The following is a 144,179-nucleotide window of genomic DNA, read 5'->3' as shown; positions in this document are numbered from 1 at the left end:
TGGGGCTTAAGCCGTGTCGATAACTGCAGATCACGTTTACATGACATGCAGATAAGGTTTGGGCAACAACAAACTGACGGTTAGTTCCCCATATGTCTTGCAATTATATACAGGTGAAAAACTGTATTTTGCAGATAATATGTTTACGCCACAACAAAAAAAACAACAACAAACAAACCAAAACCAAAAAAAACAACAAAAACACAGCATTGGTTAAATCGGGTTATAGGATTGATGTTGAACGCAGTTAATCGCTTTACAGGTTGAACAGTGTCGTTGTTCACAAACCTGCGTCATTAAGGTCCCGTTAGGATTTGTTAAACAAGTGTACATGTATCGTGATGATAGGATTTGTTTGTTTGTTTGTTTGGAGATTAACGTTTGCTTGGGTTGAAAGCGTTCAATACTTTTAAAAATAATCCTTACGGCGTTAATTCAGTGTAGTATATCAGAATATTGCCAGACATATTTAATACATGCTGATACATGAGGTGTGGCTTCAAACCCAACCATGGACACGGAATTTGTTTATTCGTCTACTGTTGTTTTCGTATAACCTTGGTGTTTCCCCCTTCCGTTTCCCCAACCCATAAATCTTAACTTTGATACCTGTGGTTGACCTGACTTCGTATTCTGAACACCGACCAAGGAAGTATCAAAATTGCTAATGTTACCGTCCAACAGCTAGGCATTACCCTACTGCTGCCGGAACCCGGACCTTATACATGCCGAAGAGGGGGGTATTCTTGCAGAGGAAGGAAACCGAAACCGAAACTATATCCACTGAGAACAGACCCATATCAAGTTATGTAGTTGCTACATCATGCACAAGAAAGATCATTCGTTTCTTTCGTCGAGTTTTTTTAAAGTTTGTGGAAAACGTAACGCGCCACATGAGAACGTTTTACATTGGCTGGCCTGAGAAGTAAATTTGGTGTAGTGCAAGTGTGCAAATCTAAACTCTTTAGCAGTACAGCACTGTGGATACGAGAAACAAGTGACGTCACTCATTCTTCTCGTATGGGTAAGAAAATTGCAAACTAAAGGTCTACAGTTGTTCCGGTCCCATACATTGCTGTTTGGCTTCCATAGCTGAGAATGCTAGACTTCTATAGTAATGAACTTTGGATTTGGAGTTGAAAGGTCACAGGTATAACAGCTTGTAACCGTCTGTATAAGGTCCTTCACTTTTCTATCATCTACAGACAACTGGTTCTAATATTCTGTATATTTGATTGAATGGTATATATATGTCGCAGGTTCTGCGCGGTTCAATGACAGAGCCTCTCACAAACGTGGTTGCTGTGAGTTCAACTCCAGCTCATGCTGGCTTCCTCTCCGGTGGCACGTGGGAGGGTCTGCTACAGACGTGTGGATGATCATGGATTTCCCCTGGGCTCTGCCCGGTTTCCTCCCACCATAATGCCCGCCGCCGTTGTATAAGTGAAACATTCTTGAATGTGGCGTAAAACATCAATCAAATAAATAAATAACTATATATCGTAGGAAATATTCGTTACGTAATTATCTCATTTTGAATTTTGCGATGTTCAGTAGATCGAAGGATAAACACAAGACTTTAAACGCCTTTTCCCAAGATTTGGATTACGCGATGTGTAAAGCCGATTATTCCTATAATGAAAGATTGATTTATTGATTGTCGTTTATTGATTGGAGCACTCATGATGTTTTTACTCATATTACGACGGTCGGGTTTACCGGTGGAGGAAACCATCGACCTCCGCGAGGTATACCTGACAAATTTCTGGACTTAAAACCGCAGCCGGAAGAACGAGAGCTGGATTCGTACAAGACATCTCAGTACCGCTTTTATCGCATCTGAATTGAAAAAAATATTTAAAATATTTAAAACCAAAAACCGCAGTGAAATGGCTTGGTGAGCCATCATTGACGCTATAGTGTTTAATCGATAACTAGCTGAATACTGATTAAAATTGTTTCGCAAGAGGACAGCGGCTGAGCCTAAAACAAACATCGCACGGATTGTAAAGGCCAGGCTTGCGCTGTGAGGAGTATGATATGGCAGTAGAGTCAACTACTTGGAACCGCGCTCTTTATCAGTTTAACCGTTTAAGTGTGACGTCAAACGTATTATAGTGGGACATCAGGTTAATGTCTTAGTGACCATATGGCAGTAACAAACATGACCCTTGCCCTCAAGACACCCCCTCCCCTCGCACTTATAGTCCCCCCTCCGCCTTTATAGTCCCCCTCCCTCATCAGATACTCTTGGCCGGACTGTGTCATATTTCATATCGCTTGCAAACACGTCTTATCCATATCTCTAGCAACATAACCCTTGTGTGCTTAATGTCCTACTTAATTAGCGAGCTAATGGATGATTCTTTACAGTAACACGATTTAAACGTGACTTTGTGAATGGTAAGCTTTGTCTAATTAACGTGCCGTGTGAAAAACACGGTGCTGAGTGGTTCATTGTCACTAACTTTTGTGAACGAATTTTCCGTACCTTTTGTCGAACATAACCTATATATCATAACAAAGAACTTAGTTTTCAAAAAAACTCAAGACTGTAGCCGATCACCTTTTTCTCGCGCATTCTCGACGTCGGACGCGATTTTATTTCTTACTTTCGCTTACTTTCGAGACAATTTCACGGTTACTTACAGACGTTGCATAGCCCCGTTCATGACTGACACATCCGCGAATCAGTCAGTTCATTACTATTATCTTAGACCCTTTGATATGAATACGTTCTGTTCGTGATTCACACACCCGCGAAACAGTCAGTTCATCACTATTATCTTAGACCCTTTGATATGAATATGGGCTGTTCGTGATTCACGCACGAGCGGATCGGTCAGTTCGTCACTATTATCATTGACTTTTTGATATGAATATGTGCTGTTCTTGATTGTTGTTCATCAAATCTTTAACAAATTGCACGTGTACCACAGAATTACTCTACTTGTGTATTATGAATTGCTTAATTGACGATACACTGCAAACTCTGAGATATTTCGTAATGTATACCCTATCCAGCCAAATTTTACAGACACCTGGACAACGGGACAACCGGATCCTGTTTCTTACTCTAACCTCGCAGTTCTGAGCGCCAAGTGAGGCAGCAACAAGTACCATTTTTTTTAATGGATCTCCCCGACTTCGTAGTAAAAGATATGTGCTGTCGTATAACCATAATTGATTTACGTTCACAGTGATTATCCTACATGTCTGATGCATGTACTGGTAGATTGACACGTTTATTGCATTGATTTCAGCGTGGGAATTTATAGCACTGTATGCGATTATAATGCTGTCATAAGATACACGACCGCTGTCATTTCTGAGTGGAAGGTTGATATAGAGGATCGATCAGCCTGGAATTGTTTATTTCACACCAAAGCCTTTCGGCGTCCATTATGTTGCTGTTGATATCAGAATATACTGCAATTAAAAATATACGAATGTGTGCCTCTAAATCGGTGACTAGCTGTCAGTACTAAAATCTGCTTCATCTGAAACATTTTTATGTGCTGTGTTTGTATTGAAATCTGCTTCATCTGAAACATGCTGTGTTTGTATTGAAGTACAGATTCTTTATTTTTGTGATATTGTCACATACCTGACAAACGTTCTGACATAAAGCCGCAGCGGCTCCACCGTGGGAGGGCATGAACCTTTCTGTTGAATATCACTATGGCCTCTTTATGCCGTTTCTTTCATCGCCATCTCAAGAGTCTGATTCTGTACGTAATCTGGTTACGATTCGCAAATTTCCATACAGTCTGCTTTTCGAGTCTCGCGACAACTGCTTAACCACGGAAACTGACTCTGTCACAAACGGTGCCCATTAAAATTCTGATTAGCCGCGAAATGTCGCTCGCCTTGTAGCTACTTAATGGGTGCAGCGAATGCTTCGAGAGTGGTGTCCCCTTTGTTCATCAAGATGGCTACTGGCATACGCAGAGTGATAATCGAGAAGCGACGCGAGGTCAGAAAACGTAGAGCGTTTCAAACCTCCCTTCTGAGAGATATTTGGGCGTGTAAATAGTTTTGGGTGAATGAATCGCCTTAGTGAATGGGACCTAGGCGTAGTCTGTACATTACATAAGCTATATAGGTAATGTTTAGCAGATGCGCAGACGATCCCACCGTCTCGTGTACGTGTGAACAGCCCCCTGTACTTCTGTTTAACAGGCCTTTAGTCTAACCAAGCAGAGTAGTGTGCTGAGTTTCTGTAACGAAAGCCATTACGAACCAGTACCTCTGACAAACCGTCAAATCCGTTATCATTTACGCGGTACTGTATGAACATTCGAGCTCAAGTAGACCCCATTATTTCGTGTAAGGCATGGTGACGTGGTTTGTTACAACACAGTACGTCGTTGCACTACATAAGATTTATGCCTTACACTTCGAGCGATATATACAGTATGGTGCATGTTAAGCATCGGTACAAATGCAAAATTGTCATCACAAAAAAAAGACCTCCGATCATATCCATATTGTCAGACGATACACTCTTGGCATCGTATTTATCAAAGGTCCCAAGACTTAAGTCAAAAATTCAGACATAGCTACAGCTGGAATATTTTGCTGTAGAAAGCATGCTAATTACGGAGGAATCACACTTTGATATTATACATTGAAGCGCATATTTGTTTCTGGTCTTTTTCATTATGACTGGAAAGGATCAAATCAAATCTCTGTTATGTTGTTAAGAATGCGATCCTGTATTAAAATCTGACGACAAAATATGTTTTGACCCTCTGTTTAGAAAAGGACGCCTTCTCCTCCCCTCCTTTCCATCATCTCCCTAATCTTAAAGAAGGCCACTATTGTACCAAATATAACAACAGATAATCTTTTCATTCGTTTATTTACACGGGTGAAAGATCGATGTACTGATAACACATAAACGCATCACAATCAACCGCTGTTATATCATTACAACGTCTTTATAGGCAAAGAGAAAAAAGACCAGTGCAGTAAAAAAAAAACTTAATGCTGAAGGAAACTCTGACGAACATTGGAAAAAATGTTTACCCCACTTTTGTCTGATTTTTTATTCATTACGGAATGTTATTACGTTATTCAGGAACTGTCAGCTATATGTAATGCCGAAACTTGCCAAACGTTTGTGACTCAGGACAACGTCAACTATATCATGTATTTATACACATTTAATTTGTAATTAAAGCCGTACACAAGAATCTTACATCTACCTAGCTGGCTTCCTCTCGAGCCGTAAGTGGGAAGGTCTGTCAGCAACCTGCTGATGGTCGTTGGTTTCCCCCCCCCCCCCCACTATAATGCTGGCTGCCGTCGTGTAAGTGAAATATTCTTGAGTACGGCGTAAAACACCAATCAAATAAATAAATAAATAAAATGTCCCCACGGATCTTCGGATGTGTAGACAACCCGTGAATACCTGCTAATTGTTATTCCCTCCCCCATACCCTTAATTTCTTTCCAACGGCACTGAATGTTATGATATATTCCTCACATGAACTGTCAGTGGCGGATTTTGTATGATAAGTATTTCAGTCACAAAGAATGTAGCTTGACAAGAGCCCTGTAGTTTAACAAGAGCCCTTTGGCGTAAGCAGAGCCCATTGGCTTAAAGAGAGTCATCTGGTCAAACGAGAATCATCTGGTCTAACGAGTTTTGGCTTAACGACAATTCCGATGGCTTAACAAGCGTCATCTGGCTTAACTGGGGCCCTTTGGCTTAACGAGTCTTTCAGCTTAACGAGTCTTTTGGCTTAACGAGTGTCATTTGGCTTCACGAGAGTCCTTTGGGTTAATAAGTGTTCTTTGGTTTAAAGGGACATACCGCCGACTACTTCCAGATGTCTACGGACACATATCCGACTTTGAGTTAGTAATCGAATTTTCAAGTTTATCCGTCGTTTCCCTTCGAGCATCAACTCGTTCAAGCCGCTGTATTTAGGAGGCCAGATTTTTTGAGTCTGTTACCTCCCCTTGTGTAGACGACAGGAGGTGTTCAGCGAACTTGAAATTTCAGACACGGTAAGTCTTTTTTGGTTTACTAGACTTCGCTCAATTCGCTTTCAGTCTATCGTTTTGTTTACATGTGCGATCAACGAGCGAACGTTGCACTGTGGGAATCTCTGCTCTGTCTCATTTGTATGTTATCTCGTCGGGTGGACAGTTTAGACTACTGAAGGATTTCCCCTTGTAATTCGCTTAATTGACATTTTTCGGAAAATATATTCCCAGAGGTTGAGTTAGGAGTCAAATGCAACTCATTTTTGTATTTAGCTGAACAAACTATGATTTCTGAAATTCTATCGGCGGTAGGTCCCTTTAACGAGAGTCTTTTGGCTTAACGACAGTCATTTGGTTTAAAGAGGGTCCTATGGCTTAACGACAGGCCTTTGTCTTACGGAAATCCTTTGGCTTAACAAGTCATCTGTAAAGCCAATTGGCTTACCGAGTCATTTGGCTTAGCAAGAGCTATTTGGCTTAGCAAGAGTCCTTTCGCTGAACGACCCTGTGCTGTGTAAGAGTGCACATGTCGTGAATTGTACTCTTTTAATTCGGCCGATCAGCTGACCGCGGTCTTTACCTATATATTTCTGTAGGCCTGCACGGAAACGTGTGACAGCTGAGGCCTCAAACTCCAATCACGGTCGTGTGAAACAAAATCCCTGCATTTCTTCACGGCCATAACCGACCCTGTTGAGGATACTTATTTCTATTCTACGAAAAATTTAAGCATTTGTATGCTGTCATATTAAACTACTTTCTTGTAGTCCAAACGTTAATGACTTATGTGAAAGTTGTCCACTTTCTAAATCTTCAACACGGATCGTCAGTCACAATCCCACATTATCTGCCATCTTTCTTTACCTATATCAAATTTCGCTAACGATGTAGTGGGTTTCAAAATTCTGATGTATATCCTAAATATTGATTGCCATTCATGAAAAGCTTGGATTTCCCTCCTGGAACATAATTTAAAGTTCAATAGTTGTACATTTAGAAAAATGACATTTCTATCGTCATTATAACGCCACACTTTTGATGTGTAAATTGATGATTTTATGCTACAGTTCTGATGTAAATAATGGTTACGTCAAAAAACATTTATGAGGTAATTAGTGGTTGCCACAATATATACTTCCGTTGAAAATAATGGTGGTTTTACGCTTCGTTTGAAATGTCATTAAGTCTTCACGCTACATTACTCGTGTGAAAAAAGATGACTTCACACTACACTTCTGATGTGGAAATGGGAACTGCACGCTACACTTCTGATGTGGATAATGTGGACTGCACGCTACACTTCTGATGTGGATAATGGGGACTGCACGCTACACGTCTGATATGGCTCTGATACTTTACGTACTTACGTATTGCTATAAGATAAAGGAATAAAACCCTGAGGTAAACTGACAAGCTAGAGGTCGTATTTCACCGGTTACGTGTGTCATTTTCCAATTAACATATTGTTGTCACTGCTCTGGCTTTACTTTCTTCGCTGTAAATCTTTATAATAATTACAAGAGTGTACGATTCTTTTGATATTTTATTTGATTGGTGTTTATGTCGTACTCAAGAGTATTTCACTTATACGAGGGCTGCCAGCATTATGGAACGAAACCGGGTAAAGCCCAGGGGAAACCCACGGCAATCCGCAGGTTACGGACAAATGTCCACACGTAGGTTCGGAGAGCTTTTCTTTTTGATATTCCATGAGTTGAAGCAAGTATCACCAGACCCCGATCGTCTCACGTGACTGTCTCACGTGACTTGTGTCCGTGTTGTATTAACATGTCGGCCGTGTTTATACACACTGACATTTGTTTGTGTTGATATTGTCAATAATACTCGTGTTTCCGTACAAGCTCACGCGAGAATAGCCTCTCATGTTATCCCGTAGTGTACGCTCTGTTCTGGAGAAGAGAGATAGTAGTAGAATGAAATGTTAACGATAGCGGGCTGTTTTCCTCAGAATTAGGTCTGGACGGTGCTTGATACGCTGGGGTTGCATTTTGAAAGCACAAACCTCCAAACTCAAAATCTCAATCGAAAAAGTGAGTTCGATTCATAAGTGCATAGTAGCCAGTCCAACGTAATTACACACAAATCGCCATTGCGCGGAAAATGATTCCACGTTTATATAAATGCTAGTTACATGCTGATGTTAGAGGCCTCTGTGACCTCGTGGTTAACCTGCTAGCGGAGCATAATGACTCAAGAACCTTTGATCATTGCGGTCGTTTTGAGTTCAGGTCCAGCTGATATGCTGGCTTTCTCTCTGGTCGCAAGTGGGAAGGTCTGACTGCAACGATGAAATAAACAAATACCAGTAGATGTTCAGATAGTAGAGAGTGGGATTTTTTTTTCTTTCCATGAAATCTTCGTGAAAAAACTTCTGAATTTCTGAATTCTAGCTTGATGTCTTTGAATTTAAAAATCTGCTATGAAAGAAAATTAGGAAATTAGAAAACTGGTGATTCTCACATGTGACATAGGCCTACACTCAGAAAAGTGATCTGTTAATTTTAACAGAATGTCTGTTGTCTGAGTGAAGCTAGAATGTATTCTGTTATTATATTATAATATTCTGTCATATTCAACATAATATCGTGTTAGTCTAATTGCGCAGAATGCATTCTAGCATCATTTAGACAACAGACTTTCTGTTAAAATGAACAGATTGTTTTTTTGAGTGTGCAGGTATGCGCACCAGATGGAATTAGATGGAACGGTAAACAAGAATATGTGTTTCGCTTATGTAGGCCTACCTGTTACTACAAGTCTTTGGCTGAGATCTCCCTTGGACATTTATCATCAAAATTATCTCTTAAAACTGACAGCATTTGTCATTTATTACTACAGTTATGAGCGGTGATAAAAAAAATTGAAGTGGCCTTTAAATTAGCTCGTGTTAAATGTCCACGCGATAACCCAGATCTGTCTGCCTAGGTCCGTCTCCATGTGGAGAACCATCGCGTACCAGTGACCACTATAAAATGTTGACCGTGTCCCAAAACCCGCGCATCGGACTTGGGTAAAGTTGCGGAGATAAAAATAACTTCGGCTTCACGACTGACCCAAATATGAATATATGTATCTATCTATATATATTAATACACTCTAAAAACTAATCTGTTAAATTTAACACAGTATTACGGTTTCTGACTGATGCTAGAAAAGATTATTTTACTGCAACATGCTGCTATGTTATGGTAGCACAATTCACGATTATACACCAATAAAACTTCTGAGGTTGGAATAACGGAACACGCCTGTCTTATACAACCTTATAGTTTATAGCAATAACGTAATGTATTTTATCATTACTCTGAAAACATCATATTGTGGCTATTTTACAGGTTAGCTTTTAGCGGGTCTACACGTACAGATATGCTCGGGCAGCGCGCGACATACCATTTTGTGATAGAAACTGTCGCAAATCTCGCTGACCTTCAAAATGTCAAGTTTTACAACACTCCTTGAAGCTCACTGAAAGTGTTTTGGTAACAATTAAGTTGTTTTATAGGACGATCCTTGACGGAATCATGCTAGGACACGCTATTGGGCTACTGGCCATGTAATAACGAGGTTTCTGTCCAGTCACAGGTTTCACCATGTGCTTGGTGGCTCTTGGTTTCAAAGTGCGTCTCCCTGGTACCATCAACCCCGCTGGACCAGATACGCTTTTGAACAGGTGCGCGAGTTCCCAGACAAGCGAAGTCTCATTGTCAAAACCTGCCCGATTCTCTGAGCAACGACTGAACCGCTGTTATCCCGTGTCGGCATCTTGTGCCTAATCCCTTGACCCAAATCAAAACTTGCAGAGGAGAAATGTTTGACTATTTCCCTCAAGGTGTACTTTAAGTATTTATGATTGAAACCGATTGAAACTACCCGACTCTTGAATGTTTTTACCACTTCTAGTTTGCTGTCGATAGCCCGATAACTGACGGTTCGTGGATAATACCTGTGGGCTTTGATGGTAGGTGACTAATTTCTAGAACTTAATTGAACATAAAAGGCAACAGATTCTAAACACAATATGTCATATGCCTTGGTTACACACCTTATTGTTCTTTTCTTTTCCCTTTCAGTTCAATGCCTCCTTTTAATTACAGAATAATATCATATGCTTCGGTTGCATATGTTGTTGTTGTAAATTTCTTAGACTTCACTGAAACTACACTATGTGCAGAATGCATGTGAATTTTTTAAGATAAAGAGTCAGCTTTGATTGCAAATGGTGTTGGTATACATTTCTTTAGCGACACTGAAACCAGATCATACGTGTAGAAGGTACATGGATTTGTGGACATTTTGCCATATGCTTTTATTACATGTGTTGTTATACTAACCCTTGATGACGTTAGTATAACCTGTATCTCAATACCTGTAGAACTGACCTGAATCTGTGTACATTGAATCCACATACTTGTAGAATATACGTAAACCTGTGCATGTTGAATCCTCTTTGACTGTATAATGTGCGTGCATCTGCGCAATATGTCATGTCATTGTGTGAATAATGTGCGTGCATCTCTGCGCATTATGTCATGTCATTGTGTGTATAATGTGCGTGCATCGCTGCGCATTATGTCATGTGAGTGCGTGTATAATGTGCGTGCATTTCTGCGCATTATGTCAGGTCATTGCGTGTATAATGTGCGTGCACCTGTGCGCATTATGTCAGGTCATTGCGTGCATAATGTGAGTGCATCTGTGCGCATTATGTCAGGTCATTGCATGTATAATGTGCATGCATCTGTGCGCATTATGTCAGGTCATTGCATATATAATGTGAGTGCATCTGTGCGCATTATGTCATGTCATTGCGTGTATAATGTGCATGCATCTGTGCGCATTATGTCGTGTGATTGCGTGTATAATGTGGGTGTATCTGTGCGCATTATGTCATGTCATTGCGTGTATAATGTGCGTGCATCTGTGCGCATTGTGTCATGTCATAGTGTATTCCTATAATTCATCGACCTCGTGCTGTCTTCCTTTTCCGGACGCACGTGCGAAGGTCAGCCAGCACCCTGCGAATGGTCATTGGTTTTTTTCCGGGCTCTGCCCGGTTTCCTCCTACCATAATGCTGGCCGCTGTCGTATTTTCTTGAAATTTTCTTGAGTACGGCGTAAAATACCAATCAAATAAATCAAATAAATAAATTCATCGACCGCACTAAATCCATACCTAGAATGTTCGTGAATCCGTGGAAATTATGTCGTATCTTTCAATTTTATTGCACATGTGGACATACAAGACCTCTGACTAAATCCGCATACGTATAAAATGCACCTGAATATGTGGACATTACGTCATCGGTTTTGAATGTACATCTTGTTCGTAAATAGTTTTTTGGGTTGAACTGATGGTTGCTTTTTTATATCAGTGGAAACCGATGAATCTTGACAGTTCTTAGTCTCCTGAAGTAGTTTTCTTCAGACATTCCGGTCTGCGTCTCCCATAAAACTGCCGTACATCCATTTTAAGTGAAAAAGTGATTGATTTTAAGAGGATATATCTCGTTTAACAACAGTTTAGGGGATCAACAACATCTTAGGCCTATATATGGCGTTTAGCAACAATCAGTCAAAAGAAGACAATTTTTGCAAAAACTGTTATTATTAACCTCGCACTGGTGTTTTATTTACTTAAATTTTGTATATCACCTAACTTTTGGTGTGTATAAAATGCACTTTCAGAATACTGGTGATACTTTTGATGCCAATGTTTTCGGTATTTTCCTGGTAAGAGATTAATCAAACTCCTTAGAACTCCCTAGCGGATCTATATGGCGGATGTATCAGTCCTGCAGGATGTGTTACTTGAAAACTTTAAACGTTGGGTGAAGTACAGTAAATTAACGTTGTGAGTGACCTTTTATAATTTGCGAGGCATTTCCCTTGAGGAATAAAGAGACCCGAAAGGTTTGTGTTCAGCACAGTCAGTGACCTTAAATAGCGTAATAAGATCGTTACGGTCATTGCATTTAATTGTGATTCAGTATAGAAGAAATGGCCTAGCATGCAGGCGAAGGTTACTTTAGACTGTAAGCCTACTGGCTGACATTGCAGCCTGTGGGCTCTCAGAACCACACGTTACATGCTCCGAAAGACAAGACAGTCGACGTATTGCAACAGGAGATTGAATTCGTAAGCGTGACGAAGACTGTTCATTCTAAAACAATTCAAGATTCTTTCGGATCTGGATTGCTGCGTGTAAATTAAAACACCGATTTGTGCGCTATTATCTAGGCATTTGCCTAGCCATGACAAGAAATCAGGACCCATGTTCAGCTGTTTACGAGTATTATCTAATATCTTGCGGACTGCAGAAAGCAAGTTTGCTCTCTTGTCCCTGAATTACCCTGGGAGTTATCTCCCTTGATAGCATTTCGTGCGCAATTCTCGTGCTTTCTAGTGCTTTTTAAAAAATCTAGTGTGAAATACTTGTGTTATATCTGATAATGTATTCACGACGAGGCTCAGGTTTAATATGCGCTTTAACAAACCAAACGATGCTGCCCATTCTCAGGGCAGGATAATGTTTTGAGTGGACGGTTATTTTACACAATATATGTTAGCTGGCTTCAAGCATGTTCATGGTAGTAGTCACAGTAATCATAAATAGTGCGTTTATTTCACCCGTGTTAATAGGGTGAGGTTAATGGTTGGAGTGGACACCACTGATTCTCAGTGAACCCGTAATGGACAAAACAGGAACTACGCTCTCGCTATCTCATACGGCTAAGCCTCTTTTCCTCTTTGAAGCCAATCGGGCCTTGGTGATTGAGGTCGCAAGCTCGAATCCAGCTCGTGTTGATTCAGCTGCAGCCTTGAGTCTGGAGGTTTGTCAGGTACATGGCGAAGGGCAGTTGTTACTTGTTAGAACTTCTCTTATCAGTGACGCTTTTGTTTGGCCTGTAACATGTGTTTTGAAAAGCTGATAATTTAAACATTGTTTTGATTAATTTGTGCCTGAAAAAAAAATGTTTCTGAAACTTTGGTCCGGGATGAAAGCGGTGAGTGAAGAAGTGAGAGACGCGGTGTCATGTCTGTATGATGTCATGTATGTATGGTGTCATGTATGTATGTTGTCACGCCTGTATGGATCATGCCTGTATGGTGTTATGGTTGTTGTATGTCATATACGCACGTTGTCATATGCGTGTATGGGTTCATGTAAGCACGGTGTCGTGTGTAGGTTCATTTACGCATGGTGTCATATGGGTGTACGGGTTCATCTAAGCGCGGTGTCATATGCGTGTATAGGTTCATTTACGCATGGTGTCAGATGGGTGTATGGGGCCATGTACACACGGTGTCATATGCGTGTATGGGTTCATGTAAGCACGGTGTCACCTGTGTGAATGGGTTTATGAACGCACGGTGTCATATGGGTTCATGTAGGCACGGTGTCACATGCGTGTATAGTTTCATTTACGCATGGTGTCATATGGGTGTATGGGTTCATTTATGCATGGTGTCATATGGGTGTATGGGTTCATTTATGCATGGTGTCATATGCGTGTATAGGTTCATTTACGCGTGGTGTCATATGGGTGTATGGGTTCATGTACGCACGGTGTCATATGCGTGTATAGGTTCATTTACGCATGGTGTCATATGGGTGTATGGGTTTATGAACGCACGGTGTCATATGGGTTCATGTACGCACGGTGTCATCTGTGCGTATGGGTTCATTTACGCATGGTGTCATATGAGTGTATGGGTTCATTTATACATGGTGTCATATGGGTGTATGGGTTCATGTACACACGTTGTCATATGTGTGTACGGGTCCATGTACACACGGTGTCATATGCGTGTATGGGTTCATGTAAGCACGGCGTCATCTGTGTGAATGGGTTTATGAACGCACGGTGTCATGTGCGTGTATTGGGTTATGTGATGCCATATTCGTGTATGGTTCATGTTAGCACGGTGTCATATGGGTGTATGGGTTCATGTACGCACGGTGTCATGTGTGTGTATGGGTTCATTTACGCATGGTGTCATATGGGTGTATGGGTTCATTTATGCATGTTGTCGTATGGGTTCATGTACACACGGTGTCATATGCGTGTATGGATTCATGTAAGCACGGTGTCATATGTGTGAATGGGTTTTATGGGTTCATGTACGCACAGTGTTATATGGAATAATGTACGCACGGTGTCATTTGAGATCATGTACACACGATGTCGTATGTGTGTATGTATTCATGTATGCATGGTGCCATGTGGGTGACATATCTGTTGTCCTTAGGGTGCAATTAGTCATGCTGTAATCTTCAAATATCCACACAATTAAATTAAACAGTCGTTAGCTGATCAAAATAATGGATAAAGACATGTGAAAAAAAAAAAATGAACACAAAGTTAGAGGAAATCAGTGTTATTTTAGCATGTATGACCAGCATACCATTAAACCTATGCTAGTCACTGATTGGTCATCTGAAATTTTAACAGACCAATCATTCTGACGGAAGTCTTGGCGGTTTTATCAGCGAACGCAGCTATTTACCCAAACCAGTTTTTCGCCATTTTCGTCATTGTAGGCGGAAATATGTCTTTTTTAAAATTTTTGTGTGATAACTCGCTGTACTTAAAAAATGAGAATAATAGTTTTATTCATCGTCGAACATGTCTTTTCTCTGTAGAATGGAGTATAATACGCTTCTTAATGTAGGACGGCTAAATGCCTGACGTAAATGTATGTCCTGCAGGTTTTAGAGTAATGAGTAATGTATAGATTAAATCTCTCATGTACTATTTGCATTAATGTTAAGTATATATATGTTAGAAATGCGCTCACTGTGCCTTCATGTTCTCGGTATGGAAACCGCATTTAAAATCGTATGAAATTAAAAAACAAACAACAACAAAAAAATGAAAGGCACGTCACTGAAACTATATCCGGATCTGTATTTACTCTGATTTTTTTTAAACAATAAAATACATTAAAATGTTTGGACACAGTCACAGTTAAGCCTTTTTTGTCCCGTATATAATGCTTCTATGCATGAGTGGACGTTACACTAGTAAACTTTCTTGAAGCGCGAGCCTCCGTGGAACCTCTCACCATTGCGGTCGCTGTGAGTTCAAGTCCAGCTCGTGCTGGTTTCCCCTCCGGCCGTACGTGGGAAGATCTGCCAGCTACCTGCAGTTGGTCGTGGGTTTCCCTCGAGCTCTGCCAAGTCATAATGCTCGCCGCCGTCGTATAAGTGAAACATTTTTGAGTGTACGGCGGAAAATACCAGTCAAATAAGTAAATAAATAAATCTCACCAATGTGGTCGCTGTGAGTTCAAGTACGGCTTAAGCTGGCTTTCTCTGCGGCTGTACGTGGGAAGGTACCAGCACCCTGTGGATGGTCGTTGATATCCTCCTGGCTCTACTCGGTTTCATGTCCCCATAATGCTGGCCGCCATCATGAAACATTCTTGAGTACAGCGTTAAACACGAAATGAATAAATAAATAAATAAATAAATTGTATTCTAAAGCATTTATTTTGTCTTGTACTCAAGTCCCTCGATAAATGAATCTCCCATTTTAAGTCAATCTCCCAAACATCTTTCTGTGTTGAAAGGTTTATTTATTGGACAGAGCGACATTTAGGGTTACTTGCTGTATAGCTAAAACTCTGTTCAGAAAATAAGTGCAGTTATTATCTACAGAGACTGCGTGTATAAACCCATGACACAGAAAGCATCACTTGACATTTCAATGACCCAAGCCTCGACAAATTTCATTTCAGCCTCTTTTGATCAAATACTTTCAAACAACGTAGGTCAACAGTTCTTACGGGCTCTCCATCAATCGTCATTTTCTTCTGTCTTCAGGTATTGTCTCTAGCTGTATAGATGTGAAGAAGAACCTCTGTTTTGGTGACGTCCATTTTCTTCCTGCTGACGTGTAAGTAGTTCTTGTGTTGTGGTTGTAGTCCTATATATCTAGTTCCCTTTTTATCTGACACTCAAGGATTCTTTGATATGCGTATATTATGGATTCTTGGAGTATTGAGCTTTCAACATAAATACTTTAGTGTTGCACAAGTATATGATATGAACACGTCATCTCTTACAGGTATCATTGTATTGATAGTGCTGCCTAACCCAAATATCATTTCCAAGACACCAGACTAAATATAAGCGTCATGTCCCACATTCGTACACCAATCGTATTCCGTAATGGGCGTTCCAAGTCGATAATCGCAAGATCCGTTTCCAAAACAACGTTTAACACTAGCTCCCAAAGACAAAGGTATGTAAGAAATTATACAAATAGGAAATAAAGCCGGTAACACACAAGAGAGAAGCGGCCATCAGTTTTCAATGATGCCGGGCAGACAGTGGATATTCCAGGCATGAATTCCATATCAAAGCTCAAATTCGTAGCCCATGAATGAGTTCCATGTCAAATAACAATTAAACAAGGTATCTCAGTCGCGCTTTAATTACAACTGTTCATACAGGCATCATGCAGATGTAATGAGCCTGGCTGCCTTTACGGCCCCTAGGACCCACGCTGCCACACCATGCTTACTCCTTTTGGTGACATCTGTGCCTCGCTCCCGCTGTTCATATTTGAAATCAGTGAACATATGATGTCACATGACTGTTAACATAAACTACTTATGTAGAGAAACAAGATGGTCGTTTGAAAAATTAAGGTCGCTGTTGGCATAACTAGACATCGGATTGAACCGACTCTGGGGCGATTTTTAACAACTAACTCTTGATGACTTTGGGTAAGCTTGACTTTGACGTCGGGTGTATGTGACCCAGAATGACGCACCAGTGTTATTAAGTGACGCCCCCCCACCCACCGTGGCCATGCATCCTTTATTCGGTGTCCCACTTTATCATCTGAAGATATGAGTTAAATCCGTTCACGAAGAATGATTACTTCTGACGCCTCTGCAAAAACGATATACATGTATAATAATTAGTTTTTACTCAGAATGTGATTTTGTGAATAATTAATTGCCTGTACAAGTTTTTCGGCGTTTCTCGTACGGCAAATTTACGCACTAATTAAGGCGGGTATTAAGTTGGCTTTGTACGTAGCGGTCATATTAGTATGCAATGAAGCAACGCAATAGAGTCACAGTTAACATGAGATAAATAGATTGCATAACCTAGACATAAAATATTTATTATTACACGTTTATTTTTTATGTTTTTACTCATTTTAATATGTGGCGTTCCCCTCAGGCTGCCATAAAATCACCTGTCATTTCAGTGAAATATTATTGAGTATTCTTGAGTGCATTACGTTGTACTTAGCAATTTTCCAGTCATATGACGACGAAGGAGTTCTTAGGGTACATGCACGTGTAATGTGTCTCCTTGTTGCAGGACGGATTTCCACTGCTCTTTTATCCAGTGCTGCTTCACTGAGACGGCTTACTGAAGGCAAGTACGTCAGACGTAAGCCGCCTCTCCTGAGCCATTATACTGAACTGGTTCAAGCCATTATACTGATACGGCACAACCAGGCATTGCACTATCCCCTTAATGCTGAACGCCAAGCGACTCCTCTTTTGAAGTCTTAGGTGTGACCAGATCCCGAAGCGGGCGCTCTACCAACTGTAATAATAATAATATTAATAATAGTAGTGGTAGTAAGAATAATAATAATATTATTATTAATGTTATTTTTATTGTTGTTGCTGTTGCTGTTGTTGTTATTATTAATGGTTATAGTTTCAGTTTTATGACCCTTTGCTAAAATGGGACAAAATCAAACATAACATTGCACTTTTCGTACTCCCTGCGCAGGTAACCTTTACAACTTGCTGTCATTTGTTGCCTTTTCTACCTGACTGAGTCATTGATTGATTTTAACCCAACCTATTACTCATAAGCAATGGACAAAATTATTTTTGTATATAAGTCTGAGTCAAGGACGCAAAAAGACGTACAGAACATAGAACATAACCAGAGCGGCTACGACGAAGTGATAGTTGGTCATACTTACTCTCAAAAATTGAATCTGTTAAATGTAACAGAAATCCTGTTGTCTGAGTGATGATAGAATGAATTCTGTTAGTGCAGCAGTTTTTTTTCTGTTAAATATAACACACACATTCTGTTAATTGAACATAACGATTCTTTTAAACTAACAGGATATTGTGTTGAATACGAATGAATATTGTTTGTTATAAGAACAGAATATATTCTAGTATCACTCGGAGAACAGAAACGTCGGCCTTCTTTCGACTTACGTCTGTTAGGGCTATGCCCATTCTGTTCAGATAAATGCTGAAATGGTAGTAAATTACACGCCCCTCACCCCACCCCCTTAGTATCATGGCGTCATCAGAATTAGGTAAAAAAAAATATATATATATATATATATAAAGTGATGTTGATTACAATATATATTAGACGTTACTGCTCTAAAATTACTCACAATGATATGTTGTCATCACATTTACTATACAAACTCATTAAAATAGTTCAACAGTCAGAATCCCGGGTTATACTCAAAAGCCTCAAAATCAAATGATTTAGTGATTTACTGAATAAATATCCGTCGTACACTCCAAAAATAGGCTGTAAAATTTAACAGAAAGTCTGTTGTCTGAGTGATGCTGGAATGTATTCTTCTGTTGCAGCAGATTATTCTGTTAAATATAACTCACTTATTCTATTAATTCAACATAACCAATCTATTAGACTAACAGGATATTGTGTTGAATATGACGGAATATTGTGTTATAGAAAACAGAATACTAAATTTGCTTAAATAGCCCTCAGCACGCACAACCCCCTCCACAAAAGTGAACTCCCTCAGGGCAAATAACGGAGCTCTAGGTGGCCCGGTACATCTGAACTGACCTCGATTATCCGCACACATGTATGTTGTCCCTCCGCGCTCATAAGAGATTCGTCCGTTAGCCAATCAGCGGACTCGAGGCTAATATCATCAGTCAGCACGCGAAAAAAGCACACATTATTAAAGGACAATGTTCAGAGCGTTGCGCTTTAAGAAAAAGTTATCCTTGGGAAGAGAAAAAAATCTGAAAAATTAATCTGTTGATTTTAATAGACACTGAATGAATCTCCGTCGTACACTTCAAAAATAGTCTGTATAATTTAACACAAAGTCATAACTTCACACGAGGGCAGCATTACACCACAGGGCACCAAGTTTTATGACCCTGCTTCCGTTGTTTCTTTTCTTTTAATTCATTTGAATATGTACCTGCTAAATGCACCAACTTTAGCTTACATCGGTCTATATCACAGACACAAAGATTGCAGAATTATGTCGTATACATCAAAATGAAATTCGGATCTGACATCAGGTCTAACGGCTGACTAAAACTATGTGGGATGACGAAAATCACAAAGTGATACCTGTATTATATTACCATTGGCATTTTTTATATCGTTGTTTCACATGTAATAACTGTACGTTCACACCATTTTCTTTCGTTTTATTTTCGAATAGTATTGGTTGAGCATTGCATTGAAAAAACGTTGTTTTGTGTTGGTTTGAGCATACACGTTTAGGACATAATTGCATATCCTCGGTTTTTTGGCTTTCGTGCATGGCCGAGTGGTTAGCGTGCCAGCGCGGCGCTTTGACTGGAGAGCCTCTCACCCATGCGGTCGTGAGTTCAAGTCCTCCCACCGTAATACTGGCCGCCGTTGTATAAGTGAGATATTCTTGAGTACTGCGTAAAACACCAATCAAATAAACAAATAACAATATAGGGCCTACTCAGGCTAGGCATAGCACCCACGTTATACCTCCTGATGTCGTGATATCAAACATCAAACACACCGTATTGTTTCCACGTACACATACATACAAGTAAGATGTACTTGTAACCTAAAATAAAAAAGGTGTTTTTAGTCCATGTAAGGGGAGGATTCTATAAATACAGTCTGTTCTATTGTGATGAGTTAACAGTATTGCGCGTGATCCTGTTGATCAGTATTTGAAGGTCTCTGATCTATATCACAAAGAATAGTGTTCATACATCATTATATACAGTTTTGCATGTTGAGTCGCCCACATTTGACGCTCAGCAATAACACATTTTGTACTTAAGTCAAGTTTATTTTCCCACAGGCGATTCAGTTGGTTCCAAACTATACTATGTTTTTTTTTTTTGTCTTTCAAGACACCTGTGCACAACGTCATCAGTTTTCTCTAACAATGTAATCGGTTTTTTCTAACAACGTCCTCTAAAACAAAGGCTCCAGACTGTATCACATATTATTTTATTTCAATCTAAGCATCGAAACAGACATTCGTATACCAGCCGTCAACCAAAAAGGACGTTCCAGGTAGAGAATGGCAAGACCAATTCCCAAACGTTTAACACGAACCACCAAAGAACTAAAGAAAGTATATAAAGTAAGAAATCAGGACGAAATCAATCAAGAGAAGCAGCCAGCAGATTTCAATGATGTTGGAAAGGCGCAAGGTATACTCTAAAGAACTGAGTGAAATCAGTATTCAAATCGTCTACCGTTGTAGTATGTAAGTTTTCGATAATAACATCTCAGTTACACTACACTACAATTCCTCTGTACTACGTCATCTGTTGTGTCCCAGTGTCATCAAAACTCCTTGTCGCATAACTTTTTTTGCCAAATGTGATCGAATTCTGGTTAGTGAGATCGCAGGTTCAGTAAACAATCATCTTTATAATGTGGTCAGTTTTGTCATGTATTTGCAAGTGTAAATCCGTATTTCTGGCATAGTCTGTCAGACACCATTCATAGTACAGTGAACAAAGGAAGTCTCTATGAAGAACAAATTCCACATCGAGGATGAGTTCGAATCTCTGTTTTGGGGGGGGGGGGATTTTTTTTCTTTGCTGACATACTTTTTGTGTGAGTAAAGATATAGGTTATCTTAAATGCAAGACAAGATTTTAAGGTGTTGTCCTGAATTAGAATGGATAACTGTTAAGCTATGGTATTATATAACGTGTGGCAACTATAGCGAAATCATACGTGAATCATGGTGGAGAACACACGTACGCTGGGGAGGGGGCGGGGGTCTGGGGACCGTCCCCCCACCCCCACGTGAGGTAAAATCGACGAAAAAATATTTTAGCCTATATTTCTTATCTAGCTATTGACATTCATTCCACAGATATTTGCTGTAGCCTATACAGACCAATATTTCAATTTTGTACCAGTTTACTAAGTAGTATATAGACCTATTTATACATGTTCTGTTGTGTAAGACATTCCACATTGTTTTTGGTGGAAGACGGCGTGTTTTACAGAATTACCTTTCTTGAATCGTACCCCTCAGGCAGCATTAGCCATTTCCACCTTGTGGACAAGACAGATGACGCAGTTTTACTTGTGCTGTTTGTAACTCTGGAACCAATGACAATAAATACTATATATTGAGGCACAGCCTGTTTTCTACCCCACCTAATCTGAACTTGAGTTGTTGTTGGTTGTTTTTTTAATGGGAAAATTAATGTGTACACATTAGCCAATTCTGCATTCGAAATGACTCAGATCCTCTCTCCTTCAATCTAATATCCTGGAGCTTCCGGGGCCTTGACGGCCCTGGACCCTGGACCCTGGCCTAATAGACTGAGAGTCATTCCGCTCTTGTAAAATCCGCACCCCCCCCCCCCACCGGGTGAAGATCTACGCTACGCCCTGAACATGTTATGCGTAGAGGAAAGTATAAAGGCTGAACATTTGTAATATATGTATTTATTGATTTGTGCACAACTGCGTCCTCAAGAATTTTTTTTAGAAAGTTATATTTGTGGTGCAGTGATTTTCTCCACACTACAGTATCTAATGCAAAGATGTATTTCAGTGCAACCGGAGCATTCTATCATTTTTCGATTTTAATAACCTATAAGTCGCATGCTTGCCCTATAGCAGAAAAAGAAGGGTAAAAGAGACCCGAAAAAAGAGACAGCTTTACGAGTTTGTCAGCAGTTGTCACTATTGTCAGTTTCGTATGTTCTTGTGCACTGGGGCTGATTCCTCGCCTTACCAAACCAGGTCCTTTAGCAAGAATCTAGTCCTGCACTGATCACCACAGTTATCTCTGCACACACACCGTGACCCCCCCCCCCCCCCCCCCCCATGTCATCGTCGTATATGTGAAAAATTCATGAGTACAGGATTAAACCCCGTAGAAATAAGTAAATTATAAATAAACATCAAGAGAAAACTGCCCTTAAGTCGTTTATCACTCTGTCAAACAACGCCAGGGGTGATGACGATGTGTTTTAAAGCAAATTATTAATTAATTCAGTGACTTACAAGCGCAGTACGACGTAATCATAGATCGATCTTGATAAATGTAGATTTGATTACTTTCATGCAGGTTATAATCACATCCACAGACAACCGGCGGGATATGAACTGAACCAGGCAGTCTTGTTATATTTATGTTGGAATGCAATCTAAAAATGTTACTCCGTTGGACTTCGGACCTGTTTGACTCTTGTGTTGGCAAAGGTGACAAATGACGTTTCTTGTCTTGCTCTGTCTCAGTTTTTTTCTAGTATTTATTTCTTTTAACCTTTTTTGTTTATCAGTGTTGTTCTGTTCTATACATTGCAAATGAGTCAGGAAAGAAGCTTTTGGTGAGCTTTCTTGTCGGCTCTTTGCTGATGAATCTTACTCGTACATTGCGTTAATTAATGTACTCGTACATTTCAACTCTCAGACGTTAAAAATAAAAACCATGATGGAATCCATGGTTCCTAAATGTGTGGTTAAAGCTAAAACGTGAAAGCCTTTTAAATGACCAGCTCTCATGAAACATGCATGCTACTGTTAGTATCGTGTTTGTCGCAGGGTAGGCTTCAAAGCGACGGGTTGGGAAATACTACTGTTAGTATCGTGTTGGTCGCAGGGTGGGCTTAAAAGCGCCGGGTTGGGAAATACTACTGTTAGTATCGTGTTTGTCGCAGGGTAGGCTTAAAAGCGCCGGGTTGGGAAATATTACTGTTAGTATCGTGTTTGTCGCAGGGTAGGCTTAAAAGCGACGGGTTGGGAAATACTACTGTTAGTATCGTGTTTGTCGCAGGGTACGCTTAAAAGCGCCGGGTTGGGAAATATTACTGTTAGTATCGTGTTTGTCTCAGGGTAGGCTTAAAAGCGACGGGTTGGGAAATACTACTGTTAGTATCGTGTTTGTCGCAGGGTAGGCTTAAAAGCGCCGGGTTGGGAAAATACTACTGTTAGTATCATGTTTGTCTCAGGGTAGGCTTAAAAGCGACGGGTTGGGAAATACTACTGTTAGTATCGTGTTTGTCGCAGGGTAGGCTTAAAAGCGCCGGGTTGGGAAAATACTACTGTTAGTATCGTGTTTGTCGCAGGGTAGGCTTAAAAGCGACGGGTTGGGAAATACTACTGTTAGTATCGTGTTTGTCGCAGGGTAGGCTTAAAAGCGACGGGTTGGGAAATACATCTTCACTCAAAAATTAAAAATTAATCTGTTAATTTTAACAAAAAGTATGTTGTCCTAGTGATGCTAGAATGTATTCTTATAGAACAATATTCTTGTTCAAAATCAACATTGCATCCTGTTACTCTAACAGAATGTTTTTGTTGAATTAATAGAATATGTGTGTTATATTTAACAGAATAATCTGCTGCTATAGCAGAATACATTTCAGTATTACTTTTTTGAGTATATAACCAGACATATATCTTTCTGTGATTTGGATGTAAGATTTATATTTCTTGTTGCGATTCTAAAGTCTGAAAGGCTGAAAGCACGTCCTATGCAGTTAGGTTCGTCTTAGGAAGCATTTATGTTTAGTAACATTTTGTGTTGGTATTTTCGATACTAATCGATACGCCAATCACACATGATGCAGTTTAAGAGTTACGCTTTGGAAATTGAAGGACATGTCAGGCACTTTATATACCCATGTATCTTTGCGTTACAGAGGCAATTTACAATGTCTAAATATTTTCTGGTGGATTTTCTTTTAATATTCATATTAAATTCACATTTTCTTAGATTTGCAACCCACTTTAAACTACAACTCCTCTAGAAGATCCAGTTGAGTGGGATGTACGTATATGCATGACTGATGTTCAGACACTGACATTTTTCTGAATCTGTCTTCTGATTTAGATTTTATATTTGACAAAGGAAAAGCCGGTGAAACAATCAATCAAGTCACTTTTAGATCTCGTTTTAATCGCAATACCCTGAGCAGAAAAATGACATCTGCTAGCTTGAAATATCATCTTTTGATCTGTCCACAGTCGCCACTTTGTGCATGGAAATCGTTTCGGTTTTTACACTCACCCAAACCGCAGCCGTTCTGTCGTGGCAATCAGTGCATCTTTCTGCTGATAGAGAAATGTCATCCAGTGACCTGTGTGAAAAATTTTCCAGCCAGGAATTTTAAGCTGATTGTCCCCGTATTAGCATAAAATTGGACGCTTCTTAAATCTGGGCATTAATCATAAGTAATATGGTGCATAGTAGACCGGTGTTATAGGTCACGTCTTATTAATTCCCATTTTGTGATCAAAGAGTGTCTCTAAGAAAAGAAATACGCTCAGTTAACCTTGTGCATTGGTTGATTGCTATTGTATCATGGGACCTCATGTGTACAGTTCCATGTCCATTTTGATACATGTCATTTTTTATTATTTATGTTTTGGCAACCTTTAGAACTCGTAAATTCCGTGTCGTCAGTGGCACTAGGAAACATTTACCAATCAAACGCCGCCTTCGTTCCGACCAATCGGCAGCCTCGTTACAATTTTTAGTTACTTGACACTGTGTCGTTGCACTTGTGACCCGTGTGTGATGTACCGTTTCACCTAAACCGACGACACATAGAACTATTGCCCCGAGGGCAAGGCCACTCGGCCACCCATCACACTTAACATCTTAACATACCTCGGAACATACGTAATTAAGAGCTGTAATAAATGCATACGTCTCAGTTAAGTACTTCGCGTTTGACAGGAAATGAATTTTTATACACCAGACGAGTTTGTCCTCCGGCCAGTGGTCATTCATTGTCCTACCAGGTGAGCAAATTAAGTTTGAGCCATGAAATGAAGATGTGTGTAGATTAATACGCATCGTACGCGGCCATGTTCATGCATTAACATTTTTGTTGCTTTTCTCCCCAGGTGACAGGGCATTTTTGTTGCATATTTTCTTGAGCTTGAATGCGATTTTTAGCAGCAACGATGAAGCAGTCGTTTAAGTTGCTCTGGATGTCTGGATATCTGGATGCCTGGATCTCTGTAGCCTATATCGGTCATTTGGTCGATAAGGCAAGTTTTTACACCAGCCGTTTAAACTGAGCCTTTCACTTACCTAAGGTGTGTTGCAGAATACCACGGCTACTGCATTTATTTATGTAAGCGAACCTCGGTGCCCGAGGGGGTTAGCACTCCAGCACGGTGCAATGGCCGAGGAAACTCCCACCATTGCAATTGCTGTGAGTTCAAGTCCATTTCGTGCTAGCTCCCTCTCCGGTAAGATCTCTCAGCAACCTGCGGATGGCCGTGGGTTTCCATCGGTTTCCACACACCACAATGCCTGGCGCCTTCGTATAAGTGAAATATCAATCAAATAAATAGATAAATAAATATTTTTTTAAGTTAGGAAAATTTGAGTGACAAAAGCTTATGGAGGTGAGTCATAACGCTTGAACGTTGTAAGTTAGGAAGTACGCGATGATGTATCTCTGATGTCTGCCTGCATGTTCAGCCGGTGGTGAAGCATCACATTCATTTGACCTTCGTTGCCGTCTGACACCGAATTAAGCGGGTTTTATCTTGATAAGCCTAATTATTATTAGAGGTATATAATTATCTCTGTCCTATCCCAGGGCGATATCTACCTTCTACATTTGTAAAACAGGTGTCTTAGAGTACATGTTTGTAATGATAGTTCCCCGTGTATTGCCGATGAAAATCCCGTAGATTTGATCAGATAAGGTCGAAGTCTGTTCTTTGATCAAAGAGTTGGCTACCTGAGTGGTGCAAAGTGCTGTACAGATCATGCTATTGGCCCTTGGAATAAATTTCGTTGGATCCCGTACATCCCAAAATCATCGAATTCCATGTTCAGGTATAACGCGAATTCAGTGTTCAGGTATAACGTGAATCCAGTGTTCAGGTATAACGCGAATTCCATGTTCAGGCATAACGTAAATCCAATATTCAGGTATAACGAGAATTCAATGTTCAGGTATAATGCGATTTCAATGTTCAGGTATAATGCGAATCAATGTTCAGGTATAACGTAAATTCAGGGTTCAGGCATAAGGCGAATTCAATGTTCAGGTATGATGCGAATTCAATGTTCAGATATAACGCGAATTCAGTGTTCAGGTATAATGCGAATTCAATATTCAGGTATAATGCGAATTCAATGTTCAGATATAACGTGAATTCAGTGTTCAGGTATAATGCGAATTCAGTGTTCAGGTATAACGCGAATTCAATGTTCAGGCATAATGCTAATTCAATGTTGAGGTATAATGCGAATTCATTATTCAGGTATAACGCGAATTCAGTGTTCAGGTATAACGTAAATTCAATGTTCACGTATAACGCGAATCCAATGTTCAGGCATAATGCTAATTCAATGTTGAGGTATAATGCGAATTCAATATTCAGGTATAAGGCGAATTCAATGTTCAGTTATAACGCGAATACAGTGTTCAGGTATAACGCGAATTTTAACAAGTTTTAACTCTAACAAGTGTTTATCTAAGTTTACAAATGCTTACCCGCTTCTTTCGAGACCAGAATGTTGGGTTTAACATTATTAAATTTATATTTACCACATTTCAGTTTTAACAGAGTAACCATCTTTTTATATTACATTCATTTATAATTTTATACAGCTTAGTACATTAATACGATAAGGTCACATCAGACTTTCATCCGATGAATTCTATCGACAGGACTCTAGAATGTGATAGATGTCACGTGATCATCCCATGTACTTCTAATGAGTCAGGGGAATTTTTTTGACGCGTACTTTTCTACCTATCCAAACTGAAGATCTCCCCCTCCCTTTATGTGGACATCCTATCGCGCAGCTTCACTCAGACGAGCGAAGGCCTGTTCTATCTTTGGATTGATTTATTATACAATGCACCAGCCAGTTTTATGTCCGCGTGCGATAAGAAATCAGCGCATGCGCACTGAGCATAAATGACAGTAATGCGGCACTAATTTAAGACACACTTAAAACAGGAGAGAATGCCATCCGAGTTGTCTTGCAATTTTTTTTTTGTGCGTTGTGGCTTTTCTCTCTTTAAAATCTTTAATTTCTTCAGCGACCAATCAGCGTGAGTATATTGTTGAGATTAATAGCGCGTACAGATTTAGGAGCTTGTCTCTTCTACTGTCGTTTTTACTCCACGTTTACACTGTCATACAACTGAAATGATTAGGCACTCTCAAGTTAGAGGTTTTATGCAAGGGTAGGTTTATTTGTGAAGCGGGGAAGACGGACGCGGATGTGGATTGATGCAATTTTAAACAGTCTCGTGCTTTTAGCCGCACAGGTAAGTTCATCTCAACTGATTGTATATTTAATAGTACGGCTTAATCAGCCAAGTATCTCCCCCACGTGTAGCCACCATTACTTCATTCAGGTTTTCAATACTACCCTTACAAACCGTGCATACATGTTTCTAGCGTTAATGGTAGCGTTGTAGTACACGTGTACACGTCCTTGTAGCTTATTAAGGTAACCCGTATGTATGCATACCGTTACATATGTGTACCTGTTGACAGCCGTAACATCACCGTTGTAGTCTACAATCCGTGTAGGTTCATTCAATACCATTTATATAGGTAGCAGTAATTTATATATGTTAGAGCGATGAGATTCCAAGTTTGTGGGTACAGGTGTATTTACCTGTCGCGTTTAGGTACAATCCGTGCATTGCCTGCTCATGCAAGGTGTCCGTAATATGAATACTATCGTGTGTACGTTCAGGTAGTGCTTGAATACTGCCTGTACATAAAGCGCCTTCGTATACGTGTTCACGGCGCTAATAGAGGCCTTCAGTTAGAACTGTAGTTACTGGCGGTGCACTTCACGTGTGTGTTCATGCCTAGCTGATTAATACGGTCATTAGCTCGTGTTCATATGTGTAGTGCATATGTGTTCATATAAGTAAGACTAGCTTTGCAGTTCACGTGTGTGGATTCGTATAAGTAAGACTAGCTGTGCAGTTCACGTGTGTGGATTCATATAAGTACGACTAGCTTTGTAGTTCACGTGTGTGGGTTCATATAAGTACGACTAGCTTTGTAGTTCACGTGTGTGGATTCATATAAGTAAGACTAGCTGTGTAGTTCACGTGTGTGGATTCATATAAGTAAGACTAGCTGTGCAGTTCACGTGTGTGGATTCATATGAGTACGACTAGCTTTGTAGTTCACGTGTGTGGGTTCATATAAGTACGACTAGCTTTGTAGTTCACGTGTGTGGGTTCATATAAGTAAGATTATCTTTGCAGTTCAAGTGTGTGGGTTCATATAAGTAAGACTAGCTGTGCAATTCGCGTGTGTGAGTTCACGTATCGTTTTAATACAATCCATAGGGTCTCCGTGGCTGAGTTGGTTAGCGCACTAGCTTAGCGTAATGACCCATGAGCCTCTCACCAATGCGGTCGCTGTGAGTTCAAGTCCAGCTCATGCTGGCTTCCTCTCCGGCCGTACGTGGGAAGGTTTGCAAGCAGCCTGCGGATGGTCTTGGGTTTACGTTTTACGTCACTGCTTTGCCTGAAACCTCACTATCATACCTGAAACTACACTATCGTGCCTGACTATTACACATGAAACTTCACAACTATGCATGGAACTTTACTACTATACCTGGAACTAACTTTCACGTCTGAAACGTCACTACAAGTCCTGAAGTTTCATGACCATGCCTGGAATTTTACTACCATGCCTCTAACTTCTCATAATTAAACAGTACACCACACTTTTGCTGATTGCAGTACTTGTACAAAAGGCTGCTCTAGTATGAAATAGTCCAGTAACTCGACCGTGTAAGCACAGTCTAATGAGAAGAACGTGTATGTATATATAGTCACATATGTCTGTTTGTTCGAACACACACACGTGACTTAAGATAACATTTTGACCAATGCTTTGTATTCTGTATACACTTCACTTCGATGATCGCTTATAACAGACTTTGGGGCCTTTACCCACCCCTGAAAATGCCCCCCCAAGACGCATATTTCCGGGTATGACGCTAGAAACACAGGTGTAATGTTGTGTTTGTTCGCTCGGGCGTTGTGTCCTATGTATAGACTGCAGGCCTTTTCTTCTTTCATTTACGATACATGAAATCGTTTGTACACATCAGCCATGTGATATGCATGATGTATTACTGGAGAAAGCTGATTTCACCTCTATTGTCGGTATGAAAGCTGTCAATAGCTGACTGTATGTATGTATGTATAGGTCTACGGTCTACGAAGGTACAGGCCTGTAAAAAAACACGCTACATTTACTGTTAAGGTATGGAAATAGGTTGGACTACTACGTTAATCTTGAAAGCCAGTGTATGTTTTGCTTCAAACGCTACACGCATAAGTTTGGCTGAGGCAGTGTGCATCGCATTATAACTTATGGTGTGAGACAATGTGTATCGCGTTATAATTCAATATATGAAGCAATGTGTATCGTCTTATAACTCAAGACATGAAGGAATGCGTTTTCGACGCTCTATACCACGACATGAGGGAATGCCTTGAACGCTGTTTTCCACGATGAGAGGCAATTTTCCTACGCTATCTATTAAGAAATGTGGCAGCACGGTCGACAATATTTTCTACGATATCAGGCAATGTTTTCGATTCTGTTTTCCACGATATGATGCCAGCTGGACGCTGTATACCGAGGAATGAAGCAACGTGTTCGACGCTGTATATCGCATGATATGAGGCAATGTTGTCGACGCAGTAATGCATATCAAGAAATGAATCAATGTGCTCGACGCTGAATATCGCATGATATGAGGCAATGTTGTCGACGCTGTAATGCATATCAAGAAATGAATCAATGTGCTCGACGCTGAATATCGAGAAATAAAGCAATATGCTCGACGCTTGTATACCTCATGATATGAGGCAATGATGTTAATGCTGTATTTCGGAGTGTGAGAGATTACGTGAATCCAGGTAATACTGTATGTTAAGACACAATACATTGTGGTCGACCGTATATCAAAGGACATGAGGCAACCTTATAAGGTAAGACAAAAAACGTCGTATGTTTTATACGCTCTACTTCACTGCATACATGTGTTCGTGTACATTATGCTGGTGTTGTTGCATCCGAAAACACATACATATATATTTATCTTCTGCAAAAAGATTAAGCCTGTTGCTCATACACCATACAGTAAATTTTGTTATGCTGTGACGTTACGACACCGGAGTTAAGTCCCCTTGTGACGTTAAAACAACGAAGTAACGCTCCTTGTTGGCGTTTCTTTAACCCACGTAGATTATCAACATCCAACTGGACTCCTTTGGAAAAATCAGTTATCGCACAGTGATGACTTCATTCTCTAACTGACCCTATTTGTCTGAAGAAGTGGGCAAATTAACAGCTGACAAAAAAAAAAATTCTCCTCTCCATGCACGAGATTTGTCTCCTTTTCCGGGTGGATTGTATGCCTCCTTTTTTATTTTAAAATGCTCTGCATTTAGCTTAAGAAGTGTGTAAGGTCACTTGTTCTTTTTCAGGTGTTCGGGTTAAATATATGTATACATTCGAAGATTCCAGATTGTTTGATTCACGGGGTGACTACATGTTAAAAAGATACCATATGGCTATGATCCGTGGTCCTCTGCCTCCCGTTACTTCCATCTTCCATCCCCCCCCCCCACCCCCTTCCACCCGCCGCGTCCAGTACAGGTACATGTACATCACACATTGTCAGAAACATTGAACACACATGCAAAGTATGAAGAATGCGAGATTTCCTTTAATAAACAAAGCACTGAATGTCACACACCATAGCATTTAAAGGTGAAGATGTTTGACATTAGCTTATGATTACGTTGACTATCAAATGTGAATAGAATTAAACCAAAACAAAGCCACGATAGGGAAGGGAGATGGCGTGCAGCACGGAAGCTCAGAACAGAACAGTCCATGATCAGGAAGCTTTCGGCATTGTTTTCTTTTATTGTCTCCCATATTACGTCACGACCGGTCGTTAAGCGGGATGTGTGTGGGGGTTGGAGGTGGGTGGGTGGGGGGGGGGGGGTTGGAGGGGCGAGGCGGTGTTGCAAGTGTATACAAATATTACATAGAGAAACCGTGTTTAAATAGCTTTTTTCAAAAGTTCGTTTTGAAAGATTTTTGAAGTGATAAGGAATAAGATAAACTGGATTGCTTTCCAAAATTAGAACCAATCAACTTGCATAGTATCGATGCCTATTTATTGCCCCTTTGCCACGTGATCACTGGCTGACGTAAGGCCACGAATACCGCTTACGTTATTCCACCAAAAGTACCTTGACGTCATATCTGCCCCATTCAACGTCATATCAAAGTTTCTTTTCTAACACACTCGAATGTAGCTTTTGTGTATAGAAACTTCGTATATTCTTATGGAATTACTCTCAGTGGGAACCGCAGCGTATGAACTAGCTTTGTTCGTTTTAATTCAAAGAGTATTCGTATTTCTTAAAGATGTTTTGTGTACAGATGTGTACACTCTTCATGGTTCATTGTTTACTGATGTAGATATAAGGTTTTGACATGGACACCAGTAGATGGAACGAAGCGTAGCTCAGTTCTCTCTCCGCAAATTATTTATACATTTTTATTAAAAGTATGCAAACTCTTAATTTGACGTGTGAAATGATATATTAGCTGAAAGAGAAAATCCAAACAAAACTTTCTGTCTGTTGTTAACGGTTTATAAAACACCCTTAGGCGTTTGAAGGGCAATCTCATGCAGTGGGATATGCGTGGATCATCAGCTGAGATATTAATTTAATTGTTGGCTTTCCGGTGATAGGCAAGAGTGAAGAGACGTAGTATTTCGTTGAACAGTAGTTAAAAGAGGAGTACACAAAGAGTAAAGGTCCGGTGAATAAACACGAGGCTGTCTTCTGTGGAACGCTCTTCAACTAACCCTGCATGTTTCTAGTATACTTTCAATACCTAACGGCGTTTAAATTGAGGCTATTTGACTGAGTCGTAGGATACGGTCTCCGGTGTAAATAAGAACCATCATGTGTAAGGGAGACAACTCCTGCAAGATAATGCAATAGCTGAGCAACGACTGCTTCAGAGAAACAAGGAAAAATGAAAGGGATTTTCTTCAGAGACGCTTCTGCTAGTAGGTAAGTATTAGATGAAGAACATTGAGTGTGGATTAGTGCAGCGACTTCGGGGTGTATTTGTTTACGCTCTGTTTCATTGGTATAATGGATTTCTCCAGGACATAATATTTACAAATTCAAGACTGAATGATCTCTGACGTATGTATACAGTCATATGGCTCGACGGACAGTCTGCGCAGCTCAAAATGAAGGCGTTTTATCAACAAACACAATGTTTGTTTTGCTGGATAACGATGTAAGTGCATTGAGACAGAAACTGTAGATATTTTTATGCCCATACCAGTAGAAGAGGGAGATAGACGGGGGAAAGGAGTGGGGGGGGGGGGGGGGGGGGGGCGAATGGAGGTGGGGGCTTTTGTTATATGTATACGCAGCTATGGACAAAAGACCTGGATTTGAAATGCGTCATAAATTTTACGACTAGCCCAAGGTCATTTCTGATGAGTAAGACAAAGTACATATGTGTGGCCGTTACATTTCATATGTTAGGCCACTAATTAGTAATTCTGCTTTTCACATGACCCTTTCTTTTTGATATTTTGGTACTTAACACTGAATTCAGCATGTGTGTTATTCACTGATTCCTTTTGAGAAAAAAAATAAGAAAATAATTTTAAGTCTTATACACAACACACAACTAAATATTCATTGCTGAAATAAACATACTTTTTGTCATTTCTGTTAACCAAGATTAAATTGTGTTTTTTTAACAGAAAGTCTGTTGAGTGATGCTAGAATGTGTTCAGTTATTATAACATAATGTTCTGTCGTATTCAACATAATATCCTGTTAGTCTAAATGAATACTTATGTTGAATTAATAGAATTGTGGAGAGAGTCTTTTAACTGTGGCCCTCTGAAACGTTCATATTCAACCTAACGAATGTAGATGTATACATTTATCCCGTCGTTCAGCATCAGTCCAAACTCCTTCGTACAAGTTACCTCTCGCCAGGCACTATGTTATTAATAACCCTACTGAATGATTATCGGAAACTTATCATTCTTAACTTTAATTTTTGTCTGTTTATAAGCATTCTGGTAACGTGAGACAGGTAACGTAAGGTGCCTCGACATGGGTAATGGAAAATGTTGCTCATGATAGTTACACCATCGCTTGTGTTACTTGAAAATGCATAAATTTTCAGGAGAAACTTGATACTAATGATCTGTTTCAAATCTGTCATTTGTTAAAATATCCTGTGTATAATTTAACACAGCTAGATTTTGTTATTTATTTACTTATTTGATTGTAATCGTAATCTCCAATACCCTGCCAAAAAAATCTCTTTATGTAATGTTGTGTCTAATATCAGCTCAGTGCTATACTTGGGGGATAGCAGTACAGTAAAACCGGTTAGATCCAGTTAATCATAGAAAGGATTTAGTGACATTATCACAATTGAATTAAGGAAAATGTCAGTAAAAAGTACTGCGTCCAATGAAAGTATGCCTTTGGTGTTGTTGATGGATGTTTACGCGTACAATCCGCTTGTATATCGGACGTTTTTCTTCGTCACCATTCACCTTAGGCCGCCTGAATTGTGATATCAGCTTTTGTTTCGTTTTTATTTCTCGTTGACGAATTTAAATTCCATTTGTCTGGTTCTTAACGGTTGCCTTTATAGCTTGGTTTGACGTAAAGATCCCATTAGCTTTTTCTCCCCCTGCAGCTAATATGTCATACTTAGATATCATCAGATGAACCTAGTCATTGTGTGATACTCTGACGCTTAAATGAGTCAAATGGATTGCCTGCAAGTATACCATTGTATCACGTACTAAACCAGTCTATGAAAGAATCAATATAGAAATTTGGAGTTTGCACGTTGCAACGTCATAGTTACGTCCCTTTGTGCCCTGTCGTCACAGCTTGACGGCGCGCGAGGACAGATTGGTGTGTAATCCACGAAAGACGAATTCGACTAAACTAAATATTTCAAGAGATGCAAGTCATCGGTTATGAATAACATTGTATTATTCCCACCCATGTGAAGCCTGGTTCTCGGTCTTGCTGTCGGTCTCAAATGACCGACAATGGCTGGCGGTTGAGAGTGACAAACCGACATCTCACTGAAAAATGACGTCGCCGCTTTACGGCATGGTAGGGCTATTTGACTTTTTGTTACCATTGTTATAGGCTTTATTGGTGTTCAGAGCTACTGACAGAGTATCACTGTTTTTTCAGCATTTGACACTCAAAACCACAAGTACGAGGACAGACTTCTGAAGATTAATCTAAATTTGTTAATAGGCCTGCTCTGAATTATCTCCCTTGTCCAAATCAATTTTACAAAATTAAAATCTGTCTTGAAAGTGTATGTAGAAAGTGGACTAACTTACCTCGTTTTAACATCAAATCTCGCTATTAGCTATTTTCAGAGCTAGCATCTGACCACAGCTTACTTCTTAAACACCTTTTAAAAGGGAGAGTGACCTCAAGGGAGATAGCTAAGTTGGGCTTATTACATGTTGTTTTCTATATTTTTTCTGCATGCCTGGAAAATGACTGTACGTCTGAAACTGTTAGACACGTGTGTGCTTCTCCTGTATATGACCGTTCATGTAAATATTGAATTAGTAGCAACTTACAGGCCCTATGATTTAAGAAGAATGAAATTCGAAAAAAAAAATGCAGTGATGATAGCTGCAATTCTTTAGATCTTGTATTATCGTCTAACCTGGCATTGTAAGTATAGGATTCGCATTATCATCGCTTTCGTCAGGAAAATCCTCAATGGGTGTAAACCCATTGTGGGCTCGCCACGGTCTGTTGAATATCCTGTCTGCTTGCCCTTTGTTTTAAACTCTGTTAATGCCTGTGGTTACCGTTTTACCGTGTGCTTTCTGATGACCCGATCTATAGAGGTGAAAAGTAGGAGGCCAGGGAAAAAACGAGACTTTTTTGCTAGAATGCGCATGCGTAGTGTCATCTCATCAAAACTGAAACCTCAACCAGCCGTAAGACTTGGAAAGAAAATTTTACATTGATTCATGGGTACTACAAAAAATCAGATCTAATACATGTAAGTTTATGACAGAGATGAAGGAGAAGAGAACTAAATTTGGACTGGTGTCATCTCGCAGCTGCCATGTTTTTTGTTGTTGTTGTTCTTTTGATTGCTACTACTGAAATAATCTACGAATGGGAGCATCGCAAATTCAGTCTACTTATGACGAAAGCTATGTAGACATATTTAATAAATGATGGGATCGTAAAGTTTTCGGAATATATAGTTGGTTGGTTATTTTTGATCAATGCTGTTGACCTTTGTCGTCGGTTCATCTTTGCAAGATTAACTTTTCCGGCGTTCTGTTGCAACCTGTTGCCATGGGTTCATTTTGAATTGATGCCCCACTTGTCATTAGGCAGGTTGGTTTTATTGAATTGCTAAAAAGATACACATAACACCCCATCCGGTACACATAACACCCCATCCGGTACACATAACACCCCATCAGGTACACATAACACACCATCAGGTACACGTAACACCCCATCAGGTACACATAACACCCCATCAGGTACACGTAACACCCCATCAGGTACACATAACACCCCATCAGGTACACATAACACCCCATCTGGTACACATAACACCCCATCAGGACACGTTACACCCCATCAGGTACACGTAACACCAAATCAGGTACACATAACACCCCATCAGGTACACATAACACCACATCAGGTACACATAACACCACATCAGGTACACGTAACACCCCATCAGATACACGTAACACCCCATCACCCCCATCAGGTACACGTGACACCCTATCATTTACACATAACACCCCATCAGGTACACGTAACACCCCATCAGGTACACGTAACACCCCATCAGGTACACGTAACACCACATCAGGTACACGTAACACCACATCAGGTACAAGTAACAGCCCATCAGGTACACGTAACACCCATCAGGTACACGTAACATCCCATCACCCCGTCAGGTACACGTAACACCCCATCAGGTACACGTAACACCCAATCAGATGCACATAACACCCTATCTGGTAAACGTAACACCCCATCAGGTACACATAACACCACATCAGGTACACATAACACCCCATGGGATACACATTACACCCCATCAGGTACACATATCACCCAATCAGGTACACATAACACTCAATCAGGTACACATAACACCCCATCAGGTACACATAACACCGCATCAGGTACAGGTAACACCCCATCACCCCATCAGGTACACATAACACCCCATCACGTACTCGTAACACCCCATCAGGTACACGCAACACCCCATCAGGTACAGGTTACACCCCATCAGGTACAAGTAACATCCCATCAGGTACACATAACACCCCATCAGGTACACATAACACCCCATGAGATACACATTACACCCCATCAGGTACACATATCACCCAATCAGGTACACATAACACCCAATCAGGTACACATAACACCCCATCAGGTACACATAACACCGCATCAGGTACAGGTAACACCCCATCAGGTACACATAACACCCCATCACGTACTCGTAACACCCCATCACCCCATCAGGTACACGCAACACCCTATTAGGTACACGTAACACCACATCAGGTACAGGTAACATCCCATCAGGTACAAGTAACACCCCATCAGGTACACGTAACAGATTATGTGGGAAGGTCTTGTAGCAAACTGCAACCCGCTTTCCTCCCAGCCCAATGTTGGCCGCCGTCGTATAAGTGAAATATTCTTGAGTACGGCTTAGAACACTAATCAAATAAATAAATAAATAGAACGGAGCTGAAGCGTTGGGTATCTTCATTGTGATGATTTTATAAATGGAGGGCCGACCTTGTAGAGCTTTGAGAGAACACAATATGACTGCAACCTGTAAGTATTCGCTTGGTTGTTTCACTCACAAACTTGACACGCCCATTGTACTCTGGACAAGGCATTGTTTATGGATTTACAACTTCTTGGTTTACTGTCACTACGTTTTAATGCAGATATTAGCATCGTTATCAAGTGACAACAAGGGTCAACTTGATAACGATGCTAACATCCGCATCGAAACGTCGTGACAGTAAACCAATAAGTTGAAAATCCATAAGCAATGCCTTGTCTAGTGTACTTCCGTGCCAACTTCTAAATGCCACTAAAACAAGTTGACACCCGTTGGTTTCTCCCATCCGTTAACCGGACACCAGATGCTTTCTCCTACCAACAAATCCGACACCTGTTGGTCTGTCTTACCAACAACCTGACACCTAATGGTTTCTCCTAGGTGTAAACCTGACATCATTTGATTTCGCCTACCAATAAACTTGACGTGTGATGGTCTCTCCCAGCCGTAAATCTGACATTTGTTGGTCTCTCTCAGCTGTAAATCAGACACTTGTTGGTCTCTCCCTTCCGTAAACCTGACACCTGTTGCTTTCACCGACCAGGAAAGCTGACAAGTGATGATATTTACTTCAGGTTTTTGAAACCACATCATTTTTGGATGCTCTGTGTGAATTCTGAAGATTCATGTATGCAGATACCATAACACACATCAGAAACTCTCTCCTACCCTAGTGAGAAATCTTGTGAAATCTTTAGCGTGCACCAGTTACTGCATAGGGGTTATCAGTACACTCTTCTTCACAATGGACAAGTTACGTGTAACAATGCGTATGGCCATATATGGCAATTCCGCTGTCTTCATGGAATATTTTTAGCTCAAAGAATTTCATGTTAATTCGTCGTAATACCGGTTGTTAAGTTGAAACGTGGTGATCTATCATGACTGGTCTAGGCTATACATTAGGTCATCTAATAAACCCCAGGTCAGTGGGCCATAAGTCTGTTCACCGGGATTTTTTATCACCGTAAGACAAGCAATAGACATACAGTGATGTGCGCCGCCGACATGCCTAATTTAATCTCCACGGTTTAGATTATTGTGAACGTTAATTGCATTCTGTTCCCCTTGTTCAGGCGACCCAATTCACCAGTTTTGATATCAGTGGATTTTTCCGTATCGGGTCGTCGTATTATAAAGTTGTCGGTCTGTCAGAAACCTGCGGATGGTCGAGGGTTTCCCCTGGCCGCGTGTTGATCTGAAGTACCGCCATACTGTCACCAAGCAAAGTATTAGTTGAACTCTCCATGCCATTTGCTTTATGCACCAATCCCGACCCGTGGGAAATATGCTGCCTGCCTTTGCCCGCCAGGTGACGTGATTTCAATAAGCAGAAACACGTATAAAAGAGAACCTGTTGGAGAGAAACGGCCGAAGCGTGAGAAGATTTGTTGTGCGACATCTTTGCTTTACGTTATTATTTGTCACCCCTTCCGAAGGTTAAAGGTGACGATAGGCTGAGTTGTGTATAGGAAATTCATAGCATGCTACATGTACGTTTTGTTCAGACAGAAATACTGAGTTTCATCAACTGTGTCGAATTTAGTGATGCCGACTTTCATGGTTTAATTGAAATCGCCAGATGTTTGTTAACCTACTCTGTGTGCATATGATTGTTCTGAAACCAAACGCCATGCCACAGGAAGGAAAGGACATAGGTTTTTGAAACACAACTAAATTATGGTGATGTCAGATTTTTTTATTGCCCTTGAGAAACTTCATGGAAGTTGATCTGCTTTAAGGGGCTTTATTAAGCCCAAAAATCTATATTTGCTAATCAAGTCATATTTCCTCTACTTACCAACAATACCTCAAATGATGCCCTTTCAGAAAATATCAGCCTCGTACCTGGACCATTTATAGTATTAAAATTATTCTTTAAGTTAAGTAATTTATGAAGAGAACCACATTGTAAACTTTATGAACTTCAATGCCGATTTTAAACGGTAACACATGGACGGATTATGCTGATATTTTGCGAAAGTAATTATTTGGCTTGCATCGTTAGAAGATGAACTCGTATTAAGCCTGTCATGGAATGCTAACCAGCTGTTATCAAAGGCAAGTATAGTGCATTGCATTTTTTGTTTACAAAATGACGTAATATTCTTTGCATGATAAAATACTACGAAAGAATTAGGTAAAACCAGAGAAGGGAAGGCTGACAATTGCCACACGTATCATCAGGGAAATAGGGTATCTTGTCATTTTACCTCAGTTAGGGCTTTGCTCTAAATATTCATGTAAATGCTTGAATTGTGGTAACTTCAACAGTCACGAGTTTTGGTCTTTTCACACATCTTACAATTCATACAGCAGGTCCCAGGATCACAAAACTTAGACGGCGTAAAACGTGAAATAAATAAATAAAGTTGCCTTAGATCCTGAAATGAAAACTAGAGTTGAAGTTCAAGCGTAAGTGCAGGAATAATATCACAGGTAAAGGCTAAGACTGACGTAGTCTTTGCTTTTTATATTATTCCTGAACTTACATTTGAACTTAAACTCTAATTTTCATTTCAGTATCTAAGGCAACTTTATTTCTTTATTTGTTTGATTGGTGTTTTACGCCGTACTCAAGAATATTTCGCTTATACGACAGCGGCTAGCATTGTGGTGGGAGGAAAACGGGCAGAGCTGGAGGATGAGGGCAACTTTGAAATAAAAAATGTTTTAAAGTACTAAAATAAAATGGTTACGGTGGGTCACAATTTCAGGCCAGTAAAGTATTCTGAAGTTAAGACAAAGTCGTTACAGTGAAGGTTAATTATATCCGTTGTAGGTGACATTGCATGTTCAGTGGTGATGTAACGCTTGGTTGGGACAGGTCTTGACGATATGTTGATATAAATTTGCGGTCATTTGGTTGAATTGTAAGAAATCGTCCTGACCATATAGTGAGTCCAGATATACGTTTTATCGAGAACACTGTAAAACAAATGACTTGGGCTATTGGAGACGTTGTACTATACTGGCCTAGTTCTCTTGAGGTAAATCTGCCGTTCGATCAGTTGAGTCTGTACTCCTGGCCAAGTTCTCGTGGGGTAAGTCTGCCCTTCGGTCATTTGACTCTTTACGTTTGGCCATTTTGTCGTGGGTCAGCCTTCCGTTGGGTCATTTGACTCTGTACCACTGGTCAAGTTCTCTTGGAGTAAATGTGCCGTTCGGCCAGTTGACTCAGCACCGCTGGCCAAGTTTTCTTGAGGTTAGTCAACCGTTCGGTCAGTTGAATCTGTACTACTGGCCTAGTTCTCTTGGGGTAAGTCTGCCGTTCGGTCACTTGATTTTGTACTAGGCCTACTGGCCAAGTTATCTTGAGTAAGTCGGCCGTTCGCTCATTTGGCTAGATACCTTTGTATTATAAGCATTGATGATAGGGTTTGTTCAGAAGGACTTTTCAAAATGTTGCATTTTCGGAAGATAAGAACAGTTACCTTGACATATGTATAACTCTTTTGGGGCCTTTAACGTATTGTTCTCTATGCTCGTGTTGCTTGGTATTTAACGTTTTGCGAAAAAGTATTTCTCTTATACAGATAAATCCCGTAAGAGCTAGGGTTTGTTGAACAGGAACCCATGCACCGAGTTCGCTGGGTGCGCCGACAAACCTTCTGACATTGTCAGAATTACCTTTAATTACAATTGATAGCACCTGTACTGAGGCTTGACCCTGTATGTATTCACCATTTCACGAGCAAATTGGAACACTAAACACGCCTCAAGCCCGGGGCAAATTCTACAGGTAGAAAACAATTTCTATTTTTGGACATAGATTTCTATAATTAACGCTTTCTGTCCTCTTCACAAATACCAAAGGTATTGTTTTGGGCAGTGAACACTCCCATTTTTTCTATTTATAATTCTCTTAAATTTTGGACATACCAAAAACTTTAGTACTTCCTACACGTGTTTACACTACAACACATTTTTGTACAATCTTTGTGGCTGTCTTGGATATGCAAACCAACAAGCACTCATGAAAGAAAGAAGCAAAAAATGGACATAGATGAAATTCCATTGGTATACCTGGTAACCGATTTAATTAAGCCCTTTGTCACTCACTAAGTGTACACATCATTAAGGACTCGTGACTTTGTGGAATAAAGGATAGCGGATATAAGTCCTTTACAAGACCATTTAAATTCTCGCCAAAGGTAAGGTGTTTTATATTCCGTGTTTCGCTATCAGACTTTAGTACGGTACTTTATTAGATTGTGTTATGTAAGACTGCATATAAAAATGACATCTTTCTTCTGGTCTTGATTACGTTACCCCATGACTTGTAGTCCATTAGTGATCGTGATTGCTTTTTAATAAAGTCATTATGTGTGGATTTATTTCTCTTTAGAATCTTGAGTTATGCGTAGGTATCACGGTATTCTAAAATCATATATAGATGCGATTCATATGGACTCCTGGCTGCATGGACTTCTGGTTGCATGGACACCTGGTTGCACATGAAAGCCTATAAACTTTTAGATATGATGGCACAAGCGGCCATACTTTCGTTTAACTGCTTTAATTAATTAATTAATACGTAATTAGTTTAGACCTGAATTCATAAAATGCGAAGAATCGAGAACATAGGACAGGTTGGCCCAAACAGCGTACGGTACTCTCTTGTTCTTTTATGTAATACATCACAGTTTCTGTTCAGTTGTCTGTGCTTTTAAAGCAAAAAGGTTCTTCACAAGCATTGTATCGTAACAGCAAGGAATGATGGTCTTCTTACAGAGGTTGGAAACCAACTTGTTAAGGTGGAAAATTTTCCCTATTCTAAAGGTACACAAAGCGAGATTGACAGATTATTTACACACACGCGATATACTCCATGATAACATATTGCAATAAAAAAAATTTAATCAGGATATCAAAAATTGAGTCTCTAATGTATTTACTCTTCGTGTTAACGAATGAGAGTTTTGTATGTATGTACAGCGGTGAAACACTCACCTGAGGAGTTAATATTTAAAAAAGGCGTGCACTTTAACAATAGATGTACTATACATGGTTTAATGCGTGTCAGCAACCATCGTCATGCTTCACAGCATTCAGACTCCTGCTGCTTGGACGGAGCTATAGAGAGGGAGGAGAATGACACTGGGCATAGATTGGGAGGGGGGGATTTAGTTTTGTGTACTGTCATATCCTCTCTCACACACAATCGGCCATCAATCTTGGGTATTAATAACATCCCCCCCCCCCCCTCCCACCCCCACTGATATAAGATTATCCGGTTTTAAGCCTGTACGTGAGATCTGGGGTTTTAAACAATGAGGGCGTTCTTTCCGTTGAGATTCATTAATACACTAAACTTTTGACAGTGTGGACAAAAAGAAAAAAAACTTGAAACGCCTTCCAAAGACGCGGCAGGTGTGGAGTCAAGTCCATATCGCTTGATCCGATCATTAAACCATTTAGAATTAGTGGTAGGGTAAGAATAACAAGTACTGTATAGGGTTACGTCAGTGCAGGTGACCTACTGCCGGCAACCGGGTGGGTGCTTCGCCAGGGGCCAGAACTCCATAGAAATCCTCGCTGAGTCTCTGTGCATTTCAGTCCACGGTAAGATCAATTTATTTCTGAAGTGAACACACGTTACTTTAAAAGACCTACACATGTATGTCTCATACTATTGTGCGATACGTGCATATGAAACAGAATCCCAAATCTAACCTTTGAGTGATGTAATGCATTAGCCGTCTGTGTGTGGCATTCTCTCTTTGACCCTTCTTAAAAAGATTAAAACCGCCTGTATTAAATATTTGCTTAAAGGGATGGATTTTATCTCTCTCACTATTATCGATAAGGAAGAAAGAAGGGTTAACTCTCAAGCACGGATGTTTACTTTTTTTCTCACCAAGTTGGATAAGCAGTGAATTAAACTTTAGGTTTCAACCGTGATGAAAAAGAAAATCACTGGAGTAACTTTTGAACTTTGTGGTGAAGGCGTGCTTTGGACAAACGATCTTAGCACCCAGTCGTGTATACCTTCGAGTGCGCTTAGGGTACAGCAGCAGATCATATGATGGACACCCTATGTATATACCCTTGGGGGTCAGCAGATCTCTTTGGCTTTACAGTACCACCTTGTAGCAGGGCATGATTTCTGAATGCGCTGTCCGGATCAACCGTAACTGGAGGGTGGTTTATGATTAAATGCAGAGTAAAGAGCTGGTGCATGCACACGGGTGAAGACGATTGATGTTAAAAATGAGACAAAGTTGGAAATTGTTATCAACGTTTTACTATCCCCCCCCCCCCTTCCCTTCCTTCTCCCTTTTCCAGTACATTACCGCGTCATCCCTATACACGGAGTAGAGGTTGGGGTCAATATCTTAATCTTAGCAAACAAGCCCTTCCTACGGTATGACATGATACTTTATAGATAGGACTCACTTGCCTAAGGTTTCGATTCAATGCATGAACACCGTAAAGCCTGGATCAGAGATCTGTGTTAAAATCCAGCGCCTGTCAGTCAGTATTGTCATGTATGTATTGTGTTGTTTGGTAGTTACCCCAGGGTGAGTAAGGTTTTACCAAGCCACACACCAAGCCCTTGTTGTTAGGCAAATTACTTGTTTAGATACGTAACTGGAAACCTAGGGGAATTTGTAGCACATATGCCATTATGTGTAATGGCATCTCTGTAGTGTAAAATCTGAAAATCAGTTTTTGTTACATATATTCGCGTTTGCTATAGTGCTAGAGATTTCCAGATTGCCGTACTTTGTGCATTTACGTGAGCTATTTGAACGAAACCCTAACTGAAGTAAACTGACTGGAGGCCGGATTTCAACGGTTTGATGTGACCATTTGTCAACTAGTTGCTGGTCTGTTATTGCAGCAGATTGTTCTGTTAAATATAACACAAATATTCTATTAATTTGTCATAAATATTCTAACCAGATATTATGTTGAATATGACATAATATTAGGTTATAATAACAGAATACAGTCTAGCATCAATCAGACAACAGGCTTTCTGTTAAAATTAACAGATTATTTTTTTGAGTGTATTCATTTACGAAACCAGACTGTCTCCTGGTTTAATCATGTTAACGTTACATGCTGCAGTACGATCTATGTGGCCTTAAGCCATCCAGTCTACGTGTACCTTTCCATGCATTCATTGACTCATTCATTCATTCATTGACTCATTCATTCGTTCATTAACTCATTCATTGGTTCATTCATTCATTCATTGACTCATTCATTCATTTATTGATTCATTCATTCATTGACTCATTCATTCATTGGTTCATTCATTCATTCATTGACTCATTCGTTCATTTATGCTACATAACATTGTAACAATAACTGTTACTGTTTAAGTCAAACTTATACAATAGTCTTCAATTCTGTTAAACGTCCCGGAAGCTAGAGGCCACGTCATTTCTTTGTTACGGAATTGTCTCCCTAACACTGTATCATAAAAATATCTATTTTTTAATCGGTTTGAATGATAATATATTCGTTGGATTTGTATAATTGTCAGCTTCCCAGATAGTAGAGTTTACGTGATGATTTTTTTTGGCATAACCAGTGATTACCTGTCGCTGACGGAGTAGTAAACATGGTTCGTATCCCTCATCATGGGTTGGCTATTTTGTTTCCCTCCATGCTATGGCAGTCACGTCATCTACAACTTCCTGGTCGCCTTACAGACTACAAAGGATTATATATTGATGTTAAAAAATAACTTAACACAATCATGAGGGGTTTTCTTTTTTTTTTTTATTCTTTATTACTTTTTGAAGCTTGACCAACTGACGCTGAATGAAACAAGGAACAAATGTTTTAGAATTTACACCACATCGTCATACATAACGTTCAACGGTGTCTTTGAACCCCGGTTGATTCTGATTTTTGTTCTGATTATCTCCTGATTTATTCTCTCAAATTCTAGAATGATTGATAGACCTGATCTTAAACTTGGTGAACCAGCTATTTCGATTGATAGTTTTAATATGCCTTTCATTGTTTATGTTTTGCAGATCAGCCTTCTGAATGGGTTGTGACGAAGAAGAGTGTCTTTGACGCATCAATTAATACAGTCCAGAAGATTTCCATTTCCGGTTGAAGGAATCGGCGAATCAGGCTAAAGTATAGCCCGGAATTGTCATTGGCTGATTTGGTATTGCCGGCGGGACTAGCCATGGACCCCCCGGATTTGACAAGTCCCGTTAGGGACATGGGAGTTAACCGCGAGGTTCGCCATGATGTAGACGATGACGGTGAGTTGGGGCGCATGCGCATGAGAATCTTAACACTGGTACTGGTGTACTGGTGTGAAAATTATTATGCACAAGAGTTCAGGGCAGATCATTTGTCTCGACAGTTTAGATTTTAAGTCACCTTGACTTATAGGGGGAAAAAAGAAAACATAAATTTTCTTCCCCCTCCCCCCCTTACAACAGCGAAATGTTAGCTGGCGGTTGATATAATTATCCTATTATATATATGAAAAGAACAGAGCTGTGGGAATTGTGTACTGTGATGCACAGTGGGCTATACGCAGCGAATCAGGCGTGAACATTTGAACACAAAGCGCTGCACACAAAAGATAAATTACGGTTTCTATGGCCGACTCCACGAAGTAAATCAGAATATGAAAGTTGATTTTAAGCCTAATAAATTTTTGGGCTTTTCATGTTAAAATTTTGAATACGTGAAATATGGTATTGATTAGGCGTATAGGGATAAAATTTGTTTATTCGTCAATATATCACTGTCAGGGTAAGTACTGCATATCAGAAAATCATTGCCGTTTACCTTAAATATGATACAAAATGTGTCACATACTTGCTACGTCGCTATGACGTCACGATTGATCGTTGAAGACATTGTCCTGCGCGTGACATCGTTACATTTACCAGTCATAGTACAAATGCACTTAACACACATCATTAAACCGAATGATGGTTTGATTATTGTTTTGAACGACGTACTGACGAATGTTTCACTCAGTTGACGGCGTCCAGGTTTAGGGTTAGAGACGAGGAAACCGCTGACCTTGACCAATAAGCATACATGACAAGCCTCAACCGAAGAGCCATTCCTATTTTGATGTTTGTGGCGCATTATTTGACAAAATCCAGAAGAGTTCTATTTCTGGTTGAAGGAATTTGGAAATCAGGCAAACATATCAAGTTTCAGTGTCTGAAACACACAAGGTGCGGGTTCAGAACCAACCGTGGTCAGGGAATTTGTGCAGATTTTGCCGCTTTCATTTCTTGTGGGCCAACCCGCGATTGTGATTGGCTGATTTGACAATGGCGGTGAACTAGACATGGACCCCTCAAACGTGACATGTCCTGTTAGTGGAATGGGAGTCAACCGAGAGATTCGCTAAGATGTGGACAAAGACGGCAAGTTAAGGCGCACGCGCATAGGAATTTAAATTAGATGTTGATTATAAGTGTTCTTCGGTTTTGAAACATTTACACAAGATTTCAAATCCGCACATCTACCTGTATGGACAGTTTATTTTTATGACATAGAGGAAAAAAGGAAGGTAGGTTGAAGATACTGTGAATGTATATATATATTTTTCATATTTTTGAACTATAGTTTGACTTGTATGTGCTACTCTTATTTAGGCCTACATTAGGCTGCTTTCTTTAGGATAAGGTTGTACCACTTGTCGTATAATGACGAGAAAGAGAAATAAATATATATATTATGTCTTTGTGTCATATTGGATTTATTTATTTATTTGATTGGTGTTTTACGCCGTACTCAAGAATATTTCACTTATACGACGGCGGCCAGCATTATGGTGGGTGGAAACCGGGTACAGCCCGGGGGAAACCCATGACCATGCGCAGGTTGCTGGCAGACCTTCCCACATACGGCCGGAGAGGAAGCCAGCATGAACTGGACTTGAACTCACAGCGACCGCATTGGTGAGATACTCCTGGGTCATTACGCTGCGCTAGCCCGCTAACCGACTGAGCCACGGAGGCCCTTGTGTCATATTGGACGCTGGTCGAATGATGGCGTACTTCACCCAGAAACATGATTTGAAGAAAAAGAAAAAAAATGACATGAACCTGTCAAAGTAATTGGCACTATGCCACATCATATAGATCCAAGTAGACACATTCGTTAAAAATGCGTCTATGAGAGGAGATCAGCCGCGGGCGTCCTTAACTCTGCTTCAGTCGTAGTTCATCCACGCGGGAAATTCAGATTGTTACTGTCAACAATCTCGACAGAGCGTGCATTTATACGTTTATACCGACACAGTGTTCGTTTTATACCTTTTCGTAAAAAGATCACTGTCAGCACTGCAGGTCTTCTCTAAAGACGGCAGAGTGTATGATGTACATTATTGTAGAGTCCTTCACTGCGAGGAGATTGACATTTGGTGCAGGTGTTCTTGCATGTGTCTTGGACCGCATCATTTGTGAACATGTAGTTTTATACCGTAAGTGGAGGAGGAAGAAAATGAGTTCCTTTCCGGAAAAAGGCACAACTGTATTATTAGTAGCATCTGCTCGAGCTATAGATGGTGATACAGAGGGGTGAGTGGAAGGGAACTGAATTTCCTGTGAGACGAATGTTTTGTTTTTAAAGAGCAACAACAACGACGCGTAAAACTCACCGTCAAAGGCGCTGTCATCTTCGCAACTGCCAACTTAAGAACAGTTTGCTGATCCCGATAAGCGCTCAGCCTTTAATAATTTTCTTTTTTCTAACCACACCGTGACATTGGCCTTGAGGATATAGTGTAAACGGCAGGCATGGCTTAATACAAAATGAGTTAGGTGCACTACGGCATGTACAAAATTGGGCCGTGTCTTGAACTGAGCGATGTTTGTTATTCACAGGGATATGCTTTAGTGCTTAAAGTACCTGCCTTTCAATCACCATGTCACACGAGATGTTGGTTTGATATCAATCTCGGACATCCTCATAGAGAATTTTCAGCATTCCACTGCTTCAATTATTCACAAGTAGCGAAACAAAAATAAAATCAAAAACACGAAACAAGAAGAAAGAAAGAAAAAAAAAAAACAAAAAACAAAAAAAACAGTGCAACTTTTCAGTGAAGCAGCTGTAAATATCAGCTTTGAGATTAAAGTGCTAAAATGTAATGTGAGACTTGATTACAAGCTACACAAATGACAGTGGAACGGGTTGTTTTCTTGTGAGATGTTGCAATACGTGTGTACTTCATACGTGTTTTATGAGCACACGTACGCTGATAGTTGTGACGTAATAAAGGAAAAAACAAATAAGAACACAGCTTTGGACTGTCTTGATACAGGCAGGAAGGAGTTTTGCGAAATCCCCATTCTGTTGTGACATGATCGAAATATTTATTACACCCTTTAACACAAACAATCATGTGCATATTTCTTTTTCTTCTGTCATTATACATCATAACAAGTCTGTTTTATTTCTACAGCCAGCGACCACAGGCACAGCTCCATGTACATTGGTCTGCGGTTACCCAAGCGCCCTAAGCGACCGTCTCGGGGAAATCGCCGTTCCAGGGAGAAGCGAGAAAAGGCATCCACCAGCCCTACAGTTGAGGATGCTTCACCAAGTAAGGGCGCTGATAAATTCTTTTTCACAATATTTGGTCAAACTAATGTGATTTTTGATTTTTAACTTCTCATACAAGGTAACCTGCGTAGAAATTTTTTTTTTAAAAAGGTCGTTTTAGTTGTGAATTTCTATTGAAAACTTTTGAAAATATAAACATTTTATCAGGTCAAATCGCAAAACAATTTTGAAGATGTGAAATTCCCATCTCTATGGTGCATGCTAAAAGGTCTGTCAATATCCATTCAGAACATCGAAGTTAGAAGGTCACATGTACTGGTTGTTTATGAAGCTGTTGTTGGACGGATGCATCTGGAATAGTATTACAACAGAATCTGGCTTAGTATGCAACAGAATCTGGCTTAGTATGCAACAGAATCTGGCTTAGTATGCACAGAATCTGCTTAGTTTAAAACTGGTTTATTGACAGAACACTTCAAAGGTTATAGCTTGCTACTAGTAGTGTGTTGGTTTTGGTGATCAGCATTTGAGGAAGTTACTTAAAGGCCAAAAACTTGGGTTGGGATGGGGTGTCAGGTATGATGTCTGGTGTCAACTCTGGTGTCTTACATATGAGATTGTTTCTTATGGTGTTAACTTTAGTCAAAAAAAATCGGCAGTAGATAAAAATAATATATAATATTGTGACAATAATCTGTACACTATACATCTGGGATATTTCTGTCTGCAGACACAATCGCTCTGGTAAAGCTAGCTAACGTTTTTCTGTTTCCAAAAGAAAGAAGCAAAACTTGATTGTAATCTCCTTTAATCTCATTATAATCTCAACCTACTAGTGCAGTGCCTGTTGAAAAGGTGTTTGTCTCTCAGAGCTCTTTAAATTTTGAAGAACAGTTTTTTGGGGTACAGAAGTGTTTTACTGTCCGGTAGGCCCATTCTGAAGGCTTAGCAGTTAAGGTGTACCAACCCAGCATGTCATAGACAGTGTGCATAGAGAAGATTTATATTGTCACCATTGTCTAATTTACATGTGCAGTTTTTCGATACTTGACGTGTTTGTTGCAGCGACTCTTTCGCCGAGTGAGCAGGTTCAGTGCTTGCTGGGTGACACAGAGGAGGGAGAAGAACACGAGAGTCATAGCGTCTTCTGTCAGATGGATCAGCTCCACAAACTGGGTGGAGAACTCGAGTGGAGGGAGGCAGCCAGGTGAGGCAAGGGAGAGAACTACATGTGCGCTGGGTGAAATCTGATGAGAATATTCTTAATACTGACAGGTCTAACCATTTCCATAGAGTAATAAATTTTCTCTTTTAGATTGCTGACTTCTAACAACTTGGAAAAAGTGATAATTTCCGTTTTCTTCACACATAATTCTTTTTAAAGGGTATTAAATTCTATGGCAAGTTAATCTGACTGTTTCCATTCTTAAAGCATGATAGTTTGAAATTTCATCTCTGAGGCCAATTTTGATTTTGAATAAACAAGATAGACAACTCTTGCAGCCATATCAGTTGGAGTTTTGATCTTTTTAGAAAATTACTCCCTTTATGGGTTTGCCCAAATTAGAGAAACATTTTATTGGTAGGAACAATGGAAGCTGGTTAAGTGAACTTCAGGTAGTATCTCTGATGTTTTGTTCTTGCATGAAACATATGGCTGGGAAAATAGGAATGAATTTTACAGGTGACAATGGCAATTAGTGTGGATGACTGGAAATTGCAGTTGCTGTCAGCTACATAGACAATATAGCTCTATTAGAATGAAGCTGTAAGCCCATCTAAGCAGAATAAAAATGATGGTTAAAAGAAAGGACTGAAAAAAATGATATTTATGTTTGATGTTTGATTGATTGCTTCAGATGGTGAAGTACGAGGAAGACGTAGAGGAAGGAGGTGAGCGATGGTCAAAACCTCATGTGCCTCTCTGTCACTTCACTCCCTGTTTGAGCTACGTAGCAGTTTGACCTCAGGGCTGTTGTCATGCTGGACATGGATGCCTACCACATTTCACAGGGGGCAGGTAAGTCTTCACTCACTCAGTTTATCGCTCGCTATTTGCACAATGACCCAGAAGAGACTCACCATGCTGGCTTCCTCTCTGGTCGCCACCTGGAAAGGTCTTGAAGCAATCTGTCTGGTTTACCTCTGGGACTTTAGTTTTCTCCAGGACTTTGGTTCCTCCTGGGCTTTGGTTTTCTCTTGGACTCTGGTTTCCTCGGAACTTTTGTTTCCTCTGGGACTTGGTTTCCTTCTGGACTTCGGTTTCCTCTGGGACTGGTTTCCTCTGGATTTGGTTTCCTCCGGGACTTAGGTTTCCTCTTCGACTTTGGTTTTCTCCGGGGACTTTTGTTTCCTCCTGGTTTTGGTTTGCTCTGAGACTTTGGTTTCCTCCTGGACTTCGGTTTCATCCTGGAATTCGGTCTCCTTGATTCCTCCTGGACTTAGGTCGTCTCCTGGACTTCGTACTAGACTTGAGTTTTCCTCTGCCTACACAGCCTGACCACCATCACTTATAAAATGAAAAATTCTTCAGTAATGATTTTAAACAAGAATCAAAATGAAACAGTAAAATATTCTTTCAATTTGAAAACATGAAAATGTCAGCATCGCATTGATAGTTTATGATATGGTCTTGTTTTCAGTTTCTCCAGGTTTGTCTCATAAATTTTTGTGTTGAATGAACTCTCTGATGTTCGTCCATCGTCTGTCTATTTATTCGCCTGTTTGTACTTTTTCTTTGCGCCTTTAGTGTCTTTAGCTTCAGTCTCACCATTGTCTTTTATTTTTCAGACCTCCTGTTGGATAACCTTATAAATAAACAGTTGCTGGAGGAGTCAATGGCGCGACACAATACGCAACGTTTTGCTCTTGCCACATCGCCACCAGCATCAGAAACGGCGTCGCAGCAGCGTGAGACCGGGAATGGGAACGGAGACAGGGGGACCCACAGGTAGCATGCTCAGGACACTGTCAGAGATCGGGCGCAGGTTTTCAGAACATGGAGGACTGAGGGCAAGAGGTGAGATCTTGTTTAATTTGTTTTTCTGTTTTTTTATTTTGTTTTGTCTTGCATTATAGAACCCTGAATGAGTCATTCTGCTCACTGGATGTGTTTTCTGTTTTTGTGCTCAGCCTTGACTTGAGCTCCTGTGGGTACAGTGTTTCAGGGTCATAGGTCATGGCCTCAGTGTGTGAATGTTGTGTCTGTTATACCTTGGACTTAAACTTACAATTGCTCACATAGAGAATGCATGTAAGAAGACATCAGACCACTGATAACCTGAAATTTCTTTTGTATTTGACTGAGAATTTTGTACAGTTTGCTTGTAGATTCTCTTTCAGGAATATATTTTACAGTTTGATAAAACCTTGTTACAAGATGTTTTTGTTACCAAACTCGTTCAGTCTTAAAAAGTAAACTTAATTCAGTTCTATATGATTTGTATGAAAAATATGATTTTAGACAGGATGGAAAATTTCTATCGAAGTGAACATTATTCTGCAGTTTGAAGTTTGTGGTATATGAAATATCCTCAACAGGGGAAGAAGTGTAATGATTCTAGTTTCAGATTTTTTTTCACATTCTACGGGTCATCTTGAGCTCCCTTGATTGTGGTAATTATGAAGTCAAGAATGGTCAGAAATTATGGCCACGTATATAATCCGGATACTGAAACTGACAGTATAATTCTAATTATGTACCTGTAATCAGTCGTACCTGTAACAATTTATAATAACAGAGTGATTAGGATCATCTTGATGTTGTGTGTATATACAATAATTCCTATTCCGTAATGAACTAACTCCTCAAATGTTTCAGTATATATGGACTTTACACCAGACCATTTTTACAGAACTTTGTGAATCCATTTGTTGTCACTTTTTTTTTTTTTTTTTTTTTTTTTGGAAAAATAAGCTCACCTCAGGGATCTCAATAATTAAAACAACGACTGTGGTGAAAAATTGTAATGAGAACATTGTATGCACAAAGTTGTGTGAAAGTCATAGCTGGTGTGTGCATTTGATGTTGTGCTCTGCAGCTGCGGTTAATGCTGTTTCATTAAGGACTGAGAAGTAGGAGGTCAGAGGTGTTCGTGGAAGATGTTGATAAGACTTAATCAGCGGCCATTCAGATGGACTGGCATTCTGCTATTTCATCCAACCAGATGGCAGTTTCCAGAATTCAGATGTGTGCTTCTTGCAATCTAGCGACATTTTCTTATTTCTACTTTATGTGGTAACCTTGCCACCAAATCTACTTTCTCTTCGCCATACTCACTGTCCCAGAGTTCAAATCTCACTTCCTCTTGTTTTTATCCTCACTTTGATATATGTGGAAGATCTGTCTTAATGAATAGTGTATATTCACATCTATTTCTGACTTGTGCTTTTTTTTTTCTCTTTCAATTTCTTTTTTATAAACAATTTCCAGTTGACATTGAAACCACATCTGTGCATCAAATACATGTGAATTAACATTAACAGACATGTATGCTTTCAGTGGAACTTACATTTACTTAGTAAAACGACATATACTATATTTATTTTTTGTGCACATGTAAGTAGGTATGCTACATGTAAGTAGGTATGCTACATGTAAGTAGGTATGCTACATGTAAGTAGGTATGCTACGTGTAAGTAGGTATGCTACATGTAAGTGGTACTTCATATGTATACATGTACATGGACTTTTACAGTAATATTACAGTAATATTTACATTTTATGTAAATAGACGTGTGTAAAATTTAAGAGATGCATGGAAGAGAACTATATAAGCAAGATTATGGTTTTAAGAGAAGTGTTATGCTAAAAGTAGTTAATAAAACAAAAAATGAATTGTATTTTTAAGTCATGATGATGTTTTTATAATATTTTAATAATGGCTTTATTTTATGCATATTTTGTGTCAAGGGTCGGAAATTTTGGAAAATGACGTCATCATTGAACTTACCGAGAATGCCATTTTGATAGTAAATGATATCATCTATAGTCATTTGATAAAAAACAAAATGTAACATATCTGTGTATAAATTAAATTATGCAGAAATGGCCACTGATACCTGCACAATAGACTTGTAGGATTTAAGGCTTAGATTTAGGAATTTGCAGCTATATCCTTATCCCTGTGTGAAAAAATAGGAAAACATGCCATATACATGTAGGTGGAGAGAATTTTCAGCTTTCACGATTTTCCTCAGTAACTTTTTGGAAAACCAAAACATTTGAAAGTTTTATGAAACACTGAGTTGATTTCATACCTGTCATTGTTTATGAACGCTGTCAGGCTCTCAATCTACATTCAACACTGGTAGGTAATATATTTTGTGTATACATTTACGTGGCAATCATGGTTTATATGTTTTGTGTACCAAATGACGTTAGTAGCTGTTACCATGGTTACAGGCCACGGGAACCACCCGCCTCACACCCACGTCTCGGGTGACTCTGGACACTTTCATGCGCCGGGGAACTCCGGTAAATATTTACTTCCTGTATAGGTGACTCATGCAGCAGTCAGTAAAGCTTTATTAACAAGAAATCTCACCGTGATATGGCGGTTATAGTGCCAGTTAAACCATAACCACTTGATCAGTCACTCATTTTTTTTTAATTAGTAGATGGAGATGTAACGTATCATTAGAGCTGGAATGGAAATTAACATCTGATAAGATAACAAATGAGAAATTCATTAGTTTGACTATTAGATGTCATGTATTCCAGCTTGTTGGGGGTCCACTCAAATTTTAGTTTAATATGATAACACATGAGAAATTTATTAGTTCAACTATTAACTCCTGCATATACAATATCAACTTTTGTGGGTAGGCTACATTTTTTCCTTTAACTTTAATCCGACATGATAACACATAACAAATTCATTGTTAACTCACATATTCCAATCATTCTTTATATTTTGTTGTAGATTTTAGTCTGACATGATAACACATGAGAATTCGCTATTTTATGCATTAACTCCTGTATTCCACCATTTTTGAGTACAATATAGACTAGTCAGATTAAAGATTAACACATGAGAAACTCATTATTTTATCTGATAACTCCTGTATTCCACCATTTTTGAGTACAATATAGACTAGTCAGATTAAAGATTAACACATGAGAAACTCATTATTTTATAACCATTATTATTAAGTTAAACTGAATCATGTATTCCAGGATTGTTTTTTTTTTCATGGTATATAAATTTTAAGCCAGATATGATTACTCAGAAGAAATTCATTATTTTGACTGCCACATGTAACTCCATATATTTCAGCATTAACTTTTGGCTATTTTTTGATATATTTTTATTCTGGCATCATTTAACGTGAGAAACACTTTTTGATTAGGTATTATTTCCATGTATTCTAACATTTTCTAAACTCTTCCGACCACTACAAGCAGCTGAACTATAAGTTGCTCTGTCTGTCAGCTGATCATTCAAATCCAGGATTAAGATAATCTGAGATTAGGGTATCTATCTTAACCCCAGGTCAAGCTGTTGGCATTTATCTGTTAACAACTTAACATCGAGTCTCAATGCCAGATACAAGATAGCAGAGCTATATAGTGAAAATTCTGTCTTGATGATATAATGGTACATATTAAGCATATACATGTGCATGCAGGTACTTGTACCTGTACAGACCGGCTCCCATAGCACAGTTGGTAGAGCGTCTGCTTCTGGGGCAGTAGATCCAGGCTCAATCCTGGGTCAGGTCACACCTAAGACCTGGCAAAAAAAGAGGAAGTTGTGACTTCCTCACTTGGTGTTCAGCATGAAGGGGATAGTGCAACGACTGGTTGACTCGTATCAGTATATTAGCTCGGGCGGGGCGGCTTACTTGTCTTCGGTAGGTCGTCTCAGTGAAGCAGCATTAGATAAAAGAGCGGTGGAAATCCATCCTGTAACAAGGAGGCACATTACATATACTCTAAGGATTCCTTCATTGTCATGTGACTGAAAAATTAAGTACGAGGTTAAACCCTAAGCACTCACTCACTCACTTACTGTACCTGTATAGGCTATATGGTTTCAAGTTTGCAGTGGTTTTTTTTTTCTCTAAGCAAGTGTATCATTTATAAATTGTTTGTAAATGCTTTCATTATTTTGCAGAATTATAACCAACTCAATTGTTTTTTCCTTGAGAAGCATTTATATGTGTATACCTGGCTCACTTGTGTGTAACCCATGCCTTGTGTTTTATTAGGTGTGATTTATTGCCCCTTCGGATCAGCTGCAAGTTTATTTTAGACTGATCAAAATGAATGAATGAATGAAGATATGACTTTTTTTTAAATGTATTTTAAATGCTAGAAATGATAGAACATCTTAAGAAAAGGCATTTGTGTGTTGGTGGTTGAGAAACAAAACTCGTATTATATAACCAAGGTATGAATTGATAAGTTTGCATAATTAGTTAATTTTTGGAGAGGAAAGCTTATGGACTTTGAAGTGAAATAAACATCCTGTTACCATGGTTACAGGGTCTGGCAATGTGCGCATACGGACGAATTCTTTTGGCTACCTTATGATGGGCGAAGTTGGTAACTATGGCAACAGATTTGGTATCTGTTCTGCTCTAACCAGATGCCTTTTGTGTTTTAATAATAATTTGCACATTTGATGCCAGTGAATTTATCATGGATGTATTTACATGTATGTATAACCAGGACTGCTAATATGTGTATCACTTACGTTGTAGACTTCATCGATTCTGATTATGACAATATGTGAAAGAAGAAAAAACAAAAAACAAAAAAATATGCTCGCACAAAGGAAAAATTAAGATTTTACCTTAATTTTATAAGCTTTTCAATCTCCTCTGCAGCCTATATTTTAAAAGATTATGAGAGAACTAAAGGGGGTGGAGAAATAATTGTAATAATTATAATAATAAATAATAATAATAATAATAATAATAATAATAATAAGCTTGCATCTCAGGTGACACATAAAGATCATTTTTGTATTGTCATTTGATTAAATAACTGTATTTAACCTAATGTTTGAGATGAATGTAAAAATGCGTTTTCAGAAGCCCATTTAAAGATCAACACTTTTCGTTGTCAACACTTACATTTTTCGGAAAAGAAATTAACCAAGCTTCCCAAACAACTCTTAAGCAGCCCTGTAAGGTGATTGAATCAGTTTGAATTAAGCAAAATGTGTTACCTGAGAAATGATGAACTTAATTCAGGTGAAATACAGTGTATGGCTCTAGATAGCCAGTATCATACATGTACCGTGTGTTCTGACCATTGTCCCTGCTTACTTTGTATATAATCATGACACTGTGGTATTATGTGTGTATAAACCAGCCTTCAAGTATGTGCTCACTTGTATGATATAAGTTGGTGGCACATTAAACAAAGATGCAATTAGTTTCCAGACATCATTAATTAAATATTGAAAAATAAATAAAACAGTAAGTGTTTACATTTGTAAAAATTTAAAAATTTTTGTATAAAAACATGAAAGGCTACACTAATACTTATGGCACCAAGATATATGTAACTCTCCTGTCTTCATGCTGGTGGGATAAAAAAAATTATTTCATTTCACATTGGTGAGTTTAAAAATTATTCGCTTTCACATTAGCTTGTTCCAAAAAAGTACTTGTTTTCACATTGGTATGTTCAGAAAAAGTATTTGATTTCACATAGGTGTGATCAAAAAAAGTGCTTGTTTTCCCAGGGGCGTGGCCTAAAAAGTACATGTTTTCATTTTAATGTGTTAAAAAAAATCACTCGTTTTCACTTTTGAGTGGTGAAGATACTTACTCATTTTCACCTTGGCGCGTTAAAGACACACACTCATGTTCACCTTGGCGCGTTAAAGACACACACTCATGTTCACCTTGGCGCGTTAAAGACACACACTCATGTTCACCTTGGCGCGTTAAAGACACACACTCATGTTCACCTTGGTGTGTTAAAGACACACACTCATGTTCACCTTGGCGCGTTAATGACACTTACTCGTTTTCACCTTGACGCATTAATTACAATTCACTGGTTTTCACCTTGGCGCGTTAAAGACACTCACTGATTTTCACCTTGGCGCGTTAATGACACACACTCATGTTCACCTTGGTGTGTTAATGACAATCACTCATTTTCACCTTGGCATGTAAAAGACACTCATTCATTTTCACCTTGGCGCATTAATGACACTCACTCATTTTCACCTTGATGCGTTAATGACACTTACTCATTTTCACCTTGACGCGTTAATGACACTCACTCATTTTCACCTTGACGCGTTAATGACACTCACTCATTTTCACCTTGGACAGGTGTATTTTAAAGCATATTTTTCTCTACATAGGTGTATTCAAAACTCACTCTACTTCATTTTGGTGTCATGAAGTGTTAATTTTTAACTGTCAGTGTATGCAATCAGAGATAAGCATACTGTCTTAAAGCCAATTCAAAACGGCAATATTAAACAAGACCCTTCATGTGTCTGCTAGAGTCAATAATAATGAATTAATATGAATATATGGTAAGATATATATATATATATATATATATATATATATATATATATATATATATATATACCAGTACCTGGCTCAAATTTCACAATTATAACTCTAATTCCATATCAATAAAAACTCAATAACAAAACTGTAAAAATTAACTATGTAATATGATACATATTTTGTTATTAAACTTTAACATGTATAGACTGTATAATGAACATTTTATGAAGAGAAGTTTGCCTTAATTTTAAGTATCCTGATTTTAACTGATTTGTTAAATGTTTAAAATCAATTTTGATCAAAGATTCTCATTTATAGTATACTTGTAAATAATTTCCTGGTGCATTTTAAATGTATATTTACCAAAAAGAGTGTATTTTGAAGAATATAGTACCTGAGCCAGAGATAATGTGGTCATTCAAAAAAGTTATGTGAATTATTCACAAGTAAAAATGAATTTATATCCAAAAAACATGTTGCCAGTTCCCTCATTAATTTGATGCTTTGATAATAGCACTGTTAAACATGTTTGCCGTGGTGACTCCGGTTTTTGCAGGGCAGCTTGCAGCTGGTCTCTGCATTCCTAACTCCCAGCCAGAGGCAAAAACAGTTTCAGGTAACTGCACCAAATCATTTGACATCTTCAGGTTTCCTAAAGTTGCTGGGATGACCTGGAGCCCACTTAACATCTTCAGTTTGTCTGGTGGTTTTATGATCTTCAAGATTGTCGGAAATTTCCTAAGCCTTGGATGAAACCATTTGATGTCTTGAGGTTTCCTTAAGTCACTTGGATGACCAGGAAACCATTTGACCTCTTCAGGTTTCCTGAAGTGGCTTGGATGACCAGGAAACCATTTGACATCTTCAGGTTTCCTGAAGTGGCTTGGATGACCAGGAAACCATTTGACATCTTCAGGTTTCCTGAAGTGGCTTGAATGACCAGGAAACCATTTGACATCTTCAGGTTTCCTGAAGTGGCTTGGATGACCAGGAAACCATTTGACATCTTCAGGTTTCGTAAAGCGGTTCAGACTATCACCATATGATTCAGTATTATTTTCAAATCGTGCGGTTGTTTAATGATCATAAATTTGTAGCACGGGATTGCACTTTGTCAGCTAGGCCATGTTTATGAGGTCATGAGTCAACAAGCTTCTCAAGGGTCCTGCCATTTTCAGGGATTGTTTGATTCCTGTCAAATTTGGGTGTAATGCTAGTGACTAAAGGCCTGGTGCCTATAAAATGTACATTTATACAAACCATGACTGACCGAGATTTTCGTGCGTGATTAGTTCGACAGCTGACAAAGTGTAAACTTCATTGAACTTCAAATGTTTGTCTCGGTCATTAGTAAAGTCCTTTTTGAGACATTAACTATGCCACGTGAAATAATGAACGTAGAGAAGTGCTTCCCAATTCTGGCAGTAGATATGGGTTTTGACTATGTACTCTTAACACATGCACGGTGGAATTTATCTTATTGTATGTTTCATAAACATTTTATCATTTGGGATTTGAATTCTTTGTGCTCTTTGCCACTACCGTCTTTTTTGTACAAATGACTTAGTTACCGTCATTGACTAAGTAATTAGCACCTTTTATGCATTCAACATCAAACGGTGCATTTTCTCATTTCTTGTTTTTGGGCACAGTACAAATTTTCACTTCAGGTTCAATTTGTGTTTAGTTTTTGTTTTGTTTTTGGTCTTATCTTGTTTATTGTTGACATGTATGATCGATGCTTATTTTGAAGCCATATTTAATTTCAGGACAACAGTTTGGAAGTGGACATCTGAACATACCAATGTCTGGTAAAACATACATTTTGTTTGGGGTCATTAGAAAGATTTCATTAACATTTCCCTCCTTTTTTGATTTCATATCATTTTCGTTTCATATTGTATTCCATGTTTATTTCATACCATGGATGTTAATTTCATGCCATGTTCATTTCATAACATGGATGTTAATTTCATACCATGTTCATTTCATCAAGCTTGTAGTGATTTCTTCGCACTTATTTCATGCTTTAAATCACTCACCAACACAATCAGTTATACTTTTACACTTTTTACCATAGATTATTCAGTTATTTTTAATTTTCACATTTTCACACATTATGTTCAGATTTAAAAGTGTCGCCAGCTTGCTGTAATTTCACTCACGCACAATATCATATTCCTCAAAACGTGGACATTATAGAACTTATAAACATAAAACTTAAATTAAATTAAAACTGAATTAAATGATAATTAATACATAGTGTTATAATCCACAATTTTCTCAAGACATTTTTTTTTTATTTTGTCTTCATTTTTTCTTTATGCATACATGAAAGCTGGTAGTTATTTTCCTTTTCATTAATAACTTAACTTGCTGCTTTACTTTTCCTCTGGAGTATATAGTTTTTTTGCCTCTTTAAGTGAATTTGAGACTTCAAAGTCTGGAATTAATTTTTTAAATTGGTGCTGGATATACATGAAACATGTAACTGGCAAATTCTCCAGCTACCCACTTTATCAGAATGTTACAGTGTTGTTAATACATGACAGTTTTGTCCTCTACCAAAAAGCTTGTCGCTGTCGAAATACTATTAGATGCCAGAACACCGTCCACAGCCCATGTCCTGCTACTTTAGCTTATTTCCAGGTTTGCACCTTATTTCTCTGCAGTAAAAGCTAGGTACATGTAGTGATACATTTTCTCCCCCTCTTTTGTGAAACAGGTACTTTTATTTTCACTTGACTATAGTTGATACTTTTTAGTATTTTCCCCCAATAGTTTCCAAGTAGTTCCTTTGTAGATGTAGCTTGCTTCTTCTGATAGATTACTGACCACTTATTCTAACCCTAAATTGCCATAGATTTTAATAAAATCTAGTGTAATAATAACTTGTACAGTCATTCTCCAACCTTTTCGCATGTTTGCAGGGTGTTTACTCAAGCATATTCTTAAGGCTTTATTCCGTGTTGACTGATAAAATTATACTTTTTGTGAAGCCCTGAAAATGGCCAATCCAACCAATGTAGTTTTGTCTCCAAAATCGAATTAAAAATATGTATAAATTGCGCTGAAAGTTGATCTTTCGTATGTGAAAAGGTTGAGGAAGTAGGGTATGTGTATATTTGTAACAGTGACTGTAAGGTAGGCCTATATGACAAATTTGAAACTAATATTCGCCCAGAAGCTGATGTTACAATGTAATGTACACATAAATGTTAAAATAGGGCAACATGTTACAGAAAACGGGTCAAATTCAAGCTTATTTTAACAGCGGTCATTTCAATTTGAATAATATTGTAGTAATATCAATATGAAGTTATTATTGCTATTATTATTATTATTATTATTATTATATGTTGGTTTAGATATAATAGTTTCATTTACCTGGGGACACATGGAGTTGCACTGTTCCAGGGTATCTAAGGGTGTAATATTATGCAAGATTTAGCATGATTCAAATTTGTTGGCTTAAGTTGAATTTTTTGTTTTTGTTTTAACATAAATGGCTTTGGCAGGAGAAAGTGTGTTGTCAAATTTTATGTTTTCTTATAAATGTATAATACGAAAGAGGCCATTGCATGCAATTTCCTTATATGTATCTATGGGTCTTTATGGTTTGATTAGCCAAATTGTCATTATTACAATGTACATCAAACTGATGATAACTCAAAAGTTAATTACAGTTGAAGGACATGTGCTCTGTGGGCCACACCAGGAATTGAACTCGCGTCACCCGATACAAAATACAAAATGAGCTAACTGAGGAAGATTTTCACTGCTGTCATATTTAACTGAACTGCTGATGTAAGCTTCGGAGAGCTGGTCTTGTTGCTACACTTTGCCAGGCTCTGATTGCAATTATATAAATGAAATAAGAGAAATGAGATGTATGAGCAATCAAATATGAGAAAAATGAAATAATGTCGAATGTGTAGTAACTAAATTTTCAGCTTTTGGACTCATTTAATTTCAGCTGGTTCTGCGCGGCGTGGGTTTTACCCTCGGACATACAGCCATGGTAATACAGATCATAGGGCGTAGTTGTGGAAATTCGGGTTAATTTGCACTTCTGAACAGCTGGCTTTTCTCTCTGAATCACTCATGCACAGCCAAGCTGATTAAGCCATTTTTTTGGATGACTGATTTTAACCCTAATCCTGCGAGACACCGATTGGCTTTTTGCTTTAATATTGAAATGTTATTAAAATCCTCCAAACTGGGAAGGAAAGGGTGATGAACAGGCAGTTCATTTAAAAGAATTAAGCCCTCAAATCGGATATTCTGACAAAGGAATTTTGAACTTCTTGAAAAGCTGATGGCTTCAGAAGTTAACGTTCCAAGCATTGTGATGGAAGTAGCGAAGGATCACTGGAAGCCGGTTCGTAAAGACTGACAGTAACATTTGAGCAGACCGTGACAATTTGAGGAACGTTCTGGTTCTGATGTAATTTGTACATTTCCGCTAGTTTTTGGCATGTATAAATAATTCCTACAGAGTTGTGTAATATTTGTATGACTATAGTTTGCCCACCTCTTCATACATTCAGGGAAAGAATGCTGAGGCACACTGTATTCTGCCTGTTTGTCAAAAAAATAAAAAAATAAATGACCGCTCTCAAAATCTTTACATACTTTTTTGATTTGGTATTGCAATGCATGCCTGCATGTTTAAATTAAACTCTCTTACAACTTGCAGCGTTGTATAAATTTTAGGTTTTCTGCTTTTCTCTACCAAAGTTATTTTTCAGGCTTATATAAGGCTGTAGATAGCTTTGCTTACATGGTCAGCCTCACTTCTATAGATGTGTTGGATTTGCCTGTAGGCAAAATCTCAGTTTCTCTGCCTGAAGCTTTTGTGAAAACGGACGATGATCAGACAATCTTCTGGAAGCGGTACTGGAAACTTTGATCTGTTTATCTGTTCCCTTAGAAGCTGTTTTTTGAAGATGATGATCAATAAAGAATAACGCACGCTGTTTTAAAAACTATAATGATGAATCTAGTCTCTCTGAAGGGTTTTTAAGAAAGTAATAAACATTCTTAATTGCCCCGAGAAAGTTTTCTAGTAACTAATGATCAGTCAGGTTTCCGAGGTGGATTTTTAGAAACTTTTGATCAATATGGTTGAAAAGAAGCTTGTTTGGAAACAAAAAAAATTGATTTGGTATTCGGCAAGATTTTTAAGAAATAGAACTTGTTTTAACATTTGCGGGAAAGTTTCTGAAGAGTAATATTTAATCTGGTTTAATACCAGAAGCTTTTGTCTACCAGACGTGTTTCTGGAAACTAATGAGCATTCAGTCTGGCCTCCCAAGAAGCTCATTTGGAAAACTAAAAAATGAGTGTGGTCTCCCTTAGGTTTTTAACAAACCTAGATGATGAAGCTGGTCTCTCTCTAAATTTTTTTTTGTACAAACTAATAAACCGTCGTATTTCCAAATTCCTATAAAAATAATGATCAATCTGGTTTTCTGGAAGAGTTTTTTCTGAAGCTTACCAATATCATCTCCCAGATATGTTTTTAGAAACTAATGAGCAGTTGGGTGTCCCAGAAAGTATTTTGATGAATGTGTTATCAATCCGGTCTTCAAAAAGTGCCTTTAAACCTTGATGGTGATGTAGTCAGAGCTGTTGACTTGTTTCTGGAATGCTTGCATATAGAGACTATAAAGATAAGTCTAATATGGCACACAGTTTTGCAGTTAAAGCCAATACACTGAGTGGCTACAAAAACTTCGTGTTCTTCTGCACTCTTCTTCCAATCAGAGGTTAAATCAGGCATTCTTCTTTTTTTTTTTTACTCTTTTTTGTGCATATCTTGTAACGGTTTTTTGTTTCCCTGTCTGTGTGTGTGTATGTTAATTCCATTGGGGACACGAAGCACTTTAGGGCACATGCGCATTAACTAGGCGATAGCAGATTTTGTAAACCACATGCACAAAACGCACGTCTACAGTATCATTGTCACCAGCGCAGCGGGTGTGTCAGAGACACGACCCAAAAGCTATGAGTTACAGCAGAACTTAGAACCCAGTTATAAACACGTAGCTGCAGTGGCATTCATTATCTGGGCCTGGATGTTCAAAAGTGTATTAGCTAATAGCGGCAATAAGTCGTATTACATTTTTTCAATTTTAACCAGCTACCATTACAGCTGTACAAAGACAAACCAGAACAGCAGTAGATTTAGTTTATGTGCAGTATACATGTACTTTCACAGAAATTTGGTGTGTTGGGGGGGGGGGGGAGGGGAGCAAGTACGAAGCTGAAGACTTGGTTTAAGGTTAAATCTTAATCTAGTATTAAGTCTTAAGAAAGTTTTGAACAGCTGGGCCTTGCTTCTTAGTTACCCTTAACTATGGGCTATGGGATTAAATACCTTTAATTAGGATCCTATTGAGCAGTCATGATACGAATGTATGATTATAGTTGTATTGATGATATTACTCTGATTAAACTGTACATGTATGTATTAACCCTCGTGAAGTTTGGAAATGGTGTGTAGGTGATTGAACTAGTTTCTGTTGTATTAATGGAAAGAAACATTTGTTTAATCTTTTCTTTGTTTCTTCTTTTTTTTTTCTCCAGTACGTTTGATTTTCATGTACATTGATATCAGTTGCTTTCTGAACTACATGTTTGTACTAATTCAATGTCACTTTCAGAGTTTCTTACGTACTTGCTATTATATTTGCTCTTAATTTTCAGATTTGTATGTGCGTGTTAATTAGTTTGGATTGAAAGTTGTAAGACTGTCTCTGATCGATGTTAAATTATGATGTGATACATTATCGTATTATTTTATAAAATTTACTGTTGGTAGTTCACTATTCCACTCGGCTGCCACAGATGTGGTATTCTATCTTAAGCATGTGTGTCATTCTTCTATGCCTTTTTCTGTGTTTCCTTAAACTCTGTGACATAAACTGGGAAGGATGTCTCACACATAACTTCCACACCCTTTTGCCACAGATATAATCTCACAATCACTGCTACAGCAATTTAGTGAAAAAAAAAACAAAAAAAAAACGATATAAACAAATCACAGTTGAAACTTCAAAAACTACTGAAAATGACATGCATGTACTTAATTATAGATTTTTCTTTATTCATTTCTTTCTTTTATTATATTTTTTAATAGTATAAAATTTAACACATGCAATTATTGGAAATCAGCATGTCAGATGGGCTGGATTTAATACCACCACTTTTATGCAGATAAAAGTGAAGTTTTTTTACACATGGAGATGATTTACATGAAGAAACTTCACCAGAATTCCTCCCAAAACTGAAGCTATAACTGTAGAAAAGTTCAGTTACATTTTTATTACCATACCAGATGTTATCAATAATGCCCAGAAAGTCCAGAAAGAATGCACATATTTTGATATTTCAGTTTTGTAGAAATATCTTCTGGTAAAAAGTACACTAGTTCTTCAGAAGAAAAAAAAAACAGCTTGAAATGTACATGTTCCAGATACAGTTTTCTGCAGCCCTTCAGCAAACACTCTCTTTAGTAGTTTTTGCTTTCTTTCAGCTTTATACAGTAACTATAGATGTCTTTCACCTTTATATTCTAGTTCTCTTTCACCCAATACTAGCTTTACAATAGTTTTCTTTCACCTCACACTATAGTTTTCTTTCACATTATACTGTAATTTTCTTTCACATTATACTATAGCTTTCTTTCACCTCACACTATAGTTTTCTTTCACATTATACTATATTTATCTTTCACCTCACACTATAGTTTCCTTTCACATTATACTATAGTTTTCTTTCACCTCACACTATAGTTTTCTTCCACATTTTACTATAGTTTTCTTTCACCTCACACTATAGTTTCCTTTCATATTATACTATAGTTTTCTTTCACTTTGTACTAACTAGTTTTATACTACTTCTCTTTCACAGTTTTTAAACTAGTTTTCTTTCACCTTATAAAGCTGGCGGTGTCAGATACAGTAACACACTCAATCAAATCACCACTGCTTTGCTAACAACCCTGCCCCTGCTGGTTGCTCCTCTGTTGTACAGCTGACATGCAGGCCGTGGCGGAGAAGTTCCACCAACAGCATGGCAATTCACCTCTCCTGAAGAGAAACCCCCACAGCTCACCCAACATGGAGCAGCTGAATGGTGGAATTCATGAATCTGCCTCCTCGGCTAACCTCAAGGTAACTACTCTAGATCACCTCATGTTTCACCCTTATGCAGATTTCCTGATCCTAGGAAGGTGATTTCAGATTTGTTTGGAAGCTAGGATGATAGATGTCTGGCAAAATGTTTCAGCACCAAAAGTAATGTTTTACCACATTTATTTGCTGTAAAGATGCTTTTTTTTGGAGGTGAAATATTGGTTCTAATTTTGAGTTCCTTTGTTCTTACGAACATTGTGAAAAAATTGTTTGACACTGTCAGGACACGACAATCTGCATATGAGTCTAAAGTCATGGAGGTTCGTGTATTTAGGTAAAACATGTGGAAAAATGCTTTATATCTCTTATTGGTAGAACTTTCCGACCTTTTCCTTTCTTCTTTTTACACGTATAGTAGTGCATGACCAGGACTGTTGGATCTATATGAGGGCTTGTACCATTTTTTATCATTGATCTTATGCCCTGTTGTGGTTGTAGTTGAACCAGAACTTCATGAGAAAGATCCCAGAGGGCGCTGAGGTGGCTAACATGATGGTGGGTGAGGTGGATAGCCTCAAGTACCAGGTGTGCGCCCTGGTGAGGCTTTGTGAGGCACGGATCATTGGGGACATGTCTGAGGTGCCCATCCCCACCCGCTTCCTCTTCTTCCTGCTGGGCCCTACGGGCACCATGACAAAGATGGTGGAGATCGGCCGCTCCATGTCCACCATCATGGTGGATCAGGTAACTGTGAAAACATCTCACCTCAAATTTTGGCACGGAAAACCATGGAAATGGCGATACTAATTTTGTTTAAAATTTATGTTTTACAGGTGAACCAACAACAAAAAAAAAAATGGAAAATAAAGACTGAAAATCTGCCTTTTTGTTTTATCCGATGTTAATGTTTTTTCAATGCTTTCCAGTCAGGTAAATGTGTCCTCAAGAGGAGGATTTACCAAAATGGCTTACATTTTTCCACAAATTCGATAATTTTCTAATTTTTATTTTGTTGTTAAACCCTCCTCCTACATTGAATAAAGATTTATTCTGTTGGTAATACATCTTTTAAAATTGGTGTGGCCTCAATTTGCTCTATTCTTTAATAGGGTTCCATAGACTTATTTATTTATTTGATTAGTGTTTTACACCATATTCAAGAAGATTTCACTTATACGACGGCAGCCAGCTAGTGGGAGGAAACTGTGCAGAGCCCGAGGGAAATCCATGACCATCAGCAGGTTGCTGGCAGACCTTCCCACTTACGGCCGGGTTTGTTTCAAACATACTTGTAGGATGATAATCTTGTAGAAGCAGACATGCAGGCCCTACATGTAAGTGTTAAGTTTAAACTCCAAAGTAATACTTACATGTTCTTTTCCTCACGAGAGGCAATTTTCGGAACAAATTTTTAGGGCTAATGCAGTATTTAATATGACATTATGCCAGTGTATTGTGCATAGGCTTGACCTTGAATGTTGACTTTGACCTTGAATGCTGGTCAAATCAAATCCTTCATCATGTCAGTGCCATGATGACTTCTCTTTTGTTAATCATTAGGTATTCAGAGAGGTCGCTTATCGCGCCAAGAGACGCCAGGATCTCTTGGCTGGAATTGACGAGTTTTTGGACCAGGTGACTGTGCTGCCACCTGGCGAGTGGGATCCGAACATTAGGATAGAGCCACCTGCGAGTGTGCCCTCACAGGTATTCAAGCTGCTTTCAGCTATTGTCTAGCATTTTTAAGTCACACATTTTGCTGGATTCTGATCGATTCACCCAGGTAAGAGAGCCACTTGAGATACTCTTGTGGAGCTTGACTAATTTCTTTGCCAGAAAAACTTTAGTGTTGGTATCAAAAGTATCATTTTATGGCATTCTGAAAGTGCACTTTTAGATACCACACTTTAGGTGAACTACTTGTGTAGTATTTCTTATTTTCTGTCTTTTGGGCAATTCACCATTATTTTCTCTTCTGGCCAGTTTGCTATAATTTTCTGTTCTTTGGCCCATCCATCATCAGTTTCTACATTTTTTTTTTCCCGTTTTACCATTATTTTTTTCTCATTTGACCATTTCGTTTTCACTGTCCATTTTTGTCATGTGGTCTTTTCAGTGTTATTTCCTGTCTGTTTCAGGAAGCCCGAAAGATTGCGCCAAAACCTGATGCTCCAGATGCCACTGAGGAGGAAGAAGAAATTGTCTCCCACTGCGACCCAACCTTACAGAGAACTGGCAGGTTAGGCTACGTTCAGATATCACGCCATTATTTAGGCTACGTTCAAATATCACTCCGTCACGTAGGCTATGTTCTGATATCACGCCAAAATTTACACTACATTCAGATATCATGCCACTACCTTCAGATATCACACTGTCATTTGGTCTATGTTGAGATATCACACTGTCATTTGGTCTATGTTGAGATATCACACTGTCATTTGGTCTATGTTGAGATATCACACTGTCATTTGGTCTATGTTGAGATATCACACTGTCATTTGGTCTATGTTCAGATATCACACTGTCATTTGGTCTATGTTCAGATATCACACTGTCACTTATATCACACTGTCAGTTAGGCTGCATTCACATATCACGCTGTCATTTGGTCTATGTTCAGATATCACACTCATTTGGTCTGTGTTCAGATATCACGCTGTCATTTGGTCTATGCTCAGATATCACGCTGTCATTTGGTCTATGCTCAGATATCACTCTGTCATTTGGTCTATGCTCAGATATCACGCTGTCATTTGGTCTGTGTTCAGATATCACGTTGTCATTTGGTGTATGTTCAGATATCACGTCATTTGGTCTATGCTCAGATATCACGCTGTCATTTGGTCTATGTTGAGATATCACACTGTCACTTAAGCTACGTTCAGATATCATGCTGTCATTTGGTCTATGTTCAGATATCACACTGTCAGTTAGGCTGCATTCAGATATCACACTGTCATTTGGTTTACGTTCACATATCACGCTGTCATTTGGTCTATGTTCAGATATCACACTGTCATTTGGTCTGTGTTCAGATATCACGCTGTCATTTGGTCTGTGTTCAGATATCACGCTGTCATTTGATCTATGCTCAGATATCACTCTGTCATTTGGTCTATGTTCAGATATCACGTCATTTGGTCTATGTTCAGATATCACACTGTCAGTTAAGCTACGTTCACATATCACACTGTCAGTTAGGCTACATTCAGATATCACACTGTCATTTGGTTTACGTTCAGATATCACACTGTCATTTGGTTTACGTTCAGATATCACACTGTCATTTGGTTTACGTTCAGATATCACACTGTCATCCACTACACTGTGGTCAATACGTCCTTACATAGGAATGTATTACAATACAGTCATTATGTAATAATACATCATATGGAGTCTTTGGCGAAAAGATACGTACAACGATGCATTTGTATGCAGGGTCTTGTCTAAACTTGCCAAAAGGGTATTACCTAAAGTTGTTTGAATCTCTTTTATGATGAACTTTAATATGTAGATATCAACATTAAAATTAATTACCTGTGCATCCTGTTCCGAGTTTAACTGGAGTAGCTGTGATGATCATGTCTCACCTGTAATATTTTATAAGCGTTCAAATTTTAACTCCTTTCTGTCTGAAAATAAGTGTCTGTATAAATCTCTTTTTAAATTTCGATGTATTATAACTAGCATTGTGGAAACATTGCTAAGTTAACTTACTTATATATATGCCAGTAAAATTGATAAAGATAAAAAAAAGTTGAAGTTACCCACATTAAAGCTAATTCTTTACACAGATTACACACTGTGATGCTGTTATACATCTACGTAGGTTGTTAAACAAAATATTTCTTCCAACAGATAAATTCCAGTTTCATGAGTGGGTGAGTTTTAAAACGTAATGTCTTACATTAAGTAATGTAAAGTAATTATATAGCAAAATTTGACTTGAAATGTTTTAGAATCTTTGGAGGCTTAATCGCTGATGTGAAGCGCAAGATCCCTTGGTACGCCAGCGACTTTAAGGACTGCCTCCACATCCAGTGTTTCGCCTCCGTTATTTACCTGTTCTTGGCAACCCTTACTCCCAATGTCACATTCGGCGGACTTCTTGGACTGGCTACCCACAACAACATGGTGAGCTGTCTACCAGCTTTTTGATTTGGCCGCAGTCCCATAATTTGGGCTGTGAATCAATGGAGGGTGGTTAGAACGCCAGCATGGCACAATGAGCCAGGAGCCTCTCACCAATTTGGTCGCTGTGAGTTCAAGTTCAGCTCATGCTGGCTTCCTCTCCGGCCAGACATTGGAAGGTCTGCCGTAAGGCATTATTCTATGTTGACTGATAAAAATTATACTTTTTGTGAAGCCCATAAACTGGCCAAAAAGCAACAGATGTAGTTTTGTCTCCAAAATCAAAAATGGACTGAAAGCTGATCTTGCATGTGTGAAACGGTTGAGGAACTAGGGTAATACATGTATGAAAGTGTGTAATATTGTCATTCTCATTTTCACTTGAGAGCAAGATGTTTATTCAAGGATATTCCAAGGGCATTGTTTTGTGTAGATGGAAATAATTATACTTTTTGTGAAGCCCTGGTTCCTTCTTCCCATAAAACTTACGGCCGTTGTCTAAAGGTAGAATTTTTTTAGCCTGAAGTTCAAGACAAAAATCAGACAGCAGAGTTCATACTGGGCCTTAAGAAGTCCGGAATTCGAAAGAAACTTTACCAGGCCTTGAAAAGCATGGAAAATGTGGTGTTTTTGTTGTTTGGCCTGGAAAAGCCGTGGAATTGAACCAAGCAAGCAACTATGTATAGTATGCTGACATTCTCTAGGGGAATTTTCTTTTCTAACTTCAAAATTCCTTAATGCACTGCTGTGTGTATCAAAGATTGGAAGTTCAAGGTCACTTTACATTGCTTTAAAGCTTGTATCAGTATAGAATATTCACATAGCCTTGAAAAATCTTAATTTTGGGAGCATGGAAAAGCCTGAAAAAAGTCTGGAGATTTGAAATCTTTCAAGTGCACAAACCCTGAGTCAGTTAGACTGACGTTAATTGTTTATACAACAACTTATTTGGATAAGAAACTGCTATTTTATGCCTGATTTCATTGACTTTGATGGAGTTAATCAAAAAGCCAAATGAAGTATAAAATGGTGAAGTATTTTCCCGCCCATACACTGTTTGTGTGTTTACAGGGCACGATGGAGTGTATCCTGTCTGCGGCCATCACCGGGGTGCTGTTTGCCCTGTTCTCGGGGCAACCCCTCAACATCCTGGGTAGTACAGGACCCATGTTGGTCTTGGAGATGATTCTTTACAATTTCTGTCAGTAAGTCATCACGTCCTTAACCTAATGGGGTTCTCCAGCCCTCTACAAAGGGAAGCAACTCCTCAAATAACTCATAATATAGCAGTGCTCTCTACCTATTTGAATAACATTGCCAGCTATGATTATTCGTGAATACTGGTATTGAAATCAGTGGTATTGTTATTTTATAAAGTAGGTAGAGCGCACTGCTGTTTTAGGAGTTACAAGATTTGTTTCCCTTTGTAGAGGGCTAGAGAACCCCATTGGACGTCAGTCATGCAAGTCGAGGAATTTTGAGGGTGAACTTGTTTGTTTTCATGGCAACACCAATTTAAATCGTCTTTTTACGGGCAGAATAACTCTTTCTCTGATGTTAGGGAAGGGTATAAAAATAAAACTTAAAAATGGTCTAATTGATGGGAAATGTGGACCGTCGAAGCAATTTTTTCCAGTTGAAGACATGTACGTGATTGGAAAGCCTTGAAACGTAGGAAAAAATCACAAAAAATAATTATCAAGATTGGACAAGGTAAAAAGATGAATTTTCAGTCTTATTTTTATTCCATTGTTGGACTTCTGTAGTGCTGGCCCATAAAACGCAAAATAAAATTGGTGTTTACCTAAAGATAGTAACAATCCTACTTTGTCATGTGACTTGTGAGAAATGCTCAGACCCTCAATTTGCTACATGTGCTCTGTATAACGTTTCATGAAGCTTTTTTCAGAAGGCCATGTTATGGCAAATGTGATCCATAATAGTTGACATTTTTGACAGGTCACATGATACATTAAGGCTTTTCTTACCTTTACTGACAAAAGAGTTCAAACTTGAAACGTCTCTGTTGGCAGATAACATGAATGTTTGTGGAATCTGTTTCATGGTGCTTCAAAATTAAAGCAATCGTTTGCTGGACATAAGAAATTGTGTACGGAAATTGTGCAGTTAAATGTAACTCTCTTATATCCCATTTCATGATTATCAACCTTAACTATGCCAGTTGATGGAAGGCAAATTTATCATGCAGAGAAGTAAACTACCCTTACTGTAATTGTTCAGCCTTTTCGCATGTTTGCAAGGTGTTTAATTCAAGTGTATTCTGAAGGCATTAGTCTGTGTTGATTGGTAAAAATATACTTCTTGTGAAGCCCTAACACTGGCCAATCCAAGCAGTGTAGTTTGGTCAAAAATGTGCATAAACAGCACTGAAAGTTGCTCTTTCACATGTGAAAAAGCTGAAGAATAAGGGAACTAAAAATTGTACAAAGAAATGTAGTCAAATGTTTGAATTCTAAGCCGACATTCCGAAACCATATAATGACATAGGAAAGCAGTCATTTTCTGCTTTGTTTGTGCAGGTTTTTCTGCCTTACTTTTTTCATCTTTCAAAGAAATGCTTTGTGAAGTTTACTAGACAGGTGTTCTGTGTACTTGATATTGTTAAAGACTTACACAGGTTAGAGGTGAAAAAGTTTAGCGCTATATTAAGACACACAAGTCGGACTGATTCTGAGAGCTCTGTTCCAGGTTCACTGGTATTCAGGTTTGTTTGGAAGGCAAGAAAAAACAATTTTCCAGTAGAATATGCCTTCTGTTTATTTTTTTGCTTCTATAGATATACTTTGTGGGGTGAATTTTTAGGAGAAATACAGTAATTGTGAATACGTTTATGCATGCGTTAAATTGTCCTAAGACGATGCAGAATTTGTTTATGAATCTGTTCATTTTACAGCGAGAATGAGTTAGACTTCTTACCATTTCGCGTTTGGATTGGTTTGTGGACGACGGTGATTCTCCTCATGGTAGTGGCCTTTGACCTCAGCGCTCTGGTGCGCTACATTACTCGATTCACAGAGGAAAGTTTTGCGTGCCTCATTGCCATAATCTTCATAGTGGAAGCATTCAAGAAACTGGCAGGCATTTTCGCCAAGTACCCAATAAACACAGAACCGGATAAGCCTCTGGACTACAGTTGTATGTGTTACCCCAATGGTACCAATGGCACTTATGGATCGCCCTTCGATTTCGTGAACGACACCACGGAAACTCTTACCCGGTCAATCCGGGCAGCTGTGGAGGCTGCGAAACCTGAGGTTGACCTGACCAGATTCAAGGTCAACGGCACGTTGGATTTTGATTTGGTGAACTGGACGACGGTGTCACATGATGAATGTAAGGAGCTGAACGCGAGCCTGGTGGGCACTGGATGTGACACACCGCACTACGTCGCTGACGTCTCCTTCCTGTCTGTCATCTTGTTCCTCTTCACCTTTGGTATAGCCTTCGCACTCACACACTTCAAGAACACACAGTTTTTCCCGACCTTTGTAAGTTGTTTTGCTGGAGTAGTTTTCACTATTTCACATGCAATTTTTGGGAAAGCCTTTATGTGCATCATGTATAGGCATTTTGACATGTGCATACCAAACCCTACCTGTATTACATTAATGACCTTTTATTTTCTCTTTTTCACTTCAAGATTACAGGGTTTTTTTTAAAATTGTGTTTGTAAGTTGTTTGTTGGAATATTTTTTACAATTTCATACGCTCATACATCTGTATGTGACCACAAGATATTAACAGTTGACTGTGAGACTGTATTTGTCTGTACATCTGTCTGTGACCACAAGATATTAACAGTTGACTGTGAGACTGTATTTGTCTGTACATCTGTATGTGACCACAAGATAGTAATAATTGACTGCGAGACTGTATTTGTCTGTCCGTCTGTCTGTCTGTAACCTCAAGATATTAACAATTGACTGTGAGACTGTATTTGTCTGTCCATCTGTCCGTGACCACAAGATAGTAACAATTGACTGCGAGACTGTATTTGTCTGTCCGTCCGTCTGTCTGTGATCACAAGATATTAACAATTGACTGTGAGACTGTATTTGCCTGTACATCTGTATGTGACCACAAGATATTAACAGTTGACTGTGAGACTGTATTTGTCTGTACATCTGTATGTGACCACAAGATATTAACAGTTGACTGTCAGATTGTATTTGTCTGTCCGTCTGTCTGTCTGTGACCACAAGATATTAACAATTGACTGCGAGACTGTATTTGTCTGTCCGTCTGTCTGCCTGTGACCACAAGATAGTAACAAATGACTGCGAGACTGTATTTGTCTGTCCGTCTGTCTGTGACCACAAGATATTAACAATTGACTGTGAGACTGTATTTGTCTGTACATCTGTATGTGACCACAAGATATTAACAATTGACTGTGAGACTGTATTTGTCTGTACATCTGTATGTGACCACAAGATATTAACAGTTGACTGTGAGACTGTATTTGTCTGTACATCTGTATGTGACCACAAGATATTAACAGTTGACTGTCAGATTGTATTTGTCTGTCCGTCTGTCTGTCTGTGACCACAAGATATTAACAATTGACTGCGAGACTGTATTTGACTGTCCGTCTGTCTGTGACCACAAGATATTAACAGTTGACTGTGAGACTGTATTTGTCTGTACATCTGTCTGTGACCACAAGATATTAACAGTTGACTGTGAGACTGTATTTGTCTGTCAGCCCTTCTTTGATCACAAGATGTTAACAGTTGACTGTTAGATTGTATTTGTCTGTCTATCTGTCCGTCACCACAAGATATTAACAATTGACTGTGAGACTGTATTTGTCTGTCCATCTGTCCGTGACCGCAAGATATTAACAATTGACTGTGAGACTGTATTTGTCTGTCCATCTGTCCATGACCACAAGATGGTAACAATTGACTGTTAGATTGTACATCTTTGTCTGTCCATCTGTCCGTGACTGCAAGATATTAGCAATTGACTGTGAGACTGTATTTGTCTGTCCATCCATCCTTGACCACAAGATATTAACAATTGACTGTTAGATTGTATTTGTCTGTCCGATACCACAAGAAATTAAGGATTGACTGTGACACAGCATAAATGTATTTGTTGTCTTTTTCTAGGTTCGCCAGTGCTTGAGTGACTTTGCGGTCTTGATTGCTATCATTTTAATGGTAGGCCTAGATGCCATCATCGGGATTGGAACACCAAAACTTGAAGTGCCTGAAAAATTTGCTGTAAGGATCACTCTCTAAGTTTTTTTCTTTTGAATATTCATGACTTTGACAAATTCATATAATTATGTAAAAGTTTTAATAGATATTTAAAATGTATGAGTCGATTTCTACTCTCTTGTGCATCCTCTGCGTGGAGTTTGTTGGGGACCATTTGTTTTGCACCAGTATGACATGGCAGATGTGGGAGAGTTTCCAGCAACTTGCCAAAGGCCAGTGGTTTTATTCTCTAAGCACTCTTGACATCATGCAGCTGTACATGTACACGTGCAGTTGCAGTTCTTATTGTCTTGTCTACGACCATAACAGTTAAATTTGCAATCAAATAAATAAACAGATATATTGTAAACGTGTTAAATAAGAGTCGTCTGAGTTTCCTTCTAATTTTCAGCCATCAAGTAGTGAGCGTGGCTGGTTCATTAATCCCATGAGTGATAAAAACCCGTGGTGGCTTACTCTTGCGGCTGTACTTCCCGCGCTGCTGGCCACCATCTTGATCTTCATGGACCAGCAGATCACGGCTGTCATTGTCAACCGTAAGGAGAACAGGCTTAAGGTAATTAGCCCACCGTTTAACAATTCTCGGGGTTTAAACCCTCTGTATGATATATTTATTTGACTGGTGTTTTATGCTGTACTCAAGAATATTTCACTTATATGACAGCGGCCAGCATCAGGGTGGGGGGAAACCAGGCAGAGCCTGAGGGAAAACTCATGACCATCTGAATCACCAACGGAAAACTAAGCTTTGAGATTGAATTTCAAATTTTGACTTTAGTTGGAAATGTCTTTGGCGAATTGGCCCCTGTTTTTGTGGCAGCCTTTATTGGGATGGATGGTTTATCAATATAAATTACTTTTGAAATCTACGTATTTGACGTAAAATTTCATCCATTGCCTAAGAGTACATGAAATGCTTGGTTTAAATGTCGTAATATGATGTGGGGGAACATATACAAAGTACAAAAAACTTCTCAGCTTTGTTGGGGCACAAAACTGGCTTTAAGCTGCATGTACGAAGTCACTAGGGGTCAGTCCTGAAATTAAGTAGCCTGCTGTGGTAGCAGTAAGGATGATACAAGCAGCTCTGTCAGAACAGTTTTGTTTGGGGAATATTCTCGCTGGCAGAGATAAGCTGGTGCCGAGTTCCCAGCGTGTTCATTGATGGCGTCGTTTCCGAACATTGACGGAAAACGTGCATCAAATAGAGGGGCTATTAAGAAACATAAAATATTCCTCAAAAGTGAATATTTTTCTCACATTTTTCTGGCATATCGTTTCATTTTCCCTTCAGCCATATTCTCCTGTTTACAGTAACTTTTCCTGTATCCTTGTAATTACTCATTTAGCCTGATTGTGAGAATTTCATTCATCTTACAAACATGTCAGAGGAGTTCTGAAGTTTGTTTGGGTGGTAGGATGATATCCTACTGGAACAATGAAAGTTTCCGCACCAAAAGTGATTAATATATTATAGGACGTTGATTTATCTCTAAAATTGTGAGAAGTTCAAATACAATACTTGCCTGAAGTTTGTATCATCTGTGTTTGTATTTGTGTGCCTGACAGAAAGGAAATGGTTACCATTTGGACTTGTTCATTGTGGCAATCTGCATCACAATCTGTTCCCTTTTGGGTCTACCCTGGTACGTGGCAGCCACTGTCTCCGCTATCGCCCACATCATGAGTTTGAAGAAAGAGTCTGAGTGCAACGCCCCGGGGGAGAAGCCCGTTTTCCTGGGGGTCAGGTGAGTAGTCAGTGAATGAGATCTTGCTCTCTGGATTTGGAGTTTTTGTTTCTTTTTGTTTTACGTGATCGAAACCTAATAAGTTAGACTAATAGGTGTTTGAGTAAAACATGTTCACATGGTGTGATTTTTTTGTGTGTCGGGTCATCAAACTAAAAACATTGATGGGATTTGTAGATTTCATTTAATTTAGCCATTGCTGCTTTTGAAATATGATTTGTTCTGTTTTCATTTTCATTGCTTAGTTAGTTAGGTATGTGTAAAAGATGTATCAGAAATTGAGTAAAGGATGGAATGAACTGAAGGTGTAGAGGAAGTTGTGGAACTTGAAGTTTTCATCATGAAAATCAAAGGATTTCATTTTGGTAATTACTGGAATTAAGGACATTTGGGTGAGGAATAAAGTAATTAAGTTCTGAGAAGAAATATGTGGAATGTAAAGGAAGGAAAACATCTGAAATATGTGGAATGTAAAGGAAAGAAAACATCTGAAATAGGAGGAATGTAAAGGAAGGAAAACATCTGAAATAGGAGGAATGTAAAGGAAAGAAAACATCTGAAATAGGAATATGAAGGAAAGAAAACATCTGAAATAGGAGGAATATAAAGGAAGGAAAACATCTGAAATAGGAGGAATGTAAAGGAAAGAAAACATCTGAAATAGGAGGAATATAGTTGGAAAGAAAACATCTGAAATAGGAGGAATGTAAAGGAAAGAAAACATCTGAAATAGGAGGAATGTAAAGGAAGGAAAACATCTTAAATAGGAGGAAAGTAAAGGAAAGAAAACATCTGAAATAGGAGGAAAGTAAAGGAAAGAAAACATCTGAAATAGGAGGAATATAAAGGAAAGAAAACATCTGAAATAGGAGGAATATAAAGGAAGGAAAACATCTGAAATAGGAGGAATATAAAGGAAAGAAAACATCTGAAATAGGAGGAATATAAAGGAAAGAAAACATCTGAAATAGGAGGAAAGTATGAAAAATGAAGAGGAAAAAAAAACATGCCATAGAAGATAGAAAACATTGAATTTGGACTAGAAAAGGCATGGACATGATGGGTTAGCAAAGTTTAGAATTTGTGGTTTTGATTCAACAGAAGCATAAGGTTAAGCAAGGTTTTGACTTTGAGAAAATTTTAAATTTGTTTTCAAAGTTGGTATATGGAGGATGGCAGTACAGAAATATAGGGCAGAAAACAAAGCGATGGTAGTAGTAGTAATTTTGTATTTTATTTGTGTTAAGCTTTACACAAAATTTGACCATGAAAGGTATTAAAGATACATATTGATGATTGGTTGAAGGACTAGGGTCAGCAGTCTGTGCAGATGCTGTTTGGTGTCGACTTACATGAAGTTTGCAGGAGACCTCTTGTCTTAATTAATCTGATTAATACTGTGATCAAATGTTACAACTTCTCTGAGATTTATAAACCAGCTGTGGTATGATTCTGCTCCCAGGGAGCAGAGAGTGACTGCCCTCATGGTGGGAATCCTCAGTGGCTGTTCTGTACTCTTCACCAGCGTTCTTCGTGTAAGTATACATGATTCATGTTTCATCTAAAACTGAGTAAATTCATGGGGATTGTTGTGTTACATTTTCTAGTTTTCAAACATGAATGTACATTCGGCCAGAAATAAACTGCTCAAATCTGGGAAGTCTAAATTGTGGAAAAATGACATAGCTTGTTTTCCTTGGACTGTTGAACATTGTCGTTGCCCCAGCAATGGGAAACTCTAGAACTCTAGAACAAATGACAGTAGGACACATCGTTTTCTTGTGCGTGTGTACTTTGTATGTATGTTTTATGAGCACACATACACCGATAATTGCGACATAATAAAGGAAAGAACAAATTAGTTCGCAGCTTCGTACCATCTTGATAAAGGCAAGAACAAGTTTTACAAGTTCTGCATTCTGAATTTGTACTTGTTGTTTTGATATATAAATGTTCAGCTACACTCTGAGTGTGAAAACTTCCTTTTCTTTTTCTCTCCAGGTTATCCCTATGCCTGTGTTGTATGGAGTGTTTTTCTACATGGGAGTGGCTGCTCTGAAAGGCATGCAGGTACCCAAGGTTGAAGAACTAGGGTCAGCAGTCTGTGCAGATGCTGTTTGGTGTCGACTTACATGAAGTTTGCAGGAGACCACTTGTCTTCCACCAATATGACATTTCACTTGTAAAGTACACAGTGCCACAGATCAGTTATTTTTTCATGAATAATCCTCAAGTAAAGTGTTAAACGACAGTCAAAGAGGAAAACAGAAATCTTCCTTCTCATAACAATAAGGGCTGAAGAAGGCCTACTTGTAATGCTCACCATGTCCCATAAATAAGTTACGGCCCTATGTTTTCACAGGAGATGAGTTTTGCAGATTTTATAAAAACAAGACCAACTTTCTATACAATGAAGAGCAGGTTTATACAGGCAAGAGCAGATTTTAGACAAACGAGTCAAGTCATCAGAAAATTGCTATTTGAGGAAGGCACAATTTTGTACATGCAGTGAAGTACATTCAGGGTGTTGTTTGGGACTTACATAGCCTAGTGGTTAGTGTGTTACTACAGCACCAGTCTCACCAATGTGGTCATTGTGAGTTCAAATCCTGCTCATGCTGGCTTTCTCTCCGGTTGTACGAGGGAGGGTCTATCAGCAACCTGCGGTGGGTCATAGGTTTCCCCCAGACTCTGCTAGATTTTCTCCCACCATATTGCTGGCTGGCATTGCATGAATAGGTGAAATATTCTTGAATAAATAAATAAATTCAGTGGGTCGTGTGTTATTGAATTTTTGTGGCCTTGACCTTTCAGTTTGTAGACCGTGTTTTAATCCTGCTGATGCCTGCCAAATACCAGCCGGACACAACATATTTGCGACATGTACCGATCAAGAGGGTCCACCTGTTCACTTTCATACAGTCCATCTGTATTGCCTGCCTCTGGGCCATCAAAAGTGTTAAGGCCGTTTCTATCGTCTTCCCCATCATGGTAAGTCAGAGGTATAGCCTCGAGTGGTACATACAAAACCAACTGTGCTATAACCTTGAATGGTACATGCAAAACCAACTGTGGTATAACCTCCAGTGGTACATGCAAAACCAACTGTGGTATAACCTCCAATGGTGCGTGCAAAACCATCTGTGGTATAACCTCCAATGGTGCATGCAAAACCAACTGTGGTATAACCTACAATAGTATGTGCAAAAGCAACTGTGGTATAACCTCCATTGGTGCATGCAAAACCAATTGTGGTATAACTTCCAGTGGTTTATGCAAAACCAACTGTGGTATAACCTCTAAGTGGTACATGCAAAATCAACTGTTTTATAACCTCCAATGTTGAGTGCAAAACTCAACTGTGGTATAACCTCCAGTGGTACATGCAAAACCAACTGTGCTATAACCTCCAATGGTACATGCAAAACCAACTGTGGTATAACCTCCAGTGGTTTATGCAAAACCAACTGTGGTATAACCTCCATAGGTAGATGCAAATCCAACTGTGGTATAACCTCTAGTGGTACATGCAAAACCAACTGTGGTATAACCTCCAATGGTGCGTGCAAAACCAACTGTGGTATAACCTCTAATGGTACATGCAAAACCAACTGTGGTATAACCTCCAGTGGTACATGCAAAACCAACTATGTTATAACCTTCAATGGTGCGTGCAAAACCATCTGTGGTATAACCTCTAGTGGTTTATGCAAAACCAACTGTGGTATAACCTCCAGTGGTACATGCAAATTCAGCTGTGGTATAATCTCCAATGATTTATGCAAAACCAACTGTGGTATAACCTCCATTGGTACATGCAAAACCAACTGTGGTATAACCTCTAGTGGTACATGCAAAACCAACTGTGGTACAACCTCCAATGGTTTATGCAAAACCAACTGTGGTATAACCTCTAATGGTACATGCAAAACCAACTGTGGTATAACCTCCAGTGGTACATGCAAAACCAACTATGTTATAACCTTCAATGGTGCGTGCAAAACCATCTTTGGTATAACCTCTAGTGGTTTATGCAAAACCAACTGTGGTATAACCTCCAGTGGTACATGCAAATTCAGCTGTGGTATAATCTCCAATGATTTATGCAAAACCAACTCTGGTATAACCTCTAGTGGTACATGCAAAACCAACTGTGGTGTAACCTCCAGTGGTACCTGCAAATTCAGCTGTGGTATAATCTCCAATGGTTTATGCAAAATCAACTGTGGAATAACCTCTAGTGGTACATGCAAAACCTCCAGTATAACAGTGGTACAGCCTCAGGTGGTACAGCCTACAGCCTCAGGTGGTACAGCCGACAGCCCTCAGGTGGTACAGCCAACAGCCGTTAGGTTGTACAGCTTCAGGTGGTACAGCCTTAGGTGGTACAGCCCTCAGGTGGTACAGCCTCAGGTGGTACATGCAAAAGCTGCAATAGTACACATGTACCTTGAATTGGATGCCCTTTGCAGTACAAAGTTTGTTACATAAACTTTTGGAGGTATTCATTAATTCTTCTAAACTCTAGAACAGATACAAGTAGTGTTGATATAAGTAGTGTCAGTATTCCTGTTAGAATTACACATATATTGGCTAAAATAAGCAGACCAGGTGTCCCAAATTTTAAAAGAACTAGGGTAACTCAAGTGGTATAACCTCTAGTGATGTACATGTGCCCTCAGGGGTATACATGTGCCCTCAGGGGTTTGACCTTTGTTTAACCAGTGTGTATCTCACCAATATGCCCACTGTGAGTTCAAGTGTAGTTCATGATGGCTTCCTCTTCGGTCACGTGTGGAAAGGTCTGTCAGCAACCTGTGGATGACCGTGAGTTTCCTCACTCCATAATGTTGGCAGCCCTCATATTTATAAGTAAAATATTCTTGAGTTTGGTGTTAAACATCAGTCAAATGAAATACATTATCATTGATTATGTGGTGAGCTCAGGGGCGCTATCTTATCCATTTTAACAGTTGTCTCCCTTGTGTTTATAGACAGTTGTGCAGTGTTTCAGTCTGTTTTATAACCAGTTCACTATTTATAGCCACATTGGCCACCATCATGAGAGTGAAACCTTCATGAGTCATGCTACAAAACACTCAAGTAAATAAATAAATAAATATTAACTTATCACTGGTCATGTGAAAAGTATTAGAGTTTTATCGCGAAAATAGTAATTCTGTGAAAGTGGTAATATTACTGGTTTGATGTGATTTGTTGTTTTCTGATGTTACCAGGTACTGGCCACTTGTTTTGTGAGGAAGGCGTTAGATTACATGTTTTCCCAGAGAGAACTGAAGTACCTGGATGACATCATGCCCGAGATTACTTCCCGGGCCAAGGAGGATGCAAAAAAGGCCAAGGGGAAGGAACCCGATGAAGTGAGCATGGGATTTATCTAGTATATTTCTAATACAATACAGAGCTTTTGCAATCTATGAAACTGACTGCCCGCATATAAGTTTTTCAATGGACAAATATAAAATAAATAAATTAAATGTCTTGAGTATGTCATCAAACAAAAATGAGGTAAATAAGTAACATTATTGTCACCCTTTTCTCCCGATCCCAGGAGGAAGAGCTACTGAGGGATGATGAGGAACACATGATGGGCATTAAGGCAGATTACCTGAAACCCCGAGGCAACATCCGCCGCAGCAGCATGGACACCGATAGGGTCAACATCTCGGAGGAGATGGCGAAGACATCCATCTGGCTCTCGGTTAGGAAGGACTCCACCCCGCAGTTTGACAACCCGCCCCCTAAAGATGGCAGTCCAAGGTTAGGGGGAAAACCAGGGCTTGATTGCACAAAGCTTAGTGTAGAAATAATTTTTAATAATGTACTAAGATTCTGCATATAGTTATTTAAACAGCTAGAATCTGTTTTACCTGATAGTTTTGCCCTGTATCAAACATTTGACCTTTGTCAAAATGCTGTTGGGTGCAGAACAATTGTTGTTGTTGTTGTGCTGTGTATTCCCAGGCTTGTTCGCAGGTATAGACGAAGTACATGTACTTGTGTGTAAAGATGGCTTTGTGCAAGTGGACCCTACATGCAGTATAAATTAAATAAAGTCTAAACCTGTGAGGAAAAGTTGAAACTATTCATAGTTTGATAAGTGAGTAAATCAGCCAATAAATGACATATTCGTTAGAATGGTATGCAAGAGTCCACCAGAGAAGCAGTAAAATTACTGTACCAAAAAAAAAAAAAAAACCCATGGAAATATGTTGCAGACGTACTGATTTTATGGTGTTCTTGCAAATGCTCTTGGTCCATGTTGACCAGTGAGTGTTTGGGTAAGAATGATCAGATTTGGTACACCGTTTATTAACACTGTTGTTCATGGCCTGGTTTACCATTGAAGCACATTGCTTTATGTTTGCCAGATTTTACTATAAACTTATTTGGACTGAATTATACAGATACACCTACATTGATACAAGTGTGTCTCGATATTATACTTCGTACACAGAAGATTTGGAGTTCAATTCCAGATCGAATCATACTTGACATTGAATTATGGAATTTTATATCTATGTAGAAGTGCTTCTCAATACTTTGGCAATCTTCACACTGGCTCTCTTGGCATGTGGCACTCAGCATAAGAGGAACATGCCAAGTACTGGTTGGCATGGTGTCAGTATGACATGACTGACTGGAGTATTGTATCTGATGTCTTCAGCATGGCAGTCCAGTGAGGCAGCACAATAACTATTTCACCATTGGGTTTGGCCCACTGCGAGGAGACATCGTCGTGATTTGACCAAAGCAGTGTTCAACCCCAGTCAACTTATGTAAGAAAACAAGGGAGGGAGGGAGAGGGGCTTTATGTGGTTTGTCAACACCAATTCCAGTTTCTAGATTTCCGTTTTTTGTTTTCTCTGTAGCAAAAACAAAAAGAAAAAGAGGAGCAAGGACAAAAACAAGGAGAAGGACCGGGACGCTGACCAGGAGGAGTCTCCTCCAGAGGTGGAGGAGAACGGTCATGGACACCACATCCCAGAGCACAATCACCAGGCCAAGATGGGCATGTTCTTCATCCCTGGCGAGGAGCCAGCAGAGGTGATGAAGGAAATCCCTGAAGAGTTGGAGGAAGCCGATGAAAGTAAAGTGTAACCGATGAAGGGTACAGGCCTGGTACATGTAGTGGTGTCTAAACAGATGAATGTTTCAGGCCATGGACAAACTTTGTATCTGAAGCAGGTTTCAGATCTTGTACAAAACTGAAACAGATGATGGTTTCAGGCCTTGTACAAAACCGAAACAGATGATGGTTTCAGGCCTTGTACATGAAGAATGTGTAAATGGAGGAAAGTTACAAGTCTTGGACAAAACTGTGTTAAAAAAACAAAACAGGACAAATCTTTTAGGCCCGGTACATATATGTAACTGGTCAAAGCTCAGGCCTGACAGAAGTGTGTAGCAGACCACGTTCAGGCCTTGTACAGAGATGTAACGGATGAAGTTCAGGTCTGGTATTCTGGTACAAACATATATTTACAGATGAATTTCATGTCTGATACAAGAAAAGTGTAATGGGTTTACCTCACAAAGGCCTGGTGAGAGTTGTAACAGATGATATCTTCAGGTCTAACAAAATGTATGGCTATAGCAAAATAACAGATACAAAAATGTAATAGATGCCACTTCAAGGCCTGTTTAGAAGTGTGATACATATAGATGATACCTTCACACCTCCCATAAAGTGCTACAGAAAACAACTTCAGCCCTTACACAAGGAAAAGTTCATTGGATGAACATTTCCTGAAACAGTTTATTAAATGAAATATTTACTGGCAAAAAAGGAAAATTGAAAACTTTGTATTATAAGCAGAAGTATTTCAGTCTTCTGTCCTGGATTCATGTCATGACATTGCTGTAGGGAATGAAGGTTGAGAGAAAACTGTAATGGGTGAATGATGTTCCTGGGGTGTCTACGTGAAACTCAGGCTGTTAATAAATCAATCGAGTTGAACTTCTGGCCTGAAAAGCATGGTTAGAGGTGAAATTCAATCCTGAAACACATGGTTAGAGGTGAACTTCAGTCCTGAAACAAATGGTTAGAGGTGAAATTCAGTCCTGAAACAAATGGTTAGAGGTGAATTTCAGGTGTGAAAAATGGTTAGAGGTGAACTTCAGTCCTAAAACAAATGGTTAGAGGTGAAATTCAGGCCTGAAGCAGATGGTTACAGGTGAAAAACTAGACGTGTCGGAAGTGTAACAACCTTGTTTGACTTCAGGTGTGATCGTGTATTCCGATAGACCAAGAAAATTTGCCAGTTCTAAATATATTTTACTGGATCATCTTTTCTACCAGCTCTTGGGTATCGATACATATACTCTCTCTATGGTAAAGTGTTCAAGGTTACGAATGAATCTGATAACAGTGGGTTGTTCTCATGTGGCAAGACCTGTAAGCGAAATGTCTGCTGAGAAAAGATCTACAATTGCTCTAGGTTTTTGAGTGTATGATTAATATAATAGTAAATACAGTCTGATCTCTATTTCAGATGTATGTGCTTACAAGCTGTTTATGTGCATACAAGCTGTTTATGTGCATACAAGCTGTTTATGTGCATACAAGCTGTTTGTGTGCATACAAGCTGTTTATGTGCATACAAGCTGTTTATGTGCATACAAGCTGTTTGTGTGCATACAAGCTGTTTGTGTGCATACAAGCTGTTTATGTGCATACAAGCTGTTTATATGCATACAAGCTGTTTATGTGCATACACGGTGTTTATGTGCATACAAGCTGTTTATGTGCATACAAGCTGTTTATGTGCATACAAGCTGTTTATGTGCATACAAGCTGTTTATGTGCATACATGCTGTTTATGTGCTTACAAGCTGTTTATGTGCATACAAGCTGTTTATGTGCTTACAAGCTGTTTATGTGCATACAAACTGTTTATGTGCATACAAGGTGTTTATTTGCTCTCAAGCTGTTTATGTGCATACAAGCTGTTTATGTGCATACAAACTGTTTATGTGCATACAAGGTGTTTATGTGCATACAAGCTGTTTATGTGCATACATGCTGTTTATGTGCATACATGCTGTTTATGTGCATACAAGCTGTTTATGTGCATACAAGCTGTTAATGTGCATACAAGCTGTTTATGTGCATACAAGCTGTTTATGTGCATACATGCTGTTTATGCGCATACAATCTGTTTATGTGCATACATGCTGTTTATGCGCATACAAGCTGTTAATGTGCATACAAGCTGTTTATGTGCATACATGCTGTTTATGCGCATACAAGCTGTTAAAAACTGTTAAATTTTTGAAACTGCATAAAATTAATGTACAATGCTGAAGGCCCATGCTCAGCACCAAACAGAATGTGTGAGATTTGAAAACTCTGATAGTCTGAGAATACTTCCGAGTAATATTTTAGGTTTTCAAACCACAAAGAACACCCTCACCCCCTTGAGTACAGCGTAAAAAGCTCAATCTGATAAATAAATAAATAAAGCCTGTCATACAATCCAAACATTGGACAGCATTTAATTCATCTGAAAAAAAATCTAAAAAAAATTAGAGTATTTTGCAAATCTGTTTTTGCGGATACACATGTCAATGGCCTTTCTGTAGGTGCTAACACATACTGGGGTATCATCCGGCCTTCTATGAAGGAAACCTCAGAATGCCTTTTTAAGATGAGTAGAACAGTGAGAATTGGGCAACTTTTGAGGAATTGAGGAACTGTTACAGATATTGACAAAATTTGAGGTGTACCACAGTGATGAATCAGTTGAGAACAATTGTTCAGGCTGGAATATGTGAATGTACAGTGTGTGTTGTTTTGTGTGTAAAGTTTTATGTCATCATGTGATATACTTTTGTGTATAATATGCCTTTGCATAAAGCAAACTTTCTGCAAAATAACTACCTACGTTTATGTACATTTATTCTTAAGAAAATGATTAAATTGTGAAATATATATTTTGTGTTTATAACGGTGCTTATTGGAAACAGTTATCCAATGATTTACATGTTGGTAATAAGCAGAGGCAAACTGTGACAGTATCTATACAGTTGGTTTACAATAGCGTGCGTATTTTCTGCATCCAGACACTTTTATGGCTGTGTGCTTCACCACTCCCTTCTGATGAAGTTGAATTTTAGTTTGTTTTCATGGTATCCTAGGATTATTTTTAAGACTGTATTCACTTGACTTGCTAGGACTGTTCCCTCTAAGTGTAGTCTGTTAATTTGTGGATCGTGCCCATTTCAGTGGTATTCAGTCAGTGTGATAAGCTGATACATCTCCAAAAATTTTTGAATACCTGATTTTTCAGAGTTACCTTTGTATGTGAATGTATTTACTTGAATTCTGACATCAACGTATTTCAGAGGTATTCATTTGAATTGTTGGAGCTAGACTGATATTCAGGTAACATGTGACACCAGCAAGTTTCAGAGGTGTTCAGTTGACATGTGACACCAGTAAATTTCTGAGGTGTTCAGGTGACATGTGACACCAGCAAATTTCAGAGGTGTTCATTTTAGATGTGACACCAGTAAATTTCTGTGTTCACTTGACATGTGACACTAGCAAATTTCAGAGGTGATCACGTGACATGTGACGCCAGCAAATTTGAAAAGTATTCACTTGAATTATGGAACCTACAAGTTTCATTTGTTTTCATTGGCTAATGGGGACCAGTAGATTGAATCCCTGGTATTCACTTGTGGTACCTACTTATACAACTCTCAATGGTATTCACTTGACTGACAAGGGTTGTAAATTGATGGGGCATTCATGTCACTAGTGTGTTAATGTGTACACTTCCTTGATAGTTGCTTGTTACATGTAGCCTCTGTTCACTGAAGTAACAGTCGTGTTTGTATTGTATTCATTTTATTTTTATTCGATATCCTATTCTGAATAAATGTGAATACCATTTGGTGTATTCACCCCCGCCATTGCTGTACATGTAGTCATTCAAAAATTATCTGCTGACGATTTTTTTACAAGCAAATGCATTTCAAGAAAACTTTGATGTAAAATTTCTTGTCGAGTTTTCAGGCTATTACATGTATGTACCTGTGATACATCAATAGCTTACAGTTTCATGATGTTCGTCTAAACTTGAATAGGTTTAGTTCAAGAATTGCTCTTCCGTAGCCTGTAAATTTAGAGGCTATGATCCTGGCGTTTTGAAAGTATGTTCCATACACCACTTCAACCCATATTATTTATATGTATATTTTTGAATAAAAAAAAACAACACAATGGTGCTTCTATATTTTAATACTGGCTGTTCTTTTGTACACGTGTGTACATTTATGTACATGTAAAGCCATGTTTTTTTAAAGCATGTACATACAGGTACAGTGTATATGAAAAGAAAGGTTCGTTTAGTGTTGATTTTTTTTTAGTGGTTAAACGTTAAATATAGGTTGGTTCTACATGTGCATGTACAGGAAGAATTTTTTTTTATTTTTGTCTTCTTCACAAATGGAGCAGCCAATTTTAACAGTAAATATTTTATAAACCGGTGGGTTTCTTTTACTTTCCAAAAAATTACGCATCTAATGACTTATTAGTGTATAACACACATTTTACCTTTCTCAGTGTGTATTGTAACCAACGAAAAGTGTGCCCTTGTCGTTCATTTCCATAGGGCATGCACTCTAACATGAAGTACTCTTGGACGCATTCTGTTTGTTTTCATCGTTGTGTTAAGATTATTCTTTTCTTAGCTCTAGGTGAGTTTTTGTTAATTTCGCGGAACCGTATTTTTTCTCTTTGTTTTCTTTTTATTTAGTATTATTATTTGGACGATGTTCTGATCTGTACGTATACGCAAACCTAATATAAATGTTAGTGGTACAGTATTTATGATGTAGGCCTGTATGTAGTTTTAGTATAGCCAAGAATACCAATTAACTGTTTTTCTTAACACTTTCTGTTTTTATTCACCCTTTAGAAAAACAATAACGTGCAACCCAACAAAGGTTTGAATATTAAGTGACTCAAGTATGTAGTCGGCCTGCGCTGTTATAGGTTCCTTTGCTTTGACTTGTATTGATCGTCCAGTAAGTGACGGTGTGTTAGTGTGACGTCACATGCGATGTCACAACATTCTCTGTACTGTTCTGTCTGTGCGTCATGTCACGACGCATACGTCACGTAAACTTCATGCATTTTATAACGCCACGTGACGAGGCCAATAACCATCCATTTATTGAAACGGCCTGTAACGTACATAATCCTTCACCTGGTTTCTTGTGTACTGTGAGCTGTTTTTCAAAACCGTCCTAAGGTTACACGGATCGCAAGTACCAAGGTGGTCTATACGCCGTAAATATGCGAACGTCATGGGTGATTAGACCAGCGTAACCTTGCGACCCCTTTGAGAAACGGTAGATGTCGTAAAATACGTGCTGTAACAGCCCGGATGTCAAGCGATCCAACACGGTGCTCACTCCCCTAGCACACCCCCAACCCCTCCCATCTCCCTCCTCCCGCCAGCCCATCACATCCGTAAAGACGCTTGTGTATATAAAAGCAGCCAGCGAGCATGGGCCTTAAAACTGTGTATATGTACATCATTCACGAGCTGTCCAATGAGAATGGTGCTTGTATTTTGACTTCGGATGTTCGTATTATATTATGTAATCACTCATTGTCTTGGTGAATATGCAGAGCAATTAATATTATATGGATACAGTGGTGCATAATTGCTGCTATGCAACAAGAAACGGAAATGTACTCCAAACAGGAAGCTATAAACTATAACCCGTTGTTTTCATCAAAACTGTGTACCCGATCCTTTGTTTGACCTATACTGAAATAAACATGCCAAAGTAAGCTCTCAGTTTTGCACGGTTTTACTTCCTTAATATGTGCGTAGAAACAGACATTCGTATACCAGCCGTCAACCAAGATGGACGTTCTACGTCAATAATCGGACCAATTCCCAAAACGACATTTAACATAAACTACCAAAGAACAAAGAAAGTATAAAACGTACCTTGTGTAGGTTGTGTACCTCTTTTCTACCTCCATGCTTGTACAAATTCGCACTTAAGAGCAAGCCATTTGGGCCCGTTATACAAAGCTGGCGCAAGTTTGCGTCAAGCGCATTTGCTATGCACTGTGACGTGTTTCTTCACCGCATGTTGACATATTGTCAATTTTCATGAAGTGCAATTAGAGCTCATTATATAAGCGGTCATACCGCTTCGGTGGCACAATGACTAGAGCGTCCGCCTCGAATTCTGGAGACCTGAGATCAAATCCGGGTGGGGCAGTATCAAAGATTTTAATAACGGTGCGTGCCGCCTGACGCTCAGCACTGAGAGTTTAGCACAAGGACATAGGACTGGTTGGTGTAGGACCCGGTGTCAGTATAATGTGACGTAGGTGGAATCTCATAGCTGATGTCTTCGGCATGATATTTTCAGTGGCGGCGGCATTTTGGCGACACGGACTCGCCGTGCCACAAGAAGACATAGTATCTGAACACTCACATAATGACTCCCAATGCTTCAATTTCCAATGGCTGCTCAAAAATAAACGATCTACGGTCTGGGAGCCTCTGGGGCCTTATTGGCCCCTAGACCCTGCCCTAATGTACCCGAGTAAACTTGTAAAACTCTTTCATTTTCAGCGTGTCTGTGATTCTGGTTCAGGATTACTGAAACAGGACAAAGGAGACGGTAACTTTGGCTACGGATTACTGAAACAGGACAAAGAAAACTGTGGTTCTTGTTAAGGATTACTGAAACAGGACAAAGGAAACTGTGATTCTGGTTCAGGATTACTGAAACAGGACAAAGGAGACGGTAACTTTGGCTACGGATTACTGAAACAGGACAAAGGAAACTGTGGTTCTTGTTAAGGATTACTGAAACAAGACAAAGGAAACTGTGACTCTGGTTTAGGATTACTAAAACATGACAAAGGAGATTGTGGTTATGGTTTAGGATTACTGAAACATTACAAGGGAGACTGGATATGGTTAAGGATTACTAAAACATTACAAGGGAGACTGTGATTCTGGTTACGGATTACTGAAACGGGACAAAGGTGACTGTGACTTTGTTTACGGATTACTAAAACAGGACAAAGGATAATGTGATTCTGGTTAAGGATTACTAAAACATGATAAAGGAGATTGTGGTTATGGTTTAGGATTACTAAAACATTACAAAGGAGACTGTGGTTATGGTTAAGGATTACTAAACCATGATAAAGGAGATTGTGACTCTGGTTAAGGATTACTAAAACATGATAAAGGAGATTGTGGTTATGGTTAAGGGTTACTAAAACATTACAAAGGAGACTGGTTATGGTTTAGGATTACTAAAACAGGACAAAGGATACTGTGATTCTGTGGCTCTGGTTTAGGATTACTAAAACATGATAAAGGAGATTGTGGTTATGGTTACGGATGACTGAAACATTACAAAGGAGACTGTGGTTATGGTTAAGAATTACTAAACCATGATAAAGGAGATTGTGGTTATGGTTAAGGGTTACTAAAACATTACAAAGGAGACTGGTTATGGTTTAGGATTACTAAAACAGGACAAAGGATACTGTGATTCTGGTTAAGGATTACCAAAACATGATAAAGGAGACTGATTCTGGTTAGGGATTACTGAAACGGGACAAAGGTGACTGTGATTTTGTTTACGGATTACTAAAACATTACAAAGGAGACTGTGGTTATGATTACGGATGACTGAAACATTACAAAGGAGACTGTGGTTATGGTTACGGATTACTAAACCATGATAAAGGAAATTGTGGTTATGGTTAAGGATTACTAAAACATTACAAAGGAGACTGTGGTTATGGATAAGGATTACTGAAACATGATAAAGGATACTGTGGCTCTTTTTTAGGATTACTAAAACATAATAAAGGAGACTGTGGTTATGGTTTAGGATTACTAAAACATTACAAGGCAGACAATGGTTATGGTTAAGGATTACTGAAACAGGACAAAGGAAACTGTGACTCTGGTTAAGGATTACTAAAACATGATAAAGGAGATTGTAGTTATGGTTACGGATTACTAAAACATTACAAAGGAGACTGTGATTATGGTTAAGTATTACTAAAACATGATAAAGGAGACTGTGGTTATGGTTAAGGTTAAGAAGTACTAAAACATATCAAAGGAGACTGACTTTATTAAAGATTACTAAAACAGGATATCTGAGACTGTGACTTTGGTTAAGGGCTATTAAAACAAGATACGTGATATTAGGGCATGGAGGCCCCATGGTGTTGTTTGAGGTCAGGGCTATCAATGTCCGTCATAATATCCGTCTGTTCATAGATCAAGTCCGTGACATTCCTAAAACGATCTTAATGTCTTTTTCATGTACCGCTATGTCTTTTCTCTAAACCATCTCTGATCTGATTTCTTGAAGGGATTCCCTATGGCCGATCAAAAGCTGTCTCATTGCTTTAAATTTACCTACGGCTAAAATAGTTTGACATGTATATAGCATGTGGTGAGATCCCGGGATCAAACTCGGGTTAAAACTTTAAATGGCTTTCTCTCCGGCCTTACCTGGGAAGGTCAGTCAGCAACCTGCAAAAGGTCGTGGGTTTCCCCTGGGCTTTGCCCAGTTTCCTTCCACCATAATGCTGGCCGCCGTCGTATAAGTGAAATATTCTTGAGTACTGCGTAAAACACCAATCAAATAAATAAATAAATAAAAGTTTAAAAATGGTACTTTCTGCTACCTCGCCTGACGCTCAGAAGTGAGAGGTTAGGGCAAGAAAACGTGACCGGTTGGCCCGACGCGAGTATAATGTGACTGGGTTGGGTGTCATGTTTGGTGTCTTGGGCATGATACTTCAGTGACCACACCTTGCTGGCGTGGATTCGCTCTGCCACAAGAAGACACAATATATGTACACACACCTAATGACTGGAAATTATTAAGTACGACGTTAAACCCCAAGAATACACACACACACATATATATACACGTAGCATGTAGATAATTTTCCACCGAATCATTTGCAAATGACGTTCTAAACGAACTTTTATGTTTAAAGAGCATGTATTGTTGGGTTTTTAGGTAGTACTTTTAAAGTTATTCAGTCTTATGTCAAGTCAGAGGCGTGTGTTAACATCAACCAGGCCAGGAAGTAACAAGTTCCATTTTAAAGTGTTTTTATTTATTTATTTTTTATTCATTTATTGGTTGTTGTTTTGATTGTTGGTTAATTACTTCAGAATGACAAAGGAGACTGTGATTTCCAACGTGTGATGTGTATAGCTGCACACCATAGTCGTTAACGCTGATACAAATAATGTTGAAGCATATTGTTCAGATCTGACGGTCAATCCGTGTCAAGATTTTATGGCTGCTTTCTCACAGGCTGGGCAAAGTATGTACCAATGCTTATCGGTCACAGAATGTTTGGGACTGAGCTACAGCGCTAAACGTTAACATTGTGGCTTATGGAAAGTTAATAGGTATCTGAGGCAACCTTACCAAAGCTTCACTTATCCAGTACAGATCTGGAACCTGATACAAATGTTATTAACGGAAACTAGATGGACGAGAGTTCCTGTCTCATAGCCTTAAAAACTTCATTCTCCGTAAATAGACACGATACCATTACTTGTAATTGTGAATTTGTAAAACATAAAGACTGATGTCACGCTATAGTCTACTTATTATCCTGCGGTCTGTCATTTATATAGCAAAACACAATAACCCAGGAGCCCACTAAAGCTGTGGTTGTGAGTTCAAGTCCAACGCTTACTGGCTTTTTCTACGGCCATATGTGTGGGAACGTCTGTCAGCAAGTTGCGTTGTGGGATTCCCCCGGGCTCATAGGGCTCATAGGATTTTTCTCTCACGATAATTATGAAGAGAAATCTGTTATTTATAATTTACACTTTACGGCATATGGATTATGTAAACTGCTCGAATTCGCTCTGCTTTGCTTTTGTGCTTAGATCATTTCTTTCTCTATATTTTATTATGACTTACCTTATTTAGTGCACATTGCCATGTAACTTTTTATAAACACCTTCAAAAACTTAACCTGTTAATTTTATCAGAAAGATTGTTGTCTGAGTATTGTTAGAGTGAATTCTGTTTTTATAACACAACATTCTGTCATAATATTCCGTTAGTCTAGTAGAATCTTAATGTTGAATTAATAGACTATGTGTTTTATATTTAACAGGATAATCTGTTGCAATAACAGAATACATTCTACCGTCACTTAGATAACCGACTTTCTGCTAAATTTAACTGATTATTTTTTTTGACTGTAATTAGGATAGTAATGACGCGTGAGTATGAGGGGCTCAAAAAAGATTTTCCCTGTTATTAAAGGGATATATTATACAGTAATAATAGCTTGGAGTAATTGTCTTCATGTTCACTTAATTCTGTGTGCTTACTGTCATGATAAGTGTATTCACTGTTTTCATAATGCATGCAATGCTTTGATAAATGTATTTACCCTTTTGAATAATAGATGCCAAGTAAAAATTGTTTATTTGTCAATGCCATGTTCAATAGACATTGTAAGTATGTGTCCATCCGCTTCTTAAATTGCAAACTATAAATAAATTACCTAACTTCTACTCAGGTTCAAGTCAGCAGCACAACTGAGTGTCTTGACAATTGCAATCTGCATTAAGCCACCCACTGTGTACATCTGGCCTGATAGCCATTTCTGCGTGTAGGCCCGGCATGTCTACCGCTGACATAAAGCCGCACCTGGATTAAAGTGCATATACAGTTGAATTGAATTGACAGCTTGTGACGGTCTGGTCAGATGTACAAGTGATATAAAGAAACTCGTAAAACTTGTTCCAACGTACACAGCCTGGACAACATGGGATTGTTGGACACCGTATAAATATCTTTGGTCAAGAGGGCATGCGAGATCTGAATTTGTCAGCTGTGGAATAAATACATGTATATCGATGGTATAGTCCAGCAGTTCCTGTGTTGTTCAATTTCAGAAAGGCCTCAAGTATATTGTCTTACTTGATATTATAGAGAATATATCTCCTTTTCTATACTGTTCTAACTGGGCAGACTGTAAAGAAGGTAAGAAAATGAATCCGCCTTCCTTAACCCTTTATGGTATATAGCTCCTGCATTTTGCTGTGCAATTTCACTACATTGTAAATTCTTCAGTGGGGCCTCCGCGGTTCAGTTGGTTAGCGCGCTAGGGCAGCGTTATGCCCCAGGAGTCTCTCACAAATGCGGTCGCTGTGAGTTCAAGTCCAGCTCATACTGGCTTCCTCTCCGGCCTACGTGGGAAGGTCTTCCGGCAACTTGCGGATGGTCCTGGGTTTCCCCCGGGTTTTGCTCGGTTTCCACCCACCATAATGCTGGCCGCCGTCGTATAAGTGAAATATTCTTGAGTACGGCGTAAAACACAAATCAAATAAATAAATAAATAAATAAATAAATTATTCAGTGAGCAGCTGTGTACACGGCAGCTTAGGAAAAGTGTCCGGAGATCAATATGCTGAATCGGTCCACCATAAAAATAAATTTAGTTATAGGTCTCAATATTTATTTATTTACTTGGTCGGTATTTTACGCCGTACTCAAGAATATTTCACTTATACAACGGCTGCCAACATTTGATTGGAGGAAACCAGTCAGAGCCATAGGGTAACCCACGACCATCCGCAGGCTTCTGTCAGACCTTCCCACGTACAGCCGGAGAAGAAGGCAGCATGGGGTGGACTTGAACTCACAGCGACCGCACTGATGTGAGGCTCCTAGGTGACTACTTTGCACTAGCTCGCTAACCAATTGAGCCACAGAGGCCCCTTAAGTCTGAGTAACGCAGGGGTGTAAATTACATTAGGTTGATGTTTACAGTATCCCTCGAGGACTTCATAACCTCAACGTGTGATTGACTTTCATCAATGCTGTATTTTACGATTGACAGGTAAGTATAGACCCCCACAGCTCGACGTCTGGTCGATTAAACACAGATAGAGATGTTTACTAAACCTTGGTTAAACCTTTACTTGTCAGGAATCCAATTCTTTGCCTCGCGTCACGTATCAATCTTGAAGAACTCTGTATACAGTATAACGGTATATTGAACCGAGTAAACTGTTTGTGGTGTGATGTCTGGTGCCTTGCCCTGTGTCATGTCAGATGACACATTGTATTGACTTCTACGCAATGAACGGCTTTGACCAGAGAACACAAACACCTTATGACAGGTCAATGTACAATCGATCATGCAGAATGAAGGAATAAATGGCTTAAGTCTAGTTACATATTATTGCAGTCATATCGTGTCGAGAACATGGGTAAACTTATCTTGATGCCCCATGGCGAGGTGGTAAGCGTGCCAGCGCTACGAAACGACCCAGGAACCTCTCACTGGTGCGGTCGCAGTGAGTTCAAGTCCAGTTCATGCTGGTTTCCAGTCCTGCCGTACGTGGGAAGGTCTCTTGACAACTAGCGGGTGGTCATGGGTTTACCCTGGACTCTGTCCGATTTAGTCCCATCATAATGCTGGCCGCCGTGGTATAAGTGGAATATTCTTGATTTCGGTGTAAAAAAAACGGTCAAACACCAATGAAACAAATAAATAAAACTCATTTTGCTGCCACGAAAGATTGATCGCTGACACAAAACCCCGGGCAGATAAAAGCCCCTCGATCTGTATTAAGAGTATATGATAAATGACAAATGTTGATAGCTTGTTTGAGAAAACCTGAAACCTTCTACCTGAAGTGATGTTTCATATTTTAATATGTTTTCAATAGAACCCCTTCTTACTTGTTCAAGCATCATGTAATCTAACAATTTTTTTGACGAAATCGTCTTTTTTCTTGGCTCGAAAGCGGGAAGATCTTTTTTCTCTCAAGGGTATACCGAATGCTAAACCTCCACTGCAGGCCTTCTTGAAAACCAAAGAAATCTACAAATATGGTGAACAATTGGTGTTTGAAAGCTTGTGTTAGACTTTCATTCCTATAAGAACACAAATCTTATGTACATGTCAAGTATTTCTATCCTAGAGGGATATATTTTACATGATATAAGCAATTGTTGATTCCAAATACTTGTAGCAGGGACCTTTCAGAGTGTTCAAAAATATGTAGCCAATATTATTTGTCCTCATTTATAATTTATGAAATTAATATATAATGGTGATATGATTAATTTCGGTTTTTTTTATTGCTTCTTTGACTGCTAAATATCAGATTATCGAGACAATTTTAGCTATATAGGCCTATATAAGATCATAAAAACAATCAGAACAGAAAGGATGAAGTCGAAACCAATTTTTTCGGTGGGAATGACAACTGCTCTTTTGTCAATTTGTCAGGTTTTGCTTCCTTGTCAAATGCCAGGTTTGAACCCGTGCATTGTAGCATGTGTTCTAGCTGTGGAAGGCCAAATACCCGAAACACTCGATCACGGTCCGTTCCCAGTTTGGTAGATAACTTATTTATTTATTTAATTTATTGGTGTTTTACTCCGCACTCAAGAATATTTCACCTATACAACGGTGAGAAGCATTATGGTGGGTGGAAACTGGGCAGAGGTCAAGGGAAATCCACGACCGTCCGCAAGTTGCCGCAGACCTTCCCACGCACGTGGCGTTTTACGTGATAAGAAATTGAATATGAAAACCACGATGCTTTATCTAATAATCGTCGACGTGGAGGTCTTACCATTTAATCTAATCGTTAAGAAATTATAGTCAACAACCCATTTAACGAGTTGAAGGGGAAAACAAGCAATTATACATGAGAAGGCATCCGGTGAGCGCAAACCAGCTGCACCAGTCACAATTCCCTCACTGCAGACAAGGGGACAATACTCTTGACTGTAAATCCGTCCACGACATCTCGCTGTAAAGTTACTGAACGACATAGACAGACAGATAGACACTCGGACGCCTACAAAAACCAACCAAAGCACCCTATTAGCTGAGCTTATAATGGGTATGTGCGCCACTTCCAACTTAGGCTAAGTGTTTGTGTTTTTCCCAGCCGTTGGTGGTAAAACCGTATTAGTACAGACCAAATTCTTTTTATGCTGTAGTACATGGCTTGCCCAATGGATAACAGTGCTGACTCACAGCATCTGTCAGGCATTTCATCAATGAGGCCGCGTGTTCGAATCCAGATGTCGCTGTTCCAGGCTGCGACTTCAAGTGCAGAGGTTTGTCAGGTACCTGGTCGGTGGTTTAACCCGAGCCGTCCAGTTTCCTCCACCCACAAACCTGATCACAGTCAAAATTTTGATCCTCTCCGGCGGTAGACAACGTGGAAAGGTCTGCAGCAACCAACAGATAACGGTGGATTTCTTCCTGGCTCTGCCCCCTTATAGCGCTGACCGCGGGTATTCTTGAGTACGGCGGGAAACATCAATCATGTAAGTCATGTAATATTAGATGTTATAATTTACCAATATGCCTGGAATCTTGGCGAATCTCTCTCTCTCTCTCTCTGTCTGTGTGTGTGTGTAAGCATGAATGAGTAACTAAGTATGCCTTAACGCCACACCCGGCCCAGTCACATTATGCTCACACCGAACCAACCAGTTCTGTTTCCTTGCTCTAACCTCTCAGCTCTGAGCGTCAGCGAGGCAGCCACATTTGTTGTCAGACAAAGGATATATACATACTTGCCCCTACATCATCCGTGACTCTCGATTGCCATTGGCTGATTAGGCAGGTTAAAATGTTGACATACACTTGTCCCCACAGGGTATATGATTCACATCGGGGGTCATACACCCTGCGCAATAGAATTACCGCTCGGGATTATAATAAGGGGGATAACTCAGTTCAGCCTACTGTCGTCTGCTGGAGTTGTCTGTCGCTATAAATGGAGGATAATGCCGATGTGTTTACAGGCGGCAAGAAATGATCTGCATCTCATACCAACTAAGAATCCCTAGAAAAAAGAAGCCAAAAAATTGTAATTCAACTGTGGTGAGAATATTTCCCGAATACCTCCTCGAAAAACAACACTATGTGGATTTTGAGGCATACGACCCTTGAGTGTTAATGAAGCTTTATCGCAATTTTGCACTGGCTATCAGAAAGAATACGGTACTCACTACAAAACAAATTCACTAGAAAGTTTCCGGTATGGATAAAATCGCCATCTGAAAGCTCCGCCCGTCTGTAATTTGACACGATCAGAGACCCGGCATTTACCGATACAAATGAAATGTTCAAGACAGCCATGTGATGAACAGAAACAACTTGGCCATAGTACAACAACCCATTACCCCATCATTTGTGAAGCTGACAGGAAGAAGATTTATTCCACCATTCACCTCAATCCCAAAAACCCATTATCGGTCATTAAATAAAGTTATGTTTGACACAAGACTGTTGACGATGACTTGAAAGCATGGAAAAGATGATTAAGGCCACATTTGCAGTGGAAGTGGACAGTATAACTGGGCTGAAATACGTATATAAGGTTGTGGACAAACTGACAAAAAATCATAGAGCTTGTAACAAAGATAATGTTTCTGGTTTCATGCCAGAAGGACCAGACTCATCCATGTGCCTGGTGGCTTCATTTCAAACATACATCGCTAAACAACATCCCGTTCTGGAAGACTCTGGCAGTACCCAAAGGAGCGTTCCTGTCTGGTTTACCAGGAAACCACTGAGGAAGGATACCATATTACGCTTCATGTCCAAACTGAGTGCACACTCTAATCTGTCCCAAATATATACCAATCACAGCATCCATGCCATAGGAGCCACGATACTTTCACAGTTCAACTTCAGCACGTCACAAATTTTGGCGGTCACGGGTCACAAAAAGTGTGTCCAGCCTTGCTCTGTATCAGCGTGTATCTGAGGGTGAAAAGTTGGTAATGGGGAGCCATGACTGCTGGTATGTCATCAACAAAACCTCTGTCAACCTCTTACGATACTTCCCGCAACTGCCACCACCAGTTCATCATCAACAAAGCCTAGACAATCTGGCTCTGTCATGTTACCTCCAGTCATACTTCCCGCTACAGTAACTACCAGTTCATCATCAACAAAGCCTAGACTATCTAGCTCATTCATGTCACCTCCAGTCATACTTCCCGCTCCTGTAACTACCAGTTCATCATCAACAAAGCCTAGACTATCTAGCTCTGTCATGTCACCTCCAGTCATACTTCCCGCTCCTGTAACTACCAGTTCATCATCAACAAAGCCTAGACAATCTGGCTCTGTCATGTCACCTCCAGTCATACTTCCCGCTCCTGTAACTACCAGTTCATCATCAACAAAGCCTAGACTATCTAGCTCTGTCATGCCACCTCTAGTCATACTTCCCGCTACAGTAACTACCAGTTCATCATCAACAAAGCCTAGACGTTGTCTCTGGTAATACACTAGTTCACCCTTCACCAGTAACCTCGATCGATAGAGAGGACACGTATGGAGATTTTGATTGTGTCCAGCGCCTAATATATTATGTAGTAAACACAACTGTCCGATATTATTTAATACGTTGGACAGTTGTAACTGTGACGTCACACGTACGGACTACTTTTTGTGTGTCAACAAGCAGACGACACAACAAGCATGGCTGCCCATCAGTCAGATTCTGACCCTTTTGATCTCACCGACGCTGAAATTTGCTTGCTATTTAATCCATTTGATGACCCAGAGCTGGGCAACATTTTAGAAGCAACACCTAGTACCAGTAGATATGAAGTAGTAAATGATGTGAGTGCCTTTATTAATTCGCAAAAGAAGAAAAACACAGTGGTGAGCACAAGTCACGATGTTATAAATGTGCAGAGATGTGCAGAGAGTTTATTCCTCCAAATCATCTGAACGAATATCTGGCTGAGATGTTCATTTCAATCAGAAAGAAGGATGGGTCAGAGTATGAGCCAGTATCCCTCGAGTACATGAAAAACAGCATCGAGAGATACTTTCAAATAACAGATGTTAAAAAAAGAAAAAAGAATAAAAAAATATTCCTCCTTTCGAAATGACTGAAACAGTGACCTCGTCCGTTTAGAACACAATAATATTATTAAATTGTTTTGGATAATCTTTCCAACAAAATCATACATGGGCCTCCTTACTCGGTGAAAAACAAGCAAAAAAATAAATTAATGAATTAATCAAACAAACAAAAAATAGATAAAATTGTCTTACCTTTAACAATTTTTTAAAAATATTTCATCTCCAGACATCTTAAAGATTCCGGGTACACCACTTGACTTCGATCCCGTGAGTTTCACAAGGCCAACAAGGCGCTGATATCTAAGAAGATGGACCTGAAGAAGCAGGGGAAGGGCCGGAAAATCCATGCGGCAGACGGCATTTCTCCGGAGGAAAAACAGCAGTTGTTTCAGGTAAAACAGCTCTGCCCCTACACACCTCACAGCCTACAGTCCTCCCTCTTTATTTCTTTTGTAAAATGTTTGGGTTCCGAGGACGAGATGAGCACAGGAAACTCAGGTTTGGTTATGTCACCTTGAAACAGGAGTCCGATGGCAGTGAATTTTTGGAATGGGCCGAAAGGGATAGCAAGTCGAGAGACGGGAGTCGACGAGAGGATCTCTACCTGACCACCCCTTGCATCTACGCCGAGCCAAACACAGACACCCCTCGGTGTCCCGTCGCTCTTTTCAAGATGTTCGTCTGTGCCTGTCCAGAAAAACCTGTGTCTCCGGACAGTCCATTCTACCTCACACCTATTCCCGAATGTCGCCTCAAACCTGATGCAGCTGTGTGGTATTACTCCACTCCAATGGGAGAGCATCGTTTGGGAGAGCTAATAAAGAGGGCAGCCGAGGCTGCTGGACTGAAAGGCCGGAAAACTAATCACTCGGTCCGAAAAACAACCATCCAAACCCTTGTAAAATCTGACGTCGCTCCACATAAAGTTATGCAGGTCACCGGACACAAATCCTTGCTAGCATCCAGTAGTATGATTCTAAATTAGATCACGTAGAGTAGAAGCAAATGTCGAGTTTACTTCAGGGCAATCGCGCCTTCAGTCAGCCATCTCCCGCGCTTCCACTCCCTAGCCGGTCAGTTCAAGCGCACACAAACGAAGTTTTCACGACTCCGATGCTATCAACTTCCGCACAAAGTCCGAAGGATAATAAGCTAACTTTGTCAGCAAACTCTACTTCTCTTTCGCCCTCATCCTGTAAAGATTACACTAGTCTGCTCGGTATTAGTCTTAACACAGTATCGTAAGTTTGGCTGACGTTAATTTTCTTTGTGTGAAGTCATTTTTCTTCAAAATCGTTATCCTCGTGTTAAGTACGGTATATGGGGCTTTTTTACTTCTGGACAACGACCAGTATTATGGTGGAAGGAAACGGGCAAATCCCGCTGGAAGCCCACGACCATCGGCAAGTTACTGAACAGATCTTCCCATGCACGACCAGAGAGAAAGCCAGCATGCGCTGGACTTGAACTCACCCCGATCACATTGGTCTTTTCTTTAAACTTATCTACATTCTAGAAGATCGGCGGAAGTACTCTTTGTTTTTAAAAAATGTCATGAATTCAACTTTCAGTTCCAGTATCTAGCCTCACAACTGTTTTATCACTTTCGGTCTAGAGCCAGAAAATTATTCAGGTTGTTTTACGCTCAAGTGTTAAAATTTAGACATCTTTCAATGACCGCCAAACCGCTTCAAAGTCGGGAAACCTGGGGTCAGTCCCTCGTCAGGTCATACCAAAGACTTTAAATGGTACCCTGTTGTTTCTTCGCTTATCGCTCATCACAGAACCCAGCAAGGAAACAAGACTGGTTGACCCGGTGTCAGTATATGTGATTGAGTGTACAGCATGATACTTCAGTGTCGACAGCACTTTGGCGGCATGGATTCGACCTGCGTGAAGAAGACACAGTATATGTACACACAACTAATGACTTCTCGTGGTCATATGACGTAAAACCCCAAGCATTCATACATATATACATATAATATGCAGTACATGCAGTTAACAATAATTATCTCCCTTGAGTTTGAGCAATCACATTTATTTATTTATTTATTATCTGACTGGTGTTTACAGCCGTACCCAAGAATAGACGGCGGCCAGCATTATCATGGGATTAAACTGGGTAGAGCCCACGGGAAACCCACGACCAAGCGCAGGTTGTTGACCGACCTTCTCACACACAGCCAGAGCCAGTATGAGCACATTGGCGAGAGGTTGCTGAATAATAGCGCCGCGCAGGCACGCTAAACGCCTCGGCCACGGTGCCCGTTGCAGTCACATGACTCTCCCAGTTACTGGCCACTCCCACTTCAGGCACGGCACCAAGAGTTTGTGATCTCAGCGAGTCATTTTATCAGTCCATTTTTAAGAAATATCTGAACAAAAACACAGTCCGATGAAGGTCCAAACCCTTGGGTAAGCATACTGATGAATGTCAACTCCTTAGGTAAGCATACTGTGTAAGGCCCACTTCTTGGGTAAGCATACCGATGTAGGTTCACTCCTTACGTAAGCATACAGATGAAGGCTCACTCCTTAGGTAAACATACCGATGAAGGTCCACTCCTTACGTAAGCATACCGATGAAGTCCCGCCTCTTAGGTAAGCATACAGATAAAGGCTCACTCCTTAGGTAAACATACCGATGAAGGTCCAATCCTTACGTAAGCATACTGACGAAGGCCCACTCCTTAAGTATACCGATGAAGACCCACTCCTTAAGTAAGCATACCGATGAAGACTCACTCCTTAGGTAATCATACCACTTTTTTTATTTTTGACACATTGTTACATTGCTAAATTAAACCTCATGTTGCTAAATGCAGCTCACGTCATTTGTTGTAGGCGTATTTGGTGCAGGTGTGTTTTATAAAGGAGTATTTGGTGCAGGCGTATTTGGTGTATAGTGTATTTTATATAGGAGTATTTGGTGCAGGCGTATTTTTTATAGGACTATTTGGTGCAGGCATGTTTGAATAAGGTGTATTTGAAGCTGACGTATTTGGAGCAGGCGTAGTTTGGTGCAGGCGTATTTGTTATGAGCGTATTTGGTGTAGGCGTATTTGTTGTGGGCGTATTTGGTGTAGGCGTATTTTATATCGGCTCATTTGGTGTAGACGTGTTTGGAACAGGCATATTTGGTGCTGACGTGTTTGATGTAGGCGTATTTGGAGCAGGCGTAGTTTGGTGCAGGCGTATTTGGTGTGGGCGTATTTGGTGTATGCGTATTTTATATAGGCTTATTTGGGGTAGACATTTTTGGAGCAGGCATATTTGGTGCTGACGTATTTGATGTAGGCGTATTTGGAGCAAGCGTATTTGGTGCAGCCGAGACTGCAGTTGTTCAAAGTCAAAGTATAACAGCAGCAGATTTAAAACAGAAAATTACAAGACTGGTCTATACCAGAAAAAATGAACATTTATCACCGACGTTGCGGTGATAACCTATCGAGGCTATATATATATACAAACCAGGACCTACTTGACATGTTCCTTTTCTATGCAAGTTTTTCTAACCCTAACCCTTATTTGGATAGCAATATACCTGCATATAGTCCTGCATATGGCGTATCCATATCTCATAATGTCTTGTAGCATTTGTCAGATTTTGCGTTAATTCTGATGACTTTAATCTGCGTCACAAGCTGCTAGTTCAAAAACTAGTTTGTCATCATAATGTCTTGTAGCATTTGTCAGATCTTGCGTTAATTGTGATGACTTTAATCTGCGTCACAAGTTGTTAGTTCAAAAACTAGTTTGTCATCATTCTAAGTTTCCCAAATTTTACAACGAGTATAGCACTCTCGTTGGCAGGTATGGACAGAACGTTCAGAATCTCTGGCGATCTGCATTGTGATCAACCACATAGACGGCGCTGTTATCCCTATGTACATATCTATCACGTACATAGTATTTAACAACATAGATGGCGCTGGTTGCCGAGTGTAACCGTCTATCTTGTATGTCACGTGTAACATCATAGATGGCGCCTCTTGTCGCATGAGATCTTTACACATTAACGGGAAAGACGTAATCTCCCGTTACTTTTGAATCACAATCTGATCGGTTAGGGTCTGTAACGCTCGTCATTTTCAAACTGTATCTAATACCGTTTAACCTGGGGCTAGGGGCTGTAAAGGCAGCCATGCTAATTACATCAGCATGATGCCTTTATGAACAGTTGCAATTAAAGCGCGACTGAGATACTTGTTTAATTGTTATTTGACATGGAACTCATTCACGGACTACGAATTTGAACTTTGATATGGAATTCATGCCTGGAATATTAATTGTCTGCCCGGCATCATTGAAAACTGATGACCACTTGTGTGTTACCGGCTTTATTTCTTATTTGTATAATTTCTTACATACCTTTGTCTTTGGGAGTTAGTGTTAAACGTTGTTTTGGAAATGGATCTTGCGATTATCGACTTGGAAAGGCCTTTACGAATGATATACGAATGTCGGACATGACGCTTATATTTGACCTCAAGGGCTACACGGGCAGCTTCTGACAGGCTGCGATGTTGCCACGTCTTGAATCGCAGATCTTCGCCTATCGATCCAAGAACTGGTCACGAGCAAGGGTTTCTTGAAGTTCATCTCCAACATCAAGGTAAACCATCTGACTCAGCCTAACTAACGCCTGGCCCAGACCACGAAGACGTCACCTCTTCACCTCTCAGACGTCGTCTGGGTTTCATCTGGGATATGTACATCTCTGAGAACACTGAACACTGAAATCTGACTGGCCAGGTATTGCATTCAGACATGGCAGTGCTTGCCGGGCGGAGCCACAGAGGAATACAGCCAGGTATTGTCCCTTCTGGATATAGCTTCAACGTTTTAGGGTGGTGCAGTGCTCAAAATAAACAATGTAGTCACGCCAGGGGGCACTTCCATCTTAGGTAGCGGCTTTGATAAAACGCTTGCTACTGTCCTGTCCGGCTGGCTTCGGGTAACCACGAGATCAAACGAGATCTACATCAAGTCCCTGCGATCCGACGCCCCTGCAGCTCCCACGGTTTATACCCCGGGGGCGGCCTTAGTGTCCGGCGACCTTTGATCCGGCCGGCGCCTGGTCCTCTCGTCAACAATGACGCATCTAGTCAGTGTAACGGCCTACAAGTAGCGGCGGATACCCATGTAGCTCACTCAGGCGATGACTTCCGGCGCAATATACCATATAAAACATTTACAACCCAGCACCAAACTGGACAAAGAAGGAAATCACCAGCCCATTATCGATCAAGAATATTTTACTTATACGGCAGCCGCCAGCATTGTGGTGTGAGCGGAAAACGGGCAGAGCCCGGAAGACACCCGAAGAGCCCGACCATCCGCAAGTTTCTGGATGACCTTCCCACATATACGGCAGGAGAGCGATGACTGACAGAGCACACACTGGATGATAATACCACAGAGCATGTAGAGGTTGGCATATGTTAGATTTTGATTGTGAATATGTACTCATTTGAAACACATATGAATTTTGCTCGAGTACAAAAAAGTGGTGGAGATTTTGACATTCACATACTCCACCCCGTAACCACGTTGAATAGACACCATGACCTCATTCCCATCAGGTACAATTAAAAAAAAATTGTGGTCAAATTATACTGATATTTTGATATATATTTTACCCAGATGGTTGAGCTACCTGCACAGGTTAAGTCACTATTTCAGGTGAAAGTTTGACGACATGGCTTTTCAGTCTGAACTTAAGGAAATTTCTACATAAATAGTAGAGAAGCGCTCGTGTGACCTATACGAGCGGAGGTGATAGCAGCTGTCTGGCGCACCAGCTGTACATCTGGGCGAGCGCGTGGAGTAAGTTGCTACATTTAAGCATTTACATGAACAGTTAGAATAAACAATATCATAAACTGAGGAAAACTACAAAAGATCAGAATTTGTCAGATGTCAAACTGGCGTAGCTCCTCTGGTTTTACTCTCAATGCTGTAGTATTCTATATTACATAATAGGCCGATCTTCACATTTTTGGCGTCACGTGGATTACATTTGATATTGATCGACCGATTGTTTGATATATTTGTGTTTATCGCCGTTTTCGAGAGTATATTATTCACGTGACGGCGGTAAGATTTTTGGGTGGAGGAGAGCGGAGTGTTGAGTTAAACCAATAGCATTTGGCAAGGGACTGACGAACCTTTCCATCTGCCAGACGCACAGATTTTTACAAGAAGAGCGAGCTCTAATTTTCACACAAAGACCTAGCTCATTTTACGCTGAGCGAGTTATGTCAATGTTTATTACGTGTTAGGCATCGTGTATATCGATCATCCTTGAACTCTTTGTTAGATGAAAGCTAGTGATCTACAACGAAGCAAGTGATCTACAACGAAGCTAGTGATACACAACGGAGCTAGTGATCTACAACGAAGCTAGTGATATACAACGAAGCTAATGATCTACAACGAAGGTAGTGATCTACAACGGAGCTAGTGATCTACAACGAAGCTAGTGATACACAACGAAGCTAGTGATATACAACGGAGCTAGTGATCTACTACGAAGCTAGTGATATACAATGGAGCTAGTGACCTACAACGAAGCTAGTGATATACAACGAAGCTAATGATCTACAACGAAGGTAGTGATCTACAACGGAGCTAGTGATCTACATTGAAGATTATGATCTACAACGAAGGTAGTGATCTACAACGAAGCTAGTGATCTACAACGGAGCTAGTGATCTACAAGGAAGCTAGCGATCTACAACGCAGCTAGCGATATACAACGAACTTCTCGCTTTCTAGAAGTCAAAACAACCATCCGTTTATGAGTGCTTCACCACAAGGAACATCTTTTAACACAAACAACGAAGAAAGTATATGAAATAAAAAATTAGAACGAAGTTCTGTAAAGAGAAGGAATCAGCTTTCAGTTTTCAAAAAACATTCTTTAGTAATGATGGACAGACACAAGTCTTTGTCCTCGGCGAACAACCAAACAACTCCCGGAATCTCTTCAACCACTTCAATCAAGTCCAAGTGAATCTCAGTCCATGAGCCAATTAAATAATTAAAACAGCCTCATAATTAAATTTGTAGTTTGTACTGTTTCACTGAAAACGATATCCAAGAATTGCCTTCGGAAGATTTCCCGTTAGAGTGATCTCCCTTAGCCTGTCAAAGGGATTTGTATTTACTTCATTCATGTATTCATTTACTTGAATGGTACTTTCAGTCGTACTCAAGAATATTTCACTTATACCAGCATTGTGGTGGGCGGAAACCAGGCAGAACCCTGGGAAACCCACGACTATCCGTTGGTTGTTGGCAGACATTCTCCCGTACAGCCGGAGAGGAAGCACGTATGAGCTTGGCTTGAACTCACAGTGACCGCATTGGTGAGAAGCTCCTTGGCCATTGCGCCGTACAGACACGCTAACCCCGATCACGGTGGCCCTCACGAAACTACTGAACGGCTTTATTGTTTGTAAACACCTGCTAAATCCAACATCCTGGCTTTGGTGGAGAAAGGAAAGCTTTTATAATGTTAGAAATATAAGCGTCAAGTAAGACATTCACATACCATTCGTAGTCCGTAAAGGGCGTTCCAAGTCGATACTCGCAAGGTCCATTCCCAAAACAACGTTTAACACTAACTCCCAAAGACAAAGGTATGTAAGAAATTATACAAATAGGAAATAAAGCCGGTAACACACAAGAGAGAAGCGCTCATCAGTTTTCAATGATGCCGGGCAGACAGTGGATATTCCAGGCATGAAATCCATATCAAATTTCAAATTCGTAGTCCGTGAATGAGTTCCATGTCAAATAACAATTAAACAAATATCTCAGTCGCGCTTTAATTGCAACTGTTCATAAAGGCATCATGCTGATGTAATTAGCATGGCTACCTTTACGGCCCCTAGCCCCAGGTTAAGTGGTATTAGATACAGTTTGAAAATGACGAGCGTTACACACCCTAACCGATGAGAAATCCCACACATAACGAAATTCTTAAAAAGTATTAACGTCTCACACTGTCACGTGTTGTGTTCAACATTATAGATGTTAAATAAATACCAGAATTATGGGCGAACATCTATAAATATGAGATCAGAAAATGTTCACAGTGTAGACCCCGCTCATGATACTGATATCCATAAACCCCAACCTAGAATTACAACTGTTTTAAACGCCTTTAACTCTTTTCACAAAAAGTTAAAAAATATTAATGGAAGTATATTTATGAATAATTTTATTACTTTCTTTGATTGATGTTTTTAGCTGCACTTCAGAATATTTCGCTTATACGACGGCGGCCAGCCTTATGGTGAAGGTAACTGGGCAGAATCCGGAGTAAACACGCGACCATCCACAGGCTGCTGGCAAATCTTTCCACGTACCCAAAATGTCATGGATTGATCCGTACGCCAAGTCCAACCTGTGCTCAGAATTGCATCCAAATCCAACACATAACCTTTTCTGACAGACAGGCATACGTCGTCAAAAACCACCGCAGGCTATATGAAGAGCACAATAAATCTACACATCAGCAAATCTTATCTCACATAGTTAATTAAAGCATTAATTATCAAATTAATGATGGCTAAATATTTATTTCTCCACTGAAAGATGACAACATCTTTTGTAAATCTATAAATACACCTTTCTACTGCAACATTAGAGTCATCCAAATTTAGCAGCTTAGTTTAGTGCTTTCCGCGCTTAGTTCCGGTCACGTGAAATGTCACGCGTTGCTCATGTGTTCTATATTACTGTCACTCTCAGAAACTTATTAGTATCACGTTTCTGTGGGTTAATATTCGGAGTACTCGATGACATTTCATTTCAATTAAACATTTCTGGAAACGAAATCAGAAATATTTTGCATAGAAAAGTATATCGAAGTTAAAGGAGACACCGACTGCATGGTTTTGATAATCAATGGTAAGGTTTTGTGACAATGACCCACCTTTATACTTAGGTCGTGGCGGTTAGCCATACGTGGGAAGGTCTTACAGCAACCTGCGGATGGTCGTGGGTTTCCCCTGCATTCTGCACAGTTACTTCCCACCATATGGCTGGTCGCCGTCGTATAAGTGAAATATTCTTGAGTACGACTTAAAACATCAATCAAAGAAAGTAATAAATTATGCATAAATACACTTCCATTAATTTTTTTAACGTTTTTGTGAAAAGTGTTAAAGGCGTTCAAACATTTGAATTCTAATGTGCGCTTTATGGATATTATTATCATCTTTGGTGTCTACAATGTGGACATTTTCTGATTTTGTCTTCATACATGTTCGTCCTTTCATATCGGGTTAATTACACCTCGGTTATTTAATGATCAAAGTCGAGAAAGCAGGCTGATAACGGATCTCGGGACCACGTGACTCATAAACCTGATTTGCATGGAGTGCAGGTTCCGTCTGGTTACTTCCGACACGTCTGAGTTCCCCGTGCCCTCACCTTGAACATATGTTTATCAGCTAATTATAGTTTTTTTCTTTATCAGATATTACAGATCTGATAAACTTTGAAATCAGTTAAAATCCACCTCATAAATATTAATATCATTAAAGGGTTTATGCGAGTCTGACACTGGGAGCCATTTTTCTGAGTTCTCTCAACAGGCCTTACGCAGATAATTTGTAGATTCCACGAACTCATTCCTTGCTAACAATATGCGTTCGACGATGTTCATCTGCCCGTCAACTGGAGGCCACCTGTCTAAAACCAATATATTGTTTGCATCTCTGTTTTTGACATTTATTTGCAGGTAATTTCGACAGTAACTTGCCAGTGACTGGTGGTTAATTCCCTAGCGTTCTGGTTTCCACCGTCGTACAGATGATAACAATTATTAATTATGGAATTAAGCAACAATCAAATGATATCAAATTTAAGTTTGCATAAACGTCTGCACGAGATAAGTGCATTAAAAACTAGGATTCAATTAAATTAACTCCATACAAAAATTTTACTGAAACCATAAGTGTGTTCAAAAAACCCTTGTGTACCAGTTAAAATGATGACTGCATGTCGTCACTGCATGTATCTATATGCATGTCTGATTGTTGTCGGTGTTGCCTGTGTTGTCGGTGGTGCCTGTGTTGTCGGTGTTGTCGGTATTGCCTGTGTTGCTACTCTTTAAACTCTGGCCCAGAGCACTATGAAATCGTTTCTCAACTTTAGCACGTGCTGCTGGAGTGTAAGAACACCGAACAGCAGATATTCATAGTTTACATCTCTAGGCAATAAATTTTAATTAGGTGTATATTTTTATAAACATCAAGAAAAGCGATGGATATCACTTTGGTTCAGTTATTAGGGCTACCTATCTGCCTATCTATCAGTCTGCCTATCTGTCAGTCTGCCAGTCTGCCAGTCTGCATGTCACTCTGCCTATCTGCCTGTCTGTCCGTTTGTCTGCCAGTTTGCCTGTGAGTCAGCCAGTCAGCCAGTCAGCCAGTCAGTCAGTCAGTCAGTCGGTCAGTCAGTCAGTCAGTTAGTCTGTCTGTCTGTCTGCCTATTTGCCTGTCTGTCCGTTTGTCTGCCAGTCTGCCTGTGAGTGAGTCAGTCAGTCAGTCTGTCTGTCTGCCTACCTGTCAGTTTACCACTCTGCATGTCACTCTGCCTATCTTACTGTTTATCTGTCTGTCTGCCTATCTGCCTACCTGTATGTCTGTCTGCCTGCCAGTCTGTCTGTGGGTCAGTCAGTCAGTCAATCAGTCAGCCAATCCGTCAGTTAGTCTGTTTGTCTGTCTGTCTGTCTGTCTGTCTGTCTGTCTGTCTGTCTCTCTTTCTCACTGTCTGTCTGTCTGTCTGTCTTTCTGGTCGTCTATTTACCAATGTCCTTGATACTCATTTATCGCTGATTTTTGTGGAATAACTGTTTGAAATATTGTCAGATGTTCGTCAAACTAGCTGATTCATAAGGTGATCCTTCAGATCAAGTTCGAGAGCAAGTTTCATCCATGATTAAGATCTGCATATTTAATGTAGGATATAAATTGTCCCAATTTGTCTGTTCACTTTGAGCTCTTTCGAGTTCACACAAAATGTGTCCTTTTTCCCACGCCTCAATACAGTTGAATTTAGTGCAAATCCCATATCATGTGAGATGAAAGGAAACTGATGAAAGTACAGTTGCTATATATTAAAATACCTTTAAGGGTGCATAAAATATGCAGTTGCACCATCTCTGTCAATCCGCTCCTGTTTATCAAAAGATGTCAAAGGTCATGCAGGAGCACATTCTATGATAATTGTGGTTAATAATCTGCCCGAAGTTTCCCATGACTGAAATATTAAATATAGTATATAACGGCATTATGACAAGCTGAAATCTGCAGGAGGAGGAGGGGGTGGGGTGGGATTGGGGGTGAGGTATTGTTGCAGAAACTCACAGCCATATAGATTGTTCCTTTTAAATTGTCACCTATATTCAGCTAGTAGTAAATGCAGTCAATCTCATTACCTAATAACTTGCTTTTCGTCAGAGACAAGTAACAATGCATGCTCTGTCCATCAATATGTTAGGCGTCTATATTATGGCCCACAAGTGCAGTAAGAATACGTTTTGCTAATTCATAATTCATAATGATAAACTCCATAGCCTTGTTGTCCACAGGCCTTATTGCCTCGAATGACGTCATATTTATTGCAAAACAAATCTTTTTTCGGGGTTGGGGTCATTTTTGTTTTGATTCGTCTGGTAGCATTTTTGTTTTCATTTACGGGATATATTATGATAATTAAGCACTATTAGGCTATTCAACAGCCATACCCCTGCTAAAATTATTTAAAATCTGAGCTACGAAAATGTCTTTGCCTTACAAAAATCCACACAAAAGAGATAAACATCTCACACTCACAGAGACACTGCGCTGACCAATGAGGATAAACGTTCGAACCCAACTCTCGCTAGAGGGTTTGACTGCGAATTTAAGTCAGGATTTTTCTCATCTACCTAAAGGGGGATGGTTTATTTCGTGCCCTCCGTTTACCTGAAACCAATATTCTGAACTCACGTGTATACGGGAAACAGTAAACAATATGAAGTTTAAAAATAGACATTTGTTTACCAGCCATCAACAAAAGGAGGCATTCCAGGTAAATAATCATAAAATCCATTTCCAAAACACCGATTAACACAAACCGCCAAAGAAATAAAAAATAAAAATACATGCACAGATATATAAAGAACGGAATTGCAGCAGATGCATGTAAAAAGAAGCAGAAGTTTTCATTGATGACGGGAAGATGCACGGAATATTCTAAGTGAATGTGTGAAATGACAGTCCTACCATGCCAGTTTATAAGTTATTAACCAAAGTATTTACGTCAGCTGCACTTTGCTCGCAACTGTTCATATATCATCATATCAACACGATGCATATACAGCCCCTTACGCTGACCAAATGAATCAGTCGTAAAAATGACTTGATACATGGTCCTTTTTTATCATCTCTCTCCGTTAACACAAAGATCAAATCGTCATCAAGGGCTTTTTCCATTATTTTCACTCAGAAATGATCCCAAAAACAAGAGAGTGTAGAGTTCGAACTGTTTTATCGCTAAATAAGACCTACTTTACCATGTTACCAATATCAGAAATGTTAGCCGCGGTTTTTTTTTTTTTGGTTTTTTTGTCACTTCTGCCATGTGCATCTGAAAAAAGAATTCCGAAGAAGATATTTAGATTGGACGACCGATAGAGGAAATCGAGTAACTAAACTTATGTGTACTTAAGAAATTCCTGAAGGAAAGTGGTCTCATTTGTTTATTTATTTATTTATTTATTTGATTGGTGTTTTACGCAGTACTCAAGAATATTTCACTTATACGACGGCGGCCAACATTATGGTGGGTGGAAACCGGGCACAGCCCGGGGGAAACCCACGACCATCCGCAGGTTGCTGTCAGACCTTCCCGCTTACGGCCGGAGAGGAAGCCATTCTGCACTGGACTTAAACTCACAGCGACCGCATTGGTGAGAGGCTCCTGGGTCATTACACCGCGCTAGCGCGCTAACCGACTGAGCCACGGAGGCCCCGTCTCATTTCTGTCTCCGGGACACAGTTAGACTGGTGGTCGTTAAATTATATTGAACCTGCTGAAAGGTTACGAGAGAAAAATTAGTAGCTGAACAAGGTATCAGTGTCCCATCAGTAGTTTACAAAGTAGGTTATTGCATGTGCAGTAAGACAAGATACTCATTATCATCCTGTTTAATATACGTCCGCTTACATAGTCCGTAATGTATGGCTGTCCCATTATAACCACGCTAAGCCAAATTAAATTTACGTCAATTTATATCGAATGTGTATCCACATCATACGACAATTGGAAATTCTTCAGCCATCTGTTTGCTCCGCCAGACCTTGTAATACATTAATGTGAATGGTTAGCTATTTCACAAATGTTTAATCTGAATTGCTCTACTTTCTCTCACATTTCCATTTTCCTCATATTTACAGTTCCACCCACTGGAAGTAGACCGAAAATATTCACGTGTTGTATACTAATAAGGCCATGCACACTAACCAGTGTTTGAATATGAAAGTAAGCCGATTTGTACCTATGTGTGAAATAGTTTGAGATTCTGGAAAGAGTTTTGGAAAGATACGTGATGTACTTTACAGAAAACGTGTGCACCATCATTTGATACATTGGAAAAATATATGATTTGGCGTGTACAATTTGGCACGTGTTAAATTATACTCTAAGTCAGCCACCAGGCAACAATTAATACTGTGAAATAATGTATTGTTTGCTAAGCAAGCTTTGGCACGTATGTTGTATACTTTACAGCAGACGTTACTGTAAACCTGGAATCAACAATAGTAATTAATACCGTAACGTATACTCTCCTCATGATTTGTACAGGATGGAAGTACTTCATCTGTTTTATTTAAAAATTTATCTCATTTTTTCATTTATTTGTTTGTTTAATTATTTATTTGGTCTCGATCAACATAATTTTTTTATGATAACGAAGTAATTTTAAAATCCTGGTCCTAGTTATATACAACAGACAACTTCACCGAAACTGAAAGCTGAAAAACATCGATTTCATTTCAGATCTCTCGATATTTCTGCGACTTTCAAGGGCTGACCTTCCACCAGAATGCTGGCCGCCAACGTATATGTGAAATATGCCCGTGTACGGTGTGAAACACCAATTGAATAAATAAATAATTCAAAGGCTAAACTAAAAAGCTAATCTCGCGTTACGTACTATTCGCTCTAACAAGGGAAGTAATTCAGGGCGGGCCTGCTATATTTTAAGCAGCGTTTATAGCAACTGAAAATTCGTTAAACCTTACTATAATTATCCTAAGCTATTTCATCAGAAAACGATTTTATAGAAAATAACTGTTTTTGATATGTTCCATACACAAACATGGGATATCCTTATGACGAACGTTCCAGTCGTAAGTGGCAAGGTCTGCCAGCAACCTGCGGATGGTCGTGGGTTTCCCGGGGCTCTGCCCGGTTTCCTCCCACCATAATGCTGGCCGCAGTCGTATAAGTGAAATATTCTTGAGTACGGTATAAAACACCAATCAAATAAATAAATAAATAAATATGAAGACAGTGGTGTGACGTCACATCAGTTGTATATGTCCAAACAGACCACCGTATTTTATCCCACTGTACACGCTTTTCATAATACATCACAACACATGAAAATAGGTTTTGGTACAGTCTTGTCTGTCGCTTTGAATGCCAATGACATTGCTAAATCGTTTGTATTCATGCACGTTTAACAACCAGGTGACGTTTGGTAAATACTGGGGATTCCCCCCTCTGAACACACGGACTCTAGCTTGCACATGTTGAATGAATGAAGAAACCCTCATTTCTGCTGCTAAGCTACTTTTTGTGCGAATCAGTGTGCACGCGCAAACCGGCAATTCATGTTTATGCTTCATGGCAGTCATTTTTGTCACAGACTAGGACAGAGGTAATTTTATTTATTTATATATTTATTTTGTTTGTACGTTATCGACTTGAAATTTGAAAGTTTCAGGTGTCGTAACTTGTCTTACAATACTTATAACACATGACGCGTTGTTCGACACCAGCCTTCTTTGTTCTCTCCGAGTAGAAGAAATATCACAAACGGTCTGGTTCCCCGGCCTGAGTACTAACTCGCACACAAATCATGATAATACGCAGATCGAGTTTTTGACTGTTTCTGCAATTATTCGCTATTAAGTGATAGCGTATAGTTATAACAGAAATAATACATGATAACTTAGGCACCACGGCTGGCTAATTTATAATATTAGTACAGCTTTTGGCTAGAACTTACATCATCTCCGATTTTTCCAAGAAGGCGATTAAGATTGTACTTTTCCACTGACATTAATAAACTTCGTCGAAAAACGAAAGCGAAAAGCCATGCATTGGGTTAACTCATCTTTTCACTGGCTAAATGACTGAGAGTTAAACGAATGATAGACAATTCACTAATATTTTTCTCCTCACCAGACTGCCTTAGCAGGTAAGCAAGCTAAAGATACATCGTCTCATGTTTTCAGCTAACGTGTATGGCCTTTTTGCACTGTATATAGTTTCTTAGTTCTTTGGTTGTTTGTGTTAGACATCGTGTTGGGAATTGCTCTTGTGATTGAGCTGGAATGCCCTTACTGGTTGACGGCTGGTATACGAATGTCTTTGTCGACGCATATATCCAGCCTTGATCATACTTTCATCCAGACCATTCAAAGTTTCATTTATCGTACTGTTCACAGAAAAGATCGATAAAAGCTGCCCCTCCAAAAAGCTTCGCATATATAAATTTTTCAGTTTTTCGATAATTAAATATCATAAAATGTATGACTAAAATGTTGCTTAGAGAGACTTATGAATGGAGATGAAGGGACGTTTTGTAAAAGTTTTGCTACGAAGACCATTTATCTTTTCTAAACCTACCTTCGCCACAGTATGACTGCATTACAGCCGAAGTTAAACACAATCATTCAATGACTTTATATATTGACGAATAAAGATACGACTCTTCTGAACTCATTTCATAGCATATACTGCTTTAGAATCGTAATCGTACGTCGCCAAGGTGGTCAGGGTGCCAACGCGGCACAGTCACTCAGGAGCCTCTCACCAATGAGGTCGTTGTGAGTTCAAGTCAAGCTCATGTCGCTTTCCTCTCTAGCCGTACGCGGGAAGGTCTGACAGCACTCTGCGGATGGTCGTGGGGTTTCCCCGGACAAACGGGCAAGAGGGTCGAATACTTGTCACACCTTTCATATTTGCGAGGTGATTCCCCGACATCTTTACTCTTGAACATGTTATTTACACCCAGACATGCGAAATAAGTGTTTATACATTAAATTATCCTCTAGTAGCTGCGAAAAATGTATGCGACGTCAGTGTAGGCCAACTTGACACCATCATACACGTATTCAGTGTAAGCAACTCGCGATGGAAGATTTATACATTTGAGTGCATTTCAACACAAAAAATAATAAAGTTATTTTCATAACACCTCTCATACCTCGTCCTTCTCAATTAGGTTACAATAGATTTAACTGATCTTTACATTTACAGGTCAAAGGTGCAATAACCAATGTTGCCATGTTAACACAATTCTCCACTCTAATAGGGCTCACCGGTCGTCTACAAACGTCGAAGGGAGGCAAGTCATAACTATCTATCTGCTTAAAAACATTAATGAAAGTTATCTACTTGTAACTATTGCAATTAGCCCTGAAAATAAATGATCATATTGAATAGCAATATCAACAATTTCAATACCAACATGATCGTGAATCCTCAGTCAGGTAGGGCACTGCTGTTTTATGCCTTAAACGATTTGTCTCCCTTAAAATGTACTGGAGAAATCACGAACAACAGGATTCACCAGACTTCTGAATCACACCATAATGCTGCCTGAAAACAGCAATCAAATAAATAAATAAATAAATAAATAAATAAATAGCCAAATTGAGCGAAGAAACAAATATGGTCAAAAGAAAACGTATGTTAAGACAAAATGTGCACGCCAGTGACGGACACTTCGGGTGATCCCGTGATGATGAAACCCCACGTTATGCAAATTATACTATCTATAAAACATAAGTTGTAAGAGAACAAGCAACCTATTTATAGGCCTTCCTTATTCGGCCGGATTGTATTAATAGATTTTGAATAAAACATGCGAAGGACTAGAATGTCGGGGCGTTTCCGGTGGTTTATGTCTAAAATTGCATATATTTAGGGTATGCAACTTGCAATGAGCGTGAAAAAACAGGGTCTCTTGTGGGGGTGTCAGATACCAGCCTGCGGGCGTTTTTGATCAATGGCGTTGAACATCCGGACTTCACGTGTCAACGTACACTGACTTAACTGGGTCACCCACGTGTGAACTCACAACCAAAAGGCAATGTTTGGATGGAGTTTTATATTTCTGAGGGGAACAAACTACATTTCACTGGTTATTTTTACGATTATTAAGCTCATAAATGTACTACAAACGAGTTAAAATTTCCATTAGCTGCGAAATCAATCTAAAGTTGATGATGGCTTTGGCACCCAGCACACGAGCGTGACCCATGTCCAAAGCCAGGATAGCGTTAGAAAACTACAGTTGGTCTATCTCGGAGATTTAGCTGAAGTGCGCGCAAACTTCTGTGTAATATTAAAGATGAATGAAGCATAGAATGTAAAACCAGAGCATTGACAACAACGTGATGACTAGCATATGATCACAGGTAACCGGTGAAATCGTCGTAACCCTCTTGTTAATTTATCTCAGTAAAAGGGTTTTATATTCTGACTTATCATAAAAGAGTATCAACACCTCACACATCGTCTATAGCCTGAATATAGGATAGACGAGTTCAGTGCATGCCCCGTGCGTAAGTCGTGGGCCTATCGAATTACAGTCAAACAAACACGATATCATGTTATAAAACTACCCCTCCACTTTCTGAATTGAACTTTGGTTTATTCTACAACATACAAGAGTGTGGTCATTCAATGTAAGCACAAAAGGTTGTGCTAGAAGGCGGGCACTCGCAGTCCAAAGGTCGATGGGGTTTTTATAGTCTCGTAGAACTACGTCTGTCCTTCTTGACCTAACGTATGTCGAAACTGTAAAAGAGAAGAAAGCATAAAACTGATGCAAAAATCAGATAAAAGAGCCGCAAAACGTATTACCAAATTTGGTCGATAATGTTTTGTCCATTTTTATTTCAGGAGAAAAAAGTATTTGTAAATATTTTTGGATGGTGGGTATTTGGAACCACCTTTCGGTATTTATCTTCGTTGCATGATAATGTTCTAAATAAGGATGTGATTCATGTCTAATAAATTTATTTGAATGTAAATTTATTAGTTACATCCAAACATATGCATTCAATTACAATAATATTTATGAATGTCTTAAAAATTAAAATATGCTCAAAATCCAAGTTAAACGCCTTGGTTAGCTGTACAGACCAAATTCTAGTGCAAATATAGTGATTAAACATCCTCAATTATAACATTGTTACACGAAGACTATATATACCACAACGTGGTTCCAAAAACCCACCATACAATTCTTATTTTCAAGTGTCTTTTTCTCTGTAAAGAAAAATCGAAAAACATATTGAAGACCACATTTACGAGTAACTTTTCGCACTGTTTCGCCTGAAGATTATGTAATTTTTATGTTTTGTCCACATTTAAAATATTTCAGATAAAGCGATGGCAATGGTCTTTTTTAAACGACGACGGCACTGAATTCTGATTAGCATATCGGTTAGCGCGCTTTAGCGCGCGTAAACTTGTACAAAATGGAAGGTATGAAGCGCCTTTGCGCATGTCACATCACAGTTCCGTGACATCACATATGTGCTGTTTTGGAACTCAGGGCATTTTCAAAATCTGTTAAGGGACTGTCAGTGCGGAATTTTGTGCGACTTCAGTGTTTTATGAAAAGCGTACAAGATTTCAAGAAATGTGTTAGATTTTGTTAAGTCATGTACGTCAATAATCCTTCCACTATCCACCCAAGCTCGTAATAATATAATTAAGACGTACAGCATAGGGAGAAAAAACAGAGCAGCGACGGTAATGTGATAGTTGGCAAATCGTCAAACGTAACTTCAGTTTATCTCAGTTAGGGTTTTATTCTAACAGTTCATGTAAATGCATAAATAGTATCCCACGACAGGTCCGTTAGCATCATGGCTTAAGCAGAATTAATTTTTAAAAATGTGGATTTTAAACTCTACCCTAATTATGTACAATAATCAGCTTCGATGGACACCTGATTTACGCTGAAGGATTAATTGGGATGTAATTAAGAATAAATAAAATACTGCTGGAAAACTTTGGAAATTATTTGAAAGATCATTAACGAATTGTCAAAAATTTTATCGGGACTGGACATACATGTCATATTTATTCCTATATTGGATATCATCGTTTTTATGTTGAACAACTGAAAGTACTGCCAATGTGACGTATAAAGTTTTTTGGTTGTTTTAAATATGGAAATCGTGAAGTACTAACACACAATTCGTAATTGGGTCTTAAAAGATACAAGATATTAATAGGTCATAAATGCTGTATGTTTGGCCCAAAATCTCACAGGCTTACACGCAGACCTACCGGTCTAACCACTCGACATACGCACAGACCCCCCCAACCGACAGACAAACATACATATAGACAGACACTCCATCGACAGACAGACAGACATATGGACAGACCGCCAACCGACAGGCAGACAGACAGGCCGACAGACATACAGACAGACATACGGACAGATCCCCAATCGACAGACAGACATACGGACAGATCTCCAGTCGACATACAGAGAGAAAGACAGACAGGTCGACAGACAGACAGAAATACAGACAGATCCCCAATCGACAGACAGATGGGCCAAAAGACAGACACAGATAGAGAGACAGATCCCCAATTCACAGACAGACAAAAAGACAGACAGGGTGAAAGAAATACAGAGCGACTTATAGGGCAGATTAATTGTCATAGATTGTCATTTCGTACCAAGGTTATTAGGCCTAGGCCATCGTATAAGTGAAATATTCTTGAGTACGGCGCAAACTGCAACCAAGTAACTTAAACAAACATTACATTTGAAGGTGAACGGCCAGTTATGTAATGATATAAATGTGTCTTCTCAAGACTGTAAGGATTTGACCGCAAGTCAAACCGACTATCAAAATGGTTATGAAGCACTAAGAATGTAATCTCACCTCATAAATACGTAGATTATGCACAATCATTAAAGCAGAAAATGCGACGAATAGTTGAAATGGGTGCAATGCTATGCACATAAAGTTTAAGATTAATGGATTCATATTGAAGCATTCAATTGGGTCGTTGGCCAGTTATAAATGTCCAGGTTTAGGTCATCGAGCTGATTCGTCGCCTCGAGCACCCAACACAAATAAGTTTGCCTAATACGTGTTCTCGTCATAGTCCTCGACGTCAAAAGCAGATGCAAATTATTCGGGTGTAATTAGCATACGATATAACAGGTAATCACAATTAACACAGCAAATTAATTTCTTGTTGAGACATGGATTTTAGCCCCGATATCCACTGCCCACTTCCTCCCAAGATATATTTAAATTTTTTTTTATAAATATTAATGTTAGATATGCAAATATTTGACGGGATGACGTCTTGAGCACGTTTAATAGCCTTTACTAGGTGAGATATATGCAGCTGCATGGAGATGTGAAGTGGTGGGATAATACGGTTGAAGTGTTAGTATCGTGTAAGTCTAAACAGACAGCTGTACGAGCGGAGGAGGTGTTCTTATAAGGATATATTCCAAATCTGGATATAATATGTGGTTAACAAATGTTAGCAATAGCCTATGTTCAGAAGCAAACGGAAATGAGCTTCTTTGTGTCTTTATGTAATATAACGCTACAGAGAGCGTGCCACCGAAGGAGTGAAAAATACCACATGTTTCCACATGAGTACTGTAGCGACCTTTAACAACTGTAAAAATAGGGAGAAGTGATTGAAGGAAGTCGTGGATTGGGAATGTTTTGCTTGGATTCACATACATAATCGACGAATTTGAGCGAAAGGAAAATGACCGCTCCCTGGTGAATGGCGCTGAAATCAAGTTGGCTGTTGCGTCCGCGAGGCTGACTGAGCAGTACGCTGACCCATTGTTCACAGGTTCCCGATCTAGTTTTTCTGTGTATTTAATCCAAAATTCTTTTCAGCAGAATGTAACCGTTACCCGTATCTGTGACAGGATATATCAGTTTCCCAGGACAGACTGGCAGATATAAGTTGCCGTGGGGCTCAGCTGGAGAGATTGTTCACGAAAATCCTGACCCTATATAGCCAGGTGTGTCGTTGCTTCTAGTACAAGGGACACCCGTCAATGGTAAGTAAACTTCAAAAAGTTTTCCACGGCCTTGCGTGTATGTGTATGTAAACTTTGTTACACGCCAGACGTATCCGCTGACAACTATATGATCTATTTCAATATACAAACTAACCGGTACTCCTCCACTGGTTTTAAGTACGCCACTTGTACTACTCGATTCCGGTAACTCCTCCGTATCCACCATAACAACGAACACAAAGACTTCAGACAGCGGCATTCCTTCCATTCATTTTGCATTATTTTACACTCCACTGCGCATCTTTAGAAAGCGCTGTATATAGACTCGCCCGCTTTGAGACAAACCCACGACTCATGGAGGTTAGCTAGAAAGGGACAGTGGGGTAGGGATGTGGGGAGGAGAGAGAGTACTAGAGAAAGACTTTGCAGAAGTCTAAGAAACGAAATTACTTGATATCGATTTAAGAATATGTTAGATAAGGATACGATAAATTTTGAAATTTGCGATATTTCATGAAACCATTCTCGTCTGACCCATTTGTATGTGATATTATTCATTTACCGGTGTATTCAGAATACAAATAAACTGTTTGTAACACGACCACGACCACTTGAAATTGTCACAGCGTTTTGCGTGGATGACATGTGGTGAACGTTAGGCATTAACGTGTACTTGTATATAAGCTTGTGTACATGTACGTGTATAACAGCCAGTAAGAATATCAAGGGTCACTCATGTAAACTTTATCTGCCAGTGAGAATATCAGGGGTAACATATATAAACTATCAGCCTAATGGTTAGACCTTGAAATCGGGAGACATTTAAGAATGGTACTTGTTCCTGCCTCGCTTGGTGCTAGAGAAGAAATGACTGGTTGGCCCGTTGTCAGTATAACATGACTGGGTGGGGTGTTTTGTGTCTGCTGTCTTCGGCATGATACGTCAGGGGCGACTGCACTTTGGCGGCATGGACTCGCCCTGTCACAAGAAAGTACAATATATATGTGCACACACCTAATGACTCCTCGTCGTCAAATAACAGAAAAATTGTTAAGTACGATGTAAAACCCCGGATGTAAATACATAAATATAAAGTATCATTTGTGTGATATCAACGTTTGGCCCGTTTTACAAGGCTGTCACATCACAACGTCAAGCGCATTTACTATGATAAAATATCACTTGAACATGTGTTGTCATGGAAGTAACGCGAGGCCTAAATTACGACTGCTTCGTAAAACGGACCCCATGACGAGTAACAGCATTGTAGCGATGACAGTGTGGTAACTGGCAAATGGTCACACGTAAGCGGTGAAATACGGCTAGAGCATACAGAGTAAGACCAGAGGAGCGATGACAGTGTGGTAAATGGCAAATGGTCACACGTCAGCGGTGAAATACGGCTAGAGCATACAGAGTAAGACCAGAGGAGCGATGACAGTGTGGTAACTGGCAAATGATCACACGTAAGCGGTGAAATACGGCTAAAGCATACAGAGTAAGACCAGAGGAGCGATGACAGTGTGGTAACTGGCAAATGGTCACACGTAAGCGGTGAAATCCGGTCTCTTGTTAGCTTACCTCGGTTAGGATTTGACTGCATATTTTGCCCGTGTTTAGATGTTTAGATGTTTAGGTGTTTAGATGTTTAGGTGTTTAGATGTTTAGATCACAACGTCACCCTACTTCCAGTTATCTATTATCATCATTTAACAGATTTTGACCAATAATAAACTCAAAATCGATTTTTGGAGTAAAAAACCTATGTATACACGTACTAGAGAGCCGTAAGTTTACCGCCGTGTCTCAGCTGATATGTTATTTTTGGCCAATCATATTGCAGAAATCCGCTGCTTCCTGTTTTGTGTATTAGGGTCTAATCTGTTTGATTTCCACAGAGCATTAGGGAGCTCAGAGTCATTGGCAATAACCCATTGATTTCTAATTTGATCGCATTTATCTCTCGGTATTTGTTAGTTCGGGACCGTAAATATCGTCCGTATTTTGTATATGAATATTTTCGATTCAGGCATAGGTGCTAATATCAGACTATTGTTTTCGTTTTTACGTTTTCCTTTAACGTTTAGCAATCTAACTAGTAGCATTGCACATAAAACTCGTGTGATATCTAACGAACTCCATGTAAGGGCGCCCATGCATCTTTATAAGTGACGTCGCAGTCACATTTTTTGATGATAATTTTTTTCATGTCCACAAAAATTTCCTCACAATTTGGCAATACAAAAAACATCATTTCGAAGAATGAAACAGAACAGCGACGACGCTGTGAAAGTTGGCAAATGATCACACGTAACCAGTGAAATAAGGTCAGCTGACCTCAGTGTGGGTTTTCTTCTAAGTGTTCGTTTAGACAGTAACAAATTATATGTGACTTAACCATACAGATGTTTGTATAAATGACTGGACCATGCAAGTAGTACACATCATGTGATCACTCATTGTAATACTATATGTGTATCTATATGTATATGCTACCCATCATGTGATCCCTCAAGGTAATACTATATGTATACGCTACACATCGTGTGATCAAAGTAATCCTACATGTTTATGCTACACGTCGTGTATCAGTCAAAGTAATGCTACATGTTATGCTACACGTTGTGTGATCAGTCAAAGTAATTCTAAATGTATATGCTACACATCGTGTGATCACCCAAGGTAATACTGCATGTTTATGCTACACATCGCGTGATCAACCTTATGCTACGTGTGTATGCTAAACATCGTGTATCAGTCAATGTAATGCTACGTGTCTGTGCTACACACCGTGTGATCAAAGTAATGCTACGCATTGTGTAATCAATAATGTGTATGTTGCGCCTTGTATGAAACATCATGTGTGTGCTACGCATTATGCGGCCATTTCATTGTTATCCATTGTGTTACCAGTCGTATGAATGATATGGTGTGAGCTGTAATATATACGCTTCACAGTATGCGTTATCTCCAACTTCCGCTCAACCCGTTGCTTATGACGTCACTGCAAACCTCAAGCTGAGAACGCGGCTTTGATATGTTGCTCAAGCAATCGTTATAGAGGCTATATCTCATTAATTAACAGTAACGAAGCAGAAACGTCATATATTTGAATTTCATTTGACCTTTGGCTCATTGTACAAGCTACACGTCTTCTGTTCGCATCGTCACGCTTAATAAGCTAACTGGCTATCGCAATACCAACCATGACCACATGTAGCTTCTCTGAGATTTTTTTTTTCTAATTTGAAATAAGTCTTACAAATTTCCACTTTGACCTTTTGATATTGCGAGTTAACTTTAATTATGTGTGTCGCATATAGCATGGGTCCGATGGGAATCCTCAGTGAAAATAAATGCTACACATTGTGTGTTTATTTATGTGTATTTATTTGAAGCTGCTCAGAACGAATCAATCATCTTAACAAAGAGGGCTGGCTGGATGTACATTGCAGTATATATAACATAGAGATTTCCCTTACATGTGGCATTTTCTTAAAACTGATATAGAATCTTTACTCCCCGCGTTTTTGTACCTTGCTCCAGGGTATTTCGCTTTTACGTTACGGTAATGAGATGTTTGTCTGGAAGGAATCGACCTATGCAGACTATACGGCCGTACGTGGGAAGGTCTGGCAACAACCTGCGGATGGTCGTTGGTTTCCCCCCGGGCTTTGCCCGGTTTCCTCCCATTATAATGCAGGCCGCCATTATGGTCAGAAAATGCCACCATAGAATAAAATATTCGAACTCATTTTACGAGGCTGAACAAATTAAAAAATATTAAGTCAACTATCAACTATTTCTGGACAATTTTTAACGGCCTTTCAACTTATACATACTTCATTTTCTTTGCCTATTAATTTTGGTGACGAAAGTTCAATCTCAAAGCTCCCCTATAGTATAACCTTTCGTGCCCCTCAAGTAGTGATTAAGATGCGAAAACATATCTTGTATAGTTGAGAAGGTGTGGTACAGCCATGTTCTTATTGCACACAAGGCTAAGTATACTGGTCACAAGTATCGCCTTTAACAAGAAAACAAGTGACGTTGCCCGATTGTGTTAAGTGTGATTTCTGTTCTACAGTAACCTCTATGTACTCCTCATATTGCAATGATGGTGTAGTTTTTAATGCATTATTAGTCGCTCCATTGTTATTATAGTGGTAGATGTATGTCAAGGAATTACCATACAATTCGGGTTTACCTGCTAAACCACACCGTGGCACTCCTTCCTTCAGTGACACGGACGTTCAGCTAACTCACAGGCAAATTCTGCGAGATTCTGTCGCGTTGAATTTAAAGCAACTAGTTACTAAATTTACAAAGTTGTGAATTTATGAAGAATGATAAACGACCTTCTCCCACCAAGGACAACGTATACAGCATAGAGAGTAAACCTACAGCTGCGATACGGCTACAGCACAGGGAGTAAAACTAGAGTAGTGACGACAGTGTGATAGTTGGCAAATGGTCATACCTAACCCGTGATATGCGGTTACAGCGCAGAGAGTAAAACTAGAGCAGCGACGACACTGTGATAGTTGGCAAATGGTCACACGTAACTCGTGAAATGCGGTTACAGCACAAAGAGTAAAATTAGAGCAGCGACGACACTGTGTTAGCTGGCAAATGGTCACAAATAAACTGTAAATTTATGAGCGGAAGCAAGTACAACCCTGTTGTCTGTTTACCTTAGTTAGGGTTGCGACAGCATGATAGGACGCACAGCATACAGAGTAAACCCTGAGCAGCCACGACAGTGCAATAGACGTACAGCTTAGAGAGTAAAACCAGAGAGGTGGCGACAGCGCGATAGACGTACAACATAGAGAGTAAACCCAGAACAGCAACGACAGCGCGATAGACGTACAGCTCAGAGAGTAAAACCAGAGCAGCCACGACAGTGAGATAGACGTACAGCTTAAAGAGTAAAACCAGAGCAGTGACGACGGTGTGATAGACGTATAGCATAGAGAGAAACCCAAAGAAGCGACGACAGCGTGATAGACGTACAGCTCAGAGAGTAAAACCAGAGCAGCCACGACACTGATAGACTACAACTCAGAGAGTAAAACCAGAGCATCGACGACAGCGTGATAGACGTACAGCTCAGAGAGTAAAACCAGAGCTGTTACGACAGTTAGATAGGCGTACAGCTTAGAGAGTAAAACCAGAGAGGTGGCGACAGCGAGATAGACGTACAGCATAGAGAGTAAACCCAGAGCAGCGACGACAGCGCGATAGACGTACAGCTTAGAGAGTAAAACCAGAGAGGTGGCGACAGCGTGATAGACGTACAACATAGAGAGTAAACCCAGAACAGCGACGACAGCGCGATAGACGTACAGCTTAGAGAGTAAAACCAGAGCAGCCACGACAGTGAGATAGACGTACAGCTTAAAGAGTAAAACCAGGGCTGTCACGACAGTTAGATAGACGTATAGCTCAGAGAGTAAAACCAGACCAGCCACGACAGTGTGATAGACTACAGCTCAGAGAGTAAAACCAGAGCATCGACGACAGTATGATAGATGTACAGCTCAGAGAATAAACCCAGAGCAGCGACGACAGAGTGATAGACGTACAGCCCAGAGAGTAAAACCAGAGCAGCGACGACAGTGTGATAGCTGGCGAATGGTCACATGTAACAGGTGAAATAAGGCCTCTTGTCAATTTACCTAAGTTAAGGTTTAGTTAGGGTTAGGATTTTTATTCTAACTGTTCATGTAAATGCATAAATAGTATCGAATTACACGCCCCCCTAGCATCATGGCTTATGCAGAATTTGGTAAAAATAAATGCAGTGATGTTAACTGAACTTAGACGTCACTGGTCTAGAATTCCTCAAAATACTGTGTTGTCATCACATTTAAAGGAGAAGAATACCTAAAAACATGAGACTAAAAAAGGCTGAAAAAGCACATTTTTTTCTATCTGTGGTGCCTGCTGCATAATTTTGCCATTTTTCCTCGCCATACACGTAAAGCCTGAAACAGCAAAGCTGGCATAAATCGCTGAGTCCATCGCGCCCTCCATCTTTAACACCCTGAAATTTATGCTGGGGTGTGTTGCCTCTCATCCAGTGAGAGTCGTTAAAAACTCCCAGATTGTTCGTGTAAACTCGGAACCTACGTCCAACATTCCAGTTTCCCCGATCGTCAAGCGGGAAAACGAACTGTTACTGTTCGCTACTTTCTGGGAGGAAGAGTTCTACCGGAAATGTACGAACTTCACTTCTGCGGTTTCCGACGGCAATTCTCCTCCTGACATAGAAGACTTCAGGACTAGTTCTTAGGCAAAATGAAGTCTCCCACAGATGAATGGCGCTTTATTTATAATTTATCAACATGAGGTACATTTTAGAATTTTTTATGGCATGCGCCTGCGAGGAAAAGCATACTCTTTTCAATGGTATTTGATTGATATTTAAATTTTTCTTGTCCTTTAATATACAATAACACTAAAACAATACAAAGGGATCAGACCTCGGGGACGCCTATTCCACCGGTAATGTAAACCGGTGAAATAGACCTCGGGGACGCCTATTCCACCGGTAATATAAACCGGTGAAATAGACCTCTGGGACGCCTATTCCACCGGTAATATAAACCGGTGAAATAGACCTCGGGGACGCCTATTCCACCGGTGATATAAACCGGTGAAATAGACCTCGGGACGGCCTATTCCACCAGTAATATAAACCGGTGAAATAGACCTCGGGGACGCCTATTCCACCGGTAATATAAACCGGTGAAATATGGCCTCTTGTCAATTTACCTCACATAGGATTTTATTCTGGCTGTTCATTACCTCTACACGCCTACCATTACTTTGCCAATTTCCAGGAGTCCTCGACCGCACTTTTCAAAGATAGCCGCCTGAAGACGAGTTCGAGCTTGTTTACTGTGAAAGGAAATTAGCCTGAGTCAGCAGATATGATAGCCGCACTATCGTCCTCGTAACCAACATGTCCAACGGCTGTAACAATCGATCTGCCGATACACACGCTCATTTAACTGAATCACGTGCTCCGTACGCCTGCACTCAGTAGTTCGACAATTATTGAAAACAGCTGATGCTCGCCTATGGCCAATTCTGGATCACCACGAGCCTTTTACCACACACACCGACGTCATACTGGCATCACGTATCATTGTTTGTTAGGAGACAGGTGGATGAATGGGATTCCAGAAAAGAATTCCTTATCTGGCAAGAAGATTATGCACAAAAGATTTTGGGCCTTTTGGATAAGTATTGTATTAAATGCAGCCATGTAGTGTTTGCAGGATACCCTTTGAGAATACAGCATAATGAACGCCTCACCTTCTTGGTGAGCATACTATATGACTGAAGCGCAAGTATTTTCTTGGCGAAGGCGATAATTTTGCCATGCAGGATGTGTTATTTGAGACTTAATGTCACAGTGTTATCCTGTATTAAAATTTGCACAATCAGTTCAGCATGAACAGTGTCTGTAGGTTCCTGGCAAAGAAACTACACTTCACTGGGTGACGTCACAACCATAGTTTAATAATGAAGACGCTACTTGTGCCAGCTATATTACTTCTGCTGTGCAATAAAGTATTTTATTGTTCAAGACGATACCTGTAAACAAGAAATAGGTCCTGACGTGCAACAGAATAAGACGTACAGCATACAGAGTAAAACCCAAGCAGCGACGATAGTGAGTGTGACAGCTGGCAAATGGCCACACGCCACCGTTGAAATACGGCCTCCTGTTAGTTGGCGTCAGTTAGGATTTTATTCTATCTGTTCATGCAAGTAGTTAAATAGTAGCAAATTACACGCCACTAACACCATGGTGAGGGTAAAATTATGTAAAAAAAATGAGGTTATGTTAACTGCAATTTGTCTGACGTCATTGGTCTAGAGATACTGAAAATGCCGAGTTGTCACCACATTTAACATACAATTACAGTATGTACTTTGTTCTTAATTCAAAAATGCCATTGGTATCAAATATACCAGTGCTAATGTCTACCAAAAGACGAGATTTGGAACAGTGTCGCGCTAAGCCCTGTTTAAGGCATCATCTGTCATGGACCTTTTCTAGGTTAGGACAAGATTTGTGTCAGGCACGCATTAAAGTATTTTTGATATACTGGGGCATGCGAGCAGATATTTGTAGTGGTACTGCATATTCCTCATTACTATGGCGATATTTAAGACGTAGTGTTATTGATTTGATTTAATCCAATTCTTTATTCATTTTCTGAGGATTAGCCTCCGTAAATCGACAAAAAGGGCTTCTCTTCAACATAAAATAACAAAACAGATTAACGGTAACCAGAATGAATACAGGCAAATATCCATTATTTTACATATTGTCTAAACGCAATTTCTTCTGTGTCAAAGAACACATTGCGTCAGCGTCATTCAGCCTAAGGGCGTTGTCTAGTTGTTGCCTCGTCTCCCGAAACGCCCATAGAGACCAGTAGAGCAGCATCAATAATGCATTACCTTATTGGTCTATCATCTGCTAATAGATCAATACGTCGCCAGGTATATGGTCAGGTGAGAGAGAGGCCTCTCGTACCCTGACAGAGCTAAACTTATACAGGTAAACCACTCAAGGCTTTCAGGGAATCTACATAATCTATCACGGGAATCTTGTATTTAATTCGTCTTTCCTGGCGAAACGGCTAACGGAAGGTGTGCTGGGAGTCTTGAGTCTGACATTGTATTCTGGATTTATGGTCAGTCCCCTACGATGGTTTGGCGCGAAGGCCTCCAAGGAAAGCGCCACGATCCCTGCCGTAAAGGGCTAAGAGGACACTGGAGAGTGCTGAGGTAGGCTGATATCTTTGTGACCATGTATGGTGCTGTATATATTGTCTTAACTATGATATCCATGATGGAACGTATGGCAACGTATTCAACCTAACATCGATCTTTCGACGAAAGAAAAATCCCTTAAATCGCATCGAAGCAGAACACACTGTGGCTGTGTAGACAACCATTGCTGAAAACTTGCTTGGTCAAAAAACAAAGTGGACTGATTGTCAGTGTGTAAACATAACTTGCCATAATATTAATCTGGTCAGAACATAGTGCAGATCAAGCAAACATTGCCTTAAACTTTTCTGGTCAAAGCATATGTCTTTGTCAGTTAGTAGGCAAAACTTCGCTGAAAAGTAATCTGGGTTAAAAAATATTTACGCCCGGGCTCAACCTAATGCCACTCAACAACCATCTGGGCAAAACGTGCTGTAAGTCGGGGCAAAATATGTAATGGGTGAATGTAGAATTAAACATTGCTTTAAACTCATCTGGACAAAACATACAGTGTGTCCACGTACAATCAAGCCTTGCCTGAAAAACATCTGGACAAAACATACAGTGGGTCAGTGTACAATCAAACATTGTTTTAAACACATCTGGACAAAACATGTCGTGTGTCAATGTACAATCAAACATTGTTTAAAACACATCTGGACAAAACATGCCGTGGGTCAATGTATAATCAAACATTATTTTAAACACATCTGGACAAAACATACAGTGGGTCAATGTACCATCAAAGATTGTTTTAAACACATCTGGACAAAACATGCCGTGTGTCAATGTACAATCAAACATTGTTTAAAACACATCTGGACAAAACATGCCGTGGGTCCATGTATAATCAAACATTATTTTAAACACATCTGGACAAAACATACAGTGGGTCAATGTACAATCAAGCATTGTTTTAAACACATCTGGACAAAACATGTCGTGTGTCAATGTACAATCAAACATTGTTTAAAACACATCTGGACAAAACATGCCGTGGGTCAATGTATAATCAAACATTATTTTAAACACATCTGGACAAAACATACAGTGGGTCAATGTACAATCAAAGATTGTTTTAAACACATCTGGACAAAACATGCCGTGGGCCAATGTACAATCAAACATTGTTTTAAACACATCTGGACAAACCATTACATTCAATCTCTACTACAAACAGGTCATCCCTACGCATGAAAATATATAAATATATATATACATTAACATTAACGTCAGAAGCAATGAATATATATATATATATATATATATATATATATATATATATATATATATATATATATATATATATATTTTCATGCGTAGGGATGACCTGTTTGTAGTAGAGATTGAATGTAATGGTTTGTCCAGATGTGTTTAAAACAATGTTTGATTGTACATTGACCCACGGCATGTTTTGTCCAGATGTGTTTAAAACAATCTTTGATTGTACATTGACCCACTGTATGTTTTGTCCAGATGTGTTTTAAAAAATGTTTGATTATACATTGACCCACGGCATGTTTTGTCCAGATGTGTTTTAAACAATGTTTGATTGTACATTGACATTGACACACACACACATATATATGTATATATATATATATATATATATATATATATATATATATATATATATATATATATATTCATGCGTAGGGATGAGCTGTTTGTAGTAGAGATTGAATGAAAAATCCAAGAATTGTTTGAATGTTTCCTCAAGATAGAACACAAATACAGATTACCCTCCCTTTGTCTGTAGTGGAGAGCTTGTATATTTAACTATAACGGAGGTTTGAGATTTTGGAGTACAAAAAGCACAAAATCTTTCTTAAAGAAAGACGCCTAAATATACCTATCCGTCATACAGAAATACCACAACTTTACTGGATTCCTAAAATGCATAAATCCCCATACAAGGCTCGATTTATTGCGGGTTCAAAAAGTTGTACCACCAATCTCTTGTCAACCCTGCTTACGAGAGCGTTACGAGAAGTAAAGTCATTTTGGAATAAGTATTGTTGTGCCATAGCAAAAAATTCACGGGTCAACTGCATGTGGATTCTTAACTCCAAACGTCTTACAGAAGAACTTGATGCTCATATGCATATACCGTACAAAGACGTATCCACATGGGATTTCTCTACTCTCTATACTACGATTCCCCACAAAGATCTTATTGAAAGAATATCGTTGTTAATTTTCTCGGTATTTACTAAAACGGGTTACCGTTACATTAACGTCAGAAGCAATAAGGCTTTCTTTAGTTCTGCTATTTATAAAGGTTACCACTCATGGGATGTTACATTATTTATTGGATTACTTGAATTTCTCATTAATAACATCTATGTGAAATTCGGGGATACCATTTACCAACAGTGCATAGGTATTCCAGTGGGTACCAACTGTGCGCCTCTTTTGGCAGACCTATACCTGTTTTCATATGAATACGACTATACGCAGAAATTACTTAAAAATAATATCTTTAAAGTTCGATCCTTTTCATTCACCAAGCGGTATATTGATGATCTACTGGCATTAAATAACCCCCATATTGCTGAAGCGGTGAAGGAAATCTATCCGCCTTCAATGGATTTAAAGGAGACAACAGATAGCCCTGATGGTACATTTTATTTGGATCTATATATGCACAAAGACGAACAAGGTCTCCTTTCACGCCACCTTTACGACAAAAGCGATAATTTCAATTTTGATGGTGTAAATTATTCTTATCTGGATAGCATTATACCAAAGGGTCCTGCATATGTCGTATACATATCTCGCCTTGTAGCATTTGTCAGATCTTCCGTAAATTGTGATGACTTTAATCTTCGTCACAAGTTGTTAGTTCAAGAACTAGTTTGTCAAGGATACTCCATCAAACGCCTTCATTCTAAGTTTCTCAAATTTTACAATGAGTATAACACTCTCGTTGGTAGGTATGGACAGAGCGTTCAGCGTCTCTGGCGATCTGCATTGTGATCAACCACATCGACGGCGCTGTTATCCTTATGTACGTATCTATCGCGTACATGGTATTTAACAACATAGATGGCGCTGGTTGCCGAGTGTAACCGTCTATCTTGTAGACAGCTTTTATACAGACCAACATGTCATGTGTAACATCATAGATGCCGCCTCTTGTAGGATGAGATCCTTACATATTAACGGGAAAGACGTAATCGTCCGTTACTTTTGAATCACAATCTGTACGGTTAAGGTCTGTGACGCTCGTCATTTTCGAACTGTATCTAATACCGCTTGACCTGGGGCTAGGGGCCGTAAAGGTAGCCATGCTCATTATATCTGCATGGTGCCTTTATGAACAGTTGCAATCAAAGCGCGACTGAGATACCTTATTTAATTGTTATTTGACCTGGAACTCATTCATGGACTACGAATTTGAACTTTGATATGGAATTCATGCCTGGAATATCCACTGTCTGTCCGGCATCATTGAAAACTGATGAGCGCTTCTCTCTTGTGTGTTACCGGCTTTATTTCCTATTTGTATAATTTACCTTACATACCTTTGTCTTGGGAGCTAGTGTTAAACGTTGTTTTGGAAATGGATCTTGCGATTATCGACTTGGAACGCCCTTTACGGACTACGAATGGTAAACGAATGTCGGACATGACACTTATATTTCCATAAATAGTTACAATAAAATCCCAGCTCCAGTAAATGGACAATCGGTTGGGTTCCTTCGCTCTGATCATTTGAAGCAATGTGTAAGTATGCATCGAAACAGACATTTGTATACCAGCCGTCAGTATGGACGTTCCAGGTCAATAATCGCAAGATCAATTTCCAAACGTTTAACACAAATCATCGAAGAACTAAGAAAGTATCTAAAATAAGAAATTAGGATGGATTCATGCAAAGAGAAGGAATCAACAGTTTTCAATGATGCTGGAAAGGCGCAAGGAATGTTCTAGGCGACTCAGTGAAATCGGTATCCAAATCGTGTACTATGCTCGTATATAACATGTGCAGTCCGATTGCAATACATCCAACGTGGCCATCAAATTCAGTACGATGAATAGACCGCCCTATGACATACGAACATGTCCAGTATAATATACACACACTAGGCTGTTCATTTCAGAGCATTCACCGCCTCGGTAGGAACACGTGTTAATTGAATTTGCGGTTTCCGGTTTCTTTTCTCTTCGTGTATATATCGCTTTTGCGGTAGCCTCGTACGTGTTGTACGAAAGATAATTGGGTTGATGTTGGGAAGCGCCCAAAATATTTTTAATTTTCATTTTGGGCGTTGAAATAATTAAACAATGACCTGAGCTCCCTGGCTCGGCCCGACTTTCGCGATTTGCCGTCATCCAACACGGCTTACTTCGTGCATATGTCCTTGTCTCCCAGCTGCCTTTTTCCTTGACCCGATGTATAGCTAGACATAGTAAATATTTATTCATGAACGTATTTTGAACAAAGCTTAAGCTGAATCGTGCGGATTAGACTAGTACTAGTCTAAGATTTCCCCACAGTGTGTTGACAGATATTGACAACCTGGCCTCTGTGCGATAATGTGGGGCCTAAATACAAGACACCAGCAGTATTATGAGGTAAATACACAGAGATATATAACTATAAATTTAATTGGCAAAGTTTCAGTTCTGACTCAAGTAATAGTGTTGAACTTCTGAAACCTTTTCATATATATTATGGTAAGAAATATCAAATAAAAATTTAACTCTGCAGATTAAAACTAGGATGAGGGTGTCCGAAATCCCCCCCCCCCTTTTGTTTTCCCCCAGCATTTCCAAAAATAAAGGAAGTAACCCCAAGAAAACCTTAAAAGAAATGACAGGATGTCATGTTGCTTAGTTTGTCCTCACTAAATTGTTTTATGGGCGGTTCGTGGTGTGATTGCACTACTGGTAAATCTAGTTTGACCGCAGAATTGTAGCAATCCGAAGAGAATACAGTGCACAGTGAAAACCCGTTATTGCACTAAGTAAATAAACAGGAATATTTATGAAAAGAATTACCAGATTGTAAATAAACTTGTGTAAATGATGGAGAAGATGTTAAATCTTGTGGAAACAGGCTGAGTATTTTAAAAAGAACACGGACAAGATCCGAATACGTGGAAATCCCCGTTACTCAGGTTCTTAAATGGGGATAATTATGAAAATCATTAACTAAAATTAATCATGCACAAGTTCAGATGATAGGCAAGATGTGTTTTAAGTCTCATCGAAATCGACGCAGTAGGCAGCGGAAAAGATGCATGGTCAAAATCGTGTCTACAGAGAGACAGACAGACAGGGTGACAGGGTGATTCTAGTATACCCCCTAACTATGAAGAATTCAGATTAATGCAGTTAGGCTGAAATTAGTTGAGCTATACGTAGCCATGAAAACAAATATATCGTGTGAAGTAGCGTTGATAAAGTGTTTTTCAATAATTTTGTTTCCGATTGAATGATGAATTTGGTTGTGTTATATTTTGATTAGATCCCTTTCCTGTGCCTTACATGCTGGCGGTTTAATTCGGTAATCAAAAACAACCTGAACATAAGAGTGGAAAAAAGTGCGCATTACTTTATTATGTGTGTACATAGAAAGAATGGCAATAAGTGTGTACCCATTGGGGTGACTCGAGACCAGCCTGAATATACCGTCATTCACAAGCAAATGGATGAGCAGAGCGTTAGCAGTTTGCCGACACATTCCCAGCAAAGGCGGAAATGAACACACCGCTACACAGTTTGAACACAAATTAATGTCGGTGGGAAAAGCTCCCCATCGTGTAAAACCGTTGAATTATGAAGAGTCGACGTGCTTATGTCATGGTGTTAGACGCTGTATAAATTGATACTTTATAGGTATTTACAAGAACAGTTAGAATAAAACAGAGGTAAACTAGCAATAAAGAGGTCATATTTCATCGGCTACGTGAGACCGATTGCGATCTGTCATTATAATTAAATACTTAGAGGATATATATAAAAAAAAAAACAGAGCAGCGATGGCAGTGTGATAGCTTACAGACGGTCACACGTAACCGGTGAAATACGGTCTCTTGTCAATTTACCTCAGTCAGGGTGTTATTCTAACTGTCCATATAAAGGCATAAACAGTAGCAATTTACATACCTCTTAAGGAAAATTAGGTCAGAAATGCAGTGGTGTTAAATGCTAATTATTAGACGTCCCTGGTCTAAAATTACTCAAAATGCTGTATCATCGTCACACTGTGGTCGTTGCTCTAGTTTTCACTTTCTATATGCTGTAAGTCTTTTATATTCCGTATCAGCATCTCTCGATTGAGCAATACATTATAAGCCTTCAATTAAAATGCATTTCCTCCGAGTACTGACATCTTTATGAGAAGCATGAAAGACTCGGGTCTTTGTGATATTGACGAATGTTGATCGAGAGCCCTTAGCTGTCTCCTTAGCGTCGTCTCAATCGTCTGCGTCTTCACATGAGAACGCAGACGTCGTGAATATTTGATGACGGTTCTATTTTATCTATTTTTAAACAGACAAATATTTCCCCGCGTAGAGACGGCGGAACGATTCATTCTGGCTTCAGGTGATACACTGGTTAGGTAATCGTCACATGCGTCAGCGGGTCAATACCATTCGTCAGTTTCAGCCTAAGGCGCTTCGATTCTCAGCGTTGAGATCAGCGTTACTTTGACGAGGTTGTCTCCTTAAATTGTGTTGTCACGTTGCGAGTGCATGCCTGAGTCAATGTATGGAGTTGCATTCGTGGAATGAAAATGGATTTTTCTGTCGAAACAAATATTTGTATACCAGCTGTCGACGAAATTGGAAGATCCGGATCAATAATTGCTTGACGAAGACGGCGTTAAACACAAACTTCCAAGAACTAAGAAAGTGAATAAAGTTGTGAAATTAAGACTGAATCGGGACAAGGGGTATTGCATAGAATCTTTAGCAGTCGAGGGTATGCACGTGTCAGTGGAGAGAGAGAGGGTCGTGGCAGTATGGTTAAGAGGCTTGCTTTTCTGTCACCCGTCACGTGAGATGTGGGTTCAATCGTAGGCTGTGCTAAACAGTTCGGTAATTCTTTCGCTCTCCTGACGGGCACTCATGCGCAGTCTAACGTTCGTTGAAGACCGGTCGTTTCCCCACAAATATGGCGTGGCATGAATTAACATGTGCCATAGACAGTAAATCATTAAGCCTCTGATTACGCTGACATCATGCCGTTACATCGCAGTTGACATCACTCTGCTCAGAAAGACGGTGCAGGAGTATATGAACGGATGCAACTTTGACGTAGATGGAAGCTCCATTTCTGTGTTAAAATGATAGCAAGGCGGAATTCAGCCTTGTCCCTCTCGTCAGCCACTTCACCTTGAGCACTGCTTACAGAGGTGGATCTACATGACAGTTTTGTGCTATCATACACGTATGACTAAGAATAACCTCCAAAGCAGACCAATCAATAGTTCCCTCTGAGCCTAGTCTTGATACTTCCGTCATAATACACATAATTAGACCATTCCTCTCTGAGGCCTTGCTTTGACATATGGGAAAACTCTGTCATTCGTAAGCCCTTTTTAGACTATTGATTTTATCGACGGACACGGCGAGTTGTCAGTGCACGCGGTAACTAGAAACGACGATGAAACTTCAAAGGCAAGGCTTGTCTTTCTCAGTAGAGAGTCATAGAAGAGAGTTTTGCCATTTCAGATTAAAAGAATGGGTGCTGATGGATTTCGACAGTTTCGTTTTCTGCCTTTTGGACATATTTGTATATTCCACCGCTTTTCTTGTTCGTGAGTTTCTGGCGTCAATAAATGGGTTGATGGGGCCTCCGTGGCGATCGAAGAGGTTAGTGCGCCAGCGCGAAGCATTGACCCAGGAGCCTCCCACCAATGCAGTGCTGTCTTTTTCCTCAGTCGTACGTGGCGAGGTCTGCCAGCAGCTGCGGATGGTCGTGAGTTTCCCCCGGGCTTAGCCCGGTTTTCCTCCCACCATAATGCTGGCCTCCGTCGTTAAGGGGAAATATTCTTGAGTACGGCGTAAAACACCAATGAAAAAAATAAATAAGTAGTTGACGCCGCTCATATGATCGGTTCCGCTATTTTAAGCTATGGTGTGCATGTGGAAAAGTGACGGACTAACTTGCTAAAGGTTGGTTTACTCCGCCCATAAGCGTTCATGTCAAGAACTCTTGAGCAGAACGTAAAGCAACAATCAGATAAACAACAAAACATATTTTTGAGCAGTCCATTGATAACGCATATTTAGAGGCAATCATTGATTCGTTTCATCAATGTCCCTAAGGAACCGCGTTGTAGTCAACCAATCAGCAAGCCATTTAACTGAATAAGCATTCGTCAAATCAGCCAATCAGTCAAGCATACTATGCCAATTGATCCTCCCATGGGAGGTAACCATGAGATCAGGCCACTGCACGTGTTTGTTGGATGCATGCAGTGTGAACATCCTGAAAGGGTCCAGCTACGTAACAGCCAAGAATCTAATTTGCAAGCGCGGAGTTTCATATCGCTTTCAATCGCTGTGTTGTCAAAGATTATGTGCTTAAAACGTGCACCACGAGAATTCGTGGGTCGATTTCATATGTCAAAATATCGCGGAAGGAACGCCTATTTTTACGGCCAGTGAGATTTACATACTTCGTCGTGTTCCAACTCGCGCCTAGCGATTTTTAAAAAGCCTTTCACTATTTGACAACCTACAGACCATGTGTTTAATTTGAAAACTGTGAAGCAAACCATATGTGGTTGCCATCCGTGAAATCTCAAATCAAATGCTGAAATGTTGAGACAAAATACTCCGTCATACCCATTTTTATCGTAAAGGCCTTACATTGCTTTGTATGGAAAAACACAACACACAACAGGGCTATACGATGAAGAGACCATCTATTCACTCTAAATTTAATGAAAGTTGTTTTGCAATATACTGTGCTTAATTAAGATCATTTTATTATTATACCACAAGAATCAGGTTGACTCGGAGAGAGTCCAGTGACAAACACCTGCCATTTAACATGATTCTGAGAAATCCCAGGACTTAAAAAGCGTAAAACACCAATCAAATAAATGTACAAATCAATAAGGTGTGTTCATGCTGGCCGCCTTTCCGGTCGTACGTGATCTGTCAAAAACCTGCGATGGTTGTGGGTTTGTCTTCCCACCAGTATTCTTGAGGATGGTGTAAAACACCAATCAAATAAATAAATAAATAAATAAATAAATAAATAATTAGTAAGAGCAGGATTCGCGAGCTCTTTGGTGAGTGAGATAATGTATGTTTCCTCAATAGACACCTACTTGATGTTAAGTGACATTATTTACAGGAATTATAAATATCTACACAACGGAGTTTATGTCCATGGATGTGGGGAACTGGAGAATCCAGAGTGAACAATATCTGCTTTGGCTAGGCAGGCACATACATGTACTCGCCAAAGTTCCTAACTTAAAGGCGAACCCGAACTCGCCAGCTGCTAAAATCAAACTAACATTTTTTTTTTCATTTCATCCAGTGGATTAGTTGTTAATGTCAAATAAAACGTCCTTCATTGCAGCCGGATTACATCCCTGAAAAGAGTTCTAATATACTGTATATTTCCTTTTATTATAAAGTTCTGATGACTTCTGAAAATGTTTGGAAATGTTGTACGTACCTTTTTGTAAATATTTTGAATGTTTTTGAAGAGACCTCCAAGCGGTCCCGGGTTGTGGGGAATCTTCCACAAATAAATAAAGAATTAAATTAAATAAAAAAAGTATATGTATGAGTTGAAGATGATCACCACCACCTAGGGCTATTGATGTTAACCTTCAGCTGGCTCAGAACTATCTAGAGGTTGCCAAGGCCGGGCGCGGTGTCTCCCAAGACAAACAGAACACTGCTTAACCGCTGTTACTGCCAAAACCGAAGCTTACGTCCTGATTGTATGAGAGCCCATAAATTCTCTTGACGCGATTATCATGTTAATCGTCGTAATACATTTACGTGTTATATAGGACACGTTATTGAGATTCTTCAATTGGGGCGTAGTTTGTTTTTAAGGTATTGCCTGAGTCGCAGCGATCGCCTTATTCACAGGGTTTGGTTTTGGAGTTTTCCCTGACCGCCAGATAACCTAACCCCACTGCCCTGACACAAATGACTCAAATATTACAGTAGCCTTCTGAATATGCTATTCATCGCTATTTTTGCTGATTGTATTATACCCATTGTAACCGGGCGTGAATTTCTATTCGGAAATACAGAAATTATACCTTCTCGGTGGTACGCACATATGCAGATGTCTGCTGAATAAATAATGTATGCCGACAGCAAACTATTGACTCTCGTACTTTTTCACTCTGGGTTACAGATTCCTCCACAAGGGCTATCAGTCACAAAAGCCGTCTGCAGGTCTATATTTTGCCCTCTTCGGTAACATACATATATACTGAGTTCACGTCTGCTAATTCCTTTATATACCGTTAAACAGTGAGGACATCGCGTGCATTCAACTCACGCGCCTCCATGGTAACCGTTACCATGCATATTCACGAGCGCGGCACAGAGAAAAAATCACAGAGCACGTCCGAGAATAACCCAAGAGTCATGGGTTTATCAGTTTAAGTAAATTCAATACATGTTTTAAGTTAACGAACTGTTAATGATGCGGTAGGTGTGCACAAAAATGTGTAAAACTCTAGACTCCACACTCTTGTTGATTTTTCACAGAAAGTCGCCTGTTGTCTGAGTGATGCTAGAAAGTATTTTGTTACTATAACATGTATAATGTGTTATATTTATCGTTAGTCTATAAATACAATCTTTATGTTGCATAAAAATATGTGTGCTTTCTTTAACTAAATAATTAGAATAATAGAATTTGTGATTTTCTGTTAAAGTTAACAGCCTATTTTGTTGAAAATAAACACATAAGGAGCATGGCGCACAAAGGTATACATTCATGCTAACCGACATGAATAGGCCCCTAACAACATTTCTGTTAGTTACAAAACAGTTGGTGTTAGTATTATGACGCTTTCATAACTTACACATAATAAGCTGACCTGTAACCTTTCTGTGTAATAGCTTTACATCGATTCATTTCAAGGCAGAAGGATGATTTTGCATTTCAGAATGACTTCGCTAAAATCATTGTATAATAATTGAATATAGTTAAATAGAAACTTCTTGAAACGTTTCAGCGGGTCTCCGTGGCTCCGTTGGTTAGCGCGGTAGTGTAGCGTAATGACCCAATAGCCTTTCACCAAAGCGGTCGCTATTCCAGTCCAGTGTGATCGGGCTGAGTTCAAGTCCAGCTCATGCTGGCTTTCTCTCTGGCCGTACGTGGGAAGGTCTGTCAAAAACCTGCGGATGGTCGTGGGTTCCCCCCGTATTGCTGTTAACCACCATAATGATGGTCTCCGTCGTATAAATGAAATATTCTTGAGTACGGCCTAAAAAACCAATCAAAACAAATAATTAAATAAATAAATGAAGCGGTTCAGTGTCTAATTCGTCGCCTAATTTCATGGTCCTTTTGACAGGGAAAGTTTTTATAACAATACTAGTTCATCCCCATTATTAACAGTTTACGTCAAATTCAACAGTATTTTGTTTATTTGTATGAAGGCGATCAAGTTTATACAGGAAGCTACCGCGCGCTTCCAGCTATATGATAAACCTCCTGACACAGGTCCGCAGCGGAGGCATCGGTGACTGAACGTCTTTGCATGAGGTTTACAGGTCTAAAGCATACACCTTACAGCGCATGTGCGGGGCACACGCTCGCTGTATACCACCTTCACCTCTTAGGCCCTGGACAAAGTTTGACCTTTGGGGCCTGTTCGACGCACTAAGCGTCATTACCTTATGTGCTCGCGCGGGCCTAATTTTTTGAAACATGTTTTGCTTACTTCAACAGAATGCATCAAAAGCATCAAATGTTAACCGAAACCAAGTTTGAGACCGAGTTTTTGTGTTTTCTGATATCACTTCCTGCCTCATCACCGTGACCTCACTGACCTTGACGTTGTTAAAGATTTATGTAGAAATAATTGCCAATGGTTGTCAGTGATGCAAAACCCCCGTACGTAGAGAACGGCGCTTGCGCTGTAAGAAGAATGGGTCTACCTGGAAGCAAACCTTAAGACTATGCGGTCAGCTATCTCCCGGCCTATTTTATAGGCGCATGCGCTAGTCGAATCTGATTTATACTAGTCATAACCTCTGACCCCTTCTCATTTATCTGAGTATCATCCAAACTTCCCCCTCCTCCTCCCGCATGCCTGGAGGTCTGTTCGCATGGATTCCTGTTAACGTCCACATATCATGTTTGTGTCCATCACGTGCTCGAGTCTCACTCAACTGTGACAGACGATACATAAGTTTTATTTTATTAAAACAGTCATTTGCATTTTTTTCACTTTAGAGTTAATTGCTAAAGCTATTAATGAACTAGACATGACATAGTTTCAGTTCTTTGCCCCCTCCCTACTCCGTACCTCCATGGTCTTTGAACCTACTCTACACTTTTGCAGGTAGGCTATAATACACGCGCTGAGGTTTTTCCTTTCAAACTGCGCTTTTTCACGTCTCGGTCGGAAATATCGC

The 144,179-nt window shown here is 39.5% G+C and overlaps 1 protein-coding gene across 1 annotated transcript; it reads left to right on the top strand.

Moving 5' to 3' along the window:
* The first annotated feature begins 26,897 nt into the window (after window positions 1-26,897).
* Window positions 26,898-86,046, top strand: LOC135464692 (sodium bicarbonate cotransporter 3-like). Its single transcript, XM_064742190.1, is given in 26 exon segments — window positions 26,898-27,522; window positions 45,220-45,459; window positions 48,639-48,779; window positions 49,805-49,949; window positions 50,601-50,653; window positions 50,656-50,711; window positions 50,714-50,759; window positions 51,530-51,579; window positions 51,581-51,758; window positions 59,998-60,039; window positions 66,269-66,408; window positions 66,868-67,113; window positions 67,930-68,076; window positions 68,508-68,608; window positions 70,332-70,506; window positions 71,575-71,708; window positions 73,418-74,012; window positions 75,639-75,752; window positions 76,141-76,305; window positions 77,319-77,497; window positions 78,960-79,032; window positions 79,499-79,567; window positions 80,312-80,488; window positions 82,735-82,878; window positions 83,070-83,278; window positions 84,391-86,046. Coding segments are annotated over 25 exon segments (3,687 nt in total). The 5' UTR covers window positions 26,898-27,522; window positions 45,220-45,380; the 3' UTR covers window positions 84,620-86,046.
* Window positions 86,047-144,179: the final 58,133 nt, after the last annotated feature.

Source organism: Liolophura sinensis, chromosome 4, assembly GCF_032854445.1.
Source record: "Liolophura sinensis isolate JHLJ2023 chromosome 4, CUHK_Ljap_v2, whole genome shotgun sequence".
NCBI lineage: Eukaryota > Metazoa > Mollusca > Polyplacophora > Chitonida > Chitonidae > Liolophura > Liolophura sinensis.
Note: the sequence above shows the minus strand (reverse complement) of the source record. Positions and strands in the feature narration are given on the sequence as shown.